Source organism: Apostichopus japonicus, chromosome 22 (genome assembly GCF_037975245.1).
Source record: "Apostichopus japonicus isolate 1M-3 chromosome 22, ASM3797524v1, whole genome shotgun sequence".
Lineage (NCBI taxonomy): Eukaryota > Metazoa > Echinodermata > Holothuroidea > Aspidochirotida > Stichopodidae > Apostichopus > Apostichopus japonicus.
The window spans coordinates 16,704,577-16,821,044 of record NC_092582.1 but is presented as its reverse complement, the minus strand read 5'-3'; the positions used below and the strand labels follow the sequence as shown (position 1 = coordinate 16,821,044).

Here is a 116,468-nt window from a genome sequence, read left to right as displayed (position 1 = left end):
TGCGATCATGGGGGGGGGGGGGGCGGGTGGGGGACATGTCCTCCCAATATTTTAGGTGGGGATATACGGTAGTATCTTATATCTAATATATTTATCCAAATCATATTTGGCGGTGGCTAAAACTTCATCCAACACATGCTGCATGAGGTAAATGACTCTCCGTGGTCGTTTCTGTGACCTGTGACCGTATAGCATGTTGTCACTCATGATTATTATCATAATCATATCTGTACATCTCTTGTGTATGAGTGTAAGTACGTACAATCATATAGATGATCCACATCGATATATGGGTTCACTGGGTTTCCATTTGGCCTGTTTCCTACAAAATTTCTAACCGCAGGCGCGTAGCCAAGGGGGGAGGGCGAAGGGTGGAAACCGCCCCTCCACCTCGAGCATATTTTTTTGGTATTTTTTGATGATATCGAAGTTTTATAGTAGCCGTTATAAGAGGTTTTAAGATTTGTACACCAATAAATAAACTGTGTCTGAATTTTCGAAAATTCCTTGACCAACATTCTTCATCATACTTCCCTCTACTCGTGCAATTTTGACCGGTCTGTTAGGGGTTGAAAGGGTTTTTCTATATTGGTTGTCCATAGATGAAATATTGTGCAACATTATGGTTATGTTTTGAAGTGAATTATTATTCAAATTCTGAACAAATAATGGGCTTATAACCTTGAAAAATGGGGCTGACGGGTATTGTTACGTAGAATTACCTACAAAAGTAATGATCCACATGAGATGCGATGAGGTCGAACATGTGTGACTGGTGACAATCTTGAAAAAGGTTATGAATGAAAAAAAAAATATTGGGAAAAACTTGGTTCTCAGGCAAAATTGTACATCTGGTTGGTCATTTTCAAGCATGAGAAGTGCCATTTCCGGTGACCTGGGGGGCTATCAAAACCAGAAATTTTCTTGTACAACCAATGGTGGCGCTCCGCTTTGATAGCTTCGCCTGCATCCAAGCAAATGTCCCAACCCCCCCCCCCCCAATATTTGAAACGAATCGCCGCCCCTGGTTTGTGCAATCACTCATCAAGCGAATCCACAGCTTATGTAACAACTTTTTTCTTAATCTTTTTTTTTTTTATAAATATATATTTCGGTTAAACTCAGTATACTGGTTTATATTCATGAGGACTTGTGTGGTATTCCAAAGTTTATAAACCTGGATAATCCGTCGGTAGATAAACCTGGATTATCGGTCGAAATCCAGGTTTATCAATCGAAGATCCAGGTTTATCGAACGATGATCCAGGTTTTTCTATCGATAATTCAAGTTTTTCTTCGTTAATTCAAGTTTAACGGATTTTCGGTTGATATAAAGCTGGATTATCGACCGAAAAACCTGGAATGTCTAATTATTGACATTTTGGCTTGCCATACGAGTGAAAGAGACCCGGTAGTTAGACACGAATGATTTCATCCCAGTTTTCAACAAAAAGAAGAGAAAATACCGTAATAAACTAATCTTTAATTCTTAACATATAGTGAGGCTAGGTCTATAAATATCTTACTTGAAGTTTCCACTTTATAGAGCTATTGGACTTAGGCTACCGCTACGGTCCAACTTGTTTGCATTTCGGATTTAGGCCAAATTGAAGCCCAGCCTAGGCTAGGCCCCTAAAGTTAAATTAGTTTGGCTAGCTAGGCCTAGAGAAACATCTAATCAATATAAGTTAAGCTTGGTTCAAAGCATAGAATTAAGTCACCACCAGGTTGAGGTACTGAATTTGCAAATTTCCCCTGTTCAGAAAGGAACTAGTTTCGTCAGATGCACCAAATGACGCTTGCTTTAAGTCCCCAGCACCACCAGTTGGATCAATCATTTTGTATAGGGTAACCATACTCAACATTAATCAGGATTGTCTCTTTCTTGCAACCAAATTGTCAGGCTGCCAAGCTTAATTGTCCTGATTTTTGACATTTTCGGAAACATGATATAATTGTTTTCAACACACAAAATTGATTCATGGCCGTGTACTAGCCCCACATGCTTGGCACAAAAAGCTGTGTAATATGGTATTGTCGTCTCTACTGTACAGTGAAACAAAACTACTGTAGTCATAAAGCCGTGTCACACGTTTCAACCAAAGAAATATGGTAACCCTAAACTGTCAGTAATTCAAACCCAAGTCTTCACCTGGACAATAAGTAACAATCAGCTAAGCCCAAGATTACTCTTGATCTGAGCAGGATATTCAGAATAAGGGACAAAATTTGGACACTAAGATTAATCCCTGTGTTGTACTGTCAACCCTATAATTCTTTGTTGTTTGTCTGAATTCTTGATCTGGTCTATATCAAACAAGGGAAAAAATTAGTGTTAGATTAATTGTGTCGCAGTTTTTAACTTTTTAAGGCTCAGATTTGTGACCTTCATAAAACACAATGGATCCTTTGTAAGAATGTGCTATACATCTTTGAACTTGTATACTGTAGTGATTGAACAATTCATTACTCATTTAAATTTTCTCTATATCTTACTCGTTTGCAAATGTAACCCACTGTTGCTCTTCTTGCATATTTTTATTTTCTAGCCAGAATTCTTAACTCCATTAACCCTTTGTAGTTGTGATGTCATCCGTCGGCCCGGTGATCGTAGACTGTGATGTTGGTGTAGATGACGCAGTAGCAATTTCCCTTTGTGCTGCTAATGCTGTCGATATTATCGGAATCACCTGCGTCCATGGCAACACCTCTTTGGGCAATGTATTAGCCAACACTGAATGGTTACTGAGAGTTCTTGCCAAGAAAGAGGTATGAATTTAGAAGCAAATAAATTCCATCCTAGCTGCAATGTTCATGTCCATTTAAAAGTTACATCAGTATCGGTAGTTTGGACTCCAAATTCATCAAAATTCTCGGCTAGCCCTCTGAAAGCACTTTTTCTTTTCATTAATGAAAATTTTGGCATAATTTACTGTGCTTATTCTGTGAAAAAGTCACAGATATAATTATATTTATCTAGTTTAATCCTAGCCCTAATTGATTCTGTTTGGTTTTCAAAATGGTCTACGAACTCTTTCTGAGTTGAAACCCATTTACTTGACTTCAAAAGGGCATTTTAAGGCAACCAGTTTGGATTTTTAAATAGTATATCTTTGGTTGGTAGAGATATTTCACCTTAAAACACTCGAAAGATGTTAATTCAATGTTATGTTGCTGCAGTGTTTACTGCACATTGGTATTTCTGCACATGTATGTAAGTTACCCAAAGAGAGGACATCAAATTAAAATTTGACTGCAGCCTGCCAAAATCCGAAAGAAAGCTATTGAAACCTTTACAGTACTTACAGTAGTTACATCCCAGCTACCGTTTTCATCACAATTCAGATCATTTATATGCTTGCGTCTTGGTTGACTCTCGATCCTTTCGCTTGTGCAACAGATTCCGATTTACAAAGGAGCTGATAGGAACCTGGTTGGCGAATCCATGTGTGCTGTTGAATTCCACGGTGAAGGCGGCCTTGGTGGAGTTTCTATACCCAATCAACCAGCAGAAGGTGACATCTGCCGAGAGGAGCATGCCGTGACAGCATTATTGAGGCTTACCAAAGAACGACCCGGGGAAATAACTCTGCTCGCCATCGGACCTCTCACAAACGTGGCCCTCGCGATAAGGTTGGACCCCGGCTTCACAAAGAGGTTGAAGTCGCTCATCATCATGGGTGGAGATATAGCTGGTGAGTCATTCTTTAAGGTGCCACAACATTAGTGGTTGTTAAATAAACCGTCTTTTTCCAATCCAAGAAACTGTAATTTTGCGAGTAAAATAACAGTGTACCGACATCTTTTTGGAACATGTGTTTTAGCCTTGTGCATTTATAAATATATATATATTGACTTTCTACCTCTTCTTTTAAAGCTGTTATTATAACTAGCTTTGTTGTCTATGAAATCTTTTCTCACACTGCAACAGAGCTGTTATTTATAAATTTAGACAAAATAGTTTTGATAAGCTTCATTAAAATAGTTTAATGTATGCACTCCTGTGAGGAATATTTCATGTTAACTTGTATTCAGTATTGTCCCAAGTCTTCAATATGCACACAGATTGTGTATCATTCTGTAAATATGTAATTGAGTCCATTTGTGAAGGTTTGAATACATTTTGAGAGTAAACCTATATAGATTATTAGTTGAAATAATTTGATGAAATAATTTGATGAAATAATTTGATGATAAAAAAAAAAAAAAAAAAAAAAAAAAAAAAAAATAGTTGAAAAAAATTAGTTGAAATAATAATTGTCTCAGTTTCACTTTAAACGATTTGTTGGCAGCAAACTATCTGTTAGCAGGAAGCATGTACTAATAGCAGTAAATTCTTGTCCTAGTGGCAGAAAGAATCATGTGTCCTTTTTTGTTTTGTACATGACCTTCTTTTGAGACGTTTAAGTTTCCTCGCAACAGAAATTCCTGCTGCACCTCCCCCCTTTCTCTTCCCCTCCTATACCCCCTCTTAAACTACTCTTTATGGAAACCCCATATTTGAAAGACCTGTGTAAAAGACAATATTAAGGCCAATATGCCTCGATAATTCTGTGCATAACAATTAGTACTATAAACTCTGGTACGTCTATCAAACATTTAATTAATAATAATAATATAAGAATTTGTTAAGCGCTTTTATCCAGTTAAAAAAAGCTGCTCAGAAGCGCTGCAGGAGCAAAGTACCCAAAACGGACACAACAGTTATCAAACAAATGGATACGCATTCATGAATAAGAACGCCTCGAGTTCTGTCTGGAAAGTTGACACATGCTGGATTGTTTTCAGATGTAAGGGAAGACTGTTCCAGAGCTGTGGAGCTAATCTAGCAAAGCAGCATTCCCCATAGGTGGAAGTGCAAACAGGAGGAATTGTGTTGTAATCAGTTATCAGTAGCATACCAGCGTGTACACACTGACAGGGCGTTTTCAGTATAATTTTGGGTTCTTTTCTTCCTCTTTTAGGGAAAGGAGCAAGTGGTAGTCCCGTCGCAGAATTTAATTTTCACTCGGATCCCGAGGCTGCAGATGTCGTGTTGAGAGAAACAGAATGCCCTGTGACAGTTGTGCCCTTTGAAACTTGCTATGCAACACCACTGCCCCATGTAAGTGTGGTGATTGTGAAAGCACTGTTTAATGCATGTCTGCATAATGCAACATTGTTAACATTTGAAAGCTTGTTGCTTTGTTGTGTCAAATATTTCAAATCCTGGCCATGACAGAATTTCAAATCTTGCAGGAAGGATCAAAGTACTTTGACAAGCTGCAGTATCTGATTAAATATCGTAACAGTGCCATGAGTTGATCACTAGTAGAATTTGTACAATTTAATGTGTAATTATTGAAGGAGAGTACTTTTGAATTTTTTTTTTTGAAGTTTCAATTCAAACTAATAGCTTTCAAGCACATTAACTAGGTGTTTTCATCAAAAACTATTTTCGTTTGGCCAAACTGCAAGAAGTAGGACCATGAACTAGTCAATAACCAAGGGGTGTCTTTATGCAAGTTGATCCTGCTCGTGAGCGCTTTCATGCGATCGTGTCACTCTAATTTCGGAGACCTGTAAGCAGTACAGATTATGAGGATCGGGGCCGGTATGATAGCACCATCTGTAGAAATGCCGGAGAGCTCCATTTTTAGGAAAGGAATAATAACGAGTTTGAAAAGTTAACAAATTCTTCACTAGGTGTTATGACATAGACCCATAAGTCTGATTGAAAGGTATCCGATAAAGCAAACTAACAACCCAACTCAAAATTTAGCTGTAAAGGAAATGTTCTTGTGGTGTAGTTTTATATTTACTGTATCATGTTGTGTGGGTGAGAACTTCATCTTGATAGCATGTTTGGTAGCAGGGATTTTAATTGTTTTTTGTAGAATATATACCATGATATTAGACATTATGGCATTCATATGGCTTCAATAGTTAAACTTAAAACCACATTTTACACATTGGGAAATCTAGCTATAGGTGTTACAACTACCACTTTTCATTCTTTGCTGAAGGGTACAGACATTGATGAGATGATGTGTGAGCATGTGTGTGTCTTTTGATGGCTAGTGTGCATGTGATGCCCAAGCTTGTAAACACGGTAACTCAAAAAAGGTACATCTTTTTTGAAATTCATACTCGGTATGTAGATGCCCCTTAAAGGCATTGAAGACTCGCCCCAAACTGCGTGCCGCACTTGGAAAAAGTTAACTTTCCGTTGCTTGCAAGGGTAGTTTTTTCTTGTCGCTACAAAATGCAGACAGTAATGAAACGTGATACCTTGTTATCTTTTATCTGGACCTGAGATGTCCATCGCTGCCATGTACACTGTGTTGTGGGTATCGACCGTTGCTGCAAGTATTGAATGTACACTAGTGTCTAATTACCGATGGTGGCAAGCTGTGTGTGTATTTTCTGGGATCGATGGTGGTGTCTAACACTTCTGTTACATCTCATTCGAAACTAGGTCAGATTACCAGCATGAGACGTTTCTTTGTGCGCGAGTCTTCACTCCCTTTAAGTCGGTGAGGTGACCCCAATCAAAAGTGGTGTACATACAGTAGGTACTAACAAATTAATTTGAAGGATAAACAAAGGCAAAATAAAACCCCTGTAAACAGGAAATCTCCAAAAGTAAAGCATGATCGATACTTGCAAGTCCACAATAGTGTACAAACCTGATCACTTGTCAGCAATGGTCAGTACTTGCAAATATTGTGTGCAGTGTTACTGTTGCATGTTCCCTTAATATCAAATGTGTCAAGGAGTCACCATAAAACCCATTGACTTTCTGTTATTTTTTTCCCCCACTTTTTCCATTTTCTATATATTCTTCATTTCATTTGCAGGAATTCACCAAGTCTTTGAACTCCACTCCAACGCAAATCTGCCGTTTCTTGAGCGAGATCACCAGCCATTCCCTGTCGAAACAGCGGAAGGACAACATTCAAGGATTTGTGATGTGCGATGCCTTGGCTGCGGCCGTGCTGATCGATGGAGATATCATGAAACATAGCCGAGTCGGACCTGCTTGCATCGAGAGGAGCGGTATTTACAGCAGGGGTCGGATGATAGAGTTGAGAACGACTTGGCATACGAAGAAGTATCCTGGACCGGACATTACAATTTTAGTAAAAGCAGACGTGAACAAGTTTCACAAACTCATGCAGAAGATATTGAGTTTGTAGTCATTCCTTGACTTTCAAGTACTCGAACATCTACTGATTAAAGTGCCTTTTCTGCAATTTCCACCCGGCTCCTTTTTCCAAAGTCTAAACTTTGGAGCTTAAGTCATAAGTTTCTGTGCCTTACAGTTGAAGAATTCACATTATTTTTATTGCTTGCCTTAGGCAGGCAGTAACCTATACAGTCAAGTTGGCGTGTGTATGTGTATGGGTTTATGTGTGTGTATGTGATGCCCTAGCTTGTAAACATGGTATCTCCACAAAACTGTATTGACTCTCATACTTTGCCTGTGGCTCCCCTATGATGAGTACAAGAACCCTATTGTTTTGGGTGGAGGTCATTTGGGGTCAGCAGAGGACAATGTGTGAAAATCTCAAAAAAGCTGTATCTCCAGAACCTGAACTTCAAAGTAGGTCAGGTATGCATGGTGTAATAACCTTATGTAGTTATGTAGTGTAAACTTTTTACACAATTTGGTGTAGGTCAGAGTTCATTTAAGGTCACAAGGGGTCAAAATTTGAAACATTTATAAACATAATATCTCCAGATAGGAAACTTTATTGGCTTTCATATTTTGCATGTGGCTTCCCTATGAGTACATGAACCTTATTGTTTTGGTGGAGTTCAAAGACCATTTGGGTTCATCAAAGGTCATACTCTGTAAAGACTTAAAACAAATAATATTGTCAATACAATATCCCAAGATAGATTATACTGCTCTCCATCTACAGTATTAACCTCAGTCAGGGTTATTAGCTTGCAAACTACGATTGTGCTGCATATTTATTGTGTGTTGAAAGGCAAGTAACCGCTGGGAGGGGTTTCCCTTAAGTTTTGTATTTAACCATATTCAGTACTGTTTCTTTGCTTTCATTTCCAGTTGTGATGTTTGTCTTGATATTGGAGATGGGTCACAACTAGAAAGACTTTATATAAGTTATATAAGTTAGAATAACCATGAACTAGAGCTAGAATTTTCAAGAATGACAACATGAATATATGCTACATAACTGCTATACCAAAATACCCGTCATCAAATCAATTCTGGATCTGTCACTGATATGTACCATAGAATAGGTCTTTGCAAAATAACTTCATGAATATGGATGAGGTTTGGTATCTATAGCAGAATGCTGATAGTGTAGTTCTCGTAAAGTTTTCTGGACGAACATTGCACAGCCATGAGACCAGTGAAGGTCTGCCCGAACGACTGGATGAATAGCAACGAAGGTTCAATTTGCTGCTGGTCGCAGAATTTTATGCACTTACTTAGTTGTATCACATGGAAAGTTTGCATTACATGATTGCATAAATGACCAGCATGTTAGAACTTGTCGTGGTATTCTCCAAAGGGCTGTCATCGGCCTCGTACCAAAATGTGATGAAAAGTCAAATAACGGTCGGCATTACTTTTCACTACTTCACTTGTCTTCTTAACCTGTGGTACTGTTAGTCGTAACGTTAAATGACACAGATAATTCAGAGATCACGAAAGACCAGGAAAATGTTTTTGAAAGCACTGTAGCAAACAATTGGCAAGAATATCACTGATGCTCTTAAATTTTAATTAAGGAATTATTGTTAAGCTACCACTAGTTTATATAGTTGTGTAAAAGTAAGATGGTCTGACGTCTCGATCCTAGCAGGATCTTCTTCAGAGGCTGAATCACTGAGGCTGAGTTGATATAGTTGTGAGTTACTCTGTGCCACATTCTCCTCGCTCATGTAATGATGACGTTGTAGCCAGTGGTGGGTACAGCAGCTTTATGGCGATATTAAAAGGTTATTTAAAGTATCTGAAACTTAATACTGAATAAGATAGCTTTAGTAGGTGAACTGCATCACGTTGCAAGAACGTGTTATGGTGCCGGGTCATGCTTCTTACACTGCAAACATTTAACCTTCTCATGATAATGCATCTTATTATATTATAAAATTGATAAGATATACATACACAATTTGTATTATGTTTTGTTTTATTTTGCATTACGATGAGTTTTTGATATAATTACCTTTATGGAAAATGAAGCTAATAATTTGATATGAAAGTTACATGCCTTTATATTTAAATCTCAGGAATAATTGTATAATAGTTGATATTAAGATTTGAAATTTAAATGTTCCCCATCACACTTTTTACCCCCCTCGTCACCCATCCCGCCCACTCCCCTTATCTCTGTAGACAACTGCTACTTCATTTAGAAATTCACATCTTGATTGGAAGCTTCTATGATGGTGTATGCAAGACATATAACCAGTTGCCCAAGCAGGACTTTGTCGCATGGACATCTTATTGAAGCAGAGAGCAAAAAGTTGGTAATCACCTCAATGATCCCTGTGATCCCCTTAATAATCCACTAAGTACTTGTCTCTCATAAATTGCTCTCTTGTCTTACATATAAAATACAATGCTCTCGCTCTATGCAAATACTTCCAATCTTAATGCGGCAGGGAGGGGTCCAGGGTTTTATAAAGTAAGTGATGCGCCCCCCCCCCGGGGTTTGTTGAAGCTAATGTAGCATCGAGCTCCCTCGTAAGACAAAGTGAAGAGGAAAAGGAATTACAAAGATCACAGACGATACTCTACCGAACAACTTATTTACACGACCAAAAAAAAAACGTTTACAGCTGTAGCTGAGAATTCCTCGTACATTCTTAATTGATGTAGGTTTTCTGCAAGCATCCTCCCACCAGGTCTAAACCCAAGGTTAATGTACTTAAAACTTTAGAAGTTTTGTGTGAGGATAAAAAAGAGGGTGTACATCCACCTCACACACAAATAGATAAACCTGGATCTGTGCCTGAGCCTGAGGGAGACAAAAACTCTTCTCACCTCTTTTAAAACAAAAGTGGCTATATTTGGAATATTTACATTCTTATCAGCAGCATCTATAATGCTTTGTCCCTTCAATAGCTCAGTCAGTACACAATAATTCACAGAGGTCATGTAATGATATAAACATATTCACATTCTGATTATAAGGCACGTGCACACACAGCTTGTTTATTCACCAAGAGATTGAGCATAAAATGCTATTAGTTCTTCAAACCTTCATACGTCACTGACTATATAAACTATAATATGATAAGGGATAATCTACCCCAAATGGTAATAGTCTGCTAGAAAATATATCTTCTTAATAAGCTTCCTCTTCTACCATACTCCATGGCGTCCAAGAGACCGGACTTGATTGATTAATTTCTACGATATCTTGTCTCCCTCTGCTTCAGCGTCCTGCATATTCAAATTCGAGCCAAAATGCCGATACCCTGTTCTTTCATTTGGTTTCTGAAGAGTACCGAATAAGAAATATCCGATGGTAGACCCCATGACGACAGCAATCAATATGTTTGCATTGTAGGTCATGACGGCTAACATCAAGAGATATCCCAGGAAAATTCGAGGCATATGTAGAAGACACCTGGCTACATGGATCTTGAACCTGGAGATACGGAGAGAAAACAATTATCAATTTAAATTACTTTTTGGTTCCTTGGCACTGGGAAGCATCGGAACCTATACGGTCAGGTTTGCATGTGTGTGTGTGTACGTCTGTGACACTTGCTTGGGTCTGTGATAACTCAACAATGGAGTGATGGATATTTGTCATACTTGCTGTGTAGAATATTATAGTAAGAAAGTGTGCCCTTTTGGCACACCTTATGAATATTTATGAGGTTATGGAGTGAAACGTAAAAAATCTATACATTGCAATAACTCTTCAAAAGTTTATGATGCCCAATGGCTTGGGAGGGGCCAAAATTTTAAATTGCAATAACTCCACAACCTTGGACCGGATTGAATCCAGACTTGTAATACAGTTGTTGGTTAATAGCTGATACAGGTGGGCATGAATATTATGATATTGGGTGATGACATACAACACTTTAATATTCCACTAAGCAAGGAACCATTGTGTCGTTGGGCTTTTGTTATTATACTTTAAAAGGGTTTTGCTCAAGCAAAAGAAAGTTGCATTGCTTGATGGTATGAATGTCTCAATCAAAAGAATGCGGCTCAGTAGACTGATATAATATCACAAAATATTAAATTATTTAATCTTCAAATTTGGAAGAGTAATATCCCAGTTTAGTTGTAAGGATCTTAAAGGACTGAAAAAGCTACAAATGTGAAAAGCGGGAACGTGTCAAGGAAATTGCATCAATTTGAGGTTTGCTATGTGGTCAGGCTCTGGAGATTTAACCATGATATATCAGAGAACAAGCTATCTCCAAAATCATCCCACCAAAGTCTCCTATCGGAAAACCTCAACAAGTGGAACAAAATCAATGGCTTGCACTTCAGTCAGTATTTGAAGTCTCAATGCATTACTGGACAACACCCTCAGAGAGGAACCCCTTTGATGTGGGTTAATTTATATGTACAAATAGCAAAGGGTTTAAAAGAGGCAGGAATCAACTAGTCAGAGCAACTAATTCTAGCCGTGAATGCAATGAAGGAATTAATATTTCTGTAGAGGAACAAATGGGAAGAATAATGCCTTAATAGTGACTAACCGTCTCTGCGTGATTTTTGACAAGCTGCTTGGAATTCTGAGGGGTTGTAAAAGTCTAGATCTGCTGTTTACATATTCCCCTTGTTGTCTCCATGTCCAGTTCAAAGGATTGGAGACGTAGTATCTATTTAATATCAGTTCCAGGTGTGAGATGGCTTCTAACGCAATAGCCAAGAAAATGAAGAACAGGAATGTGAAGATAAAATCTGAAACAAGACAAAAAAGAAAACAGACAGTTCTTACAAATTGTAGCAACCAAACCTTTAATGGAACTGATTTCTAATACCACATCCATAAACCAAATCTATTCCCCAAAACACGAATCAACGAGGACTGACATTTGAACCATGTATCACCAGCTCACACTAGCATCAATATAAGCTCTCCTTTCGATTGCTTCACATCAGTCTTCATAAAAACAAGAATCCAACACACATTTTAATATTGTAGAATATTAGAAAAGGACTTTCAAGCATACAAGAACATTCTAACATGTTTCAATTTCCTGCCCTGCCCTCCCCAACACCCCACCCCACACAACTTGCTTTGATCGAGGGATTATTTTATGTGTAAAATTCACTGCAACATGCAGGTACGTGAGGTAGCCCTTTTGCAGTTGTCTCACTTAATGAATTGGTTCAGTTAAAAAATCTTACTATTCCAGCCATTAGTATTCCAGTTAGCAAAGAGAAGGTTATTTATTCTTGTTCCAAAATGAAAGGAACTGCCCTCCATGATGTCAGCAATCTGCAAATCAAACAGAAATTAGATTGTGTTGTATCTTTCCATCCGACAACCGGTAAAATAACGTAGTATTACGTACCCCTTTATCCATAGGCAGTAATTTAACCATGCAGAGTGCAAGAAAGCTAGGACACAGGTTTCACTATTGAAGCGTACAATATATACATGGTCATGCAGTATTCATAAATGACATATTGTTGGATTGTATACGGCTTCAAAAGTTAAGGATCGAAAAATCTGCAGAGTCAAAACCAACAACTGTACTCCATAGCCTACAATATAGTGAATCAACTCTTTATAAAGTTGATAGCTCTCAACAAACAGATTTTACTGTGAGAGGTGCAAGGATGGGTTTGAAGTTGGGGATATACATGTCACTTTCCACACATGCTTCATCTTTGTCCAGCTCCCTGAGAACATGCAGGGAAAAATTTATTAAACCTCCAGCTACTGTAGACCAATTGCAATGACATTCTGCTAATTAGAATACATCCTCTAGTGGTAATTAACCTCAAGACTGAAAGAACCAAACACCATGGGAGTGTGTGCTTTACTGCCTATCTACTTATAACCCCTTTCCATATTTACAATTTCTAGACCGGGAATATTGTGACTACACATCCCTGGATGTAAGCTTTATTTATTACTAAGTATCTGTATGTATTTGTATACATAGGCTTATACAGATTAGTAACCATTACTTAGTTACATAGACTAGAGTTAATTAAGTTATCTTAAGGATTACGACTTACTTGTATACATAGATTCCTGGAAACACAGAATGTTCAATACCCAACACTACAGATTACTGTACACTGGTTTGCAGTAAACTCACTGTAGCCTTGTTCACGTTCAATACCAGTTACGTTGCATTACCAGAACTTCCGAAGTCACGGGGTACGGAAGTTCATAGAAAATACATGAATCAAGGTCGATCAATCAAGCTATCGCCATAGTCTTTTCACGATTTACAATGCATCTGATTTATGCGAACCTTTGCCACTTCGGCCTTTTTGCATTGGTACTCAGATTTTATTATTCCAATGTCCTCACTGACATTCGACAAATATTACAGTGTGAAATGGATACAACTTGCAAACACAGACACTCACGTGACTTTTGTTTTGGTTATTATGCAATCCTAGACATATTACGTAACATAAGGCCAAAGAGGCCTAGATGTGAACACATGCGAACTTTCGAGTTTGAATTCAGTGTAATATTTCCATGATTTGACGTTACTTTGTGTGACTATCTTTGACTATTAAAGAACAGCACCTCTGCTTTGATTAGAGGTGCGGTTGGTCGCGTTTCCAGTTTATAGTGAGTAAATTTTTATCATAAAGAACGAAGCTGATATTTGCTATCAATAACATCACACAAAGTGTGGATTGGCTCCTTGGATGATACTAACTAGTACTACTAATAGTACTAGGTTAACTTGTTGTACGTTAGGCTTAGGCCTGTGTGGTAAGTTACTCACTTGCCTCAGATAGAAAAGGTAACACCAGAGAGCTGCAATGGCACTTCCCTGGTAAGACAAAGTGGTACTAATTTAGAATCCATTTAGAATACCATTCCTAACCCCTAACCCTACTTCCTAACCCTAATTCCTAACCCTATTCCCTACTTCCTAACCCCTAATTCCTAATCCTAATTCGTAGCCCCTAGTATTAGTAAGCTTTCCCATTCATATGGTACAGATTCTAAAGTTAGGCCGACAAAGTAATTAGGCCTAGGCCTAATTTCCATAAATGCTTTCGCATTTTGACCCCAGAGAAAACTTTGAAAGTCCCCAAAGTGATGTTTATTGTCAGTGTTAACCAGGTATAAATTAAATAACATATCTTATTGACTGCCAAAGTAAATTAGTTGTTTGCTAGTTGATGATTTATTTCCTGATATCTTTATATTTAATCGAATGCAAAGTTCTCCTTCTTTTTTACATAAATTGCAATCTATTCTGTCACACTGCTAGTGTCGGTGTCCAGTTCAGCACATTTTTGAGTCCGCGAGACCTTGGCAATCAAATCCAAGTTAGTCCTGTAATTCTTGGAAGTCTGAGGCTTTGGTATTTAATTCCAAGTTCAAAAACCTTGTTTTTTTTTTCAACGACCAAGTCATTCTACTGTATAACAAAAACTAAAAACAAATTGAAACCTGATCTTGGTGTATATCCTGACCAGCTCGTACCAAAGAATATGAGACCTTTGTAGCCTTCTTCCTTGTCGCCCAACGTCGAGGTTGGGACAGGGTCATAATTTTGATGGAGCATGATAGAACATGTCCTGTCCACGTTGCTTGTACAGTAATGTCCCCAAAGAAGGAAAAATGATATTGGAGTAAATCAAGAGGAAAGTATGTCTTATAAAGAGCGCTGAAATTACTTTCTAGAATATATAAATTTTGCATGTAACAAAATAACATGAATAATGTACAAGATAGATGAAGAAACAGTGTATAACAGGTTTCTTAATTCTGTAGCCTTGTGAAGGTAACATATCAATACCAAATATGTATAATGAATATTTCATGTATACTTAGGAGCACAATCAGGCTGGAGAAGGAGCCGGCAGGGGCAAGTGATGTTCCCCCTCAGTTGAAAACCTTTCTCCCACTTACCCTCTCACAAATGTGATGGGGAAAACATTCATTGGTGTAGGGAAAATTGGTAAGAAGAGGGCTGGCTGAAGCATGATTATACCAATCATGCTAAATTGGAAGTTTCAAGTTAAACAAAATTTCATAGATCATGTTATCTTACTCTCTCAGTACATTGCTTTCTTTTTCTCCTCAGACCTGCTACCATATATTTCAAACCTTTTAGGAGAGAATGAAGCATCACTCTGTGCACTGGTTTAGGAAAGGCTTACGACTGCACGACAATCCATCTCTTATCGCTGCATTAAAATCCAGCCGCAAAATATGGCCGATCTTTATTCTCGACCCACACTTTGTCAAATCTGGGACCGTTGGTATCAACAGATGGCGGTTCTTACTAGAATCACTCATGGATTTGGACAGAAGCTTTCAAGAGCTAGGTTCGAGGTAATTGCTTTATCTCATTGGGGGTAAACCTGTCCTATCGCCAAACTTAAGTTGTTTAATATATATTCTCTGAACTGCATTTCCCATCTCTGGTCTTCATATCTTCTCCTCTGACAGGCTGTTCGTCATACGAGGCAGCCCTGCAGAGGTTTTCCCGAAAATTTTCAAGGATTGGGAAATCAGCCAGCTTACATTTGAGACTGACACAGAGCCATATGCAAGGCAGAGGGACTCTGAAGTTATCAAATTGGCTGAAGAACATGAAGTGAAAGTCGTCCAAACAGTTTCACATACTCTTTTCGATTCCGAGAAGTAAGCTATTCTCATCATTTCCAGTTTTTTTTTCCTTTACAAAATTTTGTAAGTTAACTCACCATGGAGACTGTGCTAGTAGTGTCCATGTTACATCATACTTACGCTGGTTTAAAAGTATCGTGTGGAATTATCACTTTAAAACTTTTCTAAGATGGTCGAAAATATTTGGCAGTTTTACTTATATATAGTTTGATATATTTAGTGTAATAAATATGCAAACAGTTATCTCTCACTTGGTTTTATTTGGTAACAATGTACATGACATGAATGACATTTAACCTTACATACAAACAGGCCAGAGAAAAACCGCTCCATGTCTTAAAATTGGTCCAAAGTTGTTGGCAAAACATTTCGAGTACAGATTTGGATTCTCCACTTCACAGTTAGCATCATTTGAATCATTGATAAAGCTTGCAAATGTGGTAACTTAGGTGAGAAACTGTTGGTTATGTAGTCATTCTTAGTTACATGTAGAGGAAAAAGAAACAGAAGGATGGTACAAAAAGAACCCCTTCACAACCTCCCCCACACTTGTACCCACACGCGCCCCCCCTCTCCCAAATAAACTTTAATGGAATTACATATTCAGTTATGGTTGGGTATCTTGTTGCTCAGCCAAAAATTTTGCAAGTTTAATGATTATGTACTAGATGGGTTTTTCTTATTGCCATAGGCTTAACCATTGGTGGGTTCACCATCTTGTAAACCATGAGTCATACTTTTAAGTAAAAATTGTTTGTTTGTTTCACAACAACCCATATCATTCAAGTTGATCCCATTGCCATGGTGAAGTGAGTTTTTAATTTTGTAAATAAAACAGCAAACTGCCAATAATACAGTACATATATACTTCAAATATTATATTTGAGATGAAGAGTTAGTAAAAAAGATGACATTACAAAATAATAAAGATATACACATGAGATATAACTTTTATGGTGCTGGGGCTAACATGGTGCTTGCAACTTGCAGTTTCCTTGCTGTAGACCATCCCATGGGAATGTCGGTTCTAGCTGGCCATGTTGGGGCATGTGCATATGTCAGTTATATGGGACTGAGGCAGTTGAGTTTTGTTGGATGTTTCTTTTAGGTAATAACTGTAAATAATTTTTTTTTTTTTGGAAGGATCATCAAAGCTAATGGTGGGAAACCACCTCTGACTTACCAGAGAATGCAGACCGTTTTATCAAAGATGGGGCCTCCTTCAGAACCCATGGCTGCACCAACTAAAGAAGACTTCACTGGTATTTTTCTTGTCATTTTAGAAGTCAGAGATCTACTGTCACTGCTTTAGTCGTATTGTAGATTAGAGAAAGAAAGGATGCCAATGATGAGGATTCAAGATTTGTCTTGCAGAGAGACACTACATGTTAGGTCAGCCTTATTAGACTTATTAGTCAGCCATAACACACCCTTGTTCCATACTGAGCACCTGTCAAGGACTGCCATTCTGGCAAGAACGTGTTAAGGCAGCCCGGTTAAAAACTGAGAGAGCTTAAACGGGTTTAACATCTTTAAATTGATCGATTGTAGTTTTAAGGCCCATGCACACATGCCAACTACCAGTATCCAGTATCTATGATAGGACAGTCACATTCAGTGAGATCACAGTGAGATGGTCAGGGTACAACCAGCTTAAAGTCGGAGTGGTACTCCGTCGTCTTGGTAACATTGACGACACAATGGAAAGTACTTCTCTAAGAGGAGAGTCCTTGCAGTAAAGGTCATTTTGTCGTGGATCTCATGTTACATATAGCAAAACAAACTTTCAAAAAACTATCTAAAGCAAAAACTCATTTTGTTTTGTTTCTAGAATGCAAGATCCTAGTAAAATGTGACCACTCACCAAAGCAAAAACTTGTTTCATTTTGTTTCTAGAGTGCACGACAACACTAACATGTGACCACTCACCAAACAAAAAGTCATATCGTTTTGTTTCTAGAGTGCAAGACCCCATTAGAATGTGACCACTCACCAAAGCAAAAAGTCATTTCGTTTTGTTTCTAGAGTGCGAGACCCCAGTAGAATGTGATCACTCACCAAAGCAAAAAGTCATTTCGTTTTGTTTCTAGAGTGCGAGACCCCATTAGAATGTGACCACTCACCAAAGCAAAAAGTCATTTCGTTTTGTTTCTAGAGTGCAAGACCCCATTAGAATGTGACCACTCACCAAAGCAAAAAGTCATTTCGTTTTGTTTCTAGAGTGCGAGACCCCAGTAGAATGTGATCACTCACCAAAGCAAAAAGTCATTTCGTTTTGTTTCTAGAGTGCGAGACCCCAGTAGAATGTGACCACTCACCAAAGCAAAAAGTCATTTCGTTTTGTTTCTAGAGTGCGAGACCCCATTAGAATGTGACCACTCACCAAAGCAAAAAGTCATTTCGTTTTGTTTCTAGAGTGCGAGACCCCATTAGAATGTGACCACTCACCAAAGCATAAAGTCATATCGTTTTGTTTCTAGAGTGCGAGACCCCAGTAGAATGTGACCACTCACTAAAGCAAAAAGTCATTTCGTTTTGTTTCTAGAGTGCGAGACCCCAGTAGAATGTGATCACTCACCAAAGCAAAAAGTCATTTCGTTTTGTTTCTAGAGTGCGAGACCCCATTAGAATGTGACCACTCACCAAAGCAAAAAGTCATTTCGTTTTGTTTCTAGAGTGCGAGACCCCAGTAGAATGTGATCACTCACCAAAGCAAAGAGTCATTTCGTTTTGTTCCTAGAGTGCAAGACCCCAGAAGAATCTGACCACTCATCCAAGTATGGTGTACCGACGCTTGAAGATCTTGGCTTATCTACCAAAGGTATATCACCAGTCATCTTCCCGGGAGGAGAGACAGAGGCACTGAACCGTATGGAGAGATATCTTGCGAGAGATGTGAGGCTTTAAGTTTGGTTTTAAAGAGCCAGATTGATTACTGAATTTTTCGCCCATTTGAAGCAGCTTTCAACCTTCAGTCAACAGTTGATCCCCTAATTTAATTCAATCCTTTGTAGTACTTCTCAATATCACACAGCAACTGATTCAGTTATCACACACAGAATCAATCAATCCAATATAACTTTAACAGAAATGGATGTAAAGTTATCATGCATTGAGTGAACACACACAGCATCAATCCAATACAAGTTTAACAGAAATGGATGTAAAGTTAGCTAACAAAACAGTCTGTTTGGTTCTGAAGTTTTCTTTGCCCAGAAACAATTTTTCTTTTTGTTATAATCAAATAATTATAAAGTGATCAGATCTGACAATGGGATTCATCATCAGTATGCAAAGTCCTTCAAGATTAAATCTTTGTTCAGTTCATTATATTTCCACTTGTGTCAAACAACGTGGATGGAACAAGTATGAAAGAAAGTGAAAAGTGGTGGAGAGACTGAAGAAGCCATATGCTTTTACAGGCAGCTCTTCTTTTACAGAAATGTTAGCGAAAGATAAAGAAAAGTCAAACAGGAACAGAAAAGAGTAAACACAATAAACCAAAGCAAAGTTGTTTTGTTTTTCATAAGCTGAATCAAAGGGTGTCACTTAAATTTTAAATTTTTCCTCGCAGAAATGGGTCTGTAATTTTGAGAAGCCCAAGACGTCTCCAAACTCCTTGAAAGCCTCTACTACTGTCCTCAGTCCATACTTGAAGTTTGGTTGTCTGTCAGTCCGTTCATTTTACTACGGTATTCAAGCCGTCTACAGTGGGAAGGTATGCCAGCATGTTGACTCTACCACACCTCTTACAGTAGAAATAATCTTGGTAAATTTCTGTAGTTTATGAGAGCAGCATTTGGTTTCTATGACAATCATAAACACAATCTTAAGGTATGTTTGCTTTGAGAGTGTTAAGATACAGTATATCTAGGCTAACTTTGTTGTATTAAAAATGACTTTGTATTGTCCTATTAAAATATTAAGCATTATTATTATGTTCATGTTATAAAGTATTTCATCACTTTTCTCTGAGCTCAAGTTTCTGAGTGAAAAGGAAACAATTATTCTTTCAACACAAACAGGTTTGAAAAGAACTTGTCAGAAAGTTGAGTCTGAGAGAAGTAGAAATACTGAGGAGTAATACGCAGTAAATCATCATCAGTTATTGTAAAACAAAATTGAGATTTAAACATCAAAAGGATATTGTCAAATTTACTGTTTATTTTTTGAAGTCACAGAAAGTTTCTTTAAATGCTCTAGAAATAACCTTTTTTTCACCATGGCTTTACTGCAGTGGTTAAAAATAGCATGCCTGCACCTCCCTCAGTATTTTAGAAAGTGGTCAGAGTGTTGACACTCTCTTTTAGGGATATAAAGTAGTGGTGCTGCACAGGAGCGGGATTGGGCGTGAATATTACACTCCTGCTTTGGAATTCTCCAAATTCTCATTGAAAAGAGAAAGGCTTGATATAAGCTGGTTTTTCATCCACGATCATCACATGGAAACTGTTTCAAATCAGCTTCTGTTGGCTTCCATTGGGGAAAAATAAAAAACAATCTAAACCTCGTATTTCTTGTATTTCTACAGACCCACTCGAAGCCACCGGTTTCCCTTCATGGGCAACTACTCTGGAGGGAATTCTTCTACACCGCTGCAGCAGGTACTCCAAACTTCCACCAGATGAAAGGTAATCCTGTCAGCTTGCAGATACCATGGGATGAAAACAGGGCATTCCTAGATGCTTGGACTTGGGTAAGTACTCGTTTTACAGGCATGAGCTTTTTCTGTGAATTCGCGGAATATCCGTGATTTCTTTTCTACCTCCGAGATTTACACCTCTCAATTTCCGTGAATTTTTAACAACAGCGTTGTATCATTTGATCCGTCGTTTGCATGTTTTTCATTACCTATGGATAACTATTATCCTAACACATATGGTAGCATAAGCAAACTGGAGCCTATACCACAATTTTTGCAAAGTTCTGTGATGTTTTTTACCCTAGGCTCATCCCTGGTTTTATGTCCAAGAAATTTATGTGTAAGGTAGCTGAGGGATGTGGAGGATGGACAGAGACGGGCATCGCATAGTTTATGTGGATATGCGTATCCATCGTGTGGATATGCGTATCCATGAAAAACCATTGTGTTATTTGTTGCTTATAGCAGCATACAGAGTTTGTTGTATTCCATAGTTAGCTAAATAATGTTTGGATGTTTATTCCTGTTCATTCACCCACTTAAACTGTCAACTTTTTCCTGCTTCCCTTTTGTACAAAGTTTTACCCTCTTTATATGTTTAGTTGTAATATGGTAAAATATAAACATCCGTGGAGACCTTTTTCTTACTTTCATTGTTGATGGTCAAAAGTTACACTCCACAGAGAATCAGCTTTGATAGCATATTCAAGCAAATCAGAAAATGCTAATGTACATAATGTCACATTAACTATTATCATAATTAATGATTTCAAATGTAACAACAACAATATCTGGAAGACTCCATTGAAGCTGAGTGGACCAAGATGTTGGTGTCTCATTATAAATCCAAAGTTTTACACCAGTTCTTAGAACTCTAGTCTCACAACTTTTAACAAGCCGGGCATCAAAAATGAATTATCCAATTTGTCCTAGTAAAAAGATGTTGGTGTCTCATTATAAGTCGAAAGTTTTACACCAGTTCTTAGAACTCTTAGTCTGACAACTTTTAACAAGCAGAACATATCATTAATGAATCATCCAATTTGTCCTAGTAAAACCTTATAAACATGTGTCACATGTTTTATACAGCCATTCAAATCTCTTGTTTTCTTCATTAATGTTTGCATTTGTTCTTAATAGTTTACCTTACAGTCTGTGTATGAGCTTGTTGCTTGTCCAGTCGCCTTGATCGATGATCTTCTGCTGTCTACTGATACAAGCATTGCTGGCAGTGCTGTATTAAAGTCGCTCTCATTGGTCAAAACAAATCCATGAACATGTATGTCTGATTAACTCTGTGCCAAACGTCATCCTCTAACTAGTGCAAAGTAAACGTAATTAGGAAATGTTTGGTGTCCACTAGTTTAATGTTCGTTGCTAAATGTTTGCTAAAACTGATGACAAAAATGGCCATCACCTGCATAATATAGCCATGTTATAAGATGAAGTAAACTTAAAAATAAAAAATCCAGTTTTTTTCTTTCTTAAAAAAAGTGTTTGAATAGAAATAACAATTAGGTGTATAATGGATGAACATTCTGTACGTTATGAGTATTTCTATAGTTCTTTGTTATTTTTTGCTAATAGGGCAAAACTGGCTACCCATTCATCGATGCTATTATGACGCAACTCAGGAAGGAGGGATGGATACACCATCTCGCGAGACACGCTGTGGCGTGCTTTCTGACTCGAGGTGATTTATGGATTAGCTGGGAGGAAGGTGAAAGGGTAAGCTAACAGCAATGTTGAAGAACTTGATCTATGATGTGATATACGATAGTATTAGAGCATGTTTAAATAGTCACTCTTGCCAGGTGTGAAGAGGGTATATATTTTTTTTAGCCTTCTTGGGTTAGTGTCATAGTCTGAACAATATATAATATCTCAGCACTTAAACTAGGTCTGAGCATTTGGACTAGGTCTGAGTGTTTGGACTAGGTCTGAGTGTTTGGACTTGGTCTGAGCAGTTGGACTAGGTCTTAGCATTTGGACCAGGTCTGAGTGTTTGGACAAGGTCTGAGCAGTTGGACTAGGTCTAAGTGTTTGGACTAGGTCTGAGCAATTGTGCTAGGTCTGAGCACTTGGACTAGGTCTGAGCATTTGGACTAGGTCTGAACATTTGGACTAGGTCTGAGCACTTGGAGTAGGTCTGAGTGTTTGGACTAGGTCTGAGCACTCGGACTAGGTCTGAGCACTCGGACTAGGTCTGCAACCCTTTCATAACAGATGTACACAGGCTTTACTAGACTTCGCTTCCATATAACAGTCTGGACAGAAGCAACTATTGTCAAAGAATGATTATGGTTCTAACTTACTAAGTGTTACCATATTTTATCTGCAGCAAGTTGTGGCAGCCTGGGTTGGGGATATTAGCTGAGAGGTTTCACCTTCACTTGGTTGGGAAGAAAAATTGATTTTATAAGGTAATTTCATGAGTATGGTATAAGATATATAGTCAGTGTCTCTGTATGTCAGTTTAGAATCAGAGATTGTGTGGAAATGTCATTGACAACCTGCTCAGTTTGTAGTGTCATGTGCACTGCAGATGTAACTATGTTAAAGCTGGAGAGATTATATTTACCATGTTTGAAATGTTTGCTCTTCCTTTTAGGTCTTTGAGGAATTACTATTAGATGCAGACTACAGTCTTAATGCTGGTAACTGGATGTGGCTTTCAGCTAGCGCCTTCTTCCATCAATATTTCAGAGTGTACAGTCCAATCGTGTTTGGAAAGAAGACCGACCCAAATGGAGATTACATCAAGTAAGCACGCTGTGAAACTTGTATGTATTGTATGTATGTATTGTATGTATTTTAGATCCTCCTGCAAGCAGGAACTCGCGAAGAAGCCTCATTGGCTTATCAAAGCCGCAAGCTGTCCGAAGTCAGTCTCTTAGATTCATATTTAACCTCCATGATTATGAATTGTCAAAAACTCTGTAACTGGAGGACATCCATTAATCTTGTGAGTGACTCAAACTCGGGACCTTATGATTGAAAGGCACCAGCGTTAACCACTGAGCTAACACTCCTCGAAACTTAACATTTAAAGGACATGTAATGTTACCTCCTACCAGAAGTCATATCCCCTCAAAGCAAAGTAAAATTGTCAGGAAATAAATATTAGAATAGGGTTACTTTTGGGGGGTTATTGAGAAGAACAATCTTTTTCCGGTTTTTCAACCTTTACAGGAAATATCTGCCAATCCTGAAAAAGTTTCCTCCCAAGTACATTTACGAGCCCTGGCTAGCTCCTCGATCGATGCAGGAGCAAGCTGGATGCATCATAGGCGAGGATTACCCTAAACCAATCGTGGACCATGCCACGATTTCAAAGAAGAACATAAGCAGAATGAAAGAGGCTAGAGCTAACCAACTGGGAACTGAAGGAAAGAAAAGTGCTTCCACTGCCAAAGGTAAGACGAGATGATTTCAATGAAAATGTTTGCAAGTAACAAATTTTGAAGTATTTTACTATAGTTGATAACTTACTAGGTCTTAAATTTCAAAGGTCTGTTGCATCATCTCTTCCCGTAACTTTTCAATCCCTTCCCCACTCACCCCCCACCCCCCAATTGCAAAAGTTATTTTTTAAAACATTTCGTTTTGTCACTTATATATGGATTGAACTGTCTTTGATGTATTAAAAGTCAGTTGCCCACCAAAGTTAATACATAATACAAAGGAAGATGTACCTGAGTGTGTGTGGTTGTAATAAACTCTTAGCAGCCCCATAACCTACCACAAGGTCAGAATGCAGTGGCGGAGCTAGGGGTATTGGTCAGGGGGGCGAGAATGGTCTGTAGGGGCGCTTTCGACGTATCTAAGCGGAACCCACCACAGGTTGGCGCGGAGCATACAGAAATTTTTTGAGTAAAGATACTCCCTAGATCGCCGGAAATGGCCCTTTCTGGGCCTTGCTAATTTGCAGATAATGTGACAAATGTCAACAGGAAGATGAGAGCGCAATAAAAAAGTCAATAATCGCGAATAAGTAAAAAGTGGTAGAAAGCTGAAAAGGGCGCCAGCTGTCAATTTGTCCATTGTCCGTCAGGGGGAGCATCCACCCCCCCCTGACTGTATGGACTCTCCACCACTGTCAGGCTGCTGGACAACTCTCAAGGATTGTACTTTGCCCCCACTTGCTACTCCCCTCTGCCACCAGTCACAAATTCATGTTTACCTTCATATCTTTAAAAAGGTTGGTATCTTGCTGATCAAACTTTGTTTTTGTCGAACCATGGTGCCACAGAAGTAATACTTCTTCATTTAATAATTGAATTAGATTAAAATATGATTCATGATCTGAGACCATTTACTGAACTTTTGTTCAGTCCAAAGCTATGCATGTGGCCCAATATCTGAAGAAATAACTACCATCTTTGTTTCACCATGAACTTCATCAGACGGAAAGCGAAAGTTTGATGACGCCTCTGATGAGAAGCCCCCTCCGTCCACAAAATCCAAACGTGACAGCAAGAAGCAGAAAAAATTGACTCAGTTCATGAAGAAATGATCGCCGGAATGATAGATGATGTTGGAGCCACTCGATTGACTCGAGTCGTGAGTCGTTACAAGAACTGGTGTATAAAGACAGTAGTTGTTATGAAGGTGTAACCAATGTATAGGGGTGGGTATGAGAGCTGAGACTTGGGGGAGGACAGTTGCTACCCGCTCCTCACCTCCACAGAATCATTAAAGTTTTACTTTGTCAAAAAACAAAGGGTCTTAACAGTTAGCTTGAATTCTTTGACAGAGAAGTGGTTTTATTTGGGGGGGGGGGGAGGTATGTCAGGGAGTTGCCTTGTGATATAAACAGCCCAGAGGATGACAGAATGCCCAGCAATAAGTCTCAGTATCTTTATATAATTGAAATCATAGTGAGTTAGAAAATCCAGAACAGTGAAAAAACTTCCAGCCTCCACTGGTGTTCGAACCTGGGCCTCCCGATTTATATGCGGATATATATATATATATATATATATATATATCTCCATAGCATCCATAGCCTAGTGGTTAGGTGTCCGCATATAAGCGGGAGGCCCGGGTTTGAATCCCGGTGGAGGCTGGACTGTTCTGGATTTTCCAACTCACTACGATTTCATTTACCTCCATTTGATTAACAAAAGTCTGTTCAAAGTATCTCTTACGAGATCCGGCTTTAGGAATCACAAATGATTTCGAGTTGTTTAGCATCATGTTTGATCTCAAGAGTAAGGCAAATATGTCACCAAAACAGAACTTAATACAGGTGACAAATGCCTCCAGTGGAATTACGACCTTCCTTACTGGTTTCAAACCTCTGGACATACAATCAGCGTAGATAAGCGGGAGGCCCAGATTTGAATCCCGGTGGAGGTTGGAAGTTTTTTCACTGTTCTTGATTTTCCAACTCATTACGAATTCAATTATATATATATATATATATATATATATATATATATATATATATATATATGTATATATGTATATATATATACATACATACATACATACATACATACATACATACATACATACATACATACATACATACACACATACACACATACACACATACATACATACATACATACATACATACATACATACATACATACATACATACATACATACATACATACATACACACACACATACATAAATATATATATATACATATATATATAAATACATACATATTTATATATTTATACATATATATATATATAATTGAAATCATAGTGAGTTGGAATATCCAGTACAGTGAAATAACTTCTAGCCTCCACAGGGTGGCTTTATATGTGGACACCCTAACCACCAGGCTTTTTACGCTGATTGTATGTCCAGAGGTTCGAAACCGGTAAGGAAGGTCGTAATTCCACTGTAGGCGTTTGTCACCTGTATCGAACAATACTAGTTCTGTTTTGGTGACATATTTGCCTTACTCTAGAGACCAAACATGAACTGGAAATCATTTGTGATTCCTAAAGCCTGATCTCGAAAGAGATACATATATATTTGTTTTTCTCATTTTAAGTTAGTCTCATTAGTTAGTCTCAAGTGTCATTGTTTTGCTTTCTTGAAATTAACGTAAACGTTGTGTGCTATCCTCTTATACTTTTTTTATAAAAAAAATGAAAAAAGATCTTCTCAGGGTTTTCAATAGTACACCAAGAGTATTTTATTAAAGCTTCATTCCAGTATAAAATAGTGTGTGATATATACAGTATATGTGTTCTAGTCACTTATTGTTTTCCATTATATATATTTTTTTTCTTACATAAATGTCTTAAAACACCTTTAGGTATGTCGTGTGCACATTAAAAAATTAACATTACTTTTCCATAGCCACATTTACAACACAGTGTTAAAATTATGTGTTGCACATAGATGAAGAAAAAAATTGTAAATATGCAAATAATTGTGTTCTCCGTAATTAATTTTTGGTTTCCATGTGATGTCTTCATGGTAGGTAATCTTCAAAACTTTTTTTTACATATATTTTAATAATCATGCTGTTTATTAATCCTTGAAATGTACTGCACATTTTAATGTCTGGCTAGCTGTCAAATGGTCTTTGCAGTTCTAAATTCATCAAAATGCTACACTTTTGTAGAAATATTACATTCCCCTGTGAACAAATGATTGAAATATTATATAAGAAAACCAAAGACTTTCTCAACCCAAAAACTACTGAGAACATCATTCACTCTGTTGTTGCGAGATATAATTTAAATATATATCACAAGATTAATATTTTTTTGACTACCACAAAAATTAAACTTATTCAATACTATTATATTGAACAGTTTGAGATTAATTGTTCCAATGTCTCATCTGGGCCACCGTAGTTTCTACAAAGCTTAATTTTTCTGAGTAAGATTCCAAATCCCAGCTTTGTGGTTTCAATGGTGTGTCGAAGTACCACATTGAGTACAGAAAGTCTATTGTTTTTGGTGGAGGTCAAAGGTCCTTTGGGGTCACCAGGGATCAAATTATAAAAACCTTGTAAACACAATACTTCAAGAAGGGAATGATGGGCTGACCTCTAATTTAGTGTGTAGGAGTACCACATTGTGTTAAAGTAGCCTATTGGTTTTGGTGAGATCAAAGGTCATTTGGGGTCATCAGAGGTCAAATTGTGAAACATGTACGACCTCAGTCTACATTACATCAGATTCATGAAGAAAACTGCTCATGTTACATCATTGAAACCACAATGCATTTTTGCATTGTTTTTTTTTTTTTTTTCTACCCCTCACTTTTTGATAGCTCCATCTGTCACCTCTGATACCCTCTATCTTCAAAAACTGTTGCTGAAAGTCCCTTCATTCATATCATGTTTGACGGTGATCCTTAATTTAGTAACAGCAAAAGAAGTGAATTATAGTTGATCTGTTCTTTTAATCAACAGAAGATGCAACTGCATTGGCACATCTTTATATGGGGACCAGGAATAACAGACACTAGGATAAACACAATTCAAGGATGGCTTATGCAAATAAAATAAATAAATAACAATAATAACAGTTGCAAATAATAATATGAATAATAATTTTATTGGTATCGACCATTGACAGTAGTCACTTTCCTGCGAGCTTCACTTATACACAATACTTGCACGGGTTATATCAATTCTCAGAATTCATGCTCTTGACGACATCACTGGCTCAAGTTCATTTCAAGTGGCTGGACCCTACATCGTCTAGCGTGCACACCAACAGCGTATGATCAGTGTTATAGAGGAAACTCATCCAGTGTGATCAGGCGCATAACAGAGAATTTGCCAACGGAGGGGCGAAGCCTGTGCCAATCTATCTAAGTGTAGCGCCACCATGGTTGGCGCGAAGCTTACAAAAAAAAAATGCCTTGCAGATTGCTGTAAATGGCACTTCCCAGGCCTTGTTAGTTGCACCTAAGCACTTTCTATTTTGAAATTACTAGCGAAATAGTAAAAAAAAAAACCAAAATATGCTCAAGGGGGGAGCAATCCCCCTCCGCCCCCCCCCCCTTGGCTGCACGCCTGAGTGTGATCGGTGAGCCTCTGGTGTTAGGTACCAAAAGAATGTAACCAGTGACAGCACCAGACTGAGGCTGGGGGGGGGACAAGTGGATGGCAAGCAAACAGATTGGAAGACAATGCAAGAACACATCTGTATAACGTGCACGTCACGCCTCACGGCCAAGTATTTAGGGGGAAGAGGGCTCGGTTTTGTTTGAACGGAACCAACTGGGTTCATAGGCGTAGGAGCTTAATTTGACATTGGGTGGGGGGGGGGGGGCTGTAACGACTTGCCCGAAAAATGTAACCAAAATTTTTTGCGCGCTCCGCTCGCGTTCAACATGTTAATGTGCATATCATATCAGGCATGAGACTTTTCCGCGGATTTCGGATTATTTGTTTTTTCATTTTCGCGTTTTTTCTCGTAATTCGCGTTTTTTATTATTTTTATTATTTTTTTTATTTAATTTATTTTTTTTTTTTTTTTTTTTTTTTTTTTTTGCCGAACATGCTGGACTGTGAAGGGAAGGAACACCGAATTTGACCAGTGGTGGAATCAAGTAGCACAATGCAAGCAAAAAAGCCTTTTTTTGGTTCAAAAAAGCTAATGGATAAATTATACAAGCAGAAATTCCACACTTTTTTGGCGAGTTACGTGATGTGATAGATTCCATCTAGAGTCCACCATTTTGCATTTAAGCCCTCCTTACCTCACAAAAAAATTCTAAAGGGGAGGGGGACACCCCCTCCTCTTAAACCCCTCCCCCAGGACGGCGATCGATAAATTTCAGATTTTTTTCCCCGGCTCAGTCTCATCCCTGTCATATAGGCATTCATCGGTTATTACATCACATGCCCATAACATACAATCATTTTCCGTGTTATTACCCTTCCATATTGGTTAGAATTATTGGGAAAGTCGTTACAATAATAATGATAATACTAGTATAAGTTTAACCATTGAAAAACACATTGCAAATTATTTTTCTTTCAGTAGTTGCCCAAAAAATTCTCAGCAAATTGCCCGAATTTTCAACAAAAAAATTGGTTCGGAGGCTACAGCCCCCCCCCCTCCGCCCAAGCCCCCGCCTCCTATGTCTATGAGTGGGTTGTGTTTAACGGGGCATCATGATTCGGGGATATTCTCTCATGCCTAACCATTCTACTTGGTGCGGCCACTGAATGTAACCAGAACTATAATGAAAGCCTTTTGAAAGTGTCTCAGTATACTGAGCATAGCAAACTTTTCGGTCTTATGTTTCCTTGATTTCAACTCGAAGAACCATCATAATGAACTTTTTTTTTAACTTTCAAAGTTTCACAGATTTCAACACAATATCAGACATGTGTGTTAAGCCTAAGATAAGGAAAGCTAAGCAGGTTATTAAGTAATATCGGAGAGAGAAAAACTCACACAACAAAAATCGAGAAAACTTGGTGCACAATACAGGAAACTGCAAAAGATGCAAATACAATGAAAGGACCTTGGGGAATATCATGAGAACAGTGGAGCGCCACACACAGAAATAACACTCGCCAAAATTATATATCTCCATGGCCCTATTGCGCCGCCTTAGTAAAGTGTAATAACAAATAACAATAACAAAATTCCCCCCATGCAAACCTCCATGTTTATCAGATTTACGCTTGTAAGAGTTTTCAATGTATCTCAAAGGGTATGATAATTAAGCTGAGGCCGCGTTGTTATGGTGCCTGGGAACGGGTTATACTTCCATGCACCACATCCCCATGTCTGCATTCTTGACTGCAGGGTTGATACGGCCTACTTCAATCTTCCGACTGAGTTTGATCTTTGCTGGTCGTTCACTTCGCTCTCATGATGCATATTTGATAACAGACGAACTAAAGGTGTCACGCTATACACCAGGAGTTTTCATTGAATTTTTTAGTAGGGCCAGTTACAACCATAGGCAGGGGGGATCAACTTAATTAGGGCCAGACAGAATAAACTTGAATATCACCATATATAGTTTGAGCAAATGTGCTCTGGGTAGGCCGGTTGCAGCGCTCAAGCCACGACCAGGTCTTGAGGGCCTGCATAAACGATTAGAGCAAAATTGTGGGCGGAAGTTTCTTTGGCTGGTCTGATTTGACCCGCGGGTCAACTACTGACTTAATTAATGTCAAAAAAAAAACTGTTAGCAAACTGCTTATCCACTAGAGAGCCTGTGTAAGAGAATGTGTAAAAGTAAGTTGGCCTGATGTCATTTAGCCTTTGAAGAAGATCCTGCTAGGGTCGAAACGTCAGGCCAACTTAATTAATGTAAGTTTAATCTACTTTTATATAGTTACACTATAGGCTTCCCCCGTTATAATAAACCTATACCGCCTTCCAAAACTCCACTGTCTGCATGTTCTGGATTGAATGGGTCAGTTATGGGCATCGGTACCGTCGACCTTGCGCAGTTCAATTTTCGGATGCTAATAAGTGTTGATTGTTATACCAGACTGTTGGGGGGGGGGTGGAGAAGGGGGCAGTTTGTATGCTTCTAACTTGAGCAACTTAAGGAGAGGAAAATTGAAAGGAAAATGTCGCGCTTTTCAGTAAGATGCACCAGAGAATGGAATATCAAATTATAAACCACTTGCATGTATTACGTAACGACGATACTGCTTACATACGTACCTGGAAGGGCCCTCCGCACGTACAGCATATAGCTTATCATTAATTGCTATTCTTGCTAGTATATTGGGATGGGGGAGGGAGGGGTGGATGATGATCGCATGACACATAATACACAAACAATGGGAAAGGAACTAATAGGCCTAAACTTTGGGAGACCAGTTTTCATTTATCAGCTGTTTACTGAGGTGGAAAAGGGGTTGGGGTGGGGGAAGGATATAGGAGAGTCGGCGTCTGAGATTTTTTTTTTTTTACGCAAATGCTTTCTCAGAGTTACATGCATTCTAATCTTCTCAGCATTTGTATTTCCCATCCCAAACCCCAGATGCTCATCCAAGCATAGCTGTTCCATGAGCGGCGTCCTGCTGGCGTCTAGCCTATAGCTACAGGATACAACATCAAAAGACAAAAACAGAGGACATAACATTATTCCTCAACTTGATATATATATATATATATATATATATATATAGGGCAGCAGGTGCCTATTCTTGATATAATATTGTTTTTTACATAAGGATATATCATAGCATGTTGTAATGCTATAATCGCGAAAGTTCCACAATCGCACCGAAAAGTGAGATCAATTAATTAGTTAGTTACCACTAGTAATAAATGGATATTCCGTTGGTAAACAATGTGACGTTTATATATGCATGGAATAGAACCCCGGTGTGTATTTATTTTCCCTTACTCATGGTATGGTTGATCATGGAGCTGTATTAATAGCTCCATGAGTTCTTCGCGAGTTCCTGCTTGCAGGAGGATCTAAAATACATAAAAACATACAAATGCAACCTATTTTGGTAGGCTTAGCTCCCAGCAACTATTCCCTAACACGGTAGGTGGTCTGTGATGTCACAATGGTAAATGAGTCAAGAGTTTTACTTTTCCTATTACAATCTTCTTGTTGGACATATTTTTGACATACGGTTGGATTGTTTTTGCTTACATCTGTCAAGTTTCTTTGTATTTAGAATTTCATCAAGACTGCAACTTTTTGCACTTAAATACAACAAAGCGAAAAGTAGTTACATTTTCCGGTGATTAGTCGTGATGACATCATTCACTTTATTGCTGTTGCCAGATGCATTCGCAAAATACCACCAAATTTGAAAAATTCATTTCTTCCCCGTACAAAATGCTAGGAGGATGTGTTTGACCTAGAGATGCAGAAAATTGCCAACATTTTTCATTTAAGCAATCGATTTCAATCACTGGAATATCCCGTTAATCGATACTTGTGCTTGATACTAGCTGATGTAGCAGAGAGCCGCGTCTTTGTAGCAGCAACCAGTTATCAACAGCTGGGCACACATGGCGTTGCTTCTGTTCAAAGTTTCCCGCCACTCGTAAGTTTGAATATTCATTAGTCTGGGCCGTCCCACTATGAAACGTAAACGGCATAATGTACTAGAGTACGTGCGTAAGATCTCGAACAATCGCGATCGATCGATATCGTACACACAAATACAATGCAGCATACGTCATTTAGTCATTTGTATTCATCATCGCCAGCTCAACATGTCGAGTTTTGGCGCGAATTGTCTCCTTAAAAATAAAAACAAACCGTTTTCAACAAGAAAGTTGTACCTCAAGGTAACTTGACTGTAGTCGAATGGACACCTTTTCATATTTGTATAGAAATTTAAGGTGAGTTTCATCTCAATAATTTTATTCGTTACACACGTGGGTTTAATGTACCTATGATGCAAGCCCGTAGTGTTAACTTGTACTAAGTTGTAGTAACTGCACCAGCTACACGTCTTTCAGCTCTATTTCCTCGTTAATTAATTAGTTACTGTTGTGTAAGCCTGTGCTCCATGTGAGGCGGAAGAGTTCCTCACGGAGTTAGGTCTACCAGTACCAGCCTAGTAAAAGTACTAGGCTAGGTTCTATTTCAACTTACAAGCGAATCTATTTCATTTCACCACCCAATGTTTCAACCTTTCATCCAAATGGCTTAATTAGGCCTAGGCTACAATGTAACATTTCAATGGTTTGTATGAGTATGACACAAATTATGTAGGTGAAATGATTATTCACCCAGGGAGCTGCTACTAGTACTAGCCTAGGTAGTACTAGGCCTAAGTATCTAGTTAGAGTAGCAGCTCCCTGGTACATGACACATCTAAGCCCCCTTACCTTTGGAGAAAGGGGTAGACAGGTCTACCCAGTTTTGAGATGACAACACCCACCCGTCTCGGCCTTCCCCTCCTAAAATGCTAAATATTTACAACCAACTGTGGCTACTGCCTGAATAAACTATAGCCTAGGTCCCCTGATTTAAGCACAGTCTTTGTACAAAGTTTCATACAGTATGGATATATGTCACATACACAGACATACAGGTCCTCATTCTACGAAGAAGAAAAAGAAAACATCCCAAAAATGTTTTGCAACTGATAAATAGCCTGTAATAATCTGGAAATTCAGTATTATTTCTATCTTGAATTTTTCTGACTTTATTTATGCTGAGACCCTGAATCCACCCAGACATGAGCTTTTTCCGCAAATTTCCGTGATTTCTTTTCTACCTCCGAGATTTACAGTTTACACCTTTCAATTTCTGTGAACTTCTAACAACAGCGTTACTGTATCATTTGATCCGTCGTTCGCATGTTTTTTATTACTGATGCATTGCATATATTCAACCTGCAAAAACATCATATTAGTATTATTCTAACACACTGTAGCATACGCAAACTGGAACGTTTACTGCATATTTTTCTCTGGATTTCATAACGTTCCCAACATTATTGCAACAATATTTCCTAAAGTTTCCCATGATTTTCAAATATTTTAGGATCATAAGTAGGGACAACTGAGGAGAAGTGTAGTGCTGTAGCTGCTGATCATTATTCTAGATTAAAACTGACCATTGTGTACAATTTATGAACAGTGACTTTTTAATTCTTGGTTGCCATGACTGATAGAATCATGTAGTGTGAAAACCACAGGCTTGGCATGTGGCTTCAGTGTGCACATATTCAGTGTGAAAACTTTGCTTTGAGTGTTTTAATAAATTCAAAATTCTTTATAAAATAGGCACCAAAATGTTGTCTTTAAACCTCTTAATTTCTCAGAGCTTCTGGGGGCTTCGACCCCTGGACCCAACCGGGGCATTGCCCATGGTCCCCACTACGGGCCCTAAGGCAGGCCCATGAACCCCACCTGTAACTGTGTCGCGCTGCGTGCTGACTGCCCCCTTCGCGTATAGTATAGTATCACCCACAAAGTTCAGTGTTTTTTTTATTACCCCAGACTCATTCCTGTCCACCAAAGCCAACCAAGTTCTGTTTTTTTCCTGTAAATTGCCAGCAGTCTACAGTAGAAAATATACAAATAACTTCAAAGGAGATTGTAGTCTATAGTTCATTCACTTGTGTCTAGTTAGTAATTCATCAAGAAGTGTGGACAACGGGTGTTTGCTAACATTGAACTAATCAAATCAAACAAAGCTGTGTTTGCTATAACACTGAACTAAATCCAACCACACAGATAAGAATTAAGAAGATCCCACAGTTAACATGTACATACAGAATTTTGGAGATATATACTGATTCATACATGTCCTTCCATATATTTGTCTGTTCATTTTGTGGTTGCCTAGTGGTTAAACTAGTTAATCCAGTGTACCAATATTAGTAATTAGTCACATGTTTTTTGTCTATAGATGTAGGGATACAGCTTCTGCATGTTTTGAAATCAATCCTTAAGATTGGCAACCCCTGGCACGAAGGAAATGCTACCTGTTAGCATGTGAAGATAATTTTGGACTATTAAATGTTTTGTAGTTTGATATGATGCAGCTTGGCAATCAAGGGAGTGTCCTGACAAAACATGTCAATTTTTTGGGGCTTTGTTGACACTAAACTATTAACATGAACAAACTGTGGACTCTCTATACAGTAGTACAGGATGCACAGAATAACAAACTACTGTGTAAAATGTGTCAGAAACATTTATAGTCAGTTTTCGTTGTAATATGAAAGGAGATGAGGCTATGTTCCTTACAGTGGTTAAGATCGGCAAATCTACATACTGTACCGGTATACAGTAAGGCTTATTCCAGTTTTAAGGGGTCCAGCTTGTGGCATTTTTGTGGTGCCCTTGTCACCTTGTGTTACTCACACACAAATTTATACATTTGTGTTCACTTTATAGTTGCAAAGTGTAGATAGGGATGAAAAGGCTTTCTAGCTTTCTCTCTGTTATTCTCATTCTACAGAGATGCAAATTGATTAAACCATTGAATTAGATGTGTACAGTATACCATCTGTTAGCCTTTGGTTAACACTTCAGACGGTATATTAGTTTGCCAACCGTAACATGCCTATAAATTTTCAATATTTAACAAGTTTTCTTGAAATAGTGATTAAAGCATGGTTCGAAAGTTGGTGGGAGAGACTCAACAAATCTTGAGGTGTTGAAGATGATCACTATACCCATAAATACTGTATGCTAGAATGTCTAATAAAGTCAAACCTCATTGACGATGAACTACTGTAGTCAGATATCACGTGCAAACAGCAAACTCAGTTCATGGGAAATTCAGCATGTTACAGAAACTTCAGGGAACAAGTAAGGATTCACTTCTACAGTATGGCAGCAACTGAAGCAACAATTGACTCATTCTAATATGAACAATGTAGTGTATATCTTATTACAAAAATTTTGAAAGACCACATTGTTCTACATGTTACAGTAGCTGTGTTACAGTATACGTGTGCCAAAATTTTTTCCATTTGAACAGTCTCCTGTTTGTTGCAGAATAAAAGCTCAGCTATAATGCTACCACATAGCTTCAGAAGTTTATACTGTACAGTATACTCTTTTCTAGTTTCTAGTTATATAATTTCTATTTTCTAGTTTTATAATTTTAAATATAAATAGTTCTTAAATCTAATGGGTCACTGGTACTCATTGCACTGCAGTAGCTGCCATGATTGTATATACTTATTCCTGGTCGTCACAGACTTCCTTTGTTACTAATTAACTAAGATTGTTTCCGCTATCGGTGACTGATAATTTACGCTAAGTACTAGTTCTGTCCTTGTCTTGGTAAACTCTGGGGTGGTACGGTACCCCATCTGTTTGCACAAATACAAAGGTTCTAGTGAATGATGTGTTGTCTGTTGGTTTTTAATTGTTAAGAGTCAATTGTTAGAGCTACAGTCATTTTGGTGATCATTGCACAAACTGTTTTTCAAGTTCTTCACCAGACCAGGTGTTGCAGGTCCTAAGACATCCTAAGATTATCTAGTTTAAGTCTTGCGGTTGCTATGTAGTTTGCGATTTTCTCCATCGGTCACACAAGGCTCTAATCAGTCGTTAGCTGAGTAGTCCATTGGATGGTCTGACCATATGCAAAATTGAAAGAAGAAAAAAAGTAAGAGTAAAATAGGAATATTAGAATACAAAACATGTTTAATGGGAAATGGAAGCAACTTCTCCTATACAGTACTTCAAAAGCTGTAAAAGATGCATTGTTATTGTTAAGTAATGAATTCAAAGCAATTTTCATTAAAAAATGCCAATGAGAAGGTGGATCCCTTCCCTTAGATATTCTTTCCCCCTTCTTTAAGATACCTTCCCTGCCTCCCTCTCAGTCTCAAATGTGACACCCCAAGCCATAAATGTAGCTCTAATCCTCCTTTCTTATTTCTAGAGAAAGGCCTGTTGCCATATGAAACTGTCTTTTCTCTTTTCATTTCTTACTTTCTACAATATAGACAGTACAGTACGGTTAATGTTTTGTCTGCACAGTGTATAAACTTGAAATTCACAAGAAATTAATATTCTCAATATACCCAGGTCCTGATGAATTTATTAATTATTATAATCACACCGGTGCCTATATAGCTCAAAATCCCAGGGTTCAATGCGCTTAACAAAACAAATACAATTGAATACACTTTAATACAACCATTATACCATAGTTTGAATACAGCCACAATTGGGTTTTGAATATATACAACCTACAACCAGGTTTGAATACAACCTACAGTACAACCACACCACTTGAATACAATCAACATTTGAATACAACCATAGGTTTGTTTGAAATAAAACATCTTTAACCCTGATTTGAAATTTCTGATAGAGGTATAATTTACTATGTCAGCAACCATTGTTGAAGCTTTCTCAATTTAGTAAAGCATACTAGCCATTTAGAGAATACCAAGTTTCCTAGAACCACAGCAGACCTGGGTAGACAATACAAGTGGAGAGTTGGTGTACCTGGTGTAGGCAGACGCTGGGGAGGTCTGACCGTCTGACCCTTTGGTTGCACTAGAGCATTGTTCATTCAGATACCCAGTACATCCAGCTGGTAAAATCTGTACTCCTGCTGTTCTACCATCCCAAATATCTAGCCTAGATACTTTTTTTTTAATTATTTCTTTCTGATAGTATTTTTCTGAATTTATTTTATTGCTGCTCCTTTGAGAGAACATCTGTATCCCTATTGGACCACCAAGCCAATTGTTAAATAGGACAGAAAAGTGGTCCATTCCTCTACCTCCCCCCCCCCCCCAACTATATCATGATGTCCATTCCATATTTAGATCAGTCTTCTTGTTTTTTTCCGTAAACTTTATCAGAACTTTGGCAAAACCTTATTATAGATTTGGCTGCATTATGGTATGTGCATGTTGATTGTTAAGTTGTAATGCAATGGAGATTGGGATTTCATTTCCAGTATCTATGCTGATTGCTAGTTGCCATGGGATCATGTGTTGGTAACTTTCACTGTGGGTTTCTATCAGTGAGTAATCTAGGCTTAAATCAAAGAGGGTAGACTATTAAGTTTCTTTTGTTCATGACCAAATCGTGCAGTAACCATGAAAAACATGTTAAAGGACAACCCTTTGTTAATTCCTATAGTACTTTGATACATGTCTATATAATTTACAGTACCAGGTACTAGCGAAAAGATATCACATTACTGAAAGTGTTTAATACCAAGAAACATCTTGAGCTGCAACAACCCGCTCACTGTCCTCCAGTCCATCATATGATAGATGTACTGTGTCACTAAGGCCAGTAAAATTAATTTTTTTTTTTAATATAATTTTTTTCAGCTGGCAGACAGAAACACAGACAGATATTTAACATGATTGTACATACAGTTCATGTGTAGTTATCGTACATGCAATGATTAAAATTCACCTAATTTTCTGCCCTATTTACAGTATGGTGTGCATTTGTACAGGTCTCCTTCATTAGGTTGTTTCCTTATGTAGACAATGTTCTATGACTAGTGCTTTGCCTCTAAAACAGACACTTCAAATTACAAATTTATATTGCTTTTTTCTCTTTGTTTCATATCTTTGCTACCTGCAGTACTGTACTGTATGCAAATTTGAATAATGCTTCACAGCATGTATTGTTGTTAAATCTGGGTCTGACTTGACGAAATAAATTTTTATTAGATCCTGTTCGTTATTGCGTCATCGTTAGCATGTTTATTGTGCTAGCTCTGCCGACGACTCATGAGTCTTATAAACAACTTTCAAAACGAAAACGTCACACTCTATTTTTAGGGACGAATCTGTCTTGTGTAGGGCACCCTAGTTGCAGAAATACCGTTTGGGATAATGTCATTGCACATAGTGCTCAGGTTGATTGTCCAACAGAAAATAATGAATGTGACCTTCATGCTCAGAAACATGTGTTTGTATGATTAATTTTTGAACATTGTGACCTGCACTGTTGTAAGTTGCTATGCCAGGCCATGAATTTCAGGCTATAATTTTTACTGCCCTACATAATATAACAACTCCTGTGTTACTGCTTAAGTTTAGAAAAAAAAAATTGTTAAAGTTATCTGACTGGCATGAAGACAACACATGTGTTGTAATTCAGGAAAATGCTAACTGTGAGAACTTGATCTTAACCAGTAGCTAGATCTTTTAAAGCATTAATTGTGAAATTGTAGGCCTGAATAATGGTTGTTCTTATCATTGAATCGACATGCCGAGTCTACAACCAATTATCGTTTAAGCAAAGTACAGTAAGACACCACCTCCTACATATTTCGTTAAGGAGATATTAATTAATGTAGGCAAGAAAGTTTCAATACTGTGCTTAGGATTTTTTCATACTTTATGTCGGTATTCATGTCGTATTAAAACCAGCAGTTTACTGTATGTATGTGATCTGTCATTAATCATCATACATCCATTTGATGATGTGGATGGATTTATCTGGTGTTTGGCCTTTGTTTGTTTGACCGTTGATTCATGTCTCTGGTACTTGAATGATTCGATGACAAGGAAGGTCCCAAGCATCACCTACAGAAAGTGAGCCTGCGATGTAGATGATACCTGTAGTAACTCTGTGTCGAGCGTCCACATATAAACAATAATTAAGAACATACAAGATGATTGTTGCATCTAATCTATTCCAGGGTAAAGTCACAAGTGGAGGTAATGTACAGTATTTACAGGGCAGGATATAATATGTATGGGTCAGCTAGACTCTGCCGAACAGTTGTTCAGTCAGTAGAACTTTCTAATTGACTACAGTACCGATATAGATGGTACCAGCATGGTAGTAGAATTAATTAAAACTAACATAGTGGAACCCTGCAATGCGTTCAGTCAATCAAGATTAGATTGTAGTTGATGACGTTAATCTCTGTTTATATAGCTCAGAGCTGCAATTATTGTCATTCTATGAAATGTTTATTAAGCAAGTAATCCATGCAATGGTACTGTATTCATTCAAAAGTAAAGGAAAAGATTGGTCACAAACAGCAAAGCTATAACAAGAGTAATTTTGTTAAAGTACTGAAAAGCCCCATCATTCTCTAGAAAAAAAACCACAGCTCTTTGTGGTATCAACTTTTCCAAGTACAGTATCAATCCAATTAACAGTTTTGCAAATCTACGTTATGGTATGATTACCTTCTTTACATTGAAATCCAGGGAATAATTTATGCGATATCGCAAATTGCTTTGCAAAATGAGCAGATTGCTAGATTTACAAACTGTGCAAAGATGTACTGTATAGCACGTTTTGTACTGTGCACCAGTACTGTACCATGTGGTGTTTTGTACTTTAGGACCATTCAGAACCTGTGTTTGAAAGTGCTATAGATCATATAAACTTCGGGCACTCATGAAATTACTCCCTGTTAGCGTCAGTTTACCGTACACATTATGTTACGAATGCAGGGTTCTGCGTCCGGGACGCAATGTTTCGGCCAGGGTCTCAACATCTTCAAATTGCTTGCGTCCGGGCCGCCCCTGTCAAACAGCGAAGCTAAGGCACTGAGCCATCTGCCCTGCCATGCCATGAGCCATCACCTGCCATGAGCCATCTGCCCTATATATTGTGTATAACATTCACAAAGTATAGGCAGTGATACTACACTAGTAACAGGAGGTCATACAATAAACTTAATTAGTGTTCGATCGGGATGAAGCTTTTTTTTACGGGACGCAAACTTTTTCGGGGGCTTGCTTCCCTGGGACGCAAACTTTTTTTCTCTAATAACATTACTGGTACATACTGTACAGAGTACTGTTAGTAGAAAAAAAGTTCAAACATTTCTGGTTCAACTCTGAACATGTAATCAAAACAACAGTCGATGGTTATTAAATATATATAAACTTGTGGGTAGCAATTACATACTGTTAATAACTTAATATGTGTCTTTGGTAGATTGCAACAAGAATCTACTGTGTGACATATACAGCATAGTACTGTACTGCACATGTTGGACTGTACCATCCAGTGGGCTGTATACCTACTGCCTACGACAAACTAGTTGTACAGCAAATTATAGTTCACTCAATAAATAAATGATATCTCACCAAGGGTGAGTTATAAGGCTACTCTAGTACTGCAGAGATAATCAGGATACCACAAAACCTTCCCCTCGTTAGCTAAATGAAACTATAGTACAAGGCATGCCGGGTCCTGTTTAAATGTAACTTGACTGCACTTAGGTGTATATAAACACACAAATTTAAATTGAATAACCATAATTAAACTGTGAAGTACTTAGTGTCAAAATGAAATAAAACTGTTAGCAAACTGCTTATCCACTCGAGAGAATGTGTAAGAGAATGTGTAAAAGTAAGTTGGCCTGTCTTCGGTCCCCACCCCTCCAAACCCCTTGATCCCCTTCCCTATCACTCCTCTTCTCATACTGTAGCTCTCTTCCACCCTTTTTTCTCTAGTTTATTCCCTACCCCCTTACCTAATCCTCTCTTTGTCCCTTCATTGTTTATCTCCTAACTCTCCTCTTCCCTTGTTGGTTTCTTTCTTTCTTCTCTCCATCCCTTGTCTACTAATCCCCTTACATATAGATCTATCTCTTTGTGTTCACGATGCTCATTAACCTGTCTGTATTCTGTGCCTGTGTTTTCATTTAGCCTCCGAAGAAGATCCTGCTAGGATCGTAACGTCAGGCCAATTTACTTACACACATGTTTAGTACTTAGTGTAGCGCCGTTGCATGTGCTGTGTCTGAGTATATTGTACGATAGTACACAAGGTTCCTGAATTGTGACTGCTGAATCTGGGGTAGATATTCCATTCATTCAAAAGTAATTCCCTGGTGACCTAACGTTCATCTTCACTGAAGTCTACAAACTGCTGTTCTTAGTAGTACCAATACTGAAGTTAAGTTTGTTATTGATTGGCCTCTCAATGGCCAGAGGCAGTCGAAAAGAGTCTTAGCTGGGATGGCGGGTGTGAAGGATGGAGATGGCAAAGATTGAGGGATAGGAGGAGGATACTGTATGTGACTTAAATTATTTGAGGGGCAAACTTGGCAAAGCACAAAACCATCTCATCACTGTAATATGAATGTCTTTCTGAAAGTGAAGAGCACTTTTTAATTTTGCTTTATGAATAACAAAAAGGCCTGAAACCAGAAAAATCAGAAGAGGATACTTTTCATTTTTATAAGAAAATAAAAATATCAAAAATAGTAGTTTGCTGTTCTTCACAAAGCTTGGGAGGGCATGTGGCTCTGTGCCCCCTTGCTTTGCTGCTCTCTCTTGGTGTGAGATTTGATTGTGTTTGGTACCTGACTTCAGTGCACTATAGTGTAGCATGCTGTACTCCCTACTGAAGTGCTGTTTGATTCGAAGGAGGTGAAGACTGGGACCGTTTCAGTGTACATTATCAATCTAACATTAATAATCATCTTCTGTTGCTATTGTCATTAAAAAAATTCAGAATTACTAGTTGCTTTTTACTTGTAAATTTGTGTCGGTTGGCCATAATAGCCTAAAGGCCTATACAGCATTTTCATAGAAGAAGTATTTAACTTATTAACTGGCAACTGTTTGTTTGTTTTTGGTGAACAATTTTTCCAAACCTACAGCACTGATTGATAATTTAAGTAAGACAAGATTCTAGACTTTTTGAAGCAAAGTTGCAGATGAAAGAGAGAGATTAATCAATAATTCTTCAATTGTGGTCATTTGTATAACAAATGGATCAGATACACTTGTCAACATTTTGCTGCCCAGACACTTCAAATTATTAGTATTACTCCTGTGCTGTTAGCCAAGTCCAAACCTACTGTAGAGACTAGTGTTTGCACGGGTTATCCGGGTACCCGCCCGACGTGTTACTACCCGGTTCCTAATTTATAACCCGAATCCTACGCAAAGTGTGATTTAAAAAAAAAAAAAAATTGCAAACCGATGGTTAGGCAGATTTCTTATTGACTTAGTGTGTTGTTAGGCTACCATGTGGTCGAAGATAACAGCAATAACGAAAGTTTTCCATGGATATCTTATAACTGCGTCACAATTTCAGCTAATAAACAGATGGCTAGGCTAGATTACCCCCATTGACTTAGTGTGGTGTTAGGCAACCATGTTGTCAAACGTAACAGCAATAACGAAAGTATTCCATGGATGTCTTATAACTGCGTCACAACTTCAGCAAATAAACAGATGGTTAGGCTAAGCTAGATTTCTCATTGACTTAGTGTGGTGTTAGGCTACCATGTGGAAGAAATAATTATATACTCATTCGTTTATTTCGTAGAAGGAAAGGCTGACAAGGAATTTTACGAGACTTTTATGGATTATAGACGGATAACTAAAAAATAGAAATCGCAAGTGGCTTTTTACTAATCGTTTATTCCAAATGCGATCACTTTGCGCGCGCGGCAAATGCGAACCCTGGGCCTGCATAATAGGAGTAGTAGTAACAACTAAATTGGATATTTATATGGTTTGATCCAATAGACGTGCACGAGCAAGCATAAGCAGCGGCGGTAGTGCGATGTTACTGTAGTAGTAATGCTAATTATAATTAAATAATTAATTTATTAACAAGTTAATGAAAGAAACAAAAGCAAATAAATATTATTGAGGAGGGTTTTATACCTTATCTTACACCTACGTATTTGAACATGAAAACATTGTCAGTAGAGAATATAATGCATTTATTACAGCATCCAATATGTAATTTCTTGAAAATCGTGATACACGAGGGCAAACAATTTTTTCCGGGTACCCGGATACCCGACGGGTAACGGCCCTCGGGTACCCGGTTCCCGATTTTTGGACCCGTGTAAACATAGTCTTTGACTTTCTGTGAACAATGTTTTACGATTTTTATACAACTTGATTAACCGCACAGTACTTGAGCTAATTCATGAGCTTCGGTATCTGGTTAAATATGATGAGTTTAGTATTGTGCGACATCAATAATTGTGTCAAAATCGACTCAAAAAGCCTCCATCAAAGTCTTCATGGTGGCGAGAACCAGAGCATTATTAATTGGATTAATATGCATACTTAAGACTGATAATTAGCCTCTGCTTCGATGATTTTGGATGAGAAGGAAATACTCCAAGGTGTAGTACTGTGTAGACACTAAACATTCAGTAGTACGTACTGTACTGTAAAGTGTGGGAGAAACTGCTAACGGTGAGTTAATACTGTTCTTGTACAAGTACAGTTACAGTACAGTAGTAGTGTTGTACATGGGTTCCATTGAAGCTAAAATTTTGAGGCAATTTCTGAAATTCATGCACTGTCTTCCTACTGAACTGTATGTGTAGACTATTAATACTCCTTACAGTAGACCTACGTACTGTAAAATATGTCATCTATATTTGGCATAAAACCCATTTGATGAAAGAGTATTAAACAATATTATCAATTTAGATGTAAAGAATTCATCACCAACAAGGAGACTGGATTTTTCTGTTAAGATATTTGCCTAGTTCCTTCCACATGGGACTATAACCTTCATCTCGGCCGTGCAAGTTTACATCCTGCTCGCAGCTAGAACTGTGGATATTCGACCGTCCGCACGCCCTTCCGAATGATAAAGTAGAAATAATTATAATGTGAGCAGTGCAGTTATATATATATATTGCATTTGTACATTCATCAATTCAGCTGCTGTCAGTTCCAGTTGTGGCATTGGCTGTTGTCAGCAATACGTACATACAGTACGTCAGTTGTAACTATACATGGTAGCAACCATGGGTGGTAATGTTGTGTTTGGAGCTTGTTCAAGTGTTGTTAAACAATATCTCTGGTTTGATGAGGCATGAATAGAGAGATAATGTCAAGTCACAGTTGTTATCTCATCGTTTGTACAGATGCTAAATACGGATGTGAGGCTCCCCCAAGGGGCGGGAGATTGCTTTGTGTCATACAGGCAACGGTCGCCCTTTCGTTGCCGACGTTCGGAGCGTACCATTTTGTCATAGAGCCGTTCATTGTCATTTCCGGACCATAGACAGATAATTAGCATTCCAGTTAGTTCATGGGTGTAGTAATGAAACATCTTTGGCCCATGGCCAATTGATCAGATCACTCCGATTTCTTTGCTTTGACGCAGCCTTGAAATATTATCTCAAATCGTCCTCCTCGAGATGGAGAGACGAGAGGCAGGCGAGAAGTTCAGCGGGGGAGCGATCGGATAGATTATTGAAATCTGTGTCTCTTGTTGAAGTTAGTATTGTTGACAGCTTTATTGAGCTGCATCGGTGATCATGTTGATGTTGGCTGGTTCTATAGGGCTAGTCTTTGGTGCAGTGGATTGTATAACAGGAATTTTGATATGGCACATTTTATATGCATAATTAAAGAAAGTGGATATTTTATGTACGGTACCGTACAGTACAACAAGAGGGGAACAGTATATGCAAGAGAAGTATAGAGGAATTGATTGATATTGAGGTACTGCCTGCTCACAATAGTACAATGAGTATATTTAAACTTGTAAATACACCATCAGGGACATTCGTTGGAATAGCTACTGTAAGAGTTTACTCATGACAGCAATTTGAGTAAAGTATGTATAGATAGTGAAAGTAATATTAATTTGTGTGTGTGTGCAAAGCACAGTACTGCGGTACTGTACATCTTTCGCTAATAAGCTTTTGACCAGTGTTTTGGTATCTACATACTGTAATATTATCAATACAGTATACATGTGTACCTGGCCTAGTCGTTCGGTAAGATGATAAATGTTACTTCCCCGTAGAAAAGAAAAAAACATTACAAGTTACTGGTAAGACACGGTTGACAACCACAAATATCTTACTCTTGATTTTATTTATGGTAAGATTATTTTTCGTTTGTAGAGCTACCCCACATGTTTTCATAAAGAATGAGCAGATGAGAGTCACAGTGTAAAAATGTAAGACAAGACTCTTAAAATTGTAAACAAGTAAATACTGTACAGTATTATGTATATTACTGTACTGGACATGTGCCACACATGTGTCATATTCTACAGGAAACATGGAAATTGAAACGCATCATGTGTAGTGTACATGTGCTACAGTAATACTAGCGTTGATTGTGACCTAGCAATATTGATGACCTTTTAACATTTTGATCATGGTCTGGACAGCAATTTCTTTGAAAAGTGAAGGAGTTCAAAACCCAACTGTCATTGATCATCATCTTTAGCTTTAATGACAGAGATCTTTGTGAAGATCAACTTCTCCCGAACAGCTGTTGAGAAAAATCTTGCTCTCTTTGGGAGATCCTGTACGTAGAGTATACTAGCTAAAAGGTCGTGTCATGGATCTGTCATTTTGTAAATCTGTGATGTCATAGTGCCACTACAGTAGGGATCTGAAACCTTTGAACTTTCTCTTTGTTTTTTAATTCCTTGCTTGAATCTAATACAGTATCTATGGGGGGTACAGTGTACTGTATGTCTGGGGTATGTGTGTGATTCACCCCCTAGCCTGAAACACGATAATTCACCAAGCGTAGATTTGCATGAAGTTCAAACTTCAGTAAGTAAATTTCCCCTTAGTAGTAAGTTCCTGGCAGCTTTTCTTATGGAGCGAGGTCAAAGGTCATCTGTGGCCACCAGTGGCCAAAATATGTAAATCGTCTTATTGAATATGCACAGTATGTACAAGCAAAATTTGTGAAAGTGATACGGTAGTTCCGGTACGTAGGTGATACATTCGGTGCTGCCCCTTTCTGAGTACTACCTATTCCTGAGCTGTTTGGGGAAGTAGTTTATTACAGTTATATATAGATCAATAATAAGGATGGATTTTAATGATGGTTAGATTCGTGTCTCCTTTACAGATGCTCAGATTTACTTTGCAAGTCATAAAGAGTCATTATTATTTACACGACAACGGGGTATATTTTTGTGAAGCTTATATCTCTTGACAATCCTCTCTTACTGTACCTCTCTCCAAAAGATGCGGACAGTAAACTACCCTAGAATTATAGTCGTAAGCATTGATAACAAGAATGGTAGATTCTGAACTTGCAAAAGGTAGAGAAAGTGGCGTTGACACTGAAGTAGGTCGGTGGGGAATGGGGTCAGTAGGGTGGGGAGTAAGTGGGGTGGGGCACTGCCAAAATGTTATTTGTTTTGAAAGCTAGGTTGATTTGAGTGTCTATAAGTAGAATGGAGACAGGTAAGTGTGTTTGCCCCCCCCCAATAAATCCCCCATACCAGTAACTGTTGCAGCTTCTGTTCATATTTCTTTAATATTGTCAACTAGTGTTCGACCGATTATATGATAATCGGTTATTACCGATTACCAACTAGTTTATGTGTGACAGTGGGGCAGATTACCGATTATTTCATCATTTTAGTGGAACTGGCCTTATATATATGATTTTAATGTGACGCATGACTACCATCTGCTAGGCCAATACAATCAAAGATGTAAATGAACGACCTAACGTTCACACTGAAGAGCAAATAAAGAACACTGTAGTGCTAGTACACTAGTGCTGCTAGGACTAGTGCTGCTCTTACTCTAGTTTAAGTGCAGCTCTTGTTACTTGGTTACTTTGTAGTACCTCTGCTTGTCTATAAGTGTGTGCTGTATTTGTCTTTTTCATATCAATATTGATCAAGTGTACATCTCATGCCTAGAATAGAGTGGATTTACTCTACAGAGCCTTTGTCTGCCAAATCTCTTCAGCATCGCTCACAATTTTGAACGCTTTGCAGTAGCTCTTAGATCATTCCTAATTGCAAAGGTTGACTCAGAGATTATACGATCTTCTTTTCATTTATCCACCCCCAAGTTAGATCATCCTTTTTTGAAAAGATCTCACGTCACATACAGTATGACCTCTGTCTGATAAACATTTCTGAGAAAGTAGTGTCGTTTACAGTACTACAACAGTAGAGCTAAATAGACTGGTAAAGCTGTACTTAGTTTATTTATTGGCTGAGTCTTGTTTTGTTATGGAAAGGATTACATCACCAGAGAGAGCTGTTTAGAAAAAGGAGCTCTGTGGTGGAATGTGTGTAATCTAGGAAGGTGTGTAACTTGGGATGATCAAGAGTGGATGACTGATAACTTAGTGATTATTATTTATTTTTTTTCAGTTCTTAGAATAAAACCTTTGACAGTGGGTTAGTGACTTCTGACATTTGTTCCAATTTCCAAATTTATGTGAACACTCTGTGCAATGTTACTTGTTTACTCAGTCTTGTTTTATGTAACATCATGTTATTTATTTTTTGATAGTTCAATAGCTCTGAAATAACAAAAATTGTTGACACAATTGCAACTTTCTCACCGTGTACAGATTAATTATCATTACATCTAATTTGTTTATCTTGTAACATTCCTCATAAACTTTCACGGCCAAGTTTCCCCTTTGTTGTACACTCACAGTGTGCACTTGGAAGGTATAATTTTATTTAAATTTTCTGTAGACCTGTTTTTGAAGTTTGTATCATAAAAATGGGAAAATGAAGACTTAGGATTTGTGCGCCATGTTATCTCTTATTTTTGTGCCATGTTTATTACTTGATTTCTGGTTTTATATCGTAGTTTGGCCATATATTAAGTTGGGGGCGGATGAGGGGGGGGGGGAGAGTGTAGGACAGGGTGTGAAGCATGACATGGAAGGTGGGAGTAAAGATGTAGAAGTGGATGGAGATTGGGTGGGTTTTTTTATCGGGGAATAACTGATCCAGAATCACATAGCAAAATACAGTACTATGCAAAAGTGGTCAACTTGCTATACAAGTCCAAATTCCAATTTTTTACACAGTACTGTACATTGGAACTGTACAATGTCATTTTGTGAAAGACAATGTTTGGAGCCTTCTAATCTGATGCAAAATTTGAAATACTTCATTATTTCCTACAGTACATGTGTCAGTGGGCTACGTATTTAGTATCATATGCAGTTATGTAGGCGAAATGCTACAACAATTTTTGAAAATCCATATATGGTAGAAATGTATGGTTGTATTCTTTCAAAGAACTTTGGATTTGAGCACATGCAGTGCTAGCTGCAATAACTATGACTGCCAATGTACATTAGAAATATCCACATGACATTCACATGCTGCAATTTTTATACTTGCGATCATTGTGAATCTTCAAAGTGCTTAATCTGCACAAATTATTATTTATTAAAAAACATATCAAGCATGTGTATAAAGCTGGTATCCAAAGAGGATATTAACATTTTTTTCTAGCAAATGTTCTGATAGAAGTCATGAGTCATGACCTGCTTGATATCAACCAGGTAAAGTAGGACAAATTAAATCCAGTTCTTATATCATATTTTAATTAAAACTAACAGCAGAAATATGCCTTAGTGCTGCAAGATTAGTTACGATCTAAATTTAAACCTCTTTAACGGAGCTTGTAAGCACTTGGGAAGGTTAATAATAATGTGTACAGGAGCGCTTACAGTACACATCTCGGATGGCACTACAGGAACTAGGTTTGGTAACTAAACTTTTTGGACATTTTAAGGATGCTGAAGTAGGATTTTGGAGGCCTTTTGCCCTATTTAACGCCCACGATGAACAGTATTTGTCAATATCTTTGAAGTGCTTCATAGCCTGAGTCTTCCACTTGATGAGACCTAATCAAATAATTCTCAGGGAGAGAGAATCTCTTCAATGAGATTGGTAATTAATTCCTCTATGTACAGGAACTCTTCTATTGAAGGTACGGTAGTAATAGGATGATTTAGGAGCCCTAAAAGGTTGGACAGACTGGATTGAGTTGGTGGATTCATGGGATTTCCCCATAAATCACACAAACACTTATCTGTAGAGAGATACAAATTGTCAAAAGAAAAAAAAAACCCTAAAGACATGAACACTTGACTGGTGTATCTACTACCTGTATCTTTAACACTCTGCAGTATTAATGATCATAAATGTGAGGTGTTGTGATATAGTACTTACATTAAGTCACTTGGGATATTTTGTTCAAGATAATGTTTACTTTGCTCCTTCCTCTCTTACATACAGTATGCACTTTTCTATCTACTGTAACTTAACTACAGTTCATGAAGAATTGTAGCAAGCAGTGGCGGGGCGTCCATACAAAATTCTGTACGCTTCGCGCCAACCTGTGGTGGCGCCCCGCTTAGATAGTGTCGAAAGCGCCCCTACAGACCATTCTTGCCCCCCTTGACCAATACCCATAGCTCCGCCACTGTAAGCAAGTACTGCTCCCCCCCTCACTCCTGGGGCCCGGACAAGTTTGGGGGACACTGTTGATGGTCCACGAGTTAGGCAGCCTACCGTAGGCCTATACTGTAGGATTAGTCATGTTCAGTACGATCGTTTTGACTAAATTTCACCTTAAAATTGAAAACTCTTTGATGTAAATAAATGATTGATTTTTAATCAGTGTGTTATAAGTTAATGAACCCTTCAGGCTTCATAGTTCAGACAGCATATTAAGATCTACCAGTCTTTAAGCTGTTGGTTTTACTTCATTGCCCTAATACCCAGAAACCTTTTTGGCCTTTCTTTTTTTTAATCAATACTACTCGACTATTGAAGGAGTCGATCTTGTGGTCTCAACTCTTGAGGTAAACAGCTTTGAGCAATTAATCACATCTGTATGGGGCAGTATAGAATGACCTTACAAGGAAGTAATCTAGTGTTCAAATTTTGTGTGGCACAGTTTTCGAAGGCTCCGACTTTTGTCCCTCATAACATACTAAGTATAGATCCTGTGTACTAAAAGCACTGAGCTATATACTTTTAGACTTGGATAAATTTTTCTCTGGTTACAATCTACAGTAGTCTGAATTAAAAGAAGAAGCTTGTTTCAATTCCTTGCCATAATAGAGTACTTTGACAGTTGATCATATTGGCCAGGTTGAAAGCATCAATGCCACAGTTTGGAGTAACCGTGGTTACATCTCTAGTATCTTTCTGGATAAAATTGTAACGGCCCGCCAAAAATGCGGGGTAGTATGGAATCATTCTATGCCCCTAGAAGAGACTACCCAGTACTTAATTTTAGGGTAACCTTTCAGTCAAATTATGACCAAAACAGAGCTGTACATTAAGGGGAATCTGAGGGATATTAATGTTTCCCGACAATTTTTCCACCTCCCCCACCAATGCGTGCACATGGTCATGTGAACTTTAAGCGACTTTATCAAAACAATGTATCAACTAAATGCTGAACAACTATTCAGATAGTTGTCGTAGCTGTTGTTTTGAGTCACGAAAAAGTGACGAAACCACCGGATAACTACAGTATTCAGATGATTATCGTAGGTGTTGTTTGGAGTCACGAAACAGTGACGAAACCACCGGATAACTATTCCCTGTTGGGTAATTATTTATAGGACATGAGTTGTACTGCGCTGTAGACCTGACCAATAGGAAATGAGTATGGAAATAATTTAGATCTTGTTATTGTAAGAAGTTGTCGACAAAAGGAGAAACTTTTGTCACAAACGTTTGAATCCTAGACTTACAAGCCACATACATGTACAGTACATATTTTTTTTTGGCAAACTACATTGTGAATGAGTATATGCTGAATGCTGACATCTGGGATAAAGGTAGTCACATTTCTGATAGTTTTAGATCTGAAGTTATTTTAAGAGAGATTAAAGTAAATTTTAATTGTACAGTATTAGTAAGTGAGCTGCATTATTTTGCATACAGTATGTTCGTAGTCTGTAGTAATTTGCTACTGTATGCTCGGCGGCTCGGCCTCACTTAGCTGTCTCCATATCTACTGTACATATGCACTTTCCTTACAGTATCTGAATGTAACGTTTTTAGCATGGTGCCACCATTTCTGGGTCACCGTTCACTTTCCCTTCTCAAGCTACTGTACTGGTCATTCAGACGGTCAACATTGCTATATAGTACCAGCAACACTCGTAAAGTCTGCTCACATCTTTCGCAAGTTTTACTGGTCTTTGTGTCATTCGGTGTATCTTTCAATCGTCTTGTAGAATATATATCTGCCCGTAAGTATTTATGACTCTAGACACAAGGATCTTTGTACAGTCAGCTGATTCTGTTAGGTACGTAGGAAGTTGAGTGAGTCCAATGAACTGTGCTCGTATCCAATCATTGCTTCTGCAATCAAATGAATCAAGGGAAACAGTCAAACAGCCAACATTGCTCATTTAATTATGAACTAGATATCGCGATAAATGCAGGTTATAATTACATCATTACTGAAGGGGAAAGTTCATATAATGCCAAGTTAGAATTTGACAAAACTTTCTGTAAAACTACTGCACTGTACTGTACAGTACTGTAGGGTTCAAAGGATCAGATGAGCTGTTCTGAGGAATTGAAGGTCAAAGGTTAGTTATTATATCTCATGATATGATTGGCCCTGACTGTACAAAGAACAAATGATGGTACACGCCTGTGCACCATTCATTGCTTGTGCTCCCGTCAATAAAGTCGTCTCTTTGAAGGTCACCAAATTATGTTTCTTTCTTCTCCTATTTCATTTTCCTTTCAGTTCTGGATGGAACAATTTAACATCTTAGAAAAGGATACTCTTTGATTGGTCTGTGTCTTCTTACTGTCAATCCCTCACATAATTATAAACAACATGGACCACAACTTTGCCAACGGTAAGGATGATGTCTAATTATTCAGGTTATTATTGCAGAGGGGTGGTCACCTGAAATGGAATAATAAATGGAGGATGGTTGGAACAAGCAAAGACAAAGTACTGTAGGTCACAAAGGTGGTCTAAAAGTTTAGACTGAGCTGCATTTAGAGGGTGGGATATGTGGCACATGTTTCTCCATTTTGTGCAAAAACCTCCTAAGTACCTTTTTCATAAACCCCCAGCCCCCCTATTGGTAGAATCCTCTTTTGTTGGGGGTGGGGATTAGGAAGGAGAGGGCAAGATGTGGAACCTTGCAAAAATGTGAACATCATCAGAGAGCCTCGCCTCAGCTACTTAACTTTCATTGCTGACCTTTGTTTATTTCAAGCAGTATAACTTAAAGAATTTAACTGTGTCAATTTTATGATACTTATTATATTATAAAGCCATTTTCTTTCAAAATTGTGCAAATTGAAATCTCAGCATCAGAGGTGGCTCTTTGTTTATAGATGATGCAATGTGCAAATACCTTGCCCATCTACTTACAGTCTATAAATACTTTACTTTACCATTGAAGCAGATGAAGATATCATGAGAGGTCTTCTCATCTTTTTGTTTTTCTCCTTCTCAGATGTTAGAAACCGTCTGATCCTGTCCCCTTTGATGGCCATCAAGGATAACGAGTGGTCCACCAGCATCCTGGAGTGCATGAACACGATGAGAAAGCAGCGGGCCTTCCACGACGTGCTGCTCTGCGTCGGCAAGCACGAGATCCCGGCCCACCGGGCCATCCTGGCGTGCTACAGCCCTTACATGGCCGACCAGTTACAACTGAGCAAGATACCAAACAAAGAAGAATCTATGTTGAGGAAGGACCTGGTGGAGATCGATTCGGGCTCTGCGGAGATGCTGGTCGAATTCGCATACACCGGAAAGTAAGTCGTGTCTGTTATTTCCGGGGTATCTGTTATCATAGGAGAAGGAACATGATTCTAATGCATTTCAAGTTGGTGTCATCTACGCATTATTGAATGATTTTGGTGCTGAGGGCTTATTGTGTCCACTTAGTGGCTGTCGTGATACATTTTTTTTTTTTTTTCTTCGAGCAGATCTTCAGGATGGGTTCTTTAAAACTGTTCTCATGTATTATAACTCTTTTTATGTAATAACAGAAAATATATTGAAAGGGCTATGTTTAAACTGGCTTGTCATAGAAACATGGGTCTCATGTGTTAAAAGTGAGGGGCAAATGTAGGGTACGGGAAACTCATCTTTTCTAGGTCTTGAAAAGTCCTCAAATTTGGAATGGATTCGTTGCGATCGTGCAATCACTGCTTAGAGTCCAATTAGATCTAAAAATACCTCAGTAAACCCCTGAAGGCCTTGAAATGATCTTCATTGATTGACTATCCAAACCACAGCCTGTTATCCTGCAGATGAACTTTGGCCTTTCGTAAGTAAAAAGGAAGTTTTTATGACTTGGTTAAGGGTAGGAATGTTACTGAAATTCACTGCCATTGCACGTACAGGCACCCTGCATTTAGAATTTTTGAAATTCTGACATCCTATTCTATCATATTCATAATTAATTGTTATTTGGTGGATTGTTTGTTTATTTATTTTCAGTTGGATTTTTTTTGTCATGAATTCACAGGTTAGAGATAACGGGTCAACACGTTTCCAGTCTGTACCATGCCTCCAACTTGTGGCAAGTCCAAAAAGTGAAAGCAGCGTGTGGGATTCATCTCCACGGTAACATGAACTGGTCCAATTGCATAGGTAAGGAGCTAACTGAGGTCCAATCTCTCACTTTGTCAAGAAGTTTTCATTGTTCAGCTTCCCTGACAGGTGAACTTCTCCACTAACATATAATAAAGAGGGTTGTCTGGATTTATAAAGTAACGCAAATTATAATCAGGTTTCCTATCATAAAAATGTGGCTTACTGTGTTGCAATGGTTTCTTAGTTAACACAAATGTACAGTGCTTTGCCATACATTTTGTCAATGCGATACCGGATAAATTATTCCCCTATCAAGAAGTACCAAAGGTGACAGATCAACTTTGTGGCAGTAGAAGACCCCAAATGACCTATGACCTAAGAAAAAAACATCAATAGGGTTCTTGACATACTCATTATGGAGAAGGCACATGCTAAATATGAGTACTGTCATGGAGGTTAACTGTCTTGAGATATCAAGCCAGTGTTTCAAATATTTACACTCACACACACACACGCATATACATAAATGCCGACTTGACTGCTTAGGTAATTCTTGCCGGTCTTCAGCAAGTAACCAATGAAAGGAAAACAGTATTCTTGCAATTAGCAAAATACAATACTAGTTATAGTCAACAAGGTAAATGAATCTGGAGAAACTATCACACAGTAAATAAGCGCGTACGCGCGTACCATGTATGGAGGGTCATGTGATGTGTTCCAGGGTGGTACTAATATACTACTCTCCCTATTACGCATGATGATTTTACCCAACTAGTACGTAAATGTGTTTGCGTGCTTAGAGCAGCAGACGACACCCGTTACCTAGCAATAACCGTGTCGTAGCCTAACGTGATAGCTATATTCCCGTCGAGCAGCATTAGGCTCTGTTCCACGGAGAATTCCGTGGTTGCACTGAACTAAACATTTCCCCACATTTCCCATTTCTACATTCACTTATAGCGTGTAGTAATAACGTTAGGCCATATGAGACAAGGCTTGCCCCTAGAGCTGTATTAATAAGTAAGATTATGTAGAAAGCCTAACTTCATTCAAGAGAATAAGGTTGAACGTTAGCATATTAGCACTATTTCGTAGGCCTGAAGTACCAGTACCTTCTTATGCCGTTAGTTTCCATGTCCGAACCGACCAATCTTTCACGAAGTCACTAACACTGTTCTCGAACTGCTACAGAGAAATATCAGTATAGTACCACCCTGGAACACATCACATGACCCTCAATACATGGTACGCGCGCACCCAATTGACATGAATCCTCCAGATTCATTTACCTCGTTGGTTATAGTCCTTTGTGGGTGCACTGAACCATTACATAAATTATTTCATCCGAAGTCCAATTGTCATCAGGTAGATTGTACTTGAGCTAGTACTGCATCACAGATGCTCTAGTTTCTTTGTGTGTGTTTGTGTTTTATCTGTGTGTTTTGTCTGTGTTGCTACCTTGGTTTCATCTGTCTTTAAGTTTGTATGATAAAATATTATTATTAATTCACTCTCTATAGTACAAAGCCTGATAAATCTAAATTTCATGTCAGATTAACCGATTGAAATTTTGAAAATGTCACTTTTTGTTTTGACAGTTTTTTTGACTGTTTCTTCTTTTATTCTTGGAATTGTCTCACATGTCATTTTTCACTGTCATCATTCAGGTTTATTACAAATCCTCAACGTTCAGGTTAATGTTAACTCTCTGGCAGGTGGTGACTGTCTGCATAATTGAATTTAAATTATCTTCCCTTTAATGAATAATGCAAGCTTCAAGTTTGCAAAAGTACAGTTCACAGTACTTAGCTGTTAAACTGCATATAAATGTTACCTTGTAAAAGACAGTGCACTTTTGCCATCCTCAGTTTTACCAACGTGTTACTGCAAATTAGATCACAATCGATCAGACTACGACATTAGATGCTTTGATTTTATTTCACCAGGTGAAGGTTAATGAGCGAGGCATAAATTTATCTGATTGGTTTCCCAACATTTTTCACCCCCCTCCTCTTTTCCCCAAACACTTATATTTGTATTAATCACAACTACGTAAGATGCAAATATGAAGTGCTACATTTTTTTTTTCTTTTTCTTTTTCCTGCTGCGTTTTGGATTGTTTGATCCAAATCTTGACTAGTGATGATAATGAGCTTCATCCTTATGGGATTTTTTTATGTCAAAATAATACCGAAGAGGCAAAATCAATAAGTCTGCTTTGAGAATAATACATTGCTTTGCAATTAATGCAAATCTGTGCGGGGGGGGGGGGGGGGGTAATCACTGTGAGAGGAAAGAAACCCAACCGTTCATCAAAAGGCAGAGTAAGAGGGTCACCTATGATAAACGTGAGACACAACTGGTGAAGCAGGTCCTCCAAAGTGATTGGGAGGAGGGGGGAGGGGGAGGTGGGATAAGTGTTAGTGACTATGTCAATCAAAAGTACTGAAATGAGAATATAATAATTCCTGAATATTGAAGTGACCTGCTTTCAGGAGGGGTCAGCATTACTCAAGGTTACCCCCATCACCAATTCCACCACATGGATCAATCATATAATATTTTACAATGCCTCAAAATCAAGAACAAAAACCTACTGGTACTATACAAACAACCACTGCTCTAATAAAGTTATATAATACCTATGTTTGTGTCTGCCTGTTGTATAATTCATTGTTTGTCTGCAAGTTGCTTAGATTACAACCTTCGTGGCATGCCCATCCAAGCATGGGATAATCTGTATAAGAAGTTAGTTTGGGGATTTGCAGACTGATAGGACAGAATCATACAAAAACGTTTCATTGTTCTCAAATGTTCATCAGAGTGTGGTATCTAGGGCTTGACTACAGAGTTCATTGCCAAAAACCACAACAACAGAAAAAACACAAAGGTTCACTTTTCAAGAAAGTGACTTGCATTAAAAATGTTGGGCATTATGCTAAATCAGCCTACAGGCTCATTCCTTTCAACTAGTAGACCTTGTTTTCTCATAAACTGTACTACTTTGCTCAAAGTGGTACTTGATGAATCGCTTGCTCAAAACCAAGGTTGCGATTACTGGACTACAAGCTAGCACTACACATAATTTTCATTTGAAAAATAACGTAACCTATCAAAAACAACACTAAATCAGTTTGTCAGCAAATATTGCAAAAGTACAGGTTCTCACAATGCTACACTACAGTAGCACTGTACTGTGTTTAAAATCGGCAAGCACCTGCTCCGGTTGGATTCATTGCGTTTGCTTGTCATTAATATGCCTGTTCTTTGCTTTTATTAGTGCTAGTAGTTGTAGTAGCCTCGTAGATTCATTCAAAAGTTTTTGATTTACTATGAAGGATTTTGACAAACGTTGTACTGTAGATTGAAAGTTGTTCACAGTTTTTGTTTGGTAGATTTTTTTTACATGATTTAGACACCATACATTAAGACACAAAAGAACAACTAAAGACAGTGCACCATTGAGAAAGATTGACTATTTCTGCAATGTAAAAATGACAGTGATGACGTCATAACTGTAACCGAGTAATCGTGAGAATGCGATTAATCAACAACAAAAAAAGAGTTGACTATCAGCACTATAGAGCCTTGTCTGTCTCAGAAATCAAGGTTTCCATAGGGATACCATGGAGTGGTGGTAAATAATGCCACTAGCCGTAGAAATACTACATTAAGAAATGTCACTTGAGAAATATCACTTCTATTGACACTTTTAAGAAGCATTTGAAAACTTATATTTTTAGGCTTGAGTATGGGCATTAATCTTATTCATTGTTTTATTCACATTACCGTGCCCATATTTTTATGTATATTTATATTTTTTGTTCTTTATTATGGTTTATAACCCTGTCTTATATCATATTTTACTTTTATTGCTGTTGTTAATTACTTTTAGGTTTTCTTAAGTTTGGTAATTTTATATTCCAGGTATTGGTTCTTTTGTACAGTGCTCTCGAGCATGTTTTTTTTTCATGATAACAGCACTATAATGTATGGTATTTATTTATTTATAATTTACTAAAAGAAAATCCGAATCGTTTCCCTTCCAATACAAACATTTTGCTCTCCCGATGTTGGAGATATTTTTTTCCTAACACTTTTCATTATCAGTATTTATTTGACATAAATAAACATGCAACACTTAGGCAAATAAACTTGATGCAAGTAAATTCATCAATCATTAAATTGGCAGATTTTAATGTCCGGAAGGATAAATCAACTTTATTTTGCAATAACGATTTCCTGGACAATATTATGGGTGTGGGAAATAAAAACAAAGATGATATTGTTTCCATGGAAACGAATTGTACTTTACTTTGTGTTATAAAACGGGTGAAATAAAATCATTGACCCAAGAATGCTTTTAGCAAATTGTTTCTGAGAGGATGCTCCCATTTGTTTCCTTGCCCTGAGCATCAATATGATCTTTGAGTACCTTTTTTAAATTTTGCTTCTATAAATGGCTGGTAATTTCTGACGTCTGTCAGCCTGTTGTCTAGTCGGAACTGTAAAAGAATGAGCTGCATTGATTTGGTTGTGTCTAGAGACGGTCGTGTGACATAAACAAGGTTAGCTCTCAAAATATCATATTAGTATAAAAATCAAAATCAGACTACAAGTACGGTATATATATATACACACAAAACTATCATTTGTGCAATAATGTGTAAATTATCGGACAGACATGGACATTTAAGAGTATTACTGTTTTATTTGAGGATTCGTTTCTTGAGTTATGCATACAGTATATAGCAATTCAATTTATGTAATTTGATGACCTCAGCCCAGTTATGGTCCCAATTGTCTTACAGTATTACTATGGACCAGTACAGTGTAACAGTCAGTACATGCAACCCTGCACCTTCTTTCTTATCATGTTTTTGGGGGGTGGAGGGCGAGTCAGAACGTGGTCAATGAACACTTCTCCAATTTTATTAGGGGGGGAGGGGTAGAATTTCAAGTTTTAAAGTGTAATTTGATCTTATAAATTTGCAAAGCGCCTATTTCTCAAAGTTGATTTCAGAATTTTCTGTGAATTACGGTCTTAAAATTTGGAGATGTCATTTGCACAGGTATCGTACCTCTAGAAATTTTTGTACAGTAAATATTCCACTGGTGGCTTTCTGAGGCTCACTGTATATGTTGTTTGCGTACTCAATTGTTAAAAAAATGTCATTTTGGGGATGCCAGGCTCCCATATTCAATTGCTCGATTTATGTGTACTTGCAATAGTGCTCTCACTTAAACAGAATTGACTAGCAACACCTCCCAGGTTGTATGCAAGTAATGATGTGTTTGGTACTCATACAAATATTTGCTATGGAATTTTATTACATACAGTAGTACAGTGCGTTGCCATTGTAGTGGACTCAATCCCCTATTATTGACAGCAAACTTTTATAAATAAGTATCTTTTAGTTCAACAAAAATCCTGAAAGGTTAACAAAAGTGGCCAAGAGCATCAGTCAGTTGAAGCACTATCCATTTGTTAATCTTAGATGCAAAACCAGCATTATCAAACCTTCTGTGTTATGATTAGTTTTCGGAGTGCTACAGTACTAGTCAGGCCTGTATTGCACCAACCCCTGGCTCTTGGAGTTAGGGGTCATCCCCACCCGAGATTTACCGAGAGGGTACCCCAGCATCTGACCTTTTTCTCAAATATTGAGTGAGATTGAAGGCTTCCTTTAGTGTCCATCATCTCTGCAGTGCAGCCATGTTGAACATGTTTTGTTTTTTTTTCAAAAGCGGCGAAAGTAACAATCCCATTAACTCAATTTTGCAGTTCATTTAAACCAGAAATAGTGCAAAGAAATTGAACATTCTTGGGGAACATTGGGGCACACAGGGGAACATTCCTGTAGATGTGATTGTTGTGAAATAACGTCATAATGAAAGTAGCGATTGAACAAGAATACGTTGTATTGATTTTACATTATTGCACAGTACTTGTACTCAGGGGAAAATATGCTTTCATTCATCGGTAGTTGTGAAACCTTCCTTTCTCTCTCACCTTACAAGATGAAGCTTACTTAGACCTGTGCTACTTCCTCGAATTTCCAGAAACGGAAAGATTTCGTGGTTCAAATTTACCGTCGGTGCATAACATTTCTTTCTGCCATGTCCATATGCTGCATTTCTGTATTTATCTAAACGCATAGGTGTCCAAGTGTGGGGGTAGGATTTAATGGAGACATTTACTCGATGAAACAGTCCATGATGTCTTACTGCAATCTGTGTAGGGATTGCTGCATAACAGATCTACCAGCTACTGTGTGAAGTAACTGTTGCCATAGTTACTGGCAGTATATTTATGATACTCTCTCTCTCACTGATAGGTCCTAGACAAATTTAGCCTGTACAGAACCTGTGAATATTCTTTCATTTGCTCAGATTCATGATGTTTGAATGACGCTGCGCCATGGTTTTATATTTAGACATTATACCTAGGGGACTTTTGTTGTAAATATGCGGTACTGTGCTTGGTTTCGCAATTGTCTCGATGGGGATGAGAGAACTGTATTCTAACCGTTTATGCAATTTCTGTGTGGGTTCTCCCACCACATAAATTTGAAACATGTTCAGGTTATACATATGAATGGAGATAATACAAAGTTTCTGTATTAAATGGCCAAAATATGAATATCTTTTTCAAAGCAAGAATTTTTTAAATTGTACAAAAACAAACATTTAAACTGGCAATGAGAGACGAAAATCATGTAATTATGAAACACGTCTGAAATTATATATACTATACTACCTTTTGGAGTGACATCAGTTTCATGTGTATGGAACTTACACAACATGAAAGGGCTAAAAGACTTTAATATTAGTGTTGCTAAGTTACTAAGTGCTATATATTAGACAGTCTAATGGGATTCAATGGATGATCAAATTGATGAATTTTTCGTGGACCAAATCATCCAAAGTTCCGTTTCTTTTGTGTCATTTGTCTTATGAATTCAAATGTTCACTGATATGTTTAAGACACCAGTTGGTCTGATCATTCAAATGCATCATAAAAACAAATGATGCAAACAACATGTATAATATAAGATGCGTAAAATGACTTCAACTGTTCTTGTACATGTATGTAATTTGTGTCATAAAAATTTATGCATTCTGACTGTATTTGATCACATAATGTCTGCTGTATGTGCAGTATGTTCTGATTTCAAAGGTCGTGGGAGTGGGGAAAGGGGGGGGTGAGATGAAGGAGAAAAATTGTAAATTTTACCGAAAGATTAAGGCAGGTGCATGAACCTTCATGTAAGGGCCAGATGCGAATCAAGGATTTTATTAAAGAGGGTAAGTGGCACTACAGGTATGTACAGTAGTTGACACCAACTCAAATGCAGGCTTTGCGCACGTCACTGCTCGGCTGTAAAGTCTACTTCATTCTGACATAAACACGTACATAATTAAGACACCCTTCAGCAATCAAAAATTCATACTAACAGCACTGGTTATCTGCCTGCTCCGTTTCTTACAGTCAAAGAACATTCAATCCATGAAACCATGATTGAAAGGTATATTGCTACCGTACTGAGCTCTAGTGGTTTTTGCATGAATTGTTTAAAAATCCGGAGAAAAATCTGGTAATTTACATGTAAGGCAAAGTTGGTAATATTGCGACAATGCCTCAGATGTCTTCTGTCACACCAAGTATCCTCTGAATGTAAAAATAAAGCGAGCAATACTATGAAGCTTAGTTAATACGGGTTTTTTTTTTTTTTTTTAGCGGAACTGTAAAATTATTTGACTGATTGAGATACGTACAGTAGATCAATTGTGGATAAAGAAGATTTATTTTGTAATTTTTTTTATTTGTCTCTTCCTGGCAAAACAACAATTTTGCAACTCTTTTTGCTGGTGACTTGTTTTCCCCATGTACATAGTAAAGTAGATCCTTTTGTTCTCACCCAGGCCCCTTTTCTTCCAAAAGTAGATGTTATTTTCGTTTTGTGTCGTTGCAAGCAAACAGTGGTTGTCTTGTAACGATTCTCTTCTTTCTTACGTCGAAAAAACAATTGGGTTTTTTTCTTAGACAGACTTGGAGCAAGGCAAAGCCTCTTTGTTTACATCACGGTATATTATTGTTATTTATTAAAAGTGGGTGTACTTTTTTCTTCTCTAGAACTTACATTGCAAATAAAGATCCCTAATGTACTTCACTTGCCTTGTCAAGCATTTTGAAGATTCCTTCTTTCAGCTTTTGTATGAAGAGACTAAAATTGTCTATATATAGTACATATCCTGTTCATAATTAAGGTTATCTGAGGTGTTGCCATGACAACAGATGTGCATTTGACACATTACTTTTGTTAAAATGCCAGTGTGTGGGATTTCTGAGTGGTTTTCTTCTTGTATATTGTTCCAATCGTGTTCTTTGCGTTATAAAATCAAAACATTTATACAAGTGCAATCTTTTGATATTAAGTAAGACAGCCACGTTGGTCTTGTGGCAAAAGGAGGTTCATATCGCATGCACGAGAGTGAATGAATAGGAAAATTGGAGAAAGATACAGTTTGTTTATTGGCCGAATATTTCACTCACGATTAATAGCAGAATTAATAATATATCTGAACAAATGCTTACATAAAAGCCCTTTCTTTTTTCATGGATGCATATACATTAGCTACTGTACTGCATGGATGCAATCACACTAGGCCACATAGCAAACATCAAAATGAAGGGGTGGGGTGGGGCAGCAATTTAAACATCACCATGAAGGGGTGGGGTGGGGCAGCGGGGGATTGGTCTGCATTGTGTTTATGGTTTGAAGTTTGCTCCATCCATATTGACAACCCTTTCTCCTCTAACCATTTTGTTTGGCTTCCTGTTTTGAATGAGTTTACATGTTGTGTGCACTTGCGGGTAGAAACATGTCTATTGTGAAACTTCCTGCATGTTTGCACACAGGCGTGAAAAGGAAACTTAGGAAGATAGTAAAGTAACGTTGTATAATGGTTAATTAATATTGAAACATTCATTGTTTAGCTACAGTGCAGGTCTTTTTTAAGAAATGAAATTACCAAGCACTCTTTTTCATCTTTAGTTTTCAGATTTTAATTTTCATTGCTTTAATGTTTCCCTTTCTTTTTGTTTTTCCTTCCTTTCCAGAGATTTACAAATTAGCCAAAGCAGAAAATGATATGGAATTGAGTATTGCAGCTGAAGAGTGTATAAAAAATAATATGGAGCATGTTGCTACCACCCATGAATTTACAGAATTACCAAGAATCAAGGTAAATAATGGAACCATGATCATATTCTGCATTTGACATTGATGTGCTGTTTAAATTAGGACACAGTGGGGTGGGAGTGGGGGTAAGTTACAGTACTCAGTAGGGCATTGATGGGTAGGTCGTGGTGGTAAATTACTGTAGGGCATTGGTGGGATATATTAATTGGGCACTTTGTGGAGGAAGTGGGATAAATTAGTACGACATTGATGGGACAGGATGAGGGTAAATTAGTAAGGCAATGGTAGGTAGTCTAGAGAGTGTGGTAAAATAGGGCATGTAGGGAGGGGGGTGGGATCAGTTACTAGGAATTGATGGGGAATGGGTGGGATAATTCAGTGGGGAATTTGTGGAGAGTGGAATAAATTAGTAGGGCATTGATAGGTGGTCTTTATAGTGTTTGAGTGATGGGGTATTCCAGTTGACCATAGAATATTCAGTATCATATGAATTCATGCACATATCGAGAGCGGTTTCGTATTTTTGCCTCTCCCCGAATAGATTGAATTAATTGCCACCCAAACCAAAGAAACCATCCACAGCGATAAGGCGCTGTTCGACACTGCTCTCAACTGGATCAGGAGGACCATCAAAAGCGGAATGAGCTACGAGAAATTACTGGATGAGGTGAGCATGAAAGGGGTGTACAAAGAGTGAATGGGGTTCTTGATCAGCATGCTGCTCCCAGCTCGTAAGATCATGCAGCAGTTGGACAGCGTTTGTCCTAGTTTTGAAATGTTCGCCCGAGTTAGAACTTCCATACTATTCCATCCAAAGTGATTGTATTTATTTTTCTTTATGGTTCCCCCCCCTTGTAATATAAGAAGAGCATTTAGTCAACCTTGACATGTCACTGAATGTAGCATTTATGCAGAAGTTTCTTGTTTCAGTTTCATGAACAACTGGATTTTGCAATCTATGTGCAGTTGTGAGACTTGTTATGAGACTTGTAAATTTAAAATGTTGATCAGTGTGTAAATTTAGCGGTCGTCCGAGACGACCAAATTACCTGCCGGACAACCAAAAGTTGTCAAATCGTGAAGTACTGGTTGCCCAGCGGACAACCAAAAACTTTCAAAAAGGCTGGTTAATGTTCCGTGAAACAAACGGAAAAGACAACGAAACAAGCGTGAAACCAAAAACTTAAAATGACATTTCAAATAAGAAGAAACTCATTCCAAACTCCGCCTTCATCTAATAAATAATATTCGTAGGAAGGCCAAGCCCTCACATTGACATGGACGACTCAAACCAAGCTTCATGGTATTTTCTGTTCCGTCCGTTTGTCAACAAAGGCCAATCAGAGTTCAGGTTTACCCCCACAGGCAAAGACCCCGCCCATCCACAACATTTTTTTTGAGAAACAGACACCAAGTACACACTCACAACTAGGTCAACGGAAAACAACAAAACACATATTTGAAGGAACATCTTTCATTATTTCTTTTAAAAAAACCACAACTTTTCTGACAAGAACCAAAAGTTCTCCTACTACTACAGATCATTAAATTTGTTTGAAAATAAATATATCATAACAATCAACTGCAAGGTACAGGGTTACCAAAACTTCATTACAGATATTTTCATGCTAAAAATAGACAATGATGCTTTACCAAGATTCCTGTGATTGATTGGCTAATAGTCCCTACCGATTGTTTGCCAATATTCTTGCATTTTCAGTGCTCAATGAACAAGAAGTAAGATGTTTAACAACAATTACTTGCAATGTTTACTTTCCCTTGTGTAGAGATAACAAAGTTTGTGGTAAAGGCTATCATATGTGTGCACTCAAATATCATAACGTTAGGCCTTCTCTCATATTTGTAAGGTACATTTTGACAACAATCACTGCTGGTACGAAGATGCACTTGAATTGTTTCTGAGACTATCACTTAATATTTTAATCATTGTTTTGATCAGAAAATGTTATGAGTTTTGTGGGAAGCTTACATATCTGATCTGGAACGGATATTTTATCTCACAGTATGTTTCTTTTCTCTGCAATAAGAGTTGCTAATGTGAAATGTGCATTCATACCACAGTAGTTTCTGTTGCAAACTTTTTCGCGGCTCAATTGACCATGTGCTTCGGAAAAGTTTATTTTGGAGCAACATTCGTGTCATGTAAACTTACTTCTGTATTTTAGAACATTGAAGTTTGATTTTTTATAGACATTGCGTAAAAATCTATTCACATAGGCCTACTGTAATTTTCGCACAGATGATTGTTTGCAAAGAACCCAGGATAAATGTTGGATCAGATTTTAAAGATTTGGGCAAGTGTAGTTGAAAATGAAGTTCGAACAGGCCTATGTAAATGCAGTAGTACAGTGAACTGTGTGGAATTTAGCGAGAGGTATGCACACTGTAGGTACAGTGATTTTGAACAGTTTGGCTGTTGGAAGCGCTGCAAGGACAAAGCATGGAGCTACTACAGAGTTGGCGAGTAGGGAAGTACAAGGGTGGATGAAGGAGGGGGCTGGGGGTATCTGTTTTTTTAAACGGCAGGGTGGGCGAAAGGAGGAGTCGGCCGGGCCTCCCCTGTCAAACACCGAAGCTAAGACACTGAGCCATCTGCCCTATAATATTGTGTATAACATTCACAAAGTATAGGCAGTGATACTACACTAGTATTAGTACAGTAGGTCACACAATAAACGCAATTGGTGTTCGATCGGGACGCAAGCTTTTTTTTACAGGACGCAAACTTTTTCGGGGGCTTGCGTCCCTGGGATGCAAACTTTTTTTCGCTAGTAACATTACTGAAACTAAAACAATAGACCAGTACTATGAGGCACCTACAGCTTACCACGTGGTATCGTTACGCCCTGCAGCAAAATATCATGTACCTAAATAATGTACACAATCTTTGCTACAGTCAGCATTATTAGAGAATAAAATCCAGCAAGGCCGCGGAAAGAAACACAGATTTTGATCTAGAATCCATGAAATCGCTCAACATTCATGGTTTCTTAGGAGCCCCAAACAAGTATTTTTTTTCTGAAGATAAATTACTATAGCTTTACAGGACGACCAAAATTTCAGCAGGACAACCAAAAATTGGTGAGCTGGTTGTCCTGGGGACAACCACTTCAAATTTCTTAAATTTATACACTGTTAATGGACCATACCTTAAAGAGAAGCAAGCCAACCATCATTTTTAGTGTATCTACAGTACATATATAGAGAGGCTTTTCGTTGAGCAACTTCCCTAGAAATTTACAAAGAAAACCTTGCCCTCTTTTGGAGATATCATAGTTCAAAGGTCGTGTCCCGTGCCGCCATATAGTCAGTTTGTCATAGTGCAATGAGGCGGTGATACCTTTCACTTCCTCTTGCACCCAGTTTCATATTTTCAAGCGGAATATAAAAAGCGATGATAATGAAACCAACGGCCAAGAAACGAAGTCACATTTAGGAATTTCAATGATTTTACTGGTTCAAGTCCTCAGTCCTCTGTGTCACGGAACATTAACATGTGTTCTCTTCCAAAATGGAATTTAAGATTTAATTTAACCATTGGGGAAGGTTGTTGAACAAAGGTATTACTCTCGCATTGACCAACGACGGTGTTTGGGTTTGCTAATTGTATAAGTGTACATCGAAGACATGGAACTGGCTGGGTCTAAACACGCCACTTATTAAAAGATGAATCGAAAAGGGAAAGAAAAAGATTTTAAAAATGTTTTTTTTTCTCCTTCGTAGCCTCAGACATTGCTATTGACAGCTGATAAAGACCTGAAGAGATTAGAAGAAGTGGAAGAGCTGGAAGCTACCTTGATCGAGGATTACAACCTCGACCCCACCAAAGTCGGTGCGCTCACCCCCGAGAGAAAGCTGAGCAACGGCCAAGAGGCACGTCCCAAAAATAAGAACAACAACAGCAGTACCCCGAGGAAGTTGATCATGGCGCCGGAGGAAGATGGAACCTCATATAGGAACTCTGCCTGGAAGGTGATCGGTGCTACGGACATGGCAGGTCTGTAACACAGGCATGAGCTTTATCCGCGAATTCGCGGAATATCCCTGATTTCTTTTCTACCTCGGGGACAAAAACTATTATCCTAACACACTAGTAGCATATGCAAACTGGAGCCTATACCGCAATTTTGGACAAGTTCTGTGATTTTTCTTTTATCCCAGGCTCATCCCTGGTAACAGCTAGTGTTAGTCTGCTGCCAGCTGGGCAGAGGGTTAAATATGGTGTAACTGGTCGGTGGGTTTGAGGCAGACAGTGCACATCGGCTGTACAGACAGCTACATACACAATATAACCCATCTGCCAGATCTCGTAGTATGAAAATTCTTTGTGGTTTGGAAGACGCCTATGACAGCATCAGTTAAAGATATCATCTATAAAGTGAATGGTCACAAATTTTCGCCACCAACAAAGGTTGTAAACTGATTAATTAGATAGTAAATGTTGATTTAAGGCTATTACATACTATGGTGGGGGTGGGGGGGTGGGGGGGTGGATCAAGAAGGATCAAGCACATCGGTCATCAAATCATATTGCTTGACAGTCTCTATCGGTACCTTGTAAATCTGATTGAACCACAACTATTTACTTCTCTTGTATGTAATTTTACGTCAACGATCGTGCATGGCTTACACACACACGTGTTTGTTATGAGAGAACGGTTATTTTGTAGAGCATGTCTGATCATTCTCAGATGGAATGAATTATTTAGATATAGCTATAAGCTTCATAGAACAGTGCCCAATTCTGAAGATAATTTGAAGTTTTGCGCTAGCCTAATGTTGGTGTTTTTGTCTACATCATCTGCTGCGTGCTTGACTGCTCAATATCTGCTGAGTGGATGTGAATATTCCAGACTACAGTAGCTCCCTAGTAACCAAGATGGCTACTTATTTGCCACTGAAGATGGGCTAAATTTAACACTTGTGATTTGTTGTTAATAAAAGGTTGGGTAGGCATTGACAATGGATGCAGTGAAAGAGCCTTGCATGACATTAATCTGCAAAGGTGTTTACTGATATATTTTGAAGCATTGATCCTTTCTTAGCAAATGGATACAGGAGCTCTATCAAAAGAGTATAATAAGCCATGTATATGATATGTCTTTGTTGATATACGGGGGTCTTTGAACAAGTTATTGATGTGGGGAATAAAGGATTATGAAGACTCTGAATTCTTAGCTACAAATCTTTAGTTCTAATCTTAGGATCTTGTATTCAGATTATAACTGCTGAAACTAAAACTGGTGAAGGTTGAGCAAACCTTGACAGTTGATTCTGTTATCAATGTGACTGTTTCAAAGACAAGCTTTATACTAACTCATGTTTTAACTAATAAGTTATACTCATTCTTTGTACTGTAGAGCTCCGTTGGCGTTTATGTCCTCTAGTAGGATTTTTGCCGACTTAACCCATTCAGATTCAATGTGCATTGATGTTCAACTGGGAGAAAGTAGACACTGTAAGCCTGTAGAGATCCCCCATTCAAACTAAAATAATTGATTTGAAAAAGAAGTACATTGATTTCCTATACAATCATCTAAGCCTATTCTTTAATCTAACAGTAGCTAGTACAGCTGAGCCTGAAAGGTCCAGTAAGGATACATTATCCAGGTACCTGGTGCCGTCCACTTCACACACTGGAGAGAGGTCGTGTCTATTCATGCTCTCTTTGGTTTCATTAATAGACAAAAGACTAGTAGACAAAAACCTTGAAAGAATTAACCATCTTCAGATTGGCTCTTGTTGCTATCATTCAACATTCCCTTCCTCCAATATGAGTGCATGTTATCTGCCATATTATAATAAATAAATATGTCCGATTTATATAGCACTAAAACACAAAAAGTATTAAAGCGCTTCACAAAAAACTAAAAAATGATGAAAAGGAAATAATTACAGTGAAAACAATTCATAACCTAATAAAAATAATTCTAAAATACCAACGCAAAAAAACTAAAAAACAATAAGAGGAACTTACTAAAATACAATAGTAGGTTATATAAAAAAAACAATAGGTTACAAAAGTACAATAAGAGGTTATAACAAACAAGATATTATGATAAGGTAATATAACGTAGAATAACTTTAAAAAAAATATGTCTTCAAACGACATTTATATATTGGCAGCGTTGGACTGGTCCCGATGTCATATTCTAGTGCACTCCCTCCTGTCAGGCTGATCTTTCCTGAATTTGTAACTTTGAGCCCTGCCACCCCCATGCCCCCACCCCTCCCCTTTGACACTACTTTCAGTTCATTCCCCTTTACCACATCTTTCCCGGGGATCTACGATGCCAAAGTCTCACACATATTGTTCCCCGAGGGTATTTTGTTCAATCGAGGTGAATGGATTTCCTTATGTTTTTTTCCATGAAGCTTCACAGTTCAAGTTTAAGGTACATATAAATAATAAACAAATAACTTGTTCATTTGGTACAATATCAATTGGGTCTGAATGGGAAGCATCAGTCATTCTATGGGCAGATTATATTCCTTTAATGAGGAAATGACAATGACAGACCCAAGGAAAATAGATGTAATGAACATCATCTGAATATTTTGAGTACGCTTGAGGTCTCTGGGTTCCTAAATTGTATAGGAAAAGTGGGGGGGTGGGGGAGAGGCGAATTAGTAAACCATTACACCAGTACATTACATGACATTTTCCTGGTAAAACAGTACATATTCTTGAAGATATTATATTATTTGCAGATCTGTTCATTTTTTTTGTTTTCTGTAATTGATGTTGATTGAATCGATTTTATATGCTTTGAATTTAAAGTTTGCTGGCCACCAAATGTATAACTTCCTGTTTGTTTTTAGTAATTTTATATTATTTTTGCTTTATTTTCTAGATTTCAGATATGTGGCTCTGGCTGAAGTTGACGGAGAGTTAGTATGCATTGTTCTTTACGAGAAGCAGCAAAGTCCAAAGATTAAGAGGAAAACCAAAAGAAATTTATCTATAGAAACTTGTAACCATCATCCGCCCTTGGCCCAGATGGGCCGTTCTCTCTGCGCGTTTGGCTGTGCCGTCATTAATGGCAAGATTGTTATCAGCGGTGAGTTGCTTGCTTATTACTCATATATATATTTATTTTTTCTGTTCTCTATTTTTGTACACGTGGGAGTCCATGGCAGAGGGGACCAACTATGTGGGTCATGTTTATAGAGGTTTGGTTGATGAAGGGTGGTGGGGGGGGGAGGAGTTAGGGTGAGGATTTAGGGAGCAGCCTTCACCAGCACACTAGAGGATAGTAATTAAATAAAATACTCAAAGAACTTAACAGGTTAGGACATAGTGGTGGGCCAGGGATGTGGGGAAGGGGGGGGGTGATAGGAGGGAGGAGGTAGGAATCATTCTCTACCAGTCATTGTATGTTTGTTACAAAAAGCTTGTTCACACATCACAAAAATGATGACAGTGATGAGGTCATAAATGTAACGGATTAATAGCGAGAAGAGATACGCGATTATATCGAATACAAATGTAGGAGTCGACAATCAGCACTAATCCCGACTGCTACAATGAGAAAACTGTGGAATTATAAGAAGTATTTCACAGCAATCGGTAGCAGAAGAACTATTAGATGAGAAATGAACCAAACTAGTTCCTGTTTGCCTTGCTTTTTTTTCTTTCTTGTGAACACCCGGCTTTTCTCATTTATAATTTGTTCCTCTTTGACCGTGTTTGTTTGACAGGCCTGTCAGGTAAGATCAGGTTAAGTCATAGTTAGGGCAGTGTTTGAACTCCTGGTGACATCTTGAGTAGATTTCATCTTTTAATGGCAGTCGGCTCAGAATATTCTCCCCCTCTTGTTCCTCATGTGGTGACATGAACTGTTAAACAAAATATGAAACAACTCAGTCTTCCCCCATGCTGTTTTATCAGAGATGGAAATGCAAAGATAGATAACCGAGCTCATCTCCGACATGTCGAGATGGTAATTGTTATGAATGTTTATTGGGAGGGGGGGGGGGACTAGAAGAACAAACTATGCCACCGAAGAGAAAAGAAAATTAGTCCGGTCGGTCGCTTTCGTTGCTTGTGAATCTCTCGCTGAGCGTTATGAGGTTCTTGAATATGTTACAATCTTGAATGAAGGAACCATCCTTATAAGTCATAGGGACTTGAGGCAGTCTTTTAGTGTTGCCACAGATGGAAATAGGCAATTTGTCATCTGGATTTATAGACAAGATTCAGCAATCAAGTATAGATGTAAAACCCGAAAGGAAAATGTTGGCAAAAAAACGAGTAGACTGATTTGTTGGGTGGGTGGATTTGTAATAGCGTTTGTCATGACAAAATGCATTTTAATCCCATTCTTCCAAAACGTCTGACGTACGGCTGCATAAAAGCAAACTAAAAATTGTCATTTGATAGCAAATTGAGGTTGTGAGTTAGATTAATCAGAAGAAAAAGGAAGGAAATGTTATTTTTTACCTACACACAAGGGAGTGAATTGAGCGTGTGAATTTATCAAAGTTTTGTGAATCTTGGTTGTTCGTACATTCATACATAGCGAAAAGTACGTAGCTTCTCCTACACACCCATATTTTGTGTTTGTTGCAAATTGATGATATTGAACGGGGGGGGGGGTTTAGGATGAGGACAGGGTTGGCCGGTTTTTACCGCCCCGGGAAAAACAAGTTTTTTACCGGTTTTTACCGGGAGGTTTTTCCCACCTATAAGTGGGAAAAACTGGGAAAAACCGGGAAAAACCTCAAATTATATAGAATTCCTAAAAACTCATGTGGAACTTGTGGAGGAGCATAAAATCTACAAGAAAATGGCATCTTATGGTAGGGGGTTGGGTTACATCCAAAGAACAGCTATGATCTATAACTTGTGAGTTTACCGATTAGACTATTATAAATAATTCAAATAAATAATATATTGGATGCTCAAATCAACCAACTTTATTTTCCTATCGAGATGCATAATTCCATTATCTAGAGAATGGACTCGTATCAAACTGTTGGTGCCTCCTAGGGCTATGGTTCGTCATATTATACATGCCACATTAGTCCGCTCAGATCCAAATGATGATTCACATCCAAGAACGATCACTTCATGTCTGCGATAAATTGTACTCTGTTCACACTTCGCACTAGGCACTGTACTATGCTTATATTGCTTATAGGCACTGTACTAAGTGACTGTTGTGACATCAACTAATTTGAGAATAAGTAACAATTGGAACAGTTACTTGTGTTGTTGATACTCCTACCTCTTCAGTTAGCCTATACACAGGAAGTGCCCAGTATCACCTCACCTGTCCACCTCAAAGTGTTTAATCACTCATGCATGAAGTTGTATAATAATTGGACCATGTTTGCATCAAGGTAAACAGTTTGGTTGTGTGAATGGCTCCATAGGGCCATTGTGCGTTTAATACATTAATTGGGCCCATGTGCCTTACAAAGTTTCAAAGCAGTTTCTATTGAGCCCCCTGGATTGAAGTTCACCTCAATAGACTGTTGCCTACTGTATTAATGGAATGGAATGAACTGTCTGAGCACATAATATTATATTATTATATGGTTCCTTGTCCCTTAGAGGCTTTGGATGCCATGGTTCGCCACTTCGTTCTATCCTCCGCTGTTCATGCCACATAATAGGCCTGAAGAATTTAGGAGGGGTGAATGTCCCAGTGTAGACCTATAATGGTTTGGGCAATAGGCAATGCATACTGTTAAAGAGATCGTGACAGAATAACTATACATGTGCAATACGAAAAATACTCTTTTTTCCACAAAAAGTAGAATAAGAATGTGATAAAATAGCTCAAAATGAAGCTAAGAAACTCCCATATTCAATAAAATATGCCTGTCATGAAACAATATCGTGCCTACTGATGACCCTGCATATTACGGACAATTAATACTAGTTTTCGAGACGGAGGCGGTTTTTACCGGTATTTACCAGTTTTTCCCGGTTTTTACCTGGTTTTTACCGCTTAGTGGGAAAAACAGGTTTTTCCCGAGAAAATGCCAACCCTGGATGAGGAGCTAGGGAGCATCCTTCCCCAGCACACTAGAGAATTGTTACTAACTGTAATACCCAAAGAACTTAGAAGAACCCAAAAAACTGTTTGTGATGTAGTTCGGGACGAAATTATTCCTTGCACACTGCTGTGGTTTTCTCAACGAAAAGTTTCCCTGATATGTGTTTGCTCACCAACTAAATTGAGTATGAAATATAGGAAAACTTCTTCAAACATGGCTGTTACAATCCACTGAGGCCTTCACTGAATACGGTTGAATTTCCAGGAATGATTCCTATGGTGGAGAATTTTGAAATTCATGAGAACGCTTTCATTGCATTGCAGGAGGCTACGATAAGACGAGAGCTTACAAGAAAGTGCAGCTGTACGACCCTGAGACGAATACCTGGGCTTCCCTGAAGAGCATGACAAATCCGAGGATACGCTTTGAAATATCCGTGATCGATGACCGCACGTACGCGATTGGAGGAAGTGATGGTATGAACGAGCTCAAATCATGTGAGGTATTTGACATGAAGACAGGCTGGCAACCAATGGCAAGCATGCACAGAGAAAGGTCAAATTTTGGTGAGCTCAGATGTTTGTGGTTATTAATAGTTTTACCCATAATACTTAGCCTTTTGCCCACTTCCCCCCCTCCCTTCATCATGTACATATGTGTGGAACTACAGTACTTGCTTATGTGTACACCTTACCTGGATTGTTTTATAGGTACGAATTACTTCAACATGCTGACAGCACAGCAAATACTTCATTCATCTGCCTACGAGTATAATCGGTGAAAACAGAACAGAAATTTCCTGGTTTTTGGCATGTTTCAAACTAGTTTGTCACAGTTTTGTAAATCCCTTTACCAGTCATGTGAAGGAAGACCCATACAAGAATACATTCTTCATCCGCTCACCCCACAATTAATTTAAGTGTTATGTTAACAGTAAAAGGAAAAATTCATGTCATTAAGTGTGGTGTGACTTGTCTTCATATTTTGTTGTGTTTTGTTTGTTTTGTTAATCGTCTTTGTTCACTCTGTTCCCAGGTGCTACCGTCCTCGATGGGAAGCTCTACGTGATTGGAGGACACAGAGACGGAATCTGCATAAAGAGCTGCGAAGTCTACGATCCAAAGTTGGATCAGTGGACTGAGATCGCTCCCCTGCAAAAAGGTAATTAGACGATTCTTGATATTCTGGTGGTCGTCGACTTTCGTGGGAACCTTAAATTTAACAATTTGATATAGCGTAAATATCTGGAATGAATTATAGATGCACAGCTGCAAATGGTTCTAAGTTGTTTGTTTTCTTTTTGATGGTTCCTTCCTTGCCCTTCTGAGGTAAGACTTAATCTTATGGCTAGTCTTTCCTACATGAACACTGCTAAAACTGCTTTAAAAGTCACTATTACCTAAGTTGTATCTTTTCATCCATGTTAGACGAAGATCATTGAGGTTTAACCTCACTTTCTCTTTGCCCTCCTCTCTTTTTAGTGAGATCTCAGCTGGGAGTGTGCACCCTCGGTGGCAAGATATACGCCGTGGGCGGCACATCCACATGGAGTTGCGTCAACAGCGTAGAGGTCTACGATCCTGACCTCAATGAATGGACAGCAGCACCTTCTATGAAAACCAACAGAAGAGCCGCTGGAGTCTGTGTCCACAATGGTAAGATACCTAACCACAAGGGTCGGCTAGTTGAAAACGGCGGCTCGCGATTTGTCCACAGTTTGTAGCCGACTTACAAAGTGTTGCTCAAATCAATATTACAAATTAGTTCAAGTAAGATTCCCTCTATACTTGCAGGTTACTATGGAAACAAATAAATGGTATAAGATTTTTTATATGCCATGTCAGTATCAATCACATCTAAGAAGAATTTTCACTATTTCAGAACAACAAAACATTGATATTTGCAGGTGTTCAGATTATTGTTGAAAACTTCCTAGTGATGTTAAGCATAGAAAAACAATACAAAAACAAGTTTGCCAAGTGTTTTCTCTTCTGAAACCACTCCTATATCAAATGTACCTGCACTAGAACGTTGGTCCTCCGAAATTGGATATTGAGTTGTCAAACTAACCCTTAAAAAAGTACGTCCTGGAAGTGTTACAGGACCCAGCGTAGTAAATATCATTAACTGGAGTATTTCCCCAACTCTGAAATGGAGCTCACTGTCCTTGTCACAAATCACAAACAAACTGTTGTTATCGCCGGTAAATAACTAATTTCCGACGCAGTCTTTCAAATGTTGTGATATTGCGATGGGCCACATTTCTTCTTGTATATCGTGATAAGAGTTTGTGGTGATGACATAGACCAACCCTGCTCGCGGTTTTCCTCCTTTGTAATGTGAAGAAATTCCAAGGCTGTTTCGTCCGCTTGGTCGATACGGTTGTTGTAGTTGTTTTCACCAACTGTCCAATCATATTTAATGTCTACAGTTTGCAAGTTGAGTCAAAGAATTTGTTGTCAGAATACCCTCAGATAAATCTACAATAATCTGTTCGTAACGATTCACATTCTCTTCCTCGTCCACGATTTCCAGATAAAATATACGCCGTGGGTGGAAGCGACGGACAGTCGGTGTTGGACTCCGTCGAGTACTTTGATCCCCAGAGCCAAACATGGAGCACCGCTGCGAGCATGGACAACCCCAGAATGAACCTTAAGGTCATCTCTGTCCGGGACGCCATTTATGCCATGGGCGGCTTCAACGGCCAGCTGACCCTCGACAACATGCAGCATTACAAGGCGGACGCCGACCAGTGGTACTCGCACGCTATGCATCTTCTGCGCAGACAGTCTGCCACGCCCTCCCCCCCGAGCAGCCCTGTTGACCTGAAGAAGAAAATCATTGGCAGTGCAGAGTCCAGTGAAACCGAGAGTCTGTAGACGAAGACAGATACCAGGAGTCGCCCCAGCTCAATTTTCTTGTCGTGTCGTTCTCTTTATAAATGCTGCTTGCAACTTGGTAAACAAACTTTATGAAAAACAAAAAGTTGGGCATTTAAACAGATAGTTTATAAAAAATCAAGGTGCAGGTAAGATTGAGTTACTTGATAGATATATTTACAAACTTTCTCTTCTAGATATGGTGCTGAAATCGTCATAATTTCACAGATATAGTTTCAATTTCAATTTTTTTTTTTTTTTTTTTTTGTCATTTAAGAATTTTCTCTGGAGAAAAGAAGTTTAACGAATATGTTTCACCTCGTACACAGAGTATTCTTAACTGCAATAGCAAAAACGTGGATAAACAAGTTGTTCTGTACTTGGTGTATCTTCGTAGCAACCTTGATATTAAGATTTTAACTGGGCAATGATCGTCAAAATAGATATTGGAAATTTTTATTTTTGATATTGATGTTCTAGATGAAGAAAATTTTACTTGTTTTTCTTTTTTTTCTTTTTTTTCTTTTCCGTTCATGTGCAGCCTTATGCGGAGGTGGGTTAGCTTTGGTCAGTCGCAGAGTATATATGAAGTCATTTTGTCGTGTGCGTCATTAATGTCTGATGAGCTCAAATCGTACTTTAGGCTCATGTGTTACAGCTGGTTGCTATGGTGACTGTTAGTAAGTAAGCTGTTGTGTGCTTAAAGCAAATTTTTGTCAACGATGTTCGAATTATGATCGTCCGATTGGAATCTCTTGCGACAGCGAAGAAGATATTTGATACATATTCAGGTCAGAAAGTGGCCTAAGAACATCTGTTATTTCTGTTTGTGTTTTTAAAAAATCCAACTGCATATTGAGTGTCTTAGCTTGTGGTTAGATCATGTAACATAACCACAAGTCACTATAAACTGGGCATCAATGCAGTCTGGGAAAATAGATAAAGTAGGGAAAACAGAAAAACATAGTTTTGTGGGTCTTGACAGTTCCTGACGTTTAGTCTGGAATAGTAAGGAAATTCCTCACCCCCCCCTCCCTCCCCCCTGTCTATTTTGAATACGTCTCATGACCATTCATGAAGGGTTACTCGTTTTGGCAACATGAAATTTTTTCAACTGGAAAAGTCAATGTATTTTATCTCCTGTGCTCTAAATATTGCATATTTCAAAGATAAGTGATAATACACTTTTTGCAAGATTAAATTAGTTTACAATTGTTGAAAAGCCTGGGAACAATGGTATTATCTATTTGGATTTGATATGTTCTGTACCAAGGAAGAAACAAGTTTTGCACATGAGAAAGCATCTTAATTTTGGAGTTGTGTGCTCTATCATGAAGGGGATATCAAAGACTATGAATTCATTTTACTCCAAAGTCATATTTCATATACCAAGAAAGGTTTTGCCAAGTCCTGAATCATATGACTAACAGTTGGATTTTAGTAGTCGATAATAAGTACCTTTTGAGGACAAGCATAGATTGCCAAACGTTCTGTTGTGGTTTATGGATAATGCAGTGTAATCAATCCTTTCACATGAAGGTTTTGGCAGGAATCAAACAGGTTTGTTTGTTAGTGTGACTATTAATATGCAAGTTTTTTTTTGGTTTTTTTTTTAAATAAACTGTTACTGGTATAGATTAATTGTTGCTATATATGATCTGTGACAGTATGAGCGAGTATATCACAAACTTACGGCATAAAGTGATAACGTTTCAAAGAAGTGATCCCTCAAAATTGGATAATGTATGTAGTGTTAGTATGTTACTGTGATTTTGTTTCAGTGTGTATGTTCTTGTTGCATTCCCTCTGCAGTTGAAGAAACTTTTCCCACCTTGGCATTGTTTTTGTTTACAGCTTGTTTTGTTTTTGTTTTCATTATTGATGTATGGAGGATTGTATTTTATGGGAGGGGGAGGGGGGGGTGAAGTGGAATGGGGAGAAGTTTGATTACTTTCTTCAGATTCTTTTGTTTTCTGTTTTGTTTTAAGAGCAATTCAATTTATATGTCCTTTTCTTCTGCATCCATTTTAGTGTATAAAAATGATTGGGTGCAGTTGAACATACACTGTTTTTTTGTTGTTTTTGTTTTCATATTGAGTATTATTTGTTTCATCTCTTGTGATAAAAAAAAATAAGAAAAGGGAAGTTTATGTAGATTTATTGATTGCAAAACTCTTGTCCGCACGTTAATTTAATGACCCGTTCAGTGTGGTTGGCAGAGTATCACGATACGCTGTCAGGGCTCAGTACTAGTTGTGTATTAGAATGCAAGATTTATTTGGGCTTTGAGACCAGTTAAAATTCCCTGATTGCCTTATTGTTGTTATTGTTTGTTTGTTCTTTTTTGTTTTGTTTTTCCTTTCAGGTTTTCTGTGCTGGATTTTTTTGTTTCCTTGATCGATCTGTTTTATTTGTTGCATTGTCGTGTGGTCATGCACTCATTATTTTCAGCAGAAAGGTATTCACTTTGCGAAGAATTACTTTTATAAATGCAAACTAAAGAGATTTTTGTTGTATTATTATTATCACTATTATAGTCTATGTTGTTGTTTGTTCTTTTCTTTTTTTTTTTCTTCTTTCTTTTGAAAGCATCAATATGTCATAGCAGGGGATGAGAAAAGTTGTGGAGTAATTAATATATAAAGTATAGAAGGGAAAAGTAAAGCAATGAACTATCATTTTACAGGCATATTTCTTTCAAAGTTGCTTAGTTTGTGCAGAAAACAGCTTGCCTTTGCTCCCTTTTTTTCCTTCTTAAACGTTTCTCGCTCTAAAAATGTTTTGCTTTGAAACTTATTTTTGAAAAAGCTTTTGTTTTGTTTTTTCAATTAAGATGTTTCAACCCAAAAGTAAATGGGACACAACATGAGAAATGACGATTTTGTTGAAGTAGAAGTATCTTGACTGTATCAATAAGAAAGGGTGTTTGTGAATGGCAAACCTTAAAATCTGGACAATCAGACATTGCCTCGATCAAACTTGTGACGATCAGGAAGCAAGGCTTTCAATTTCATTGGATGCAATCTGTCACATTTGAGAAAAGGCAATTGTATGAACCAAATTATGACAGAGTGGTTTAAAAAGTTTATTATTTTTTCAGTCAGTTTTAACAAATTGAAGTAACCTACCAAAACGTTGATCATGTTCGAAACCCTTTTTCTTTTTTGCATTAGTTTCCTCTTTTCCTGGCATGTTCAACTTGCCAGAGTTTATGCCTGGCAGTACCAAGCCAGTAAGATTGATTTCATACCCAACCGATTTATACAAAATGGTCTAAAAATTTGCCTTCTGTAACTTTGTGATGACCACGTTTTATGAGATTTTGGGGATCTCGATGCAGAAATGTGTAACTACGTTTAAATCGCACCACAGTTTTTATGTTTGTAGTTTTTTGGCGATTTCAAAGAAGACAAAAAGACAACAATATTCACTTGAATTGTTGGCTATAAATGAAATTTATGACATCTTCATTATCATCATGATTATACAATGAACATTCCAAATCATTTCTAATGTAATTTTTAATGGTATTATTTTTTGTGGGGTGGGGGAAGGGGATTTTGGAGGGTGGGAAGGTGGTGGTGTGGGTGGCCAAACAATTTTGCCAGTTCTGTCACAGAAGCATAAAAGACAGAAATTATAACTTACTGAAAAAACACAGAATATGAATTACTATTCATAGAAAATTGCTGAAAGTGGATTTTTTTTGGACTGATAATAATCTTTTATAATACATTGTGGTAATGGAGAAGATGGGGGGGAGGGAGTGAGGGGGTTTGGAAGATCAGGGTGTGGTGTGGGAGGATAATCTTTACATCTTGATTTTTCTTACTTTTACTCTTGAACATTACATTCCAATCCTCTGTATAGTTTGAAAAGATGATCGATGCCCCTTTTGGTCTTTTGAAATTAAATATTTGTACCTCTGTCGAAACGGTGGTAATCACTTTGTTGTAGAGCGGGAATTAGACATTTTAACTACTCTCTCTCCCCTAGCATGAAGGGTAGTATCAAAAATATAGAAAAAAAAAGAAAAAAAAGACACATTGGCTAAAGAAGCCAATAATTAAAAGGAGCAAAGTTTAACAATTACGTTCATAAGAATACCTGGTTAAATTTTCAGAACAAATTTTGAGAAATTTAAATATAGGCTCCCGTGATTTATCTTTTGATTCTGTGGTAGTCGCTTTGCCTACAATGGTGTCCGTGTCATCATATTCCTTGTGCGCAGTGGGTAGCGAAAAAAGGTGAAAGTTGCACTTAATTTTAAGAATATTTGTATGTATTATAGAAATTGAAAATAACATAGTTGTTAGTGTGGAGGCTAAAATTTATCATCAGAGTACAAGTCTATGAAAGAATGTCAGAATTTATTCAATTTATCTCTCATTGTGATTTGTTATTGTAATGTTATTTTTTTTCTATTACCATTGTTTAATCATATTTTCTTTTATTCAATTCTTTTTTTCTTTTTCCGTTTGCCGAAATATCAACAATGCATTTTAGTGTGATGTGGTTGTAGCAATGGGCTGGCCGAACGGTGGAAATTTTGTCCGACTACGTAGCAAGAGAAATAAGTCGTGCGTCGACAAGAATTTCGGGATAGTTCTGTCCAGCCGGGGGAGGGGAGGGGGACGGAAGGGGAGGGGAGGGGGAATTGTCTTTATGTATGTATATAGAAAATGCTGTGAATAAGTTGAATGAATTAATATATTTTTTTTGCCCTTCATGCTGTGAGTACCAATAAGTATGAATGTGTTTTACGTAAACAGCTCCTCCATTTGAAGTATTTTGATCATTCCATCTTGTCGGCAAACTAAACAGGAAGAAAATATTTGGTTTTCGAATTTCAAGCAATACATGGTTCATTCAGTTCTTCGCATATACTTAGTACTCATTCCTTAAAGAAAGGAAGAAGAGTAATTCCGGATGTCAAAATGTGGCTCAAAAAAAAAGGGGGGAGAAAACGAAAGAGAATTATTTCATATCGGTCATTTTATCAATCTGGCTTTTATGATGAACAATAATTTCAAAACTAATTTCACAAATCAAAAATGGAAGGAAAAGTTGTAATTGGGCTTTAATACCATGTTTATCTGTGACTTTTTTTAAAAAAGAGTATGGAATAAGGGTTATTATATTTCACAGCATTTGGAACAAAAATCCATTTTTTTATTAAAAAAAATCCAATGTAGCTCAAAATTATCAAATAGAGGCTTTTTTCAAGAAGATTAAGGTTTAAGTATTAACTGTGTCATTTATTCTTTAGAGGGACAGGAGAATTACTCTTAAAACTTGATAAATGATTTAAATTGTAACTTTTAACAGCATTTGGCCCAAAAAAAGGAAAAGTTTGGAAAGAAAATATGGTAATTTTCACTAAAAAAAAATTAAAATCAAATTATATAAGTAATAAATGTGGTCTATTGCTGATTGTTTCAAATTGTGTTTTTTTTTTTCTTCTTTGGGTGATTTACCCAAAAGCAATCAAATAAATGGAATTTGCATCACAAAGCTTTGCCTTCTACTCATTTCTTTACCTTTGTAACCCAGCAGAATTCTCGACCAACGACCTACTCACCCCATCTCCCATTACTTATGGTTATACCCCATCAAAGGTGGATCCAAGATTTCTCAAAAGGAGGGGTTGTAGTGGGGAGGGGGCAGGTGGTGGTTGGATCCTGGGAGGAATTCTTTCGATAAATATCAAAATTACTATCCAATCCATAGTAGGACAACATCTGTAAAATGCAAGTCGATGTAGGCTGCTAAAAATTTGTCCACTGTTTACCTTGTTTTGACCAAAAGTTCTGTTTGTACCCCCACCACCCCTCCCCTTCCCCTCTGGTCTGCCCTCGACCTGCTCCCCATGTCATCACTTTCCAAACTTTACACAGAATTTTAAGTCAAAAAATAACTTTCACTGGATGAGTTACTGTAGTTTACCTGCAGATGGCCTGGTGGAGGAGTTTTTAAGGGGAGGTATTTTCCACCCACCCCCCCCCCCCCCCCATAGTGAAAAAGGAATTGATTTTGAAGAGTAGTACTTTTGTTGTTGAAATTCCAGATTTGAAGTTCAAAAGCTCAATTTCATTCTAAGATCTGAACATTTTTGACGGACTGTTACTATTGACAATTTTACGGGTCTGTGCTTTAAAAACTAGAGTATCTAGTTAAGATTGCCACATAAATGTCCTGAAATTTTCTCCCCTATTTTTTACAAATTTGTTGAGACTACCTAAAGATCTGGGCATCTCTTAAAATTTTATAAATCCTCCCCAGACCCCTTAAGTGTGATATGATAGGATAAAATATAAGGAAGACACGTGCAGAGAACTTCAGACACAGTGTAACCTTACTTCCAGATGATATTTTGCTAAATAGAAAATGAAAGACAATGACAAAGACTCATAAAATGCAATTTGTAAAACACAAAAAGTTACGTTTGATACGAAAGTTTATTGTGACGATGTTGAATATAACTTATACATTGAAGAGTTAACAAAGTTAGGCTACAAGTAATAACAATTTTGTTTATTGTTTTTTTTCCAGCTAAGTGCACCATATGGATTTAGCACCCAGCCTTCATAAGTTTCTTGAAGCCTAGCCAATCACACTGAGTGTCACGACAGATGAATGACTTCAATCGAAAACTTTGTTATAAAACTACTTTGCTGTTCTCCTGCAATGATGCCTACTAAACTAAACAGAATCCAAAGATATGTCTTGTTCCATGAGCAGATCCTGCAATTATTGTCTGCGACTATAAAAATATTTCAATATTTGGGAAAATGTGGGTAATCACAGACGTAAAACTATAAACATGATTCTTTTTTTGGTTACATTTAAAGATAATGTGATACTGTTGTGTAAAGTCTGCATTTATCCCAGGTATACATTAATATTTTTTATTAATCGATGTACTTGATATTCATTGAGAATATGTAATAAAACTTCTACTAATTTATCCATAACCGACACGGTGCTTCTTGGCGGAGAATACATGACAGAGGACAGCAAACTAGTCTTTCTTCACTATTTGTCTTTCTCTTATAAAGCCAGATGTTCTTGGAGGAATTCTTCCACAGTGTCCGTGTTCCATTTTTCGATGCTCATTACCTCTTCGACGTTGTTTTGTGCATCCAGGAATTTGAGGACGGGGTCGGCACCTTTAACATACTATTAAAAAGGTAAGAAGATAATAAAAAAATATTAACCAATATTAACTATAGAAAAATTTCCAAGAATTTAAACTTGAGCACCTCCTAAATGAATTGATGATTTTTTTCCAAACTTTCAAAATAAACATTGTGAACGCTCCTCTTCTATCCTCCCACCCACCCACCCATCCCCCTATCCCTCCTCCTTTCCACATAGTGTTGTCAATGAGCACAACATTCTCTCAGAACCTGATAGACAGTTATTTAGAGAAAAGAAATCAAAGTGTTCTATTTATTACTGTTTGAATCGGCAAAGATTGTCAAAGCTGTGATAATTTTTTGAGCAACAAAATGTTCTTTTACCTTCACTTTGAGGTTGGAAAACTGGTTCGGCCTGTCACTCTTCACGAAAGCTAAATTTGAAAAGAAAGGACATCATTCAGTAGAAGAACAAAACTGAAAAAACAAACAGTCCTTAGAAATTACCTGAAAACACATACGATCTGTTTTGAAGGCATCGGGTTAACATTGGTTAAAGTAAGGCAATAAGCTGTTTCCTAAAGAAAATGTAGACATGTCCTTTCTACACCTCTCATACTTCCTGTTTCTGTAATCTGTAATGCTTCTTTCGTCTTCTATGGAACTCTGCATTCTGATCGGAATGGGGGAAGGTGGGGGAATGGGGAGGAGCAAGTTCCTGAGACTACACAAACATTAAGATGTAACTTAATACTTGCCTTGAATCTGTGGGTATTTCCCTATTTTTCATCCGCATATCTCCAATACTGCTTTGGCATATGTCTGTAACAAGGGAAAAGTGTAAATAATAATGGAAAAAAAAACCATTGCTGATTTTTATGACTTTTCAACTTACTCTGGAAACAAACAATAAATCAAAACAAACATTGTCATGTACCTTCTCCAAATGTTACTCAAGCTGGTCACATTAGTATATACAAGTGCAAAACCATAGTATTTGATCAGAGACAAAATTCAGGAAACCTACAAAACTGCTCGTTCACAAAATTTGAACACTAAAATATTCCCCATCGTGCCATCAATTCTGAAGTCAGATCAAACTCAAGAAAACTTAGGACATAGGTGGTTTTGGATCTCTTTTTTGTCCCATGAGATAAAGCGCAGCAAACAAACCTTCTTCTCGGTACCGGCATCCTCCAGGCAGCATTTCTGACATTCTTCAGTCAACGTCGCTAACCCAAACTCGGGCAGTTTGTCGCAGCTGCTACAAAGCAGGTTCGATGAGAATCCACTCTCTATGCAAAGCTCCGCTGGCAGCTTTTCTAATTGGCCAACAGCTTCGGATACCTGGAAACAAAATTCAACAAAATCATAAACTACATTTAGAGAAGATCAAATCAATCACATTCACCTCTTAGAAGTCAGGTCAAAGATGACGGCTCATGCTCAAGTCCTCTTTCATAAATTGCATTTGATGAAAAAGGCTCATTCTTTCCTTATTCTAGAGGTGGCCTGTTTAATGTAACCGTTTCTTTTGACTTAGTGCTGGTGTTCAAATAGTTTTGCTTGGTGAATCCAATTTAAAACTTTCATCCATCTTGGCAGCCAGCCCTCTTGTGGTCCATAGGGGTCAGTAGGATCCAACTCCCCTTTGGGAAACTTTCATATGATAACAAGTAATGAGTCCCAAAATGGTTTAACATTTTGCAACTTTTGACAATTTGATGTTCAATATTATTTCCACCTTTCTTTACTTTCCCACATATAATGGCAATTTCTTCTCTGCTTCCAAAAAAATTTCTCTTTAATTCAATTTTTTTGGAGGCCCTCTAATTTTGTTTAATTTCCCGACCTTCAATAAGGGCCGTGATGCCCCCCCCCCCCCCCCCACTTTGAATACCAAGCATGAAGAGGGAAATAAATTTGGTACTTACATGCATTAAAATGCAGGTGGTAACCAAAGTTACCAGACCTACCAGGTCTGGTAGCATGGTGGGATCTTGGGAGGGATATCCTCAGCAGAGAAAGTTTCTGTAGAGAGATGATGATTAGTTATTTCTGATGGTTTTAATTAATTGAAGGATGGTTAGACAAAAGAAAAATGAAAAGCTAAACATCCTATGAATGAATCATAAATACATTAGCATATCCCATGTTGATAGATACGAGTTTCAGCAAAAAAATGATAGAGGAAAACAATGGGACATTGGTACAGTATAATAATGTTACCAAATATCAAGGGTTAACATATTGTGGCTTGGATGACATTACAGTAAATAACTGTAGATGTGGTTTGATAATTGTGAGAAATTATGTTTAGTGTGTAAGTCTACATAGATCTTAGGAAATAATGTGCCATAGGCTACCATAGTGGCATAGGCTAACCATAGAGAATTTAGTGTGTACAACTAAGTCTCATAGATCTTAGGAAATCATGTGGTATAGGCTACCATAGGACAGAGCCACATGCTATGGCACAGAAGACATTAACTTTCTGTATATATATATATATATATATATATCTTTTTTTCTATGTAGTTGCAGCTCTACTTAACAGGTAGCCAGGGGTTATGGAAATGCACCCTCACTATTTATCTGGATACTGGGCAAATCAGGAAAGCGTCATGTCCTCCCATTCCCCCCCCCCCCCCATCCACTCCCCTACCCAACAGAGATAGGTGAATCAGGGCTAACCATTGATACTATGTACTCTGCACTCTGATTGAGTATGTAACTGCTGGACAAATGTTGGCTTGGGTAATATGTACATTGCTTTTCACCAAGCTGCTGGCCACACAGCCACAAAATTTTCTATTACTATGAAAAAATTAGTATGATTAATTAGAATTCCATTGAAACTGTTACACAAAAATTCAGTCAAGTCAGGCAAATACAATGTGGTGCACAAGAAACTTCACATTTTACAGGTAAGTGTATATTCGATGGTGCTAATTGTAAAAGTTACAACTTTATATTCCTAGGCCTACAGTACCTGTACCACAGTATCATCATATGAAACATAGGCCTACGTAGGCTAGACGTAGTAATAGTATGTAGGAATAGAATAGTCTGTAAAAGCCTCAGGCGTAGGAGTCGTTTACCTAGCAATTGGCATGCATGAGAAAATCTGAGTAATCTGTGTTTGGTTTCATAAATTTGCAAATCACTAAAAAAACTGTAGGCCTAACTATACAAAATACAATTAGTAAGACTCTATTTGTACGTGTTACTGTTAGGATTAGTTACGCGATAAGAGTAAAACGTTCTGCTGGAAGGCATACAAATATTCCCAATAGATAGAATCCTTTGACCTTTATTACGAAATAACAAATTTGAACAGGCTGAATAAATGTCTTTCACTAAACAGTAAGGAAACAAACGTTAGAAACACTTACATTAATTCAAAACAGTTCAAACCAGAAAGCAAGGACAACTGCCACCATGTCGTACGTGGTCTAGAGTTTGATTAGCTTTTTTGTTTACGAATCTGGTCATTAAATAAGCTAGAAGTAAGCCTTATGGGACGCGAAATTACTACAAATTCTACATACAAGTTCGCCGCAACAAAATAAAAAATATCACACACACACAAGAACAGAAACTGTAAACAACTTTGGAGAGAAACTAACTTCCGCTTCAGCAAAATTCCACTAAAATGTTATGAATAATAAAATAAAATGACTAATCTGTTTCATTATAGTTGTAGTTCGAACAGTGGTTCTCAACAGGCGATCAACGGTTCCGAATAACAGAGTTCTCGGTTTTGTCTTCTTTCCAGAACTGGGAGCAGTTTCATCGAACCATTTATCTCAAATTTCTGCTCGAGTTGTTGGCTTTTTGTATCAATATTTCGACTTGTTCCTGGAAATACTTGACTTTTTAACAAGCTCTTTATCTTCTTATTTCAATTTTGTTTTTTGTTGTGTTTTTTCTGACAATTTCCGATAGTCGGACTAATTTCGACTATTTGGTATCAAATTTCCAACTTTTAACTCACAATTCTTCATGTTTGGCAGTTTTCCCTTTCCATGGGACTTACACGGTGACAGTCTCAACGTAAGGGGGCCTGGGTTGAAAATGCATCCAGTTGTTTGTGTTTCGCGCCCAGGACCTTTCTTGAGTGACTATTCTTTCTCGATCCTTATGCGAGATGAAAAATGACATGTGAATATGTATAGTATACGTTTAAATGCCTTTGCGTTTAGTTATCGATTAACAAGGGTTCGAGTCACGTACGGGTTCGAGGCACGGACGTAAGGGTTCGAGGCACTTCGGACGGTGGTTTGGCACATCTTTTTGGCCTAGGGTTCCGTGTTCATGTCTCCCTTGATGTCGCAAGAGAACCTACCAGGGAGGATGCGCAGAGGGTCGATCAAAAGCGGCGCACGTAAATCCTTTCTGTACCTATGACCAGAGGTTCTAACCAGTACTCTTTGCGACCGGTATGTCTGCAGCCACTGTCCACTGAATACATGGCCAGATGTGTCTACGGAGGCTTACAGTGGCATTATAAGTATTTCATAAAACAATTAGATAACGTATTAACGTAGCACGCCATCCATTTACACGTTGCCGCAATTTCAAGTAGCGTTTACATCATGAATTTAAAAGAATAAAAAAGACAATGTATGACAAGTGATGTCTTAAATAATGACGTCATTGTTATCTAATCTGAGGGTATCATTGTACATGATTAAAGTTAGTTTTTTTGTTGATAGTAATTTTGATTCCCTCTGATCAACCATAAAATGTAACATTCCATTGCAGCGAGAAAACTATACAATCCTAATGCATCCCTTTTCTTCTAAGAAACAGTGTTTCACCTCTCCCTTTTCTCACTTATCTATTAGACTTCAGGGGATGCAGTGGGAGGATATGACCCAAGCCCGTTTTAGATCACAACTCCCTCGCCTGTAAGGCCTTTACTCGTGAAAAGCATACTTGCACTTGATGCGTCTGTCTGAAACTGAACGGTCTTGTCCACAAGTGGTTACACTAATATACTATTAGTGAAAGAAAAGTCGCCCACGATATATCCTGGGCACGAAATCCACTCAACTTGATTCACTCTCTATCGCAGTGAGACTGCAGTAACCATGGCAATACTTTATAAGAAAAAGTCGCCCAGGAAATAACCTGGGCACGAAAACCAAACTACCGCAACCAAGGGCGGCGGAAGCACTTTTAATCTGGGGGGGCACCGACATCGAAGGGCACTTTGCAGAAATTCGATTAGACTGATGCACGCTTATATTTAGTACCCTTTATAACTCTTATTGTATAATCTTATTTGCGTATACACATCACTCCATCAACACCCCCCCCCTCCCCCCAGGAAATACTAGCACTGCAATATCCAATGTACAAATTGGGAAACAAGGAACAAGTTTTCTTTTGAGACAAATGAGGTGAAATCATGCTAGTTGCTAATGTAGGAATCTTCCGAATTAGAGTTTATTTCTTGTTAATATCTTAACATTTTTTTTCCATTCGAAATAGCTTTGAGTTTGACCCACAGAAATTCATTAAAAGTCAGGGGCGTAGCCAGGATTTGCAAAGTTGTATGCACGACTATCTGAGCGGAGCGCCACCATCGGTTGGCGCGGAGCGTACAAGAAAATTTTTGGTTTTACAAACCCCTTAGATTGCCGAAAACGGCCCTTCCCGAGCGTTCATTCTGGTTCCCTGGCCTCTTGCTAACTTGAGGCACCTCAATTTTTATGTAGAAAAAGGGCACATTTTTAACCTGAGGAAAAGTGGGGGGGCACGTGCCCCCTGTGCCCCCCCGGTTCCGCCGCCCTTGTACCGAACGACTGATCCGCTCTCAACCCCAGTCCCTGCATCGAGACTGTGACTGTGTGATCATCGTCGGTGTGTGCATCACCATTCCACTCGAAAGGGAACAGATACTACACATGATCTTAACCAAAAGGCTATATACTAAGATGTTCATGCAGCATACCACGCCTGAGTTAATAAGGATTTAATCAATTGAGCTTTTACAAAAGCACTTTCTGCTGATCCATGGAGACACACATTGTGGTCTACTAACTGATGCTCCATAATTGGAATGGAATTTGTTTAACATATTGTGACATAACTTGAAGGTTCCTTAGTCCTTAAACCGAAACGATATCAACACGTACGTCCCCAGTATTGTCAACCAAGTATAGCTGTGGAGGTGTTGCAGCAAGGGCGTAGGAACCGGGGGGCTGGGGGCGCCAGCCCCCCAGTGAAAAATGTGGAGGGGCGGAAGTATCATTCCGCCCCCCCCCCCGCTTCGCAAGTCAGAAAACCCCTTTTTCATTTTCAAATGAGAAAAAAAATCTCATTTGGAGCACCAAATTGCATCTAAGGCCTGGTGAAAATACAAAATTAAGTTTACAAAATGGAGTGGGTGTTGAAGTGTGCTATATTGCACCAAATTGCATCTGAGGCTACCTGGAAATGCAAAAAATTCCAAAGGGGAGGGGGACACCCCCTCCCCTTAGACCCCTCCCCCAGGCCGGCCATCAGTCTTCAGCCCCCACTCAAAAGTACCTTCCTACGCCACTGTTTTGCAGTATAGTCCACGGTCGGATATACATTAAAAATAAAAGCAAATAGTCACCCAAGATGGAGCCTGTGATGGAAGATGGAACCAATCAACTTGCTCCACTCCCAACCCCGGTCTCCTTACATTGAGACTGTAACGGTATGATCATGACGATTTTGTGATTTTCCAAGTTTATTTTCTTAATGATTTTATAGAGTTTTACATAGTCAAAGAACTTTATACTGGTAAACAGCGACACTGTGTACTATGAACCATAAAAAAAACAGTTCCATAACTCCAATGGAATTTGATTAACTATTGTATAAGAACTCGAGAGTTCATCATCTCGGGCTTTCATTTCTGATTTTTCAGATTAAAGAATTACTTCAAATAAAAATATACGGATTTCTAATTATTGGAATTCCATGTTTTATTTTTCACTGACGTTTATGGATTAACCAACTCAAGAGACTATCAGTCTAGCATGTACGTATACATACCAGAATTCCACAGACACACATGCACGCGCGCACGTACATCACTCCCACAGACCCATCCCAACACATTTAGTGATAAATATCTTTGACTGTTCACTTGGAATTTCAGTCATTTCAATATTCTTTGTTCAGATATTTAAGACCACTCAAAAGAATCAGACTACTGGTTTTCGTGTTATAGTATAGTCTTTAAGGCATTTCCTTTGGTTCTGGTGTTATCAGTTGGCTGAAATAGCGTTGGTTGGTCAAGCCCAGCCTCTCATGTTAACTTCAAGGTATATCTGATGGGGTGTCTAGTTTGAGTCATTTCCGGGAGAGTGGGCTTCAGTGAAACGATGTGAGTTTGGAAATGTTCATATATACACCATGTTCTGTATACGTATCTTATTTTATCATATTATTCATGCGATTTTATATTATTTCCAACCACACGTCATTAAATATTTCCAAAAGTGCAGGAATTAACTATGTGGGCCTTGTAATGTTGACCGCCTATTCTAAAAATAATCCCGTGTGCGCAGATCAACAAAAGGTAACGAGCCACACATGCAATCACGAGAAAACATAAAACTGTTCAAAAAGAAAGAAATAAGTCCGGTCAGTGTTCGCTATATACGTGTGCGTTGATTTGAAGACTTGCTTGGCTTAAATAATTTATTCATTTTCCAGAGGCTTAAACCACAATAAATATTAGATAAACAAATATTAAAGCTTTTCCCACAAACGCAATTTTACTAGCAAACGCGTTCATTCAGGAGCCCACTGTTTTTCTGACAAACGCAATTATTATTTTATTTTGTTTTTCCGAAAGGGAAAACTATGGAGTCACTTTTCATACCGTCCTTTTAAAATTGTGGGGGGGGGGGCAGCAGATTGCAAAGTCGGCAATGACTATGACGTGGACCGCGAAGTCGATGATTACTATTACGGTAAGATTCGTACAACACGCCATCATAAAGAAACGTTGTACTCAAAGCCGAAGCCAAAATGAATTAATCATGGGTCACACATCTTGAGGCTATGCATGCTAAGTTCTTCAATACCACCCTCATTACCTCTCGGGGAAACATTTCATACTGTTTTTATTAACAAACGCTGCACTCAGTACAGAACACGCACGGCTAAACCTCAAACCTTATACGGCCACCGAATTTTAAATGAGGTTTTCTGCGGCAACCAACCCGGATGACTGGAAATCTATTTATACACGTCATGATTCCTTTGATATTAGTACATTTCTTTCTAACACAGATAGTACGCATGATCATAGCAAAAAACAAAATAAGCATTATATATATATATATATATATATATATATATATATATATATATATATATATATATATTATATATATTATATATATATATATATATATATATTTATATGCAAGCCTGGTCTACTAAATTACACTATATATGATTATGATTAAAGATGAGGCATAATAAATCCCTGACGTGTACACTAATATGATATAAATAACATGGGAGTTATGACTGATGGTAACAGGTGATGTAAAAGCCCCAGTTAATGAGAAAAACATCCCTGTCTCTCCCTATATCTCTCTCTGCCATAATATGGCAACGCTTGACTTTTCAACCTCGGGAGTATCTTATGTATAACGGCACGGATTTGCAGTATTAGATGTGTGCTGGCGCATAATAACATGAGCTAGATTTCTGTGGTTTACCCATTAGGCGGTAATCAAATTTGATCGGTTTTTTTTTTTTTTTCTTTTTTTTGGGGGGGCATTTCCGACATGTACACTGAATTGAAGAACATTGACCGTGGCTTTTCGCGACCGAATTATCTTGGGTTGACAAAAAAAACAACAAAGTTTGAGATTTTGGGAAATAATTCAAATCTTATACGCCTGCTAGCGTCGCAGACCTTGCAGCATACGTGATCGCAAAAAGTTATATATAGGTGAACATAATGGCCGCTAAGACGGTAGCTGTGATTGGAGCAGGGGTCAGTGGACTCACAGCCATAAAAGCTTGTCTTGAGGAAGGGTTGGAACCCGTCGCATTCGAAAAAAGAAGTGAAATCGGTAAGTCTTCCTTTTCGCCAACAATTGTCGGTTCATTCAGCTGTTTGTACTTTGCTCTCTGATGAGCACACTATATAATAAGGACTGGCACTGAATTGGTTGTTCAGTGTGTATATACATCGTGTTAATACAATACGTATGTTGCATGATAGACGGTAGTATCATTCCCCATTGCCAACAAGGCACATATCGCGACGAAGCCTGTCAAAAATCTCTTTAACAATCTAGTAACGATAACTAAATAAGGAATATTCGGATATGTTTCCTGTATATCGTAAATATTGTCAGTTATATATCTTGTTATTTCAACAAATCTAATTCTCATAGTCATATAAGATGGTTTTTATATGCTAGCTCCTTTAGACGGCTGTAGCTCGCCTTCGACCCGCACATACCATTTTGGTATGCCGTAGCTTACCCTTTCCATTAAAGACTGTACCCCCCCCCTTCCCGTCCCCCAGCCCCGACCCCCAGCCTCTACATGGTATCATAAATGGTATCGCGTTAAGTCAAGAAATGTTTATTCCAACTATATCAAACTTTATTTCAAGTTTAGAAGACTAGAATATGTTCATTTCGTCTATGATAAGTTAACGGAAAATGCGGGCTTCTAATGAAAAGAAATCTACCGTCACAGTTTTCAGTGCTTAACTGGCCACAATACATATCACTACATGACAACATGTATTAACTATGTGACACTAATCTATGCTCTCTCATTATTGTTGTTATATTCTAGGGGGCCTATGGAACTATGATGGCTTCGAATGGACGGATTCAAAGGGTCCTTCTGTCTATAAATCTCTGGTTACGAACACCAGTAAAGAAATGCAACACTTCAGTGATTTCCCATTACCTGCAGACTGCTCCCCTTACATCACTCACCAAGAATGTCTGAAATATTTGAATGTAAGTTTCTTCTGTTTGTCAACGATTACTGAACTGCTCCACTATACCATCCCCTCCCACCCCACCCCAACCCTCCCCCTCCTCCTCAGTCCTTTCCATTCCTTACCCAGCTCATATCAATGAATGTAGAAATCCATTTTATTAATGAAATGGTACAAAACAGTAACCAATGATCACATTTCACTTAACAAACATTTGTTGTGACAAATTTATATATCTATATCTATATATATCTATGTCTACATCTATATCTATATCTATATTTATATTTATTTACCATGGGTGCAGGTGTAGTAAGTCAAATCAATCTTGGGGTGGGATGATGTGCCCAATTCAATCATGGCTCAAGGCAAATAATTAAATTGATATGTCTCAGACGATACCATAACATGTTTTGTCAGTCCTGGTGACATTTCGATAACACTTTTTATTAGAAGAAATTATCCTATAAAATCGGGGACTTTCAGGGTGGCAAGACTGCTTACAGTAGAGAGAATATACATGTATGTCAGCTCCTTACATTTATTATAAATGATAAGCATTTTATGGTTTCAAAATAACATGTTTCTGTCTGCTGTTGGAAACATGTCTATGTAATTTTATGTTGAATGTCACTTTAAATAACTTAAGAAGCTAAAAGAATATAGTTCTAAGAGTTTATAAAACAATAGATTATCAAAAATATTTAGGTTTGGATTGACGTCATAATCAAATTCTTAAAGGAGTATTCCAAATTTAAAAGTGAAGCAAAAATAAAACTTAGTTCATCAGTTTATATGTCAACATGGAAACGTTGCAACACCACAAATTATGAACAAGATTGCACTAGGTTATAAATGTTCTTGTATTGTCACGAAATGCTGACAAGTTTTGTTTTAAACCTCGTACCCATTTAAACATATCGAACAAGTATTGAGTTTTACTATATGGTCCCATTAAAAAATGGATATATTGGAAAAAACAAAAGTAGTGCAAGGTTAAAGATATGCCCCCATATGCATATATAAACTTGGTTTTGTTGCAGTATTAGGCATATATCGAAAAAAAGAATAGATTAATGGAACAAATTGGGGAAAATTGTATTACATTTCGAGTTCAACTTGGTTCGCCCTCGCTTGGTAGACACCCGAAAAAACGACGATTTTCCGGGTATCACGTGATCTACGAAACAACAAAAAGCTGTCTTCCTTATCTTACTCCAGAGGAAGTCAACACAATAAATTCACACTTATATAGTTCTGTAAGTCAGTTAAGATAATGAAGCAACTGCAGCAGGAATAAACTTATAAAACTGTACTGCAAGCTAATGGGCCTAATATACAGCACAGCTGATATACTGTGCTGTACAAATAAGGCCTCCTATATACAGACCACTTAAACACACAGTACTTGTACGCAATCTGTTCACAAGCCAGAACTATACTTCGTGCTTTGTTAATATGGTAACCTTGCTCTGACCAAGATTATCTCTGCTCTTCACACCTTTCATCAGTCTGCCAAAGCCCTTCCTTGGCTAAGATGTAAGATAATCCCCTGATGGTGGGAACAGTTTATCCGATGAGCAGACTGTAAATCACTGCAAGGGAGTCGAACTATAGTGATGTAAATTAATCACATCGTAACACCTCCAAATAGTTTCTCGAAAAAACCTTCCTTGACCAATTTTTTTTTCCAATCTGTTACCAAAATTGGATTGATTGCATATGCAATTCGCAGCCAGATGGTAACATCGGTTGTTTAACTTTTATAGTATGTTTAAACGTTCAATTCTCATATATGTATATATAACGTTAGGCATTGTAATAGCGTATATATAGTTTTGTATGTATCTTTGCCACGTATAACGTTTATGAAATATTAAGACTTGTCTGCACGTCTGTAAATGGAACTCACTGTGCACAACTCTATTACTAACGGCCAGTTTCGTTAGATTGTTTTCATTCTTCTTCTCCGTGTTATTTTCATGTATTTATATATACAGCCTACCTCTAGGGCTTTGCTATTGTCTGCTTAACAACTCTGGTAAAATATATCGAACGAAGGTTATGTTTGAAGTTCATGTTTGCTTTTGCTATTCTGACAATGGTGCACACGTTGAATGATTTCAAAGTAAAGAAGAACATAGGACTTTATTTTCGAAAGCAACCTTTGACATGTATACTAAACGGTTCTGTTTATTTTGCACAATTTTATGATGCAATTGTATAGGCTATACCATATGTGTGCCCCTAGCAACGAGAATTTATATTCATATACGCACGCTCACTGTTAGCATGTACAATTAACGTGATACTGTGCAGAGAGTGGTAAGTTTGTGAGTCTATAGTGAATAATAAAGAACACTGTGTAATATGAATCTGTCCATAAAGTGACATAAAATGACAATATATTTTAATCTGTGATTTTATTTAATAATAATAGGCCTACTTACTCCTTACTGGATTTGTTAGTCTACATATAACGACGGTTCCCCTCAGTGATGCGGATCTGCATACACTTAGCATAGATATAATGTGCTGTATTGTTTTTCTGCTACTTTTCCCTCCATCTTTTAATTCTGTTGTTCTCTGTTTCTTATTTTTTTTTTGCTATTTGTTTACACTCGTTTTACTTTTAAGGGCCTCGTGGGAGATTAACACTCTTGCTAACCGAGTTGTACCCTTCTATCAAAGTTAATAAATAAATAAATAAAATACTTGGACACCGTACCCGGGATTACAAACCAATATCGGTGAGTACGGATAACTATGGTACAATATAAGGTCTACAAAAACGGACTCACTACACATCTGTTATTCAAACAACAGAAAAACTATTTACCTTTTATTTAAAATTTTCTTGAATATTCAGGATTATGCAGATCACTTTAAGCTGAGAGCATACATCAACTTCAATCACGTGATTACAAAAATTGAGCAAGCATCAGACTATGACGTCACGGGAAAATGGCGGGTTGCGTACAGACATGACGGAGGGGAAGAACAGGACAGAGTGTTTGATTACGTCATGATATGTACAGGTTTCTTCTCCGAAGCTCGGAAACCTTCATATCCTGGACAGGATGCTTTTGGTGGATTGATCATCCATACCAATCAATATCGCACTCCTGATCAATTTATCGATAAAAACGTCCTAGTCGTAGGTGAGTGTGGTTATTTAGCAACATGCAAACCATAACGGAAATTGAGTAATTTGATCATCTTGCTTCAAAATGAGATTTTGGTTTTATGTTAAGAAAATTACTCTTGATTGTATTTCGCTTCGATATTGATGATGATGAAGGTGTTTAAGAGTAATGTATAAAAGACGTAACATTTGTAGACCCCGTATAGGTATCCACGGCCTAAGGAACTCAAGTTGGGGTGGCGGGAGGGGCCGGGGCAGGAGGGTCGGCTTGCGTTTATAACAAATCAGTGATTCATACAATGTACATTAATAAATCCAAGTAGCACGAAAAGGGTGCCTCCTCTCTGATAAGAGATTAGGTCAACTTTATATCATTTGGCTGAAATTGCCACATGGGCCTAACACAACCCAAGAAGAAAAGATCATATACATCCACTTCCTGTAGGTATACCATCCATATTTGTTTTGATATATCACTGGAAGTTGATCAGTTTGCGAAAACAAAATTACAGGTTTTAAATTGAAATTAAGGAAGCTTATACGCACTACCGTTACCGTATGAATTAACAAGTTTGGATATAGTTATAAAAGGCTAACTTGTATTTTAATAATCCTTTATTATATTCCACAGGGGAAAGTTTTTCTGCTGGAGACGTGGCAGTGGAGTTAGGTTTTCACAGCAAACAGGTAAACATAACTAAAGAGCAACCGGAAGCGAGTGAGGAGAGTTGAGGGGAAATAGTAGTATTTCCCAAATGACTTAAAGGACTAGACCAAAACACGAAACATAAACAAAGTCAGGTATAGGCCCAGAGTATAGGGCCACAATAATATTCACGGTGGATGGGATGCCCACTGTTCTTTGTTTTTATAAGGGGGATGGGCAGAGGGCAGAGGGCGGAGGTCGGAGGGTGGAGGGCGGAGGGGGAAATTATCGTATGTGCAGCAGGGCAGATCCTCAAGCAGCAGAGTACAGTCTAAAATTGTTTATATTTATGACAACTCGACCAGAGTAAGAGAAAGTGGAGGATGTTCACCTATTTTCTATATTCTCGTGTATTTAGGTTCTTCCCCTTTGGTATCTTCGTCCTTATTTTTTTTTTTTTTTTTTTGAAAGGTGTACATCAGCATGAGGGAAGGGTGTTTTGTGTTCCCCAAACGAGGAGAAGGAGGTTGGCCTCTGGATATCTTAACGAATACTCGCTGGCGGTTTCATCTTCCCGAATGGCTCAATAGATTCATACTTCAAAGATTCATTGAGAGGGACGTGAACTACGACGCTCTCGGCCTGAGAACGAAGAGGAAACTGTTCTGCTCGCGTGCGATCGCAAACGACTTCGTCATCAATCAGATTATGCACGGAAGGGTGAGAACCAGACCAGCCATCAAGAGATTTTACCATCGAGGTGTTGAATTTGTAGATGGGACTACCATTGATGACCTTGACGCTATCGTGTTTGGTACCGGTTACGCGATGAAGACACCATTCATTGACGACAGCCTGTTGTCAGGTAGAAAAACAAAATATTAATTTAAAAAAAAATTGTTTTTTCAAGTTTACAAATACGACTTTGGGTCTCCGCATCGGAAATTGACAGGGAATGACGTAGACATGGAAGTGAGGGTGGGGGTGGGGGGGGGGTTGGAGGAACTTGTAATGAGCGACCGGTGACCCGCTTTGGACTAATTTCGATGACATTTGTGTCTTTAGACGAAGAATTAACCATCGTGTATACTAAACTTGGATGTCTATTGCCTCTATACAGTCAGTGTGCCCGCCTGGCTTACAAAATATCCCGTATTCATCACTGACTTCAAGCAAAGATTGTAGAAGAATCTTTATTTATATACAGAAGGATTATTTTCGCATCAAGTGATTATTTTCCGTATTACCACATGTTAGACTGAGAAAAATCGATAGGAGAAAATACAATATTGTTGACCTCTTCCGTTTCGAACCATTTGTACTCTCGAATTTCTTTACTCTTTCAAAAAATAGCTTATTATTTCACAGCCAGGTATATTCCTAGGACTTTTTTTGAAAGAAAAAGGGGCGTAGCTAGTAAAAAATATGTCATCTTTACCGAGTATTCCTAGCTATTTGGTTCTTTATTAACACTATGCTAATCTTTCAACATTCTGGCTCTCCTTCCTCTAGACGATCTCTCAACACGAGAAATGTACAAATACGTGTTACCTGTTCGTCTCAAACATCCTACACTGGTGTGTGTAGGTTTCCTTGACGTATATGGGGCCCTTCCACCGGTCTCTGAGATGCAAGCGAGGTGGGCCGCTCGTGTCTTCACTGGGGCTATATCTCTTCCGCCTCTTTCAGCAATGCTTGGAGAAATCGAAGTCATGCGAAAGCTCATGTATGATAGATACAATAAGCACATCATCGGGGTAAGTTAATGGGGTTTAACACGTGAGGTATTATAAGGTCAGTTGGGTACGCCTACCGGGAAACTATGTGGGGCGGGGTCGGGGAGAGGAGAGGAGAGGAGAGGAGAGGAGAGGAGAGGAGAGGAGAGGAGAGGAGAGGAGAGGAGAGGAGAGGAGAGGAGAGGAGAGGAGAGGAGAGGAGAGGAGAGGAGAGGAGAGGAGAGGAGAGGAGAGGAGAGGAGAGGAGAGGAGAGGAGAGGGAGAGGAAGAGGAAGAGAAGGTCCAAGCTAGACTCGTCTACCAGGCCTCCACAACTCTATATTAAACCGGTATCAATGAGTGCGAAATTTAAATTTAAATTTGTTAAACAGTAATCAATGCAACACCATTTGAAACGGGACCTGTTACACCTCCCCCTCCCCCCCCCCAGTACTATTGAAAGGAAACTGAAAGCGCCACTTTTAATAACTTAGAAGTAGCCTATCATTTTTGTTCATAAAGAGCACCTTCTTTTTCCTTGTTCTTGCCATGTTAGCATATAAACTGGTTTAAATACCAGCATGTGTGGTACGGAAAATGCAAAGATTGCATGTTGTGTGAAACTTTAAGTAACCAACCAATGTTGAGGGGGTCTGTCACAACCGAGTCCCATGTTAATGAGTCTTATGGTATAAATATACCTTTAGGCGTAACATTGTGCATTCTGAGTCATGTTTAGGCTATACATTAGATCTACACGAAATAACTACTTTTTTTGTGAGGGGTTTGGAGGGGGGGGGGCGGGTACACACACCACGCGCCTTGGATCCACGCCTGTTGTCGTGGGATATATAAGCTTGATATTATGTACTAGCTATCGCTATCTTCATTCTACGTTGACAACAGCTGCTTCAAAATCAAGCACAAGTTGCGAAGATCCGTTTGAATTCAGATTCCAAATGACCTCGTTACAACAAAAATCAGCAGGACCACGGGGGACCTCGGTCATTTGCCCTACATACAGAGCAACTGTTATATATATAGGTTAACGAGGTACTTCATCCCCAGGGAGGCCTGAAAAGCACCATACTATCCGCGACGGGCCCTGGGCATGTTGCGAATCCAACGCAAGGGTTCGTGTGCTTTCCATGGGTTTCAGAAAGGAACCAAATGCATGTAATCAATGAAGACCTACGTATTACTAGTACCTAAAAGCATGGTCGGAGGGGTTGACAAATTTTACTGAAAGCTCAAGTATTATGAAAATGATATCAAACATGGTTGACCCGTGCCTATTTTTAAAAAGTACGGTTTATTGTAATAAAATACTGGCTGCCGATGTATCATCAGCCGTGACATTTCGGTTATATTGCCTGTGCAGATTTTGACAGTTTCAGCCAAACATAATTATATCAGTGAATTTCAATCACTGATTCCTGTAGATTTTACACGGAATATACACGGATTGTTTATAATGTGCTACTCCCTTACATGTCTTTCCAAACAAACGCACCATCCTATCGACAAAGTGGGCAGGGAATTGACAGGGGAGATGCGGGGAGTGTTGGTCCTGAAAATGTAAAAGTTGTATGATATCATGCAAGTAAACTTGCATAGTGACGAACACATACCAGACGTTATCTACACAACCTAGCAACAAAGTAGACTTAACCACTACACCACTCACGCCACCCACTTCCCTGGTTAGCGGTCAACGACTCTGCTCTAATCATATCGGAGATGTTCGGAAAAGGGGCGGGGAAAGGGCTGGACAAACAGACGGAGATGAGAGGAGTGGGCGGAGTTTGGTAAAGTTGTATAATAGTAACATATTGTATTGTGTCATGAACACTTAAGTTTCATTGCATATTAGTGTTCAGATAGGGGGATCTGAAAACTGGCGAACAGCTTTGAAATATATTAAAAACGTCCGTCGTTCATTGCGCACATTTTTTGTTATCCCATCTTTTCCTTCGTAAAACAAAAAAATTATTCAACTATTTTATCCTTCATAGATCTCTCCGGTACCATACGAAGACAATTTAGCTGCAGACGTCGGGTGCCTTCCAACTGCAATCGGACTACTTTCTTCAGATCCAAGACTAGCTGTTCATATGTTTCTCAGCCCTGGAGTACCGGCTACCTATCGCCTGGTGGGTCCGAACTCGTGGTCAGGGGCCCGAGACGCAATTATGAAGTGTTGGGAAAATAATCTCACCGGCACAAAGGGACGAGTGATCGAAAATCAGCGGAACTGGTCATCTGTGTATTATTATGTTGTACTCGTTTCATTGCTTATTCTGATCGTAGCATATTTGCTTTAGGCAGCCAAAATGGATGGGAGACAAACATCTAGTTTTATAAGCATAGCTGTCGATGTGAGTGTGTGTAGTGGAGGGATGGGGGTGGAGGTGGAAAATGGGGTTGATTCTGTAAAGGTAGTCAATCGGCTCACTTTGTATACAACTAAACCAGGTTTCTTTGCGGTTTGTTAAAGACAGAGTGTTTTAAGAATTTGTTGATAACTTTAGTTGAGTAGGACATCAGTTATCGACGACGAAACTGACATCCGTACCCAGGCTGTGGCACGGAGACATACCTCGCACCCCCTCCCACATTCCCACCCCTCCCACCCCCATGCTTGCAGACTTATGTGTCACCATTTGCCAAAACTTGCAATAACGTTTTGCTTCGCTATATATTTTGCATTGATGGTACGGTAACACCACCTTGTTTAGAATGCTTTATGTATCAACAGCATACATAATCTACCGTTTTATAGGCTATGATTCTACTGTATGATAGACTATGATTTTTCTGTATTATAGGGTGAGATTGTACTTTATTATAGGCTATGGTTCTACTGTATTATAAGCTATGATTCTACTGTATAATAGGCTACGGGCCTGTAGTGATATTCATATATTCATAGTTCTTTGAAATATACGCACATAATCTATGATTGTGAATTTGTTAATATATTTCATTCATTTTGCATTGTGACGAAGACCATAGACTTAAAAACTGTTACCCTCATCGCAAAGTCGATATTTACTATCACAGTTAGATTCGCTCAGAACGACAGCATAAGGAAATGTTGTACTCAAAGCCCAGGCCAAAGTTAAAAATTGATCAGGTTACACATCCGGAGTCTATGCATGCTAAGTTCTTCAATACCGCCCTCATTAACGTTCGGGGAAACATCTCATACTTTGATTACTTTTGATTAGGAAACATCAGCCAAGAAACCAAACAACTGAATCCGTTCCCATGTAAAGTCTCCTTACAGGTGGGACTGTGACCAAGTGGTCATGACGGTTTTATCGGTCAAAAGTGAATTATCACGTACCACTGCACCGGGGAATAGATACTACGGTATGTGGAAGGCCTGGAGAGAGGGGATCAGGGGGCGGGGTAAACTCCGGCACCAGGGTCACTTAGGGGGTCCGGGGGAAATATATGGGATATAGAATAATGTATTCGTAATTCGAAATATCAGTCAACTGAAGGCGAACTGAAACCTGGTGACAAAATTATCCCCGTAACGCAGTCTGTCTCTCCACATGCGCCTGACTTATATTTATAGTCTGAGCAATATCATACACACTGCACAGATATACGTATATATTGTTTTATTTTCTTTCCTTTGGTTTTGTTTTGTGTTCGTCGTTTTCCTCGTTACAAGTCGAAATGAACAAGAATTCACTAGATGTAGGCCTGCACATCTCTTTATTGATACCATGCAAATAGCATGTACGACAGTGCTTTTTACTTGACCCTCACAGCGGAACAAAAATACGTCACGGCCAACAAAACGACACTAGGTACTCAAACTGCAAATAGTACACGAAGTTTTCTTACAGGAGGTACAGAGTAACATTCGAGAAAGTGCATGTGCTCTACCTCGTATACAAAAGTTATACAGGTATGTTAAACTTAATTTCTATATTAAAATATACTGTATTTGATTATCCCCGATATTACAACAAACGTTTTGAAATGGTAAATGAAGGCTGGATACATCTTGAGTATACAAAGTATTCCCAAACTAATGAACATGTCATCGGCTACTGTGAAATGTGTTAATGTTAGAAATAAAACTTAACGGTGCAAAATGATAGCGATACCTATTTTATATAGGTGTAGGAAGTTATTCAGATAAAATGAAAAATAATATAAGGTAAGAAACACATTCTTAATACATTTCGAACGTTGAAACTGACTTGTCAAGTAGATTTTCATTTTCTTTTCATAGAAAAATAATAAATGCACAATAACAAATTCATTTTCAACGCAGAGCGATACGAAATTGGCGCTGCACTATGTGCGATTTTGAAAGATGGTTGCTAACATTTTGTTGGAATACTGCAGATACGTACGTAGATAGTTACGTAATTTTTATCAGCCCATAAACCTACGAAAAGAATATTGAAAAATAAAATGTATAAAGAGCAACATGTATGCCAACGTATATAGGCTCATCTCGCCAAAAAATGCATCTAATCCAAGAGTTCGGCGAAATTTGATAGAAGTATATAGTCTTTCAATTGGTATGATCGAAACATCTTTTGTTAACTTGTTGTGCTATAATCTCCTCAATATCAGAATCTTCAAGAGTCTTTTAGCGTCATATATTGATCAATGTTCGTTTTGATGGAAGATAGTTACCCGTATCGTGCAGAGTAATGCGTCGTGAAGTAAGCCATTACCGTCCATGCCAATGTTGCAGGTTATTCAAGCCTGTTAGTTTGTGGTATAGCGCCACCGAAATCACAGAAAGGCATGTCATTCATGTGGATGATTTTAGGCATGGGCACTGGGTGGGCAAAAAATAATGTCAAATGGGGGCAGGGGGCACATAAATGATACATTGCTGTTTGATCAGAATTCAAAGTTTAAAACGAACAGATGGACAGGACCAATATGTTGGTACCAGCTGTTTGCGTCAACTATAGATGACAATGTTTAACGAAACAAACGGTGAGTTTCTCCAAAATAAGATTGTATTATAATTAATCAAACAAAGACTTTCTTCAACAAGTTTTCACCAAGTGCAGATTAACGAGCAAGATTTTTGTTAGTAAGTTTAATTCGGTATTCAACATTTCTTCTCGCAGACATTTTTTTCATATTAAAATTAATCACACGTGAAGGAACAAAGAAATGGAAAATTTCTGGAACGGTTTCTATAATTGATTAAATGAAATGAAAGTACATTGTTATGCGTATTCAGCAATTAACGAATATCACAAATAGACAGTGAACTCAAGAAGGCTGCTTAAATGTTTGAATTACGATATGCTAGGGGCAAGAGTGACATTGATTTTTTCCAAGCTGGGGAGGAGGGGGGAGGTGGGAATGGGATGGGAGGAAGGGCAGACTTGCTAGTTCTTGTTTTTTGCTTAGACAGGCCCAAATATTTTACATGGGTAAGTACTACACTAGGTTATAAAACATATTTGACATTTTCGCGATCACTTTTTGGTGTGAAGAGGAGGGGGGGGGGGGGAGGGAGGGGCAATCAAGAAGGAAAATGAAGAACGGGGAACTGACAAAATGTTAAGGCAAAGGGAGACCCTCCACCTCGCCAACTCCACCAAGTACGTTACATCACTACGAACCAGTCTACAGTAGGGGCGCAACGACGTTTGGGAAGGAACCCCAAGAATAAAAACAAGGGGAAGCCCCTCTCCAATGGCAGAAAAAATATTAAGAAAATGACTATACATGAATATATAATATATATGAGCGGTACAACCTTAAAATATCAGTCACAAATTCTTCAACATGATTGTTCGAAAAGTTGTAAAATATAGCACCATTTTGCATCTAAGCACCCGCCACGTTTAGAACATCAGAGGGTAGGGGACCCCTCCCTCTCAGGGACGAGAAGCAACCCCACCCCCCTCCACCCACCTCCCTTACCATTGCAAACAGTTGGGTTGCTCCTGGGCTACAGTTAAACACTTCCGAATAAGACAAATTACTTTAGGAATAACCTACTTAAGGAACAATAGGGCTTTGTAACAAGTTATACTTTAGGAATACTTACGGAACAATAGAGCTTTGTAATCAATTGTAATGTTTAGCATTGGTATGTACAGACTATAGATGAGACGATAGCCCAAGGATTTCCAGATCTTACGTAACCTTTGAAACAGATACAATAATGAGTGGGATTCAAACGATTTACAAGAATTCTGTGCGTGTTGCTGCTGAAATCTAATGTTGTGGTTGTGTACGGAATAACGATTGGAAATAAGGAGAGGTTGAAACATTTATTTAGAGCCTCCATTACAAAAATTGGAACATGAATATTGAAAGTGTTGAGTACAACGAAAATATGATTACTGTGTGACTGGAGAAAGAGTGGAACTCTTTGTAATACAACGCACTCGGTTCCCTTGTTGGTGTTTTAACTTTTTGTTCAGGAATACTGACGTTTTTACAGCAGTCGCAGAAGGATGGTTGATGGCCCATACAGAATGACAGAGAGATAAAAAAAAAAGGTAGGAGATTGGTGTTATAAATTATAGAATAAAGTATATTTGGTTTTGGTTTTGTCAGGTGAAGGTCTCAGATGGTTGTGAATATCCCGACCAACATTGGAAACTTTTCTGCACACATAACCAAACTTTCAGAAATTGCCAAATTTGATATTGCTGTTATATTAAATACCTAACAGCTTGATTGGTAGGATAGGCTTGTTATGAGTAGAGGGCAGCACAGACGGGGTTGATTTTGATATTTTAGGGGGAAAGTGTGTAAAACTTCAACTAATCTTCAACAGTAGCAGGTTTTGATAATGGGTCGGGCTCGGCGGAACAAAAAAGGTTGGTGTCGTCAGCATAAGAATCATAGGAATTGTATCACTTGAATGATGAAGGCTTTTAACATAAATGATAAATAGAAGAGGACCTAGAATTGACTAATTACCCTCTGTCAGGTGATTAAATGACGCTAAGAGAAAAGTCACATGGCAGTCGTTAATTGTATGCGAATGCGGTACGGATTAAAACGTCATGCGACGTCAGTCGGCCATGCAGTAATAAAAGTCTATCATTGATATATGGCAAATACGCGCGTTATACAAATCGAGGGCGCTGTCTCAAAACACTGGCGACAAGGAGCCCACATATTTAAATTGGCACCGTAGCTTATCAGCCAGATGGGTCAATGTCGTTCAGATAGATGAAGGCGTCCTAACCTGAAACCGGATGCAGGTTTAGAAATGATGGCGGTGTGTGTGCGTGTATGTGTGTGGGTGTGCGTGTGTGAGGAGGAGGGTTGGGGAGGGGGGTTTAAGATTTTTAATGATGCAGTTTTCGAGGCTGTTTCTTTCCGCAGATTCAAAGAGATCTTGTTCTGGTAAAGACTCAGTTGAGGTATTTTCTTCAAGTTGACCATGACAATGAATGTGGTAGGATCTCACTCCGTATTTGAGGAAGTGGTCGGATACTGAGGAGGTGCACTCTCGTCCTTCAGATGGGGGGGGGGGCTTAAGTTAAGTGTCGGTCACGTCTGCCCGTAAATCCTCCTGAATATCCATAAAAAAAAAGAATCTTTGAACAAATGAGCACCGATGGCTCCCCTATAAGCCTTAGAATTATATACTAAACTAAACTAGAAGTACAGCATTATGTGCGGGTGTGTGGGGGTAAAGGTGTGTGATTGTGAGAATGGCGTTGGGGAGGAAGGGGGTTACCATTCAGCTGGGCCAAGTCCGTTTGATGAGCAACTTAGAGGTCGTATTTGACTATTTTCCAAACGAAACTAAATGCTGCAGGGACATAAAGTAGCCATTTACTTTGGAGTTATATGCACGGCTTAAATGAAGTAAATAATGTTTTAAAGAGAAAACGCGAGTGCGTTTTCGAATTTGCCTTCGTTAGTCAACAAGTAAGAAGACACCCCAGTAGGAACCATTCCTGCCCCCAATGTTTAGAAACCATCCGATTTTCCTCTTGGACTGGATGGTTTTATTGTTGTAAGCATAATTGAATCTCCCATATTTGTAGAAAAACGATAATTCGTAGATATCGATTTGATACAGCGCCCTCACTATGTCGCCATATTCTCCTTTCCTGGTCTGTTGTTTTTTGTAACTTTTCTTACGGGTGCGAAATAATGTCTCTTCCCCCCCCCCCCCTTTCTTTTCAATACTTCTAATGCGATAATCATTAGTCATGGCACGCCGTTTTATGGACTCACCTTTTTGTTCAAGCTCATGTATACGCAATCCGAATATGTACGACATATTGAATCTTCGAAAGACCCATGTCAAGTCATCCAAAAGATAAATAGAATAAACAAAAAACGATGGAGAGAAAGAAAGAAAAAGAGAAAGAGGGGGGGGGGGGGAGAGGACTAAATACCAAAGATTACTCACAAGGGTGCATTACATTTGAGTGCAAATACCGGTGGGTATCGATCACTGGTGAACACAAACGGCGTTTCCTCTTTTATAACAAGACACAAGATAACAGGCAGTGATTTTTTTTTTTTTATTTATTCTATTATTATTTTTTTTTTTCTTATTTCGGCGGTTTTCTTTTTGACCTATGGGAAGGGAGATGTCGCTTGCTTGATCAACCAAGGTAAAAATGCAAGGGTCGGCAAGTTTTGTGTCTATCCCCGTAGTTAGATGACATTTGGTCAGCGCGGAAGAGAGCTTTGACTCTTGTGTGACAATTTACTTATGATTAGCGCGACTTCCCTGTTTTTTTTTCTTTCCCCCCGCATTCTTCTTCTTCTTCTTCTTCTTCTTCAGTCCAAACGTCTACTTAAGAAATCGTTGCGTTGCAATAATCGCTGGCGTTGAATGGCGCGCCATGGACTCGAACAATACCAGATCACCGGGTGGCCTACAAAGGTCACGTGTCGCGGTATTGTCAACAGAGCCGTTGGAAATCTTACTGTTTGCTTAGTATTCATAACGAGTAATCCGTCTTAGTAAAAAATGAAAGCAGAAAGGTAATAATACTGTTTTGGCTGTGACCTTAATGCATTGGTATTGCGGCCTTATACCGCCATCAACAGAATAGGAATTTTCTTTTTCACTTTTTTTTTCTCTTTTTCTTCATATTTTCGTCCGTCCCTCTCTTTCTCTCATTTTCTGACTCTGTGTTAACCAAACTGTTCAAGAATAAAAAATAAAAAAAGGAAAAAAAAAGAATGGAATAGAATAAGATTCTCCAGTAGGAAGAAATGTGTTTAGTTAAGAATAAGGTGATGAAATTAACAGATTGTCCTAAGCCAACGATTGTTAGAGCCGTAGGGTTATCACTTGTCGACAAGCCTTCACACCCGGCGACACGAGCCGCGTCGGGAGGAAAGGACTTCGGTTAAGGAATCCATATAGAAAACATAAATTGGCACCAGTCCTTTAGTATGATTACGGCGTGGGCATGCAGAAGAAATCTTGCGGGGTGCATTATGATAGAAGTTTATAAGGATTTAAACAATGCTTGGCTTGAGCATTGAGCAAGGTTATTCAAACGAGACCATATATATATATATATATATATATATATATATATATATATATATATATATATATATATATATATATATATATATATATATATATATATATATATATATATATATATATATATATATATATATATATATATATATATATATACATATATACATATATATATATATATATATATATATATATATATATATATATTTATATTAAAAAAGAAAAATGATAATGGTAAATACTAAGGATTACGTAAAAGAACACCTTGTTCTGGAATTTAAAATTTTAATAGTTCAATTTGATAACTATGTAACATGACATAATTCATATAGGCCTACCTCATTATGAAACATATGTGGCGAAATTATCAATAAAATTGCGATTATAAAGGTTTCCCTTGTTTTGAATAACATTCAAACAACCAAAGATTTCTTCAGTATTCGGAACAGAAGATCCCACTTGTCGGAATAATTGAGGTAACTTTTTGGTTTTCGCCCTCAAATCAAAGTCACGTGTCCCACAACCCTCAACCGAATTGTACCCCAAAGAATTGATTAATTTCGGTAAATATTTTTTATCTTTTGGCATGTTACGAAAATATGGTAAAAAATTAACAAACACTTGTAGAACACATTCGTATAAAATAGCGCCCCCTTTATAAGTGAATTTATATACTTTTGAAAGTTTTGGCTAGAAGAGGATTCAATTATTCAAAAAGGTGATTTCAGGACCTCCTCCCGATGGTTCGTGTTTGCTCTTTCACTTTTAATTTTTTCTTCAGTTTTCAGGCACTGGATTACTTATAAATGTTTAGGTGATCATTTATATTGGAATTGTTTAGTGAATGTTCCGTTAAGTTTAGTCAAGACATCTACAAAAACAAATAATAATAAGAAAAAATATAATATGAAAATATCCTGCATAGTTCTGTAACCCTTTCGTAAAAGTGTGTATCTATACTCCTAGCTTCCTTTTCGAACTTCTGTTGAGTAGATGGATGATATTAAGAAGTGGCTAAGCCAATTTTTCATGGTAATTGAGCTATATCAAATGTCGATTTTATTATTATTATTCATATCAACATCGTCTCGACAAACATAATGTCTGCTATGTAATGTTTTGTCATACGTTGCTTCTACAAGGCTGACGTAGAAATGCTGATAGCGGGACGCAAAATAGAGGGCGCTTTGCCCATTTTTGCGGTTTATAGTGTTGTTTTTTTGGCCGCAGATTAGCCCAATATTTTGTTTTCTATTTTAGAGGAATTACCATTTAAGATTATCAGTGGTTCGTTAATTAATGAAAGAGGCTGAAATAGCTAACCTGACACACTCATAATACCATGCATTAAGTCAGTCACTTACAAAACAACATATCGGATTTAAAACATATGTCAACATGATTACGTGACTTGTTTAAAATGAAGTAAATTTAATTTTGTACAAGGGAATTTCATAATTTATAAGATATAAATGAAAGTAACAAAGTCACTGAAATTTGTGACAACAATAGGATAGCAAAGATATTTCCCCTGTAAGGAGGAGCAGATGTCATACCGCCGAAAATTGGTTAAGATATTTTAGATATTATTAAGATAGTTTTAATAAGACTACCCTGCAATATGAAATTTCATCATTTTACTATTTAGTTTGCTAGGACGTATCAAGAAAAAAAAACCGAAATTAGCCACGCCACGCCAACCCCTCCTCCCCCCCCCCCCTCAAAAATGTCTTCTATCCTCACGAACAAAATTGTTGAACAAATAAAAACAGTTTGATTTGTCATCTACCGGTGCCCACATGAGTCCCTCGGATATAGCTATCTAGACGGACAGGATTTGTAGGGAATTAGTTGTTTTCCGAAGAGCACAATTTGAAGGAAAAAAAGGAAATTAAACTAAACATATATAAAGACAAGCAAACAGATGTTACGTCTAGGTCAAACTAAATGCACCTCGCAAAACCTCAGGGCGAACCTCTAAGACCGGATTGTTCCGTTTCATCGTAAAATAACGAGAATTGGATTAAGCCAACTGGGAGGGAGGGAAACAAAACGACAGATTTTTTATGCCTTTTAAATTACTTAACTACTTTGTTAAAAGTGTTAAAAAACTATTAACTTTCAAATATTTCCAAACCCATTTTTTTTCTTTTCTTTTGCCGCATCGAAATTTCTTCTTAATAGCAGCTATTTGGTTAGACCAAACTGCCGTTTGTTTTACACAAATGACCACAGGTTTGTGCAACCCGCCCCTCCCATTAAGGGGTTTAATCCCACACCCCGTAGGCTTTTCTCTAGAAGTGTCGAGGCGTGAAGAAAGCGGCACTATTTCACGACTTGGTGACGGGCGGGCACGTTCTCTTTGAACAACATCAACCATCCCCTATGTTTACTCTTCATTGTTGTGTACGAATGACAAAAATTGTCGAGGGTGGTTCCTCCCTCAAGCGCTGGTACAACCTCTCGAAAAGGATTAGAAGGTGAAAAAAAAATTGACTTTTTGATTTTTGTTTTGTCTTTATCCCCGAGAATTTGATTTGTGACAGCTATACATTGCGCGTATCTTTCGGCAATATGGCAACTTGTTAGAGACAGGGAATAAGATGTGACCACCCCACCCCCCCCCCCCTCTCCACAAAATGAAAAACAAAAATAAGTGATACTCAGAAGAGTGCAGAAAATGTGAGACAAATTAAATATAGAAAAAAGAATGAAAGATGAGCGTGGGTATTCTTAACCGTCGTATCAAAATACCAGATTTTCTGACTCCTAGAACATATGAGGAAAAACGACTTAAATCAAGTTCAAAGTGACAAATGTGAGATGTTATAGGGAGTCCAATGCATGTATATATATATATATATATATATATATTATATTATATTTATTGATTTATTGATTAATTGTTTGCTTACAGAATGTGAATGAGTTCATCTGGTCATTGCACATTTTATTCAACAAAAGCAATAAATATCATTTCGATCGGTATAGAAAATATTTGATATTTCGAATCATTTTTGGAAGTATTTGATGTATCTTTTGTGGATGCTTTTTATTTTTTGCCTTTTACAGAGTGAGTAACATTAACAGAGTAGATGTTCTAAAGACATTTGTTTTGTCAATTCGTGCTGGAATATTTCTCTAAGGAATATTTGTTTGGATGATATTACGCGGCTAAGTAACAATTTCAAATTTAATTTGTGCATCAATAACATACTCAACAAGTCCATAATGGAGGTAGATATAAACAATTATCTCGATGAAATCATAGACTACCCATTGAGCTCTTTATTTGTTTTCCAGTACGTTTGCTGCATAATGGCTTGTATGTAAAACGTACACAAATTGAGGACTCCTCTGGAAAGCAGTGCTTCTGCACTGAGCAGGACTATCCTCAATAAAGATGAAACTAATAAACAAATCAAAAACAATCGATAGATTGAAAGAACACGAACAAGATACTCCACACGTGATTTTCTGACTTGAAATGATAAATATGAATATTTATATAAATATGAATAATAAATATGAATTTATATATTAATTTGAATATATATAAATATGAATATATATATATATATATATATATATATATATTAATATGAATAATAAATATGATTCTTTTTTTTTTCCTAAAGATTAAGGTTTGTTATGATTTTCAGCCCATAGTCATTTTTTGTCTAGAAAGTTATCAGTGATGCTCTTAAAATATGCTAGAAAGTCAATTACTGGTCACTAAATGTTCAAATTTCCAAAGAGCATTGAATGGCTGCTATATAATCTCATATTGAATACCCATATCGTGAAACCATATTTACATGTCGTCTGTGAAGGTACAACACGTATAAATGTCTGGAAATAAATTAATATTATATAATATATAATATATAATAATAATAATAAATAATTATTAAAAATAAATGTCGTAGAATAGAACTGTCAGCATGTATGGCTTGACGAGAAGGGAAGGGTGTCGGGATTCTAAACCCGGGACAATTTAAGAACCGGTAGAAACTATTATGGAGGGACGTGGAGAGGGGGGAGGTTGGGCCTATTATGTTGTAAGAGTGTAGGAAAGGGGAGCTTGGTGACATAATTGTCCCCGGGCCCTCGGGTTATGGGCAATTTTAACACATTGGCACAGTTTGAGAAAAGTATAACCCAAAATGAAGATTTTTAATGCTTTAGCCAGGGTATAAATCCTACCCCACTGAGATCCCTTAAATTAAGAGAATAATTGTTTTAACAGGAAAAAAAAACCTAATTTAGATAACGACGGTATTAATGTGAAGAAAACTCATCTCTTTATCCTTTGAACATGCATGCAACAAGCTTAATTTGAATGTTCCAGTTCGAGACTTTTGCCAAAGTTGTGTCGTCAGTTTATAGTGCTTATATTTACGAATAAAAATTTACTGAAAATATATTAAGAAAATTAATATACTAGAGAAAGTAATTATTTCACATTGACATCGGCTAAAAGTAGACAAGACAACTTAATAGCGGCCAGGGGGGGGGGGAGGGGAGGGGTGGTGGGGAACGCAGGGGGTTGTGAGGGGATTATATAATATGTTTGTGCATATGATATACACTGGGGAGGTGGTGGGGAACGCAGGGGGTTGTGATTGGATTATATAACATGTTTGTGCATATGATATACACTGGTGACCATAATTTTAATTTCTACCGAACATGTCTTGCCAATGTCATATTTATGGTCACTCATGTGAAGATATACCTAAGTATATACACAGCAAAGGATATCAATTTGATGACATGAATCTATCTGTCATGTAACTTTTACGAAATGTTTGCAGAGAATCCTTCAAAGTCATTGCTTCTTGCCATTTTCCACTAACTTTTGCACCCCCTCACTATCCCTCCTCCCCTCCCTTGCGATGCAGCTGTGGATGAACGCTTTGCAAATTGACTTCTTCTGTATGACTATTGCTTGACACCCCTTAGGGTACTGCCGCTGGGCCTCCCCCTCCCCTCCCCTCCCCCATGAGGGTGCTTAAGGACTAAGTAAATAACGTCTCGACATACTGAACGAACTGTGGTTACTCGGCCAGAGAAAAGTTAGATGTGAAATTCTGAGGCATATTCATTTAGGTTATAAAGTACTTCTTTAAGTAGGGCTACAGGAACGGTTGCGCTAATTACTACTTTAATTTTTTTGTGGCGTTGAAAGGAGGGTGGTGTACCCCCCCCTTCCCCTCACACACATCCTTGATCCACATATGATGATACAAATGAATCTGGTGCTTTCAATCATTATTTATATAATTAAGAAGAAACCATTTGGATGGAAAAGTTGTGAGAAAAGCAAAGCATAAATGTGTCAATGTACATTTGTGACATTTGCACGTATTTTCTTTAAGTTCTCTTTTATAAAAAAGCTGTCAATTTTAAATCTGCCTTTTTGTTTTCATCGTTAATAAAACAAGGCATGGAGCAATTTGAATAGTTGAAAAAATAATAATATGCTGAGATCTCGTGGCTCCCATTGAAGTCAACAATAAATTTAGGCAAGGGGGGGGGTGGGTGGGGGCGGGACGAATAGAATAAGGGATGGGATACTGCTGGGAAGAGTGAAAAAATCGTCGTGTATCAATAACTAATGGCTTCAAAATATAGTCTACCGACAGAAATATGAAATTTAACCAACTAAAATATCCTTTCTTCAAATTATAACGGTTCTTTGGGAGATAAGGAGGATGTGCCGGCAGTGGAATGTGAAGGGGGGGAGCGGGAGGGGGGGGGTGGAATGAGGTGAGGTGAGTGTGAGTTGAGAATAAGGATGAGTATAACCTCACTGGGCTTTTATATCAACTATGTCTTATGAAATCAACGAACGAGCAGAAAGTTTTATTAATAAAATAATTTTTTTAACGAAACTTGACTACTTTCAAGTTTTGTATTGAAACTCTCGATATTTGACATAGAAGGGAGGAAAAAACAAAACTATTATCGTCGCCAAAGTTCTCAATCCAATATTCCTTAGTTTTGAAGCTATGTGCATGGCTGTAGACCGGTAACTAGATACATGTATTGTCCATTAACGAGTACGCTATGCTTCGCCACTGCACATCATAACATAACAATCCCATGTGTTCTAGCGAATGTCTATTGAAAATACATTAACAGCCACCAGCTTGCCACAGGCAGCCTTTCTTAATATTTTTTTCACTTTACCTGTTTATTTCTTATGTTCACTTCACTTTTCATTTCTTATTCTTTTCTCTTTTTTTTACAAATTAACAAATAAATTCGCCATTTCCGTACGTCTTGATGGCTTTTTAAATATCTCTTTCCTGCATTTTGACACCTCAATCTAAGCCGCGACCATGGTATTACCCGACAGAGATTGGCCCCGTTTTATCCAACGACTGCATGGCATCTGTCGCTCTATAACTGGCAAGCCACGTGGCAAATAATAGTCGTGAATAATTCATGAGCTAGCAGGTTCTAATTGAGATCGATAGATTGGTAGATTAGACATGTCAGTAATGTATAAGGAATAAAAATATGATGACAAAATATGAAGAAAATGAGAATCTTTTCTTTTACCTATACTTTTCATGAAAGGATAAAAAACATTCACGGAGATTTGTGGCCTAAAGCTGAAAGTTTTGGAGAAGTGGAGGAGTTATGTTAGCAATTTCCTTGTCACTTTTACTTATCAAGAAATACTTTAGAAAGAAGTTAAACATTTGTTTATAAACGCTTTAGTAAATTAAGTTTCTCTCTCTCTCTTATATATATATATATATATATATATATATATATATATATATATATATATATATATATATATATATATATATATATATATACATGTACATATATATATATATACATTTATAGATAGATATAAATATAAATATATATATATATAATCATATATACATACATATATATATATATATATATATATATGTGGGGGGGGGGGGGTGGAGGTAAAGATTCGGACGTTGGATGGAGAGATGAACCGGCGCGTCAATCTTTCTTAATTTATTCATGGCCAAAGGCGCCGTCATCATATAATGTAGGACGTTATAGACTGGTATGCACAGTTAATCAGGTTGTGTGGGTTATAATGTAAAAAGAAGATAAGATTATTTCTTTGCTGCTTGGTTATTTAAGCCACTTGCAACAAAGATACCAAAAAAAATCCATAATAAATTTGATGCAGGCAACGATAAGAAAAGTTACTGTATCCCAGATGCTACGAAAATACCACATAATTTTTGTTTTTAAACTTTTCATCTGGGACCCCATTATGAAGGTCTTGGCCGCTTACTTTTAACTGACAACACTTGAAGAGATAGACAGAGAAAAAAGGGGGGATCGTTTCGCGGAACAAAGGATTGATGATATTTTTTAAAGAAGGAAAAAAAAAGCGACTTTACGCAAACAAGTAGACCAAGGTTGGATCAAACATTAATGCCGTTCCGAAGGGGAAGCTTAAATAGGATGCTTTCAGATAGTATTTTATATGTGATTTATTTGAACAAAACAATTTTTTTTTGAGTGTGCAGGAAATCGCAAGGTTGTACTAATAAATAATTTTCAATATTTTAACGAATGCCCCGACAGACGATGAATGTGGGGGTGAGTTTCGGGGTTGGGGGGGGGGGCGTTGGGGATAGCGTGCTACTGTTTTAGTGCATGTAATGCATATATATATATATATATATATTATATTCCAACTGACTACATTATCAATTATATATATGTATATATATATATTTATATCTATACATATATATCTATATATTCAACACGCAATTGGCTTCTGGTGATAGAGGCATGTCCAGCTATTGGTCTGCAGGGGGTATTTTTTGAAGCAGATGTTATAGAAAGTGTTTAAAAGTCAAAGTATATAATTAATAAGAGAAAGGAATAAAATAAATTCATAAAATCAAAGTAAAATCGTATAGCAGGTATATAAGCATATACAACGCTAAAGACATGAGTGTTGCCATCACATGTACCTTAAAAGCAGTTGGTGAACGGTACTATACACGTGACCTACGCAAGACACGTTAGGTATAGGAACAAACTTGCTGGTATACGGGCGTCGTACTTCTTAATACCTATGACCACTGTTACGCACGAGTCATACATATCATCCCTCTTATAACGGTATTTACATGTATACACATGTG

General features: G+C 37.9%; 6 protein-coding genes across 8 annotated transcripts; 4 read left to right on the top strand and 2 right to left on the bottom strand.

The window, feature by feature from the left end:
- Nucleotides 1-1,321: 1,321 nt before the first annotated feature.
- LOC139963662 (nucleoside hydrolase-like) lies at nt 1,322-9,134 on the top strand. The gene is made up of 5 exons (XM_071964670.1): nt 1,322-1,467; nt 2,550-2,769; nt 3,401-3,695; nt 4,965-5,104; nt 6,840-9,134. Exons 2-5 carry the CDS (start codon nt 2,587-2,589, stop codon nt 7,176-7,178), a joined length of 957 nt encoding a protein of 318 aa, XP_071820771.1. The 5' UTR covers nt 1,322-1,467; nt 2,550-2,586; the 3' UTR covers nt 7,179-9,134.
- On the bottom strand, nt 8,682-13,107 carry LOC139963665 (uncharacterized). Its single transcript, XM_071964675.1, has 4 exons — nt 13,102-13,107; nt 12,350-12,440; nt 11,695-11,899; nt 8,682-10,619 (listed from the first exon to the last, which is right to left on the bottom strand). Exons 2-4 carry the CDS (start codon nt 12,426-12,428, stop codon nt 10,379-10,381), a joined length of 525 nt encoding a protein of 174 aa, XP_071820776.1. The 5' UTR covers nt 12,429-12,440; nt 13,102-13,107; the 3' UTR covers nt 8,682-10,378.
- Nucleotides 13,108-13,584: 477 nt separating this feature from the next.
- LOC139963659 (cryptochrome-1-like) lies at nt 13,585-26,827 on the top strand. Of its 2 annotated transcripts, none has more exons than XM_071964665.1 (11): nt 13,585-13,760; nt 15,235-15,485; nt 15,603-15,797; nt 16,926-17,044; nt 18,523-18,677; nt 19,357-19,500; nt 20,314-20,478; nt 22,012-22,152; nt 23,036-23,187; nt 23,617-23,840; nt 24,831-26,827. In XM_071964665.1, the coding sequence occupies exons 2-11, from the start codon at nt 15,271-15,273 to the stop codon at nt 24,938-24,940; spliced, it is 1,620 nt and encodes a 539-aa protein (XP_071820766.1). In that variant the 5' UTR covers nt 13,585-13,760; nt 15,235-15,270; the 3' UTR covers nt 24,941-26,827. The 2 variants fall into 2 exon arrangements, with proteins under 2 accessions (XP_071820766.1, XP_071820767.1); XM_071964666.1 differs by lacking the exon at nt 13,585-13,760 and adding an exon at nt 13,794-13,907.
- A 5,694-nt stretch (nt 26,828-32,521) lies between these two features.
- LOC139963658 (influenza virus NS1A-binding protein-like) lies at nt 32,522-77,801 on the top strand. Its single transcript, XM_071964664.1, has 12 exons — nt 32,522-32,705; nt 52,258-52,372; nt 52,985-53,288; nt 54,008-54,132; nt 63,200-63,324; nt 63,823-63,948; nt 67,026-67,299; nt 70,157-70,363; nt 73,634-73,876; nt 74,346-74,471; nt 74,792-74,965; nt 75,846-77,801. Exons 2-12 carry the CDS (start codon nt 52,351-52,353, stop codon nt 76,190-76,192), a joined length of 2,073 nt encoding a protein of 690 aa, XP_071820765.1. The 5' UTR covers nt 32,522-32,705; nt 52,258-52,350; the 3' UTR covers nt 76,193-77,801.
- Nucleotides 76,765-86,866, bottom strand: LOC139963666 (selenoprotein F-like). Its single transcript, XM_071964676.1, has 6 exons — nt 86,727-86,866; nt 85,266-85,362; nt 84,505-84,678; nt 84,090-84,153; nt 83,716-83,765; nt 76,765-83,371 (listed from the first exon to the last, which is right to left on the bottom strand). The coding sequence occupies exons 2-6, from the start codon at nt 85,320-85,322 to the stop codon at nt 83,243-83,245; spliced, it is 474 nt and encodes a 157-aa protein (XP_071820777.1). The 5' UTR covers nt 85,323-85,362; nt 86,727-86,866; the 3' UTR covers nt 76,765-83,242.
- Nucleotides 86,867-91,998: 5,132 nt separating this feature from the next.
- LOC139963653 (flavin-containing monooxygenase 5-like) lies at nt 91,999-102,430 on the top strand. 2 transcript variants are annotated; one of them, XM_071964655.1, is made up of 7 exons: nt 91,999-92,411; nt 93,151-93,320; nt 96,171-96,462; nt 97,078-97,133; nt 97,564-97,957; nt 98,605-98,849; nt 100,823-102,430. In XM_071964655.1, the coding sequence occupies exons 1-7, from the start codon at nt 92,297-92,299 to the stop codon at nt 101,129-101,131; spliced, it is 1,581 nt and encodes a 526-aa protein (XP_071820756.1). In that variant the 5' UTR covers nt 91,999-92,296; the 3' UTR covers nt 101,132-102,430. The 2 variants fall into 2 exon arrangements, with proteins under 2 accessions (XP_071820756.1, XP_071820757.1); XM_071964656.1 differs by lacking the exon at nt 91,999-92,411 and adding an exon at nt 92,563-92,694.
- The last annotated feature ends 14,038 nt before the right edge of the window (nt 102,431-116,468 follow it).

What these genes read in the sequence shown, in the direction of transcription:
- LOC139963658 (XM_071964664.1), top strand. Translation starts at nt 52,351, where the DNA reads ATGGACCACAACTTTGCCAACG. An exon ending in ACGAGAAATTACTGGATGAG is followed by an intron (nt 63,949 to 67,025) that starts GTGAGCATGAAA and finishes TCTCCTTCGTAG; the next exon opens with CCTCAGACATTGCTATTGAC. An exon ending in CGGTGCTACGGACATGGCAG is followed by an intron (nt 67,300 to 70,156) that starts GTCTGTAACACA and finishes TTTATTTTCTAG; the next exon opens with ATTTCAGATATGTGGCTCTG.
- LOC139963662 (XM_071964670.1), top strand. Translation starts at nt 2,587, where the DNA reads ATGTCATCCGTCGGCCCGGTGATCGTAGACTGTGATGTTGGTGTAGAT. An exon ending in GAGTTCTTGCCAAGAAAGAG is followed by an intron (nt 2,770 to 3,400) that starts GTATGAATTTAG and finishes CTTGTGCAACAG; the next exon opens with ATTCCGATTTACAAAGGAGC. An exon ending in CATGGGTGGAGATATAGCTG is followed by an intron (nt 3,696 to 4,964) that starts GTGAGTCATTCT and finishes TTCCTCTTTTAG; the next exon opens with GGAAAGGAGCAAGTGGTAGT.
- LOC139963665 (XM_071964675.1), bottom strand. Translation starts at nt 12,428, where the DNA reads ATGGAGGGCAGTTCCTTTCATTTTGGAACAAGAATAAATAACCTTCTC. An exon ending in GAATACTAATGGCTGGAATA is followed by an intron (nt 11,900 to 12,349) that starts GTAAGATTTTTT and finishes GTCTTGTTTCAG; the next exon opens with ATTTTATCTTCACATTCCTG. An exon ending in TCAAAAATCACGCAGAGACG is followed by an intron (nt 10,620 to 11,694) that starts GTTAGTCACTAT and finishes CCGTATCTCCAG; the next exon opens with GTTCAAGATCCATGTAGCCA.
- LOC139963659 (XM_071964665.1), top strand. Translation starts at nt 15,271, where the DNA reads ATGAAGCATCACTCTGTGCACTGGTTTAGGAAAGGCTTACGACTGCAC. An exon ending in CCAAATGGAGATTACATCAA is followed by an intron (nt 23,188 to 23,616) that starts GTAAGCACGCTG and finishes CAACCTTTACAG; the next exon opens with GAAATATCTGCCAATCCTGA. An exon ending in AAGTGCTTCCACTGCCAAAG is followed by an intron (nt 23,841 to 24,830) that starts GTAAGACGAGAT and finishes GAACTTCATCAG; the next exon opens with ACGGAAAGCGAAAGTTTGAT.
- LOC139963653 (XM_071964655.1), top strand. Translation starts at nt 92,297, where the DNA reads ATGGCCGCTAAGACGGTAGCTGTGATTGGAGCAGGGGTCAGTGGACTC. An exon ending in CGAAAAAAGAAGTGAAATCG is followed by an intron (nt 92,412 to 93,150) that starts GTAAGTCTTCCT and finishes GTTATATTCTAG; the next exon opens with GGGGCCTATGGAACTATGAT. An exon ending in ACAATAAGCACATCATCGGG is followed by an intron (nt 98,850 to 100,822) that starts GTAAGTTAATGG and finishes TATCCTTCATAG; the next exon opens with ATCTCTCCGGTACCATACGA.